The following is a 144,179-nucleotide window of genomic DNA, read 5'->3' as shown; positions in this document are numbered from 1 at the left end:
CTCCAAAATGAGCTGAAATGAACCTTGCCAAGTCCCTGCAGTTTGGGAAAATCAGAAGCAACTGAAAACAGGAAGTTTTTCTGGAAAATATCAGGTAACTAACTATTGGTGGTACTGCTATGTCCATCTATATCACTTGGTAATGTTCCTTTTGAGTGACAGTCTAAATACAAAGCCCGAAGATGTAGAGCTTTATTCTGTGAGTCAACCAACGTAATCGGATAAGATACACTGTTTTGTCTTAAAGAGAACAATATAAAAAAAATTAAAGCAGCCCCAAGACATGTTTTAGATCTGCCCATCCAGCCTTTAGTTTCTAAGCACTTTTTATGCAACATTGGTAAAGTTTGCTCTTCAAAAACAGCTTCCATTTAATTTTTAGTACCTAATAAATAGCCTGACACACAGCTCATCTCTTTAATGAAGTAGCTGGATGCTATTCAGCATATCAACGTTTGAAATTTGTGGTTGTGATACTAGTAGTAAAGTGTCTCTCCGGTTCCAGCTCTGTTTCTTTAGGAGAAGAAATGGGTGTGTGGCTGACCTGTGTGTGCCATGGAGATGAGTGATTTGTGGGATGGGATATCTTTAGAGGGAGGGATGTACAACAAGGAAAGCAGTGCAAGGGGAGAGGAGAGCTCATGAATGACCTGTGGAAGAGGGGGCTTGTAAGTGGAAGTTTTGTAGTGAAGCAAATGTCAGGATTGAGTGGGTCTTGATATGTGGGGTGCTGGTCCATGTGAGAGTAATCTTTGCGGGGAGGATATTCATGGAGAGGAGGAGGAATCTGATACACGTGAATGGTCCTAAGGAGGGACAGTAGAGATCCCTGGCTATGTTGGGTAGCAAGCCTAGCAAAGGCCAGAGGGGATTTCTTGAGGTATATGATGTAATTGCCCTAGTAGAGGAGTGAAGGGGTTTGACTAAGTGGTGAGGGGTGTTCACCTAGGAGAGGGAAGACCCTTAGTTTGTGGGGTGGTAGCCCAGGATTAGGGTAGCAAAACTCCTGATATATACGTGTGTGTATTTGTGTGTGGCAGGGAGTCGAGGGGGAAGGAGGGCGGTGGTTCCTGCTCTTTCTCTCTCCTCTCTCTCTCTCTCTCTCTGTATGTGGTGGGAGGGTGAACCTGGAAGGGGGGTAAGGGTAAATCTTGGCCTTTGTGGGTGACCTTTGTGGTCTGGGTTTTTATAAAGGTCTATGACAAGAAGCATGGCAAAATATCACTCCCTTTCATTTTAAATCTCAGTGTTGAAGATTTGGTGATTTTTGCTCCATAAATTCCAGGATGGCCTCTAACTCTTCAAAGACAGCCAGGGAGCTATCTGCTGAATCAAGGTTTCTGCACTGAAACTTCCAGGGAACTGAAAGCAGCATGACATCCCTCATTAAAATGCCCTGTCAATTCTGAGAAGCCAACTGAAAAAAAAGGCATCAAGACAGAGTTATGCTTAGTCTATAGCTAGATTGGAGAGTCTCAGGAAGTCACTTCCCCCTGAAGACCATGATCCTGGGACTCTCAGTGTTGCTGGCTTAGCTCCAGGATATCCCATTAATGCTACTATATACAGTACAAAGACTAAAAAGGCTCCTATAATATACTATTCAAAGTACCCCAAAGTATAGTATAATTGGCATTAGTCCAATTACTTACTATGCTAATTTTCTCATAGGCACTTGAACTCAGCAGCTTTCAATAGGGATGTCTACCATCTTCACATCATGTCTTCTGGACATGTTGGTAACATGGCACTGAATAAATCTGGAAGCAGTAGCTCATTCTGTTTTCTAAAAAATCCCATTTATTAAAGTGGGATTAGATAGACCAAGGTATTCACCTAGCTGGGGAGCAAAGCACAGGAGGGATGAGAAAGCAGGGGAGCTTCTGTGATATTTCGGGGTACATTGGACAGGGAAACAGGACAGTGGGTTGAGAAAAAAGGCATGTTCTTGAGTTGTGGCAGGACAGGACTGTGATGTAGAGTAAAGGGGGCCATTCTGAATTAGGGGGCAGAGCACAGGGGGCACGAGGAAACAAAGATGGTGCTGTGAAACTGCAGGGTAGGGCTGAGCCAAAATTGAGACTTTGCAGTACTAAGGGACTGGTCTGTCCTAAAAGAAATTACTCAGGGCATGATAAGAAATCAGGGGACAGCATGTCATGATATGAGGAAGGTCTTAGCCGAGGAACAGAAAAACCATTCTAATTGTTAATTTAACCAGTAGACTGTTCTATTTTGTTTCCTACTGTCTTTCATATTGACTTGGTTTTCTTCTTGAAGTCTTTCTCTCATTGTTCCCCTCCCCACCTCCCGTTCTCAGGTGAAGCAATAAGAAACATCTTTATTTTAAAATTCAGCAGAAGTGTCATGGCTCAGTTCCTGCTGGAATAAAAAGTGCTAGGCACCAGCAGGACAAACATCTTAAATAAATCAAATTGTTTCTGGAGCTCTACCAATGCTGTGGATGACTATATAGAGAGCCAAGAGTGCATTCTCTGTACAGGATGGATTGGAGGCAATTATAATGACAGAGTATATATTAGGGTTGTGTGAAACAGCACCATTTCATTTCAATTTCCATTTTGCCATTTCGACAGAACAGTTTCATTTCTAGTTTTGTTTCATTTGGAAGCACCGTTTCGTTTTGTTTTGTCAAAACTGTTTTGCTGTTTTGACACTGTTTCAACATTTTGCCCATAGGCTTTAATAGGAAAGCATGAAACTGCCCATAACTTTGTCATTTTTGGCAGATTTGGCTGAAAACAGCAGGGATGGTAGCCCCTTCTAAGGACATGAAACCTGCCAAGATTTAAGGAGATAAGTGCAGGGCTTTCTGGGACACTGCACCTTAAGGTCCTGAAAGCAAAACTCATATCACTTGTAAGTGTGAAGGCATGGGGAGGTGTAAGCAGCAGGTATGGTAGCCCCTGCTGAGACCACAAAGCCTGCCAAGTTTCAAGGAGATAGGTGCAGGGGTTTCTGGGAAACTGCACCTCAAGCTGCTGACAAGCAAAACTCATGTCACACATGTGTGTTAAGGCACATCAGGGTGAAAGCTGCAGGCATGGTATCCCCTGCTGAGGCCATTAAGCCTGACAGGTTTCAAGGAGATTGGCAAAGAGGTTTCTGGGAAACTGCACCTCAAGCTGCTGACAAGCAAAATTCATGACGTGTGACTTCGTGTGTGTGTTAAGGTGCGCCCTCACTGGCACTGGGGCCTCTACATGGTATGGTAGTGTGCCCCCAATGAAGTCTCCTCCTCCCCTACAGCCTCATCCCAGTCTACCACTTTAAATGACAACAGGTAATAACTTAGTAAGCAGCACAGTAGCATCAGCAGCATCTCAGGCAGCCAAACTGTCACAGACTAGAGCCTTTCTTTCCTTTCCTGCAGGAGCTTCTTCAGCAGCTGCCAGAGAACTCTCCCTGCCAGCCATAGCCCTGGGGCTTAGATGTGCCCTTCAGGTCAGCTGACCGGGGACAGGTGCTAGGGGTATAGATTGTAGCTGTGTTGATCTAAGGACATGGCACAGGCAGACAAGGTTCTTTGGGTCAATCTGATATCTTTTAGTAGACCAACTGAATAGTTGGAGAAATATATCTTAGCAAGCTTTTGGGTTGAAAAAGCCTTTGTCAGGCTGAGGAAGCACCTTCAGTTGGTGTATGTGCAGTTCCTGGATAGAAGAAATAGTAAAGAAGCCAGAGGCTGGCATGCAATGCAGGCAAGAAAGGCAATCAATGAAATGGAGGCATCGGGGTGAAGGACGTGCTGGGATGGGTGGGGGGAAGGGGGATGTAGCAGTGCAGGGGTACCTGGGGAGTCAGATGTCCAACAGGTTGTAGTGTGTCAGAATTCAATTGTCTATATTGAGTCCATGAGTTTCTGTACCTAGGTTGATGAAGTGCAGTTCATAGGCTCATCTGTGAAAAGTGGTTTCTAAATTCAAACAGGCACTCAGCCTTGCTAACCTCATCACCAGAAGCCAACTTCCTACAGCCCAAAACATACTGGATGGATCCAGGCCATACAATGACAAGACATGCAAAAGCTGCCAACAATATCTCCCCTGAAGCCCCGATGGAAAATATATGGAGCCACCAAGCAACAACTATGCACCAGAATGAGCGCACACCAAAAATCTATCAAAGACAAGAACAGAACACCATCTGTCTCCAGTCTTTCAGACCTGATCCTCAAAGGGAATTTACAAACTACTTTTACAGATGAGCCTATGAACTGCACTTCATCCGCCTCTTAGGTAGTCATTTTCACTGACTGGCTTTATTGCCTGTATTATATGTCAGTGTCCCAGGGAGTGGGGCGACCCCGGCGACTTACTTGCGATGCGAAACGACGCTCCTGGGCCACCCGCACGGCTTGTGAGCTGGCTTTATGTGCAGCTGCGGCCGGCCGGTTACATCAGCACCAGAAGCTGGCCGGCGAAGATAAAAATGGCGGCGGCTGCAGCGGAGGGGGTGGATGGCCCTGGAGAGGGGAGGCAGCAGGCATTGTGGGAGGAAGCTGGCTCTCGGACACGTCTAGAAGCGATTAGAGGGACACAGCAAGGAGCTCCTTGGTGAGGAACCCTGTGGGATTCCCCAGCAGTCGGCGAAGAAAGAGTGGGGGCTGACTGGGATGTCAGAGAGTGGGAGCAGCTGCAGGGAACGCACAAGACTCAGGTGAAGGACCGACCCGGAGGGGAGCGAAGGACCTGGACGAGGGGTCGTGATTGAGGCAAACTCCGGAAGCAGGGTTAGACGAGGCTTAGGGGACCAGGGAAAGGGGCTGGGAGCCAACACTGTATCCTGGGAAGCTCGACTCTAGGCATTTAAGGGACGGGGCCCTGGAGGAAGTAGGCTGGGCTTGACGGGCCACAGGACTCCACTGAGTCGGCTCAAGAAAGGTGGCGTGAGGCTGGGGTATGGGGTGGTGGAGTTCCGTGTACATCCACCGAGTCGGACCCGGGCAGCGAGGGACCCGCTAGGCAACCCACCCATTGGCGGGACATCAAGACGTGGCAGGCGAGAATGGAATTGGCGATGCGGGGAACGAATAACCTCAATGCCTTTAAGAGCCCTTAGGCCCGGCTGAAACATCAGAGCCGTATTCTTGGGGTAACTAAAGCCCAGCGGGCACAGTCAGCCTCTGGCTTCTTTACTATTCCTTCCATCCAGGAACAGCATACAGACGCACCAACTGCAGGTACTTCTTCAGCCTGACAAAGGGTTTTTCAACCTGAAAGCTGGCATCCCAGGCAGCTAAGCTGAGCTCATCTGGAGCCTCACAACTCCACTGCAACCAGCAAGCCTCATGCCTGTCAAAGATGTGACAGGTCTGGGTTTTCCCCAGCCAGGACTGTGTGTGTGCGTGTGGTAGCTGCAGGTTATGGTGGCTCCTACCCACCTTTCACCTGGGGAATCCTTGGTCCTGGCATTTACTGGGGCTGCCATGACACTGACAGTCCCATCAGGCCTCCTGACCCTGGCAGAGTGTGGTTTTAGTGGTAATGCCAAGGACCTGGGGTCTCCTCCTTCCCTATAACCCTAGCCCATACCTCCAAATTCATCCTGGCACAGGAGCTCAGCAGGAGCATGTTCTTTCCCGGCTGGCTGGTGATGCAGTGAGTGCCCCCTCCAGCTCTGAGAGCAGGGCATTAAATGATTTTAAAAAAATGAAAAAAGGAAATAGGTGTGGATGGTGTGAGGAGGGTGCCACTCACTCTGTCTGCACCTGGAGATTGGGGAACCCCAGCAGCAGGAGGTTCATCTTCAGGCACACCAGCTGCTCCACCAAACCAGGATGCAAGAGGGTGCAGTGGGTGTCACTACATCCCCAGGAATGCTGAACATCCTCTCACTTGGATGTGGACAGGAAGGTTTTCATGGGCAACTGTGGCCAGATCCAGCCACATCTGGCTGCGGTTTTCCCAGTAGGCCAAGGGGTCACACAGCAGTGGCTCCATGTTCTTGGTGAGATAGGCTGCCACCAAGACCTGGGTGCTACCTGCCTGGTGATGGGATCTGATGCTTTTGGACACCATCATGGAAACCATGCCCTTGGCCCACATTGGCAGAACCTGTGGTGGAGGAGGAGGCTGGCTGGTGGATGGCGTGCAGGCATGGGACAGTGGATCCCCCTTTTCCATGTCCCCCCACCTCCACCATTCTGCCTCCCTGACTCTTTTCACCAGCACCTCTGTCCACTGATACAAGGTTTGGCTCCTGCATATGCTGCCCTTCACTCTTTGGTCACACACAGCAGCCAGCATGTGGACCGTACTGGACCACAAGGGATCAAGCTGTTTCCCAATGCTCTCCTTCAGCCACCTCACCAGTGCCTGCACATCTGATGACAGCGGCTTGTTCCAGCCAGGAACACTGATCCCCTGGAGGAACTCCATTTGGCTCTGAAGTTTCCTCATTATGGGGATCACCTGGCCTAGGAGAGCATTACCAGTGCTGAGGGTCTTGGTGGCCTCAAGGAAGGGCTTGAGGACCACCAAGATCTGGGAGATGGTATCCCACTCAGCTCTGTTAAGTGGGCCTTTGAGCCCAATCTCCTGAGCAAGGCCATCTCATGGATGGTTTTCTGTTGTTCCACCAGCCTCTTGAGCCTCAGGTATGTGAAGTTCCACTGAATCTCCACATCCTGCATGATTTTGTGCTACGGGATGTTCAGCTCTGCCTGTTTGTCCCACAGCATCTTGCCCCCCTTGATGTGGAAGTAGCCTGCCACCTTCCTGCATTTGGAAAGGAGCTTGCTGGTGGTGCTGGCACTGCCACTGGAAGCCCTGTCCCCCTTCAAGGCGTCCATTGAAGCACTTCAAGGCAGTGCTTCCTACCATCACTGACTGACTTTTATTGCTGCTTTACTTTTGGCACTCGGCATTTAATTAGGAGATGTTTTTTTCCTCACTCCGTAGGGCTAGGTTAACTGGGGATAGGTCTCACTGAAGTAAAAGATACTAATGTGTTGTACTGATGTGAGAAACACTGTAGGGTGTGTATAGCAATGGTACAGTTCCAAAGGCAAGAGTCTATATGCTCAGAATAAAACAATGGGACACCAGAGGCCCTGTGGACAAAAATAACGGTCCATGGCTTCCACTGATATGTATCTGTGGCACTCTAATGACCTGGTTTGCACCAACTGAAGAGCTGTTTCAAATTTTTGATGCTGCTGGATCATTAGGAATCAGAGGTACCAGCTCGTCCTACTGCTGTAGCAACAAGCCTACCAGCACTTAGCTGCAAAGAAAGGCATGCTATTACTTGTCTGTGAGAGGCCCGAGTCATCCTTCACTTATGCTTAAACAGTTCCATAAAATCAGGAGCAGCTGTTGTGAAGCCACTGCAGTCAGGCCAGCATAATGCTAGTGTAAGAGGACAATCAGACCTGTCATGTTAAACTTAAAGACTGATCCTGAAACTCTTCCTTATGGGAATGACTCCAAAAGCCTAATTACACCAAGCAGCTGATTGTCTCTTCCTGCCCTGCACCTTGTGCAGTCATTTAGATCACTGCAAAGTCGATGTAAACAGTAGTGTAATTTGGGGCAGATAGGGGGTGGGGGACATCTGGGGGTCCCGAATGGCAGCCCCCAAGTTGCTGTGGCCCCACAGCCTGTGTTGAGGGAACTTGTGCCAAAGCAGCAGCAGACTGTGCTGCTACTGCCACAGTCCCTTAGCCAAGTGTTAAGCATTCACTTATCCCTATTTGCACTATCCCAGGTGCCAAAATGTAAAGTTGCACCTTGGGATATGCTTTCTCCAGTATATCTGGGAGGAGAAACACATAGCATGTTGCACAGGTTCAAATGAGAGCACAAGATGCAAATCAGGAGGTAATGAGATGCAGGTTTTATATTTGTCTGCCAAGAGTAGCTATAATACTGTGGACATCGTGATAATGCTGGTAATTGCAGAGTTAACTTGACTTCGATTTTTTCCCTTGCAAGTTTAAGGCTGTGGACATTCGTTTTGAAACTTTTGGAGTTAATGCTCTAAGGACTAAGCTTTTCCATCACATTTTTGAATGAACGTTGTGCCACTTAGGTTATGCCTGTAATAACCTCTCTGGATCTTGGGACAATTCTTTGGAGCAGTGGTAGGCAACCTTTTCCATCTGTGGACTGGAATGATCTAGCTCAGGTGGGCAGGTGCTAGGACCTGCCTACACTTGCCACTTCTACCAGTGGCACGACAGGGAGAATGGCCACCGCCAAAGCCTTCTGCCTCTAAATGGCACTGAAACCTCACCTTCTCAGGCCAGATCCAATAGCTTCATATGCTGGATGCATCCCAGGGGCCACAGGCTGCTGACCCCAGCTTTGAAGTATTTTCTATATTTTTACTCCGCATGAGTAAACTGTAGGGAATTACTCCAGATAGCCAGTTTTACCACTGTGTAACAGATTAGGCGCCTGTGTTTTTATCCTATTGTATTTCCAAAGATATTAAGAGTTACCCCTGCCTACAACTGGTGCAAACAGATATAGGATGCAAGAGGCCCCAGCTTCTGGTTCATTGGGACTATGATATTACTCCAAAATACACTGGTTTAACTGAAAGCAGAACATATTCAGTAGTGTTACTCCAGATTTACCTTGGTGTAACTGGAATCCAAATCTAGCCCATTGGTTTCAGGCTATGAAGGCTGATTTATACTGGCGTAAATAAAACCAGAATCTGGACCTTGCATCATTCAGTTTTCCCTTTTTTCCAGGTGCTCTGCAATATTATCCTGAAGGAGAGACCATAATATGACCCTTTTTATGTCCCCCTTGCTTGGAAAGATCTGCTTTTATTGTCAAACCTCATCCTTTAGAAAAGTAAGGCCAGTTAAAAATACTTACAGTGTTATCTCATGAGGAAAAACATTATGAAATCAAGACAAGCGCACTCAGCATATGTGCTAGTCAATACCCGGCCTGGGAAGAGTGTGGCTTTTTCATTCCCCCGCTGTCTGTAAGGAAAGCTTCTGCCAAATGGTCTGGGACTAAATATTCACACAATGAATGATCCCAGTCTCACAGGTTTTAGTCCATTACTTTAATGGTAGTTATTCATCAGTAATGAACCATGCAGTTAACTTGCTAGAGACAGCATGGCTAATTGAAGATGAGGAGAGAGGTTCTTTTAATATTATTATTTTTCCTCCATTTGCTTTCAATACCTCTTTGCTCCTCTGTGAGATCTGATATAAGTTTTAATTACCTCAGAGAACAATAACTTTCGGAAGGCCTGAGCTGTTTGTCTGGAGCAGTTTGCTAGGGATGAGATATACTGTAAGTTTGGGGTCTCTAAAGAAAGCTAAGTGGGAGCAAGGCTGGCAAGTACAGTGAAATTTCATTACCCACTGATATCTTGGGGTAGTACATTTTTAAATTTTATTTCCATGTACCCATTCTGGACAATCTGTCTCATTTTTTTCTATTGCAAGAACTTCTAAAGTGCCTCTCTCTCTGTTTCCTAATTGCCACCCACAGAACCATCTTGGTAGCAGTATTCCAGTGCAAAAGGCATAATCATGGCTGCTCAATTTAGTGCGTTTTAGGAAGGGTTTCCTTCCAATTGGTAATGTGCCCTAAGGCAGAAGAGACTAGGGTAAAGCTTTAGGAAAAAAAAAGGTGGTCATTGTATTTTGATCTGAACACCAAGAGATTTGTGCTCAGTCTGATAGATTCACATTTTGATATTGGTAATAGAACCCAGATACAGTGGTGATAGGTTCTGTTATCGATATCAAAATGTGAATTCATTGGACTGAGTGCAAATCTTCACAGATAGCAGAGGACCCTTCATGCACCTAGTTAACTCCAGCACCCAGTCAAAAAAATGAAAGCAATGCTTTTCAAAATCTTTCAAAGTTCATTCCATTTGGTGGGGTTCAAAAGGGGCTGGCTTCTTACATTTTTAATGCAATATCTCATGAAAAGGGGAAAGCATTTAAATAGCCAGTAGCTTTTGCTAAAAAATGTTTTTGTAAAAAAAAGAAAAAAAGAGAAAAAAATGGAAGAGCTTTTTTTAGGTAAGATACCTTTGTGAGGAAGGGGGAAGGGGACATGTCAACCAGATCACCATACTATCTTTCTGAAAATTAGAGAAATTTATACATTTATGACCCTCAGAAGATCGTTGGGTCAAGGCCCCTGCACCTTGCAGGAAAAATGACAGGTGGGGTCTGGTGATTGTTTGGATAATAAAGTAACTTGAGCCCTAACCCTAAACCCGCCTCTTAGTAAGTTCAAAAAAGTTTCCAAACATCTTCCCTGCTCACCATTTCCCATTTTTCATGGTGCTTTTGCACAGTAAGTCTGAATTCTTGTACAATCATTTTCTTGCAGGATTTTGTACTAAACCCAGTGTACCAAGAATCTTAGGAAGACTATTTTAAACAGATTTCCAACCCAGCTTTTGTAGTTCCAAAGGCTAATATTTTCACATCTGCCTAAAGAATATGGGTATTCAGATCCCTTTAATTATGAATGGGGAATAATTTTACACTGCACACTATTGCTCTATATAAGCTGGTGCTGGCACCAAAAGCCAAATCTTCCTGCAGTGTGTAGCGCAAACATATCCTTAGATGCCTTTGAGACTCTCAGGCAAGAGAAAAGCCTTCTGAGTTCTGGCTGCATATTTGAAGTCCTGACCTTTTTGCTTCAGGGCTGCTACTAGTATCAGGGCTAAGACTGAGCCTTTCAAGCGCTGCCCTGTTATTCTGAGACGGACCAAGGTTGCCAGGTGCAGCAGGTGAAACAGTGGAAATTCAAGTGTGACAGTGCCCACTGCTGTGAAAATCTCCCCTCCCTCCCTCTCTTACATAAAATTGTGCCAACACCTTTCAACTCATTCTTTTTCTTCTTCCATATACAAAATGCTAATGAACAGCAGGAGAAAAAATAAAGCACTTCATAGGTTTCTCACTAAGAGCAGGGCAGTTGCTATGGAGACCGTAGATGAGCCAGTGGAGTGGTATAGCCAGCACAAAGGGAAGGGCCGGGCTCGCTAGCAGCGCCGAACTCTACCTGTTGTCACTATTTAAAGGTGGCAGTACCATATCATGAACTGTCTGCCAAGTCCCACATTTCCTGGGTAACCTCGGGTCTCCTTTAATTTTGGAGGCAGGTGCAATGCCCTTGGAAGCCAGGGCAAGGAGCTCTGAATCTGGAAGGCCACAGACCTTGTCCTGATAATAGACCATCAGAAGCCGGGTGGCCAACAGTGCTGGAAAAACCACCACAATGCATTTTGAATGAAACAGATGAAGGGAAATACTGTGATTCAGGAAGAAGATCTGATCCTACACAAACACTTCACTACAGCTGGTCAACAATTTCCTGGTGGCATAGTTTTTTATTAAAAACTGCTGATTCCACAGAAGTGGGATTTTCTGCAGAACAATGTTGCTACTGTTGGACTTTGGACAAAAGCCGGGCAGCAGCTGTGCAAGCCAGGTATCCGGTCCACCTGATTTTCTGCCCACTTGCCTCTCTCCCTTTTCAGGGTCCTGATTATCCTGGACTCTACAGTTCCCAACTACAAGGCAGGCTGACTGCTTGGCTGTTGGGGCAATGGGGCCCTGGGAGCCCACCGAGAAAGCTTGGATGAGAAGATTTTTTTTGGGAAAAATCTACTTAGAATCTTCATCAAAAGGCTTTATTGAAATTGTCCATTGCATGGAAAATGTTAACTATCTGACCTTTCATTCCAATTCAGGAAGGGAAAACCTTGGAAATGTAAAGTTTTCAGTGGGAGAAAAATTCTGCTTCCTAGACAACTACATTTCCCTTGCTGCAGCATCATGGCTACTGCTAGGAATGGAAGGGGGCAATGGCTGAACAATGCAGTGTGATACCTTGTAGCCTTTTAGGGCAGAACACTCTAAGCAACAGAAAATGCAAGGCTGAGTTAAAATCAGGTGCTGTTTCTTTGACCACTTGAGCTGGCATTTATCAGTACATCCTAGCTTTATTAAACAGTCCTTCTCTTACAAAGTCCCATCTCTTTAGGGAGCATAGTTTCATAGTTCCATGGTTTCTAGGGTCGGAAGGGACCTGAGTAGATCATTTAGTCCGACCCCCTGCCATGGCAGGAAAGAGTACTGGGGTCAAACGACCCCAGCAAGCTGTACATCTAGCTTCCTCTTAAAGACCCCCAGGGTAGGGGCCAGCACCACTTCTCTTGGAAGCTGGTTCCAGATCCTAGCCACCATGACTGTGAAGTAGCGCCTCCTGATATCTAACCTAAACCTACCCTCTGCCAGTTTGTGACCGTTATTCCTGGTCACTCCTGGCAGTGCTCGGGGGAACAGTGACTCCCCCACTGTCTGCTGATCCCCCCTGACTAGTTTATAACAGGCCACAAGATCCCCCCTCAGCCTTCTCTTGTGGAGGCTGAACAGGTTCAGGTCCCATAGCCTCTTCTCATAGGGCCTGCCCTGTTGTCCCCTGATCATGCGAGTGGCCCTCCTCTGGACCCTCTCCATGCTGTCGACATCCCTCCTGAAGTGTGGTGCCCAGAACTGGACGCAGTACTCCAGCTGCGGCCTGACCAGTGCCGCATAGAGGGGGAGGATCACTTCCTTGGACCTGCTCGAGATGCATCTGTGGATGCATGACAAGATACGGTTGGCCTTCCTGACTGCATCCCCACACTGCCGGCCCATGTTCATCTTGGAGTCAGTGATGACGCCAAGATCCTTTTCCGCCTCTGTACTGTCAAGAAGGGAGTTCCCCAGCCTGTAGGTATGGTGCTGGTTGTTCCTCCCCAGGTGCATCACTTTGCACTTGTCAGTGTTGAATCCCATCCTATTCTCATCCGCCCACCCCTGTAACCTGTCTAGGTCCAATTGTAGCCTATTGCTCCCTTCTAGCATGCCCACTTCCCCCCACATGTTAGTGTCATCAGCAAATTTGAACAGGGTGCTTTTTACCCCCTCGTCCAAGTCACTGATGAAGATGTTGAACAGTGTGGGCCCGAGGACCAAGCCCTGGGGGACCCCACTGCCCACATCCCTCTAGGTTGAAAATGACCCGTCCACCACCACTCTCTGGGTGCGGCCCTCCAGCCAGTTGGCGACCCATTTGACTGTGTGGGTGTCGACACCACAGTCCCCCAGTTTCTTAATGAGAATGGGGTGAGAGACAGTGTCAAAAGCCTTCCGAAAGTCCAGGAAGACTATGTCCACTGCTACCCCTGCATCTAAGGATTTGGTGATCTGATCATAGAAGGCCACCAGGTTGGTCTGACAGGACCTGCCACTGATGAACCCGTGTTGGTTGCCCCTCAGCATGAAATCCCCTGCTGGCCCCTCCTGGATGTGTGCCAGCATAATTTTCTCGAACAGCTTGCCTAGGTTCAAAGTAAGACTAACTGGCCTATAGTTTCCCGGGTCCTCCTTCTTACCCTTTTTGAAGATGGGAACCATGTTGTCCCCCTTCCAGTCCTCTGGCACCACACCAGAGCACCACAAGTGCTCGTAAAGTTGTGCCAGGGGTCCCACAATGACCTCGGCCAATTCCTTTAGTACTCTAGGGTGGAGATTGTCTGGACTGGCTGACTCGAATACGTCCAGTCCCTCCAGAAGCTCCCTAACTAGTTTCTCACTAACCCTTGGCCTAGGTGTGCCTCCCCTGGGGCCTGAGGGGGGGCCCAGCAGGGGGGGTGGCTGTTCCGGTCCCGGCTTAGGAAGACGGAGGCAAAGAAATCATTAAATATGTTGGCTTTGTCATCTGGTGTGACGACCAAATATCCTAACCTTCTTTTTACCCCCTATGTATTTAAAGAAGGACTTCTTATTGTCCTTAATCCGGGAAGCTAGTCCCAGTTCCATCTCTGCCTTGGCTTTCCTGACTTCCCCCCTACATCCCTGAGCAACTGCAGTATAGTCATCCCTGGTGATGTCCCCTCCTTTCCATTGGGTGTACGCCTCCCTTTTAGCTAGGAGACATTCCCGGATGCTTTTGGTGAGCCACGGGGGCTTGTGTGCCCTCCTGCTTCCTTCAGAGCCTCAGTTTGATACCTCTGCCAAATGACGGTATTGCCATTAGCAAAATGCCCCATGACATGTTGCTGGGCCAAGCCATCGGCACAGTAATGACTTAGAGAGAAAGGTGCTATGCTAGCTTCCCCTGTTTCCCCGCCGTCAGCCAAGAAGAGTGACAGCAGTGGGTGTGGGGTGAGGAATGGAACGGGAGGAGAGGTGCCATTGAGCATGGAGGAGAATGGGGGGAGGAATTTTTACCTGCTTTGGGGCCTTAAAAAAGTCCCTGGCTGCTGCTCCTACACTATGGTCCTAAAGGAGGATGTAACTGTATCTCCTCTGGATCGGCCCCTGGTGCTATCCAGTGAATCTACACTGTCATTATGACATAGATATACTCCTTTCCACTTCCCATCTCATTCCTTGATAGATTTGAGTTTATTGAGTTGTTAATCTGGGACTTTTCATCACTACTTGATTCATGCAGAATTACTTAGTAAAAGAGTCAAAAGAACCAGGTGTCTGCCACCTGCCCCCTGGGAACTCCAGAGAGTATAACAGGAGACATCTAAGTTGGCTTTGTCATTGTCCCTGAGCCATTTGGCTGACTGTGGAAGAAGAGTTTCTTTTTGAAAGTGCCCTGCAACTGTGGAAGAAAAAATAGCCATTTCATTAATTCATTGTGGCATGTGTCTGCTCCCTTCCCAATTATCATGTCATACTGTCTCACGCTTAAAAGCCCAAAGGAGCCTGTCACTATGGAGAAACCTGTGGGGTCAGCTGGGCTGGTTGTCTTCAATTTTAATTCATTATCATCTCTGGCTTTGGAATGGACTTTGGCCCTCTGCATTGACACTGCACTGACTGCCTCCTTTTATTCCATGTTTATTCTATGTGGGGAAGTTGTATTTTTGTTACTTTAAAGAAGGGGAAGCACAATGGCTAGTGAGGTGAGGAGTCTTCATTTGCTTCTAGGCAGGTCATGAATGGGGCAAGTTGAGATGCTGGAGGGTCAGAAAAGAGTCTAAGGCAGGACAGTTTAAGGGGCAGTGACAGACCAGGCAAATAGGAAGGCAGGGCAAGAAGGAGGTAACAGCAGATTAAGTAAGGCAGTGAGGCAGAAAAGGAGGGAAGTAACACCAGGCAGAGCAGGAAGGCAGTCAGGGTGGGAGGAGGATAAAGGAGTCAAGTGGTAGAACAGTATAATAGCTGCCTAGAGGATGTCTTAGAGCAAAGGGATGAGGGCAAAAGAAAGGGAGTGCCAGTTAGGAGCAGGGCTTTGGCAATTTTGTTATTAGTAGGTAACAGTTGGGGACACAGTACTAAAATGGTGGCAGGGAGGTATCCAAAAGCTACACTCCATAAAGCAGGAAGGCAGCACTGCTTGATAGGCCTGTGCAAATAAGGAAGTATTTGATTTGGATTCAGATTTGGCTGATTCAGAGGACAGTGATTCGATTCAGTGATTCAAATCACTGTCCCCATTTGATTCAGGTGAATCAGAATCGGAGATTTGGCGCTGATTTGGAGATTTGGATGAGACAGGAGGAGGCAGGCACAGCCAGGTGCAGGTTCTCCCATGGCTCCTCTGGCTGTCTCCATGGGCAAGGGGAGCTGCAGAAGAAGCCCCCATGGCTGCCCTGCCTGGCCCCATCCCCTGCCTGGCCACAACTTCCCAGTTCTTTAAAAAAACCCAAAAACCCTACACTCACTGGCTGTAGCAGCCATGATCAAGGCCTCTGGAGGCTCATGCCAGAGCTCCCCCATGCAGCGCAAGGCAGTGGGGGGCAGTGGGGATTGTCCCCCCATCTGGCACCCGCACAGCAGCTGCCCCATGGCGCGGGTGAAGTGTGGCACAGCAGGGCACCGCACACTGCCTGGGAGCTGGAGCCGCTGGGGCTGAGCGCTGCCAGGCTCTGGCTGACAGGTGGACTTACCCCAGCTCCCAGACAGTGTGCTGTATCCTGCCAAGCCGTGCTGCACCTGTGCAATGCAACAGCTGCCATGTGGGTGCCAACCAAGGGGATGATCCCTGCTGCCTCCCACTGCTCCATGCTGCACAGGGGGGCTCTGCCATGAGCCCCAAAAGGACCCGGCTGCTGCAGCTAATGAGTGTGGGGCATTTTCTTTTTTTAAACTGCTGGGAGGCTGGAGCCAGCTAGGGCAGCCATGGAGATGTCTCCTGTGGCTCCCCCTGTCTGGGGAGAGGCAGGCACAGGTGGAGGAGCTGTGGGAGAACCTGCAGATGCCCAGCTGTGCCTGCCACTCCCCAGCTGATCTGAATCTCTGAACCTTTTCCAAATTGATTTGGAGGCTTTGGATTCAATTCAGACCTTTTAACGGGCCTCCTGATTCGGATTCAGAGATTTGGTTGCTGAATTGGGCCAAACTGGGATAACGGAGACCTGGTTGGACTCCACCCATGACTGGACCACGGGTATAGAGGGCTATACCCTGTACAGGAGGGATCGTGTTGACAAAAGGGGTGGGGGTGTAGCTCTCTATGTGAAGGAAAGCTACATGTCCCTGAAAGCTGATGTTGGCGACCAGCATGGACAGCTAGAGACCCTCTGGGTAAAAATTTGTGGGGAATACGGCACAGGGGACACAATGGTGGGAGTCTACTACAGACCTCCCACTCAAAGTCCTGAGCTTGACCAGGAGTTCGCCCGGGAATTGACTGAGGCCACTTGCTCCAGGGCCTTGGTTGTCATGGGTGACTTCAATTACCTGGACATCTTGTGGGAAGGTCACTCAGCAAAATCCGAGCGGTCGCAAAGCTCTCTCTCGTGCGTGGATGACCTCTACCTGACTCAAGAAGTCTATGGGCCAACGAGAGGCAAAGCGCTGCTCGACCTGGTACTGGCTACAGGGGACAACCTAATCGGTGACCTAGTGATCGATGGGAAGCTGGGTGACAGTGACCACGAGCTGATCACCTTCACCATCCGCCGTAAAGCTGGCAAGTCAGTCAGCAACACAGAAGTCCTTGACTTCAGAAAAGCCCACTTTGACAAGCTCAAGAGGCTTGTCGGTCAGGCCCTTAGGGACCATGACCCCAGGGAGATGGGAGTTCAAGAAGAGTGGTTGCTTCTCAAGGAAGCGATCCTCAATGCACAAGCTAAATCTATTCCAACATGGAGGAAAGGCAGCAAGAAGGCACAGCAGGCCTCCTGGCTCTCCAGGGACCTAGCAGACCTCCCGCGGCTAAAAAGGAAAGCCTACAAAGGATGGAGGACAGGATTCACCTCCAAGGAGGATTATTCTTCACTGGTCCGGTCCTGTAGGGAGCAAACCAGGAAAGCCAAGGCTGCAACTGAACTCCAACTAGCTTCAAGCATCAAGGACAACAAAAAGTCCTTTTTCAGATATGTGGGGAGCCGGAGGAAAAGCAAGGGCAACGTTGGACCCCTGCTAAACCAGATGGGGCAACTGACAACTGACGCCCAGGAAAAAGCCAACCTATTAAATAGGTACTTTGTGTCAGTCTTTCATCGGTCCCATGGGATGCCCATGCCTGCTATGGGACAGGGAGATCCGGGTGATGGGGATCCCCTACCCTCCATCAATGCTGACCTCGTGAACGAACATCTTGAGAAGCTGGATACCTTTAAGTCAGCCGGCCCTGACAATCTGCAACCCAGGGTACTCAAGGAGCTGGCGAGCGTCATAGCCCAGCCCCTGGCATGGATCTTTGAAAACTCCTGGTTCTCTGGTGTAGTGCCCGAAGACTGGAAGAAGGCCAATGTGGTGCTGATCTTCAAGAAAGGGAGGAGAGTGGATCCGGCTAACTACAGGCCCATTAGCCTGATTTCTATCCTGGGGAAGATCTTAGAAAAGTTTATTAAGGAGGCCATCCTTGATGGACTGGCCCAGGCTAACATCCTAAGGGATAGCCAGCACGGGTTTGTTGCGGGTAGGTCTTGTTTGACCAATCTCATTTCCTTCTATGACCAGGAGACCTATCACCTGGATGAGGGAGAAGAGGTTGATGTCATATATCTTGACTTCAAAAAAGCTTTTGTTCTGGTATCCCATGATCTCCTCTTGGCCAAACTGGCCAGTTGTGGCCTTGGCTCCACCACGATCCACTGGCTGGGAAACTGGCTCCGTGGTCGGACCCAGAGGGTTGTAATTGATGGCAGTCACTCATCGTGGTGCCCTGTGACCAGTGGGGTCCCTCAAGGCTCTGTCCTTGGACCCGTACTGTTCAACATCTTCATTAATGATGTGGACATTGGAGTCAGGAGTGGACTGGCCAAGTTCGCCGATGACACCAAACTTTGGGGCAAAGCATCCACGCCAGAAGATAGGCGGGTGATCCAGGCTGACCTGGACAAGCTCAGCAAATGGGCGGATGAGAACCTGATGGTGTTTAACATCAAAAAATGCAAGGTTCTCCACCTTGGGAGGAAAAACCTGCAGCACACTTATAGGCTCGGCAGTGCTACGTTGGATAGCACTACAGAAGAAAGAGACTTGGGGGTCATCATTGACCACAAGATGAACATGAGCCTGCAATGCGATGCTGCGGCTAATAAAGCGACCAAAACGCTGGCTTACATCCATAGATGCTTCTCGAGCAAATCCCGGGACGTCATTCTCCCCTTGTACTCGGCTTTGGTGAGGCTGCAGCTGGAGTACTGCATCCAGTTTTGGGCTCCACAATTCAAAAAGGATGTGGAGAAGCTTGAGAGAGTCCAGAGGAGAGCCACGCGCATGATCAGAGGTCAGGAAAACAGATCTTACGATGATAGGCTGAGAGCCATGGGACTCTTTAGCCTGGAAAAGCTCAGGCTCAGGGGTGATCTGATGGCCACCTATAAGTTTATCAGGGGTGACCACCAGGATCTGGGGGAATGTTTGTTCACCAGAGCGCCCCAAGGGATGACGAGGTCGAACGGTCACAAACTCCTGCAAGACCGTTTCAGGCTGGACATAAGGAAGAATTTCTTTACTGTCCGAGCCCCCAAGGTCTGGAACAGTCTGCCAGCGGAGGTGGTTCAAGCACCTACATTGAACACCTTCAAGAGTAAATTGGATGCTTATCTTGCTGGGATCCTATGACCCCAGCTGACTTCCTGCCCTTTGGGCAGGGGGCTGGACTCGATGATCTCCTGAGGTCCCTTCAAGCCCTGATGTCTATGAAATCTATGAAATCTATGAAATCTCCTAATTGAATTGGTGACTGAAGCTTCACACAGCGCTACTGCTTGACACTTATTTCTACACATTGTAATTCTGTAGGCATTGGTAGTAAGCTGCTTCTCTCTTCCAGCACATAACTTGTTAGGATGGTGGGAAAGGTCTTTCTAAAACTGGCCCCTTGGTGCCTCCCATTTCTGGCAGTAGCTGGACCTATGGGCCACATGTCCTGTCTCCAGGGCTGGACAGAGTTGGGGTCATTGCAGCCTACCTACCTCCTCCTGGACTCTTGTGAGGATTGAATTTTGTTCTGTGCTTCCAAGATGTGAAGTGGGATAGCCTGAGATAGCATCATGCACTCCCCAGCCTGACTGAGACTCAGAAGAACCACAGGAGGGCAGAGCACAGATCATACAGCAAGGAGGCTCCTAGTGTCATGTGTCCTTCCCAGTTCTGTGGTGTTTCGATGTTTTATACGTTTACAGCTCTGCATTTGCACCTTCCCATTACAATAGAGGGATGCTACCCTCCTCACATTTGGTGCTTATGCTATGAATATTTTAAAGACAAACAATTATATTTATCTATTCTGCTTTCAGAAATACAGAAAGCGACTTTCAGATGAGGTAAGGTCAGCAGGACTCTCATCAAGGAGGGAGGAGGTAACCTTCCCCCTTGCTTCATAAGTCTGCTGTCAGATGACCACACAGTAACATAGAGGACACACATAGAGCTGATATGGTCATTTGTGGGGCAAACCTTACTACCTGATAATTATACAATATCTGATAGTAACATAGCCACTCTTTCCTCATAAACCATGAAAGGAGGTGGTAGAACAACTGGCTAGAAGCTGATATAAACTGATAGAAGACCATTGGTTTTAATGAGACTAGGTTGATTTGTACAATTTAAGTATCCACAGCCCAGTAAGCATAAATACAGCATCGCAAATTCTTGCAAATGCCATGATTTCTCATGTTTCCAAGCTCCAGCTCCTGAAGTCATGTTATTCCTTGACAATCTCCATTTTCATGTAAAGCCTTCCTTGATATAGAGCAAAGCTTGAAAAGGTCTGAAAGTCTCCAACTCCAGAAGATAACTAGTATGAACTGAAGATGCAGTCTTATAAAACTCTCATGATTTAAGCCAGTCTCATGCTGGTTTGTGGCCGACTCATAATTGTCAGATGGTTAGCAAGATTGTAAATCACTTCACTCATCCCTGAAATGCAACTACTTCCAGGTCAGAACTCCTGTTAATATTGCACAGAAGCATTGCACAACTGTGTAGGGAATTAAGAGTAGGAGAATACAGAACTCATTTGAGTCTTCAGACAGAACATAATGATACATCCTGGAACCAGGGCCCATGGTGTGATTTCTATCTATTTATGTTTGTGTGTTTGTATGGCCACCCATCACCATATTGAAGTTCCTTCCATATAAAATCAACAGTGACATTGATGTTCCTGGTGAACAACTTTCTGTTTCTGGCATGTCTTCCTCTTTGGCCTCAATATTTTCCTAGGGGTAGGATTTTTGGTATTGAGTTTTTTGGAGGGGAGGATGGTGGCAGAGACTTAGGTGTAGAAATAAGTTTGTTTATTTTGTATTGCTCAATGATTAGATCATAATTCCAGCATATGCCCCAGTACAGATCAAAGGAATCAGTAATGAATAATACTAATGATCAAGGCCCTGAGTTGACATTGACATCATGAGAGGCTGTGTCCAGCAGCTCAGTACCTCGTATCCTCATGTCAGAGTAGAAACAAAGAATGCTACCTCTTGAGGCATCATCATTACTTCCTGGAGCACGTGAAGTGGTTTTGCTGTGACAGACTTAGCATGTGAAATCTGATGATGTATTCTAGTTGGCCTGAGACTAAGGTGAAGATAGCAGGCTATCAGGGCAGAACTCTATTACTCTTTGTGCACTTAAATGATCCTTATCTGGATGCATAGGGTCATATGCAGAGTTTCTGATTCCATTACTCACACAGTTCAGGCACAGAAGCATAAGCAAGTACACTATTCATGCTCTACTTAGTGTATGTGCTTATGCTCATGTGCCTGGACTACATGAGTAACAGAATCAGAAACTTTGCATAAGACCTTTTGTATCTAGGTAAGCATCATTTAAGTGTCCAGAGAGTAATGGAGTTCTGCCCTGATAGCCTGGCTATCACTGGCTAGGCAGGTATGCACACATGCACTTGAGCATCAAATTAAGTGAATCCTGAGGTCAGTGTGACTGTTGGGACAACTTATATGCTGTAACAGCCCTCCCAGGTTAGTTGAGTTGCTTTGTAACACTGATGATTCTTCAGGCAGATTCACCTGGCAAAACCCATCATCTCTCCAGGCATGGATGGCTGTTGGCTCACTGGGAGCTCATCTGCCTTTTGACAGATCTTATTTTTAGTCCTGCTGAGTGTCCACACACTCTCCTCACCCAGGCTAGCTCAGGTGGGAGCACTAATTTAGTCACCAACAAGCGAGCCATGGAACAGGCTGTACTGGTTTACATGGTATCAGATAGCAAACCAAGAGAGGCCTGCCTTGATGAATGCATCTGAACATTCACCTGAGAAAACAAACAGGAGTAGGAGGGCCCTTCCATGTTATAGCCCCAGTAGCCTAGGGCTAGGGCTTTTGCATGGGAAATCCTCCTTTTGAAGCTGAACCACTGTAATTTGCATTTAAAACTCATTGGATAAATTAATGGCGGGGGGGGGTGTGTGCAAGGGGAGGAGGAGTTTGTGCCAACAGGGTGGAAGGGTCCAGGTCAGAACAGAGTCTGCCCCCATCTCACTGAGATGCATACCTTATAGATTATCCTCTTCTTCCTTAATCTCTCCCTCTCTCAGATGCTCAGGGAGCAGCCTTACAAGGAGTGTTAAAAAGCTAGGGCTAGGTAAAGTGGTGTGGTGGTTAAAGGACTGTGCTAGCAGATCAGAAAAGCAGACGTTTAACCCTTACCTGCCAGGGGGTGGGGTTAAGACCCAGTTTTCCACCTTCCTGAATAAGCATCATAGCCACTCAGCTATTATGGTTATAACAGGGGAGAGTCCTTCATGTAACACTTGCTAGTCATATGTTTTTGTCAACCCACAGTTTTGTGACTTGTGTATACCCTGGGCCTATGCACATAGCTGCCCAACCAGTGCTCTGCCTACTGCAAACGTTCAGTATATGCCTGTGGACTTACACATCCACACTGCACAGATAGAAGGTAGCAGAATGGCCAACTGTGCATAAATGTCAAAAATATCAGTTACGTGGCTGGAAAAACGCCACTTGGGTGCACAAAAGCAACAGAATTCTGCCCAAATAGTTCTCTGCTATCTGGTTTCTAGTTTGTAGAAAAAATATTTTCCAAGCAAGTAGTTAAATTATGCTTTGTGCTGCTATATGTGACTTTCAAACTTTTGGTAATTTCTTGATGGCTCCTTTTAGCCATCAAAAATCCACCCAGCCGTAAATCAATATGTGCTTTTAGATCTTCTAGAGCAAGAAAAGATATTCCAAAAACAACACACAAACCATGCCTCCTTATTGATCTATCCAGCTGTGTCTTTTGAACTGCAAAAATTTCAAAGGCATTCTTTTATTTTAAAGGTCCTTGTCTCTATATTCAATAAGGATAGAATGTTTTCCCAGTGGGATTTCACATTAAAACATATATTTTTTTGGTATCAGTGGCCTGCAGTTTTCTTATCAAACCTGATTTCATCCAGACAGAAGACAGAAGAAAACAACCCATTTTAATTGCTAAGAATATATACAAAAAAACAAACCACAACCAACACACATACCCCCCCACACCCACACACACACAGAAAGTGAATATCTTTTACTTAAGTTAGTGGAACAAAATAAGAAATTTGTGTTCACTGAATGAGACAAATCAGAAATGAGAGGTTGGTTAGGACAGCTTCTCCATTTAGTTTCCTGGTCAGAACTGGGCAACTGTGGCAAAATATTTCCAGCAAATGTTCATTGTAGTTTTGTCAACAAATTAACTTAATCTGTATTCCACACTAAGAAGGTTACCTCCATGCAGGGTGCCAGCACAAAGCCCATGGCCTTATCACATACCCATAAATGGCTGAGCACTTAATCTTGAGAATGTAATCATTTCTTAATATTTTTATGGAATTTCCTGGAATATTATTTTTTAACTAGAAAGGGCATCGTATAATCCAAACACATTTGTATAGCCACTTGGTCTCATGTAAAGTGCCCTGTCCATTGGAAAGGGCTCACCACTGGGGAGCATATTCTTAGGAGGAGAACTACGGTGCCTTGTTCTCATGATGTTTGTTTAAATGGAGTATGAAGACTTCTGTTAAAGTCATAGCTCTTTTTTTGGATGTATTGTTCACCCAGTGAGGGAAGAGGTTTGAAGTGTCTTAGGGTTAGAGCACCTACAGGAGAGACCTCAGGGCCTCCACTTCTTGGCTCATTTCCCCCGGGAGGATTTAAGCCCTGACCTCCTGCATCACACACAACAACCTAACCACCAGGCCACAGATCACATGACTGGAAGCTGGCCCATTGGGTAGTGAAGCTGGAAAGCATCCTGGGGCCAGAAGAGAACAAGCAAGAGGGAGTCTGACTGGATGAGTCAGGGAGTTGGATACTACCCTGGCAGGGGAGAGGGAGTAAGCTCTTGTTCCTTAAGTTGTTTGTGCATTTAGCATTGCAGAGTCATTGGAAAACTGCAGAAACAGATTTTGGGGCATAGAACAGGTTTCCTTACATCATATTCCACTGCTTGAAGCTCCATCCCCCTATTCCAGAGGCTGGAAGAGATGTCCAGACAGAACTATTGGAAACTGTAAGCAGCATTCCTTATTACAGTACTCCTTCATGCAGGAGACGTCATGACCCAGAATGCTACCAGGAAGGAATGTGCACCTGTGTTTGGAGAAGAGAAAAGCTCATCTGTTGGAAAGGTCATAGAAAAACTCAAACTCTCTCAGGTTCTTTCCAGAAAATAGGAAGGCCCATGCATATACAATAGTCAGACTTCTTTAGCCCTCTGTTACTGACCCACATTGCCTTATGAGATGCTGACTGACTCTCCTCTGTCAAAACTCTCTTGAAGTCACCTTTCTTCTGTGATACCTCTCACAATATATCTAGCTTACTTCAGAGGCTGAGTGGGCATTACAAAAAATTATCCTTTAAAAAAAAATCAGGCCAGAGTCCCCTACAACTTATACTGATGCAACTCCACTGGGCCAGATTATGGGCCTTGTTACAAAAGTGTTACCAGAAGTAGTGCTAGGACTTACAATGGCATGACCTGAGATAAGCATGAGTGTCCGTGACACTTTTGGCATTAAAGAGTCATTAGGAAAATTGTATAGTTTTGTGAGCGGGGGCCAGAGTCATTAGGTCCCTCTCTTCCAGAACAGAGGGCTTCCCATTTGGCCAAAGAATGAGGATCATTCTTGTTTGCTCTCCAGTGGACCAACTTCAAGGGAAGGGGGTGGAAGACATTCACATCCATGTCTACTGCATAACTTTGGGGTAAGGCACTGTACAAGGACCTGGAAGGTAAGGATTCAAGCTTGTTGTAAAAAGCCAGGACCTAGGTCTTCCATGTCCTGAGTAAGAGTTGTAAGCAGCAGACTATTAATGGCAGAGATGGATCCTTATTTTGCCAGCATAAATGTCCTAATTCCAGGACCAAAAAGGCCTTGTGCAAATACATATGCCTTCTGCAGTTAGAGAAAAAGAAAAGATGTATTCTATGAAACCGGACATATCTTAGCACAAGTTAAAATCTCCACTGGAGTGAGCTGAGAGCCATACTCCTCCTGTGGAACTGATGATCCAACTCGAGGTATTTTAAGTGATGGCCATGGAAATGAATGGGAGAACAGTATACTTGTGTAGGGTGGCATAAGATATGCCAAATGGATCATACCAGTTGTCTACATAAACCCACTGAAAATATAGGAAAGCTATATACCACACAGGTATAAAAAGATGCCTACCTATTTCTGGTTGTCTACATCAGGACCTTACTAGCAGCTATACTTTAGACATGTAGTGGGGGAAATACTATAGCCCATAGTATATAGTGCAGATTGCAGGTTTGAATTCAAGTAGAGATGCTATTGTGCTAGGGGCAATGAAACATACAACAAGATCTAGTCTCACTCCTGAAGAACTTAAAGACCAAAGGCAGAAGAGAAGGAGCTAAGGATAACACTAAAGCAGAATCAGCATCTTTAAGCATCGGGGTGCCTGTAGACATGCTGCGGAGCTGCTCTGATGCACTGTAATTACAGTGTGTTGGAGCAGACTTGATTCGTCTAGTCTGCTGGACCATCGTAATTACTGCGCTCTAGCCAGTCTCCACATCTCATGCATTAGCATCCCCACACTTCAAAATGGTGGCAGGGGCACTTGAACTAAAGCTCATTGAACAAACTTTAGTTCAAGTGCCACTGCCACCATTTTGAAGTGTGGAAGATGCTAATACATGAAATGCTGTGGTGCTTTAATTAGACCAGCTCTCAGAGCTGCTCTAAGTAAAGACCCCGCAAGAGCACATGTAAAAGTGCCCCAAGGCCCTAGTCAAACTCGGTGTAGAATAGTTAGTGACCCACAATTACAACCTGGGATCATGGCTTTCTCTGTTAAAAAAATCCAACATTCTTTGACAAAAACCACCATAATCTTCAATTTTCTGTGATTAAAATGAAATGCCACTACATTTTCACACACACACAGGTATTAATTGAACACAATGATTTATTAATATATTTACAATTTTAAAGCAATTTCAAAGCTTAACAGTGCTATAATCATTACAATAAAATACATTGTAAATACCTATCTATTTTGGTGTTTGATTTTGTTTTTTATCATAGAAAAATCAGAGCTTTCCCTGCCCCCTTTGCTCACCAGGACATGGGTCCAGCTGCAGCTGTCCCCCTCATTGCTTTGTGTCACTAAGCAGCCCTGATATGTTGGTCCCTTGCCCATGCTGTTGCCCCTCACTCTCAACACACAGCCCCAACTGTCCTAGCCCTGCTGGTGCCCCTCACTCCTGACCTCCTATCCATCCCACTCCCAAAGCCCAGTCCCACAGTGTGTGGGAAAGGGTGTGTGTGTGTGGGGGGGGGTATGAGGGGGTCTGTGGGCATAGGCAACACCATTGGTGACACATCAGGAGGCATGTACCACCCTAGATTTCTGTGCTCACAGTGGGGCATGGGGCTGCAGCATGACCTGACCATTACTGGGCAGAAGCCACCTCAGCAGTCCAGTAGGCAGGACCTGGTACAGGAGGGTAGGGTGGGGCAGGGAAGCTTGGTGCTGCTGCCACTGTCATCACTGCCAGGAGTGCTGAGCTGCCAGGGCTGCCAAGGTGAGGTGTCCTCTGCCCACTACTGCAGGGGGGGCAGGCATAACTCCATGCTGCTACTGTAGTGCCTTACCTTGGGGGTCACGGTGGTGCAGCACTCCCAGTGGTGGCAGTGGTGGTGGCAGCAAAAAACCTCCCCACCCTGCTCTGCCTTCCCATGCTGGGTCCTGCTTGCTGGGCCACAGTTGGCTCCTGCTGGGTTCTGGTCCATCCAGGCTGCAGCCCCATGCCCTGCTGTGGGTGCATAAATTTGGGTAGCATATGCCCCCCATATGTCCCCCTCCCCGATGCATTGCCTATGGGCCTGACCCTACCCCATGAGGGTGTGCAGCAATGGGAAGCCACCCCCCTGCCACCTGGAATGAGCTGCCTGTGGCTCCATCCTCCCTAGACAGGCCCTGTGGTCTTACATTCCTGCCTGCTCTGGTCCTGGCCCTGTGCTCTGGGCACCACTCCCAGCTCCAGCCCTCAACTGCCAACCCTGTTCCACTCCCTCCCTCACTGTGTGGGCTCAGCATGAGCCACCCCCACTGCCTCAATCTCCCCACAAGTTGTGCTCCCCCACTGTGCCCTCTTGCATTGCCTATGCCCCCTCACACATCACCTATGCCCCCCAATAGACTTACCTACAGGGAGCTTTGGGAGCTTCTCTCCACCACACTGCCTGGCCTCATTGCTGGCTACGTGCATATGTGTGCATACAGATGCACGTGGCACCCTCATCCCATTCTACTCAGCCCCAAGCAGCCCCTTGAAGGCTGGAAGTCTGCAAGCCTGCAAGGGGAAACTCACAGTTTCCCAGGTTTTTTCCCCTTAAAAAAGGAGAAAATCTCCTTTAAAGGAGAAAATCCACATTTTTTTTGCATTTTTTTCTACAGGAAATGGAAAACCTGGGTCCCTGGTTATCACCAACTAACAAGTACATCAGCTAATGTTGGCTTAACTGAAATAAGTTGGATGATCTCAGTCCAGCTCCCAATGTCTACGGCACTTTTGAATTAAGCTTTGATTGCTGCCATTGTTCATCCTTGCAGTAAGGAGACCTGGGATTGAGTGAGACCTGGAAAAGATCAACTCATTTTACTTTCTTATCTTGGTGAATGATCCCACACTAGCTGGCTGGGGTGGCCAAATCTTGTATTTCTGTGGTTTGACAGTCCCTACGGCCATCTGTCACCTTACAGTGTCATTAAACTAATTTCCATCATTCAGAGCTGCATTGTGGGTCCATCCTATACACAGGGTGGGACTGAGGATTCCCCTGCTCCTTTGTACAAGTTACCCAAGAGTTACCCAGAACTGTAGTCCCTGCTTTTGAAAAAGCAGAGGGGCCATTGCCAAGATGTTCTACTTAGGAACATCTTTTTGAAGAGGGACACGGTGTGCTTCTTAGAGCAAGCAGACAATTCCCAGACACCCATTGCTTCTCTCATTCTCTCCCCTGCCTTCCCTGACTGTGGTGATGTGCATCCATGTGGCCCTTTCCAGTGGCATATCTAATGGGCACAATATTAACCCAAGGAGAACATTTCACACATTATGTTATTCTCTCTCTCAGAGTTTGTCTATTTTAATGTGTGAATTTAAAAAGGAAACCAAACCTAACAGAAGCCATGTAGTTACAGTCCAGGATCCTAAGCATCAGAAGATCATGTTTCTTATAGCATGCTCAGGGCTGTTTAATGGCATGCCACCAGCAGGGAAGGTAATGTCCTGCAGCACAGGTAAGGTTTTAAGAAGCCAGGGGAATCTTGGATCTGTTAAAGTCAAAAGAAGTTTTGCTATCTGTATATCAGCTTTTCTATTTCTTCCTGTAAAGGTAGAAATTTCATGTATGCTCAAAGGGGCCACTGTGCCCAATACCCTGAGACTATAAGAGCTCTCCCCTATGGACCTGGCTTGTTAACTTAAGCTACATTATTTTAAGGTATATATATATATATATATATAAAAAAATCTCTGGAGGTCACTGGTTCAATTCTTGGTGTCAGCTATGTTGACAGCTGTTACATGAGGACTGTGTGAAATTTAGAATATGAACAGGAAATTCAAACAAACCAAACTTTCTAAAGCCCTCAAAAGTTTAGCTCAGGTTCACCTCTAGAGATGGAAGAAAGCTTAGTGGCTTCTGATTTTATTATAACCTATCCTGTGCATCCATCTCTGATCCTCACAGCTGTCAGGAGAGAACTAAATATAGTGTCTCCAAAATGAAGAGCATATTTGTAGTTGGTGAAGTCCAGAATTGCTCACTTCAACTTTAACCAGTAGCCTGGGGCAAAACATGTTCCAGGATGCATTTGAAAACACCACCTCATTCTTCTGAAGGCCTCACTGTCTCCTGGCCTTGTTGTTCAATGAGAATCCTCTTTCCCCCCAAAACCAACAAATTAGAAATCCCCTAGAATGCAGAATGCCCCATTGCTCTTGGGCCTTAGCCTCCCATTTCTCATTCCCTCTGTTTCCCTCCCCCCCCACCAGTTTTTAACTTGCCTGGCTCATTACTTTTCTATCTCACCCACCACCTGTTTAATATTTAACATGGGGGGCATAGGTCCACATTTAGTCTTGTCTCTGTGCCATTTAGTCTAAAGAGGAGACCCTGTAGAGCCACAATGGGGACAGTGGCTGCCCTCCCTTTGAGAGTCTGTGGGGGCCTTTGATTCTATTGGCTTAATAACCTTTGACAGGTAGCTACTCCTGGTGAAACAATGCATCCCCATTGCCTGAATTAAAAGCAAATGCAAGCACAGAGACTTGCCATGTATTTTTATGGCTCTGCTCCAAAAGGCATAGTGATTTCTGAACAGGCACCTGCAGAGGTGGAGTGGTAAAGCCCTGAAAAATGGAAGCGGAAGAACAGAGAGGAAACAGTGAATCCCTTTTCTAAAGAGAAACTACTGCCTGCCTATTTCTGCTGCCAGCAACACAGCCCTAGGGCCACGACAACTCAAGTAGCTCTAAATAAAGCACCCGTCTGCATGCTGTCCTGTATCCTGCAATCAGGTAGACTTTTGGACCTCATCTGTTGATTGTTTCCTCTACAGTTCCCCTCTCCTGTATCCCATAATGTGTTACAAGGAAAGACATCATTGCATTTCTTTCAGTGGATGGTTGCTGATGAGTTAGGCACATGCATAAAATAGTAAGTGACTAGAAGGGGTATGCCTAGAAATCCTCCCATTTGAATTTGCCATCTGAGGCATCACCAGCAGAAAGATGGTCCTTAGTAGGTTGACACCGCTCCTGTACCTTTCTTCCACTTTGTGCCTTTTATGTTCCATTACCTGGAAGAATAAGGATGCTGCGCTGCATTTACAGAAGATGCGTGAAGTTGATTTAATGCTCATTTCCACACTCAGGCCTTGGGAGGCACTGAGCTACCTTCTGAAAATCAGGATAAATTCATATTTGTTCAACTTTATGACAGGCTTGCCATTGGCTCAGTGGGCTGCTCCAGGAGTTGGGAATAAATGATCATTGGCCTGGTCCTATTGCCCAGTTGCACACTTTCACTGAGGCTGGCAGTATGTTATATAGGTAGGGGTCTACCTAACTCAAGGAAGTGGCTGGCCGATTTTGTGGGGAGATTGTGGGGCGTGCTGTCATATTCATGGGCTGATCATGGTGGCCCCCTCCCCCTATGCCTCTGATTGGCTGCAAGGGCTTTCTATTATATGGCTACACCCCTCATCACTGATTGGTTGCCTATTTATAGTGGCAATGTCTCTGCCCTGCTCCTGGGTGCTGAGCCCGCTCTGAGTCTTCTCACCCGCCCTCCTTTGGGCTCTGTTGTTCCTTCTCAGGATCCAGACCCACATACCCCAGGCTCTGCCCCTCTCTGGGTTTTGTCCTTGCTTCCAGGCCTTTAGCTGCACCTTGATCCTGATCCCTGGCAGGGCTTAAGGTAGTCGCATACCCCTTAGGTACGATTGGGACCTCCAAAACACCCCTGAGTTCTTTTCATCAACCACAATTTGAATTCAAAGGGAAAAAGCAGACTGGCTGTAACATAAATTCAAACTACTGTAGGCATAGCAAATGACCACGATACCCCACTGTCTTGCAGCAAGGAGTCCCCTTATCTGGGGTTGTGTTCCTTTATAAGTGATCAGTATTCTGCTGGCAGTCCTTAGAGCAGCTCTGGAATCAGCCTAGCATCCCTGTGCAGTCTTCCTGGCCAGGAGCTCCTCAACCCTTAGCTTGCAGGGCTAGACTCCCTAGCTTGGCTGAGACACAGGCTTATACTGCTCAAGCCCTGCCCACCTTTGGTCAAGTGCCTTATAAGCTGACCTGCCCACAGGGCTGTTCATTAACCCCAGCTTTGCTGGCTGCCTTTGTCTGGTTCACAAAAAACCTTCCCTTAAAGGGCCCATTCTGCTTTTCCATAATGGGGTAAGGCTTCCCTGTTACACAAAGTTAAAAAAGAAAGGCTACCTAGTTAGGGCTCTATGGACTTGCCACACAGGATGACCTGTCACAGCAGAGGGGCACTAAAGCACTGGGTGAGTTTTACTCTGTGAATATTAAGTAACAACTCCCAGATTTCAAAATTTCAAGACACATTGTTCATCACAAAACTAGGTCCTAGGCCTTTGCCAGAGGAGGTTAGCAAGCATATTCTTGGTCCTTCCCCTTTGCGAGAAATTCAATTCATAGTCTGCATCTGAGTAAGTGGCTCTTCTGGCAGTTAATTAAAAAGACAAACTGTAGTAGATAGTGAGTACAGATCATTAGTTTGCACATAGGCTAGGAATGAAGGATCATCTTGGCCCTGCAAAATTAGCACCAGATGCCTGAGTAGATCTCCAAAGTAGCTAGAGCTGTGAGCCCTAGCAACAGGTCTTCTCTGCTGCAGAACCCATGGTGGTGTTGTAAATTAGATAGTAGTGCCAACTTGCTGCATTATGTCCCTAGGCAATGTCAAAAAAGTAAAAAGCCTGCTCAAGCCTAGCAGCCCACAGGTCACAGCATGGGTAAATTTTGCCAGCTTCTCTAGCCAAAAATACACAAGGAATTATATGGTTTGCATCACATCTGGCTGTCTTTGGCTCCCTAGCCTGTAAGACATGGTACCCACTTATAGTTGGATCAACTGAAAATGGCCTTTGGAGTGAACTTGGAGTAAGGCTCCAATTCATGCCTCTGGAACCCTAAAGAGAAACCTTAGCTGTTTGGTTACTTTGCCCTCCACTGTATAATGTAATCAAATCTAAAATAAAATAGAATAGAATAAAGTAGCTTGAAAGATGATACATCAGACATGAGACCACCCAAAAGATTTTCACAGGCTTCCTAGATCAAAGCAAAATGCTGTATTATATAAAAACAGAGTGAACAGTGAAACCCTCCTACTGGTAGAAGATTTTTTCTGCAGAACAGATACAACCATCACCAGTGACAGTGTAAGCTTCCACATCTGGTGGGGCACACTTACACTGTCAAAGTTCTGGCCTAGGGGAAGTCACAGGAAAGCATAGTAGGCCTTGCTCCATAGGCCAGTGATCATGCTGGAGACAGATGGCATACACCTAGTACCATGCTAAGGTGGCTTCAATACCATCTCGGTATAATGCACTGTGGAATTCCCTGGCACTGTGTTTTGATAATGTAAATGTTTCCCCCACAATCCACTTGCCTTCACATGTCCCCTTAAAATTCTGTAAGGCATTAATGCCCAGTAGTATAACAAAGGCGGGGTGACCAACCTCAGGTGCTGGCCCTTTTGAGGGTGCAAAAATAGCTGTGCTGCCAGCCTGGCCAAAACCGTGCTTCCAGCTGTGTAGTCACTGACCCTGCTGTGTGCATGGTTGCTGCCTAGGGTGCGTAAGCACCCAGTTTTGCCTTAGGTAATGCCTATAATATTGCTTCCTTTTTCCTCCTGCATCCTTCTCTGTCTACCTGATCCACCTATTATCTCTTATCTTGTAGCTTGTTTGTAAGCCCTCTGGGGCAGGGATTGTATTTTGTTCTCTTAATGCTAGATCAGTGGGATGGATGGAGCATGCCTGGACCTATGTAGGGTGACCACACATACCTAATTGGGCAGGACAGTCTCACAATGGGAACCTGAAGTCCAGGTCCCAGGCTGCATGACTTTCAGACAGCATTTGTCCTGGATTCACAGCATTTGCAGGGATTGAGAAATGGTGGGAATCCTTTTGCATGCTGACAGTGCTCCAGCCTGTAAGGGGCTGCTGGGAGCAGAACACAGGGGGTGCCATGTGCACGTGTGCACTCACATATGTGCACATGGCCAGGAACACAGCCAGGCAATGTGGAGAGCAGCTCCCTGCAGGTAAGGCTATGAGGGATTGAGGCCCCCAAAATAAGGGAGGGAGTGGGGTAGGGACCGGGGGTGCTGCTCAGGGCAGTGCATGAGGCAGGGACAAGGAGTGAGATGGAGTCATGGACAGCTCATCCAGGGGGCACAGGATGGACATGGGTGGTATGTACCCCCCCTGATTTGTGCATGGGGCAGGGACAGATACAGGCTGCCCACTGCAGGCTCAGGGCTCCCTGCCCTGCTTCCCTGCCCCCAGAAGTCCCACACTGGCATGGTGAGCTGCCCCCTGCCCACCTGGCAGCAGCAGAACTTCTTAGGGTAAGGCAGCAGGGTGAGGAGCCCTGAGTCCACAGTGGGCAGCCTGCATCTGCCCCCACCCCACTCAGCTCTTGTCAAAAGGTGGCAAGAAGGGAGTGGGGAAAGGTGGGTATGTGTGTTGCCTTTCCGTTTTGAAAAGGTGGTCATCCTAGGTCTATAGCACAACAAACAATAGATAATAATATTATTATAATTCCTAGTCCACTGATGTGCTTCAGTGCTGCCCTTGGAAAGACTACCTCTGGATATAAGACTGAAGTTCAGCTCCCAAGATCATTCAAGCCTTGATGGTATAAATAATTCTGTGTGTTTCTTACCAAAAACTATTCAGAATGCAATAGTGTGGGCCACAGGAGATGCCATACTACTCATAGCCCTATGTGTGCTTATAAAAATGCATGGACCATTATAACAGGGATCCAGAAGCTCCTGTTACTTTGAAGGGAAAGCATGATAGGCTAATCTCACTGTGGGGAGCTAGCTATACTGCAATAAGCAGCCAATGGGCAACTACTAGGCTGGGTGGAAATAAAGACTACAAGCAGCTGGGCTAAGCTGTATCAGAGGAGGGCAAGCAGCCAGCAAGGCAAAACAGAAACCCTGGTGTATGCCTGGACAGCCACCTAACAGGAAGGGATGGTGCTTTGGGGCACATAAGACCAGTGCGTGAGATCAGAAGGAATTCTGGGTCTGTGGGCTTCAGGAGGAGGTACTTTTAGGGAGAGATGGCTGCAAGAGACAAACCAGCAGGCACCTAAGTCACCCAATACAGCTTGAAGTAGAAAGTGAAGGGAGGAAGCATGGCTTGTGGTATGGCATTGACCCAAAGTAAGGAGGACCTTTAATTTGGAAATGATTTGCTTGTATTTGTGTTTCACGTAAGCTTGGTACCAGAGGACTGGGTTGTGGATAGGGAGATCATGGGGCATCTGAGGGCCACCCAGCATGGAGTCAGGGACCCAGGGGCTGGAACTGAGGGCAGCATTGCCTGGGTCAGGGACCTGAGGTGGCTGGAACGAAGAGTAAGATAGGGCCAGGAGCCAGAGAACCTGACTATAATATGGGGCTGGGGCCCAGAAGCTGAGGCCCAAGGCAGTGGGATTGGGCTGAGGAGGCACAGCCAGAGAAAAGGGGTGGAAGCTGGGAAGGATAAAGGCCCAACAAAGGTTTGAGACCTTACAGGGTCAAGTGTGGCACTGGGGGCAGGGTGCCCTTCTGAAATTATACCAAGTACCACTTCTGAGGCAGGGGCATGGTTGTAGGGGAGTATGGAGGCCACAAATACTGCCCATAAAGCAACTGGGACTCTGAGGCACTAATAGGGCCATGAGGGTCACAGTTTAGTGGTTAAGGGCAAGATGAACTTAAGGATCACACTAGAACCCCTTGGGCAGCCTCCTAACCTCTATAAAAAATCTATCAAGGCATGGTAGGTTTGTGGGGTTTGGGGCAGGAGGGAGGATACCCCAAGGAGCCGAAGTGGGACAGAAATCAAAAGGCCATCAGGTGGTGTCATGGTTTCCCCTGGGGCCAGGTCTGCTACAGCCATATAGAACAAAGCTGCTTGCAGTAAGTAGGTTAATGGAAAGTTTATACCATTTCTTTGGTTCGTTTGGGACTGTTGGCTTAAGAATGGCATTTAAAGGTTTGTTTTTTTTGGAACTGACTTACAGGTGTGTGTGTGTGTGTGTGTGTGTGTGTGTATTTATATACACATACATATGCATTAGAATGGTTCAGGATGGGCGTCAAGGGTTAACTGATTTCTGAAAACCTGGGTCACACACACAGTTTCACACAGCCTTCAAACAGACAGGCTGTCTAACACAACTAGGTCAATGGATACAAACACAGCCGATGAAAAAGGGGGCATGTACCACACTGTTCCATAACATGAAATAAGGGTAGCACCAGCTAACAAGGTCCATTTTGGGGGGAACAGACCAAATTAGAAGGCCCAGAAAGACCAAATTAGTATGGGTGCATATGATGAGCTACGTGAACAGTGTGACAAACACACAGAGAGACCAACCAGAGATAGCCACAGATGACGAGTCATCGGGAGTCATCAGAAGGGAAGGAGAATATAAAAGCAGAGACTTGAGAGTAGCAAAGGGTCTCTCCCCATCCTGCCTGGGTCCTCCTCCTCCCTGAGAGTGGTCCCTATCCCCAGGAGAGGTTCCCAAGGTTACCATGGACAGAAGGCACACCACCAGCCTTTCTCATCCACCCCACTGTGTGGGTTGTGGGCCTCAGCATCTCACCTCCAGGCTGCTGAAATCTGACACCTAAGAAAGAACCTCAGAGTGAAGACTGTGTCCTGGCCAGATGGACTTTGACTCTGATGACTGCCCTAGGATTTGGTGGATATATAGAATTGCTTGACTGTTTGTATTGCTTCTTTCCTGTAATCACTGTATATCAATACATTTCCCTATTATTGAATGGACAGGTTGTGGTTGGTCTAAGGTTGGGTTCCCACCTCTCTCCCACGGAACAAGGCATCTGGATCCTAAATCCAGAGCCAACAGCCTGTACCTGCTCCTGGTCCACATGGGTCAAACCTCAAAAATGAGGTGGTGCTGCTTCTCTAGGGAAGGGGCAGGGGGGAGAGAAAAGGCAAGAAGTACCCTCTACCATCAACTCAAATTCTCTGTCTGCAGCTTTCAAGGTGCTTTCATTTCCAGAGTTGGCACATGTGGAGAGCTTGGGTAGGATATGGTTCAGGATGGCATCCCATCCAGAGAAGCAATGCTGCCATACCTTAAGTGCCCACTGGTCTAAATTGGGGGATTGTACAACAAAGTGGCAGCAAGGGTGCAAGTGAAAGAAAGGAAGGGTGTGCTCTGACAAAGCAAAATTATAACCTGTTGAAAGATAAAGATACCATGTTTTTTTAAGTGCTGTTCTAGTATTTGTAAATGCAGCCAGCTGACAAAAAAAAGCTTTGAACAGGCTGGGTGAGTTAAGGAGTCAGTAACTGACTGATTTCTGTTTCCTGAGAATGAAATACCCCAAGGAAACAGCCTAGCTGAGTGTCTTGTAAGCATCTGAGAAGGGATAAAAAAAAGCAGAGAAATATTTTATGTTATTTTTTCAAAAGTGAAAATGACAGTATATGGAAAAAGAGATGATACAGAAAAATTAACTTGGGGTGGGTGAGAGGACAGAATACTAGAACACTTTTATAAACCATATAGAAAATTGTATGAAAAGAAATAGGTCCAAGTTACACCAGCACTGGAGAAATATAGTGGTGAATCAGGCCCATGTTCTCTTGTTTGCATATGGAGAGAAAGAAATAGGGCAAATCCATTGACAGCATGTAGGGGGTGCATGTGGGTGCACGTGCACCCCCTAAGTGTGGCAGTGTACCCCCTATGAAAAGGCACAGCCCACATTGCTGGCAGCACCTGTGGGTGGTTACCGTTTGCCATTTGACACCTCTGGTGGCATCTATGGGCAGTCTGTGATCACTGCTGGCCACCGTCCATGCTGCCAATGGCATCTGCAGGTGGTCGCTGACCCGGTGTTTATGGGCAAATCTATAGCTGAGAGGAGACCTAAAGAGAGTTAGATATGGCTCCCAAGTGGCATGGTTATGATCTAGGCCAGACTTGGCTCTGGAATAGTAGTCTAAATTATGCTCTCAGTTACACTGCCTAGTTATGGCTCCCCCAAGGTAACTTCTGCTATTCAGACATTACCAGAGTACATTGCACTCTGCTCACCCCACTTTTTGCCTCCACACAATATTTGCATTATGGCTGTATTTTACACAAGGGAGTATACAGCAGAGAACATAGTCCAATGTATTACTAGCACACTGGTAACCCCACATATTTCATCATCAAAAAGTTACAAAGATTAGTGTAATTTGAATAAACTGCACTTCATTTCAAATTCCACTGATTATGTCTTCTGTGCCCCAGCCTGAATTGATAGGAATAGGTGTAGCCCCATGATGTCAATGGCACTTTGAGGATATGCACCGGCTGAGGAGTGGATTTCAAACATTTAAATGTCATCAGAAAAAACAAACATACAAGAAACAGTGATGCTATATTTTGCGAAGCTTAGAAAGATGGCAGCATTGCCAAGTTTGACAATTTTTTGAGGCATCATTAAGGGACAGATTTGTGTGTGGGTTACATTCATATGCAACACAAAGGAAGCTACTAGTGAAAGCAGACATTACATCGAGGGAAGCTGTGAACAGAACTGTCAAGCCTAAGATTGCTGAGAAATAAGCAACGAGTTAAGGATACATTGCCCCAGTTCAAAAGATAAACTCAAAACTACTTTGTTTCCATTGCAGTAAACAAAACTGCTCAATTGATATATTCCTGTTATAAAAATAATCAGGGCTGTTAAATGATTAAAAAAATTGTTCATGATTAGTTGCATGATTTAAAAAAGTAGTTGCAGTTAATTGCTATTTTAATTGCACAGGTAAAAACTCAAAAAATAAGCAAAATTATGCAGGTACTTTGTAGGGTTGGGGGTGGGGGTGGGGTGTGTGTAAGCAGGGAATATGTGAAGGTGTTGGGCGGTGTGGGTGTTTGTGTGGGATTTGGAGCCTGGGGAGGGTAGGATGCAGGGTGCTGTGAGTCAGCAGTGAGGGGCAGCAGCAGGGCTGGGGGGGACGTGGGCGGCTTTGGCTTGGAAGTGAGGTGCAGACACATATACACACAGACACGCATAGACAAACACAGACAGTGCCATGCCAGTAAGTCTGTGGAGGGAGAGGGGAGGGGAGGGGGGAGAGGGAAGTGGGAACAGATCAAGGCCCCTGTGGTGAGGGAAGGAGTGGGGCAGGGGCAGGGGCAGGGGCTGGGGTGAATGGGGCCTTGTGGCCTGGGTGGGTTGTGGGATGGAGCTGGGTGGGTTGTGGGGCAGATGATTTTTCCAGAGGCATGGGGGTGGGGGGGTGACTCCCCACCACTACACACACCCCTAGGGGTAGCATGGGGAGCACATGCCCTCTGGATTTGTGTGGAGGGCAGAGAAGGGCTGCTTGCTGTGGGATGGGGCTCTGTGCCCTGCTGCCTGTGCCCTGGGAGCCATGTGCTGGCTGTGGTCCCCTGCTCACCTGGCAATGGGAGGCACATGGGGTCATACAGCTTTTGGGGCAAAGGCAGTGGGGCACAGAGGCAGTTCAACTGTGCTCTATGCACAAATTCAGGGGCCACATGACCCTCATGCCTCCCCCAGCAGTGTGTGTAGTGGTGGGGAGCCACGACCCCCCGGATGAGCTGCCCACAGCTCCTTCCCATGACCCACACTGGCTCCTGGGCCCCATTCATCCCAGTGCCTGCCCCCTCCCCTGTCCCACTCTCTCCCTCACTGTGGGGGCCTCAATTTGCCCCCCTTGCCCCTTCCCTTTCCCCCCACTCCTCCCCCTCCACAGACTTACTGGCAGGGTGCTGCCGTATATGCAGTGTGCAGGCTGTGGTTGCTTGTGTGTGTGTGTGTGTGTGTGTGTGCGCGCACACGTGCACGCATGCGCACATGCCCTCACATCCTCCTGCAGCCCAGAGTCTGTGCCTGGACTACCCTGTGGTCCTCTGCGCTGCCACTGCTGCCCCACTGGGTGGCCCAGAGGCAGCAGAGTGGACCCCAGCATGGGCTCCAAAACCATGTGCGCGACTAATGTATTAAAAAAACAAAAGGTGAGAGCAAATGGCAGTGGGGAAACCAAGAGAGGGGATTTAGAACAGAGCAATGTGTTATCAGTGGATACCATAAAGGATGAAGAAATCAAATGAACATCCAGAAATTATGATCAGATTTGCAGTAGAATTAACAAGTTCAAGGTCCTTAACTGATGTAAAATAGTCTGACTTTTCTGTTGTCAACCAAGCTCCCTTGGCTTAGACTAGGTGAATCTCTGGCCCATTGCTTGGAACAGTATCCACTTCAAGTTTTAAAAGTTGTTCATTAGGATCAGCCAGGTCTGATTCATATTTGAGCCACAGTGGGCATGTCTACATGTGGGTATTTAATGCACATTAGTCCAATTTAAGGCTCATTAAGGGCATATGTCTACACGTGTGCACCCTTAATGTACCTTAAAATGGTAATTTTAGGCTAGTTGCTCCTGAATTTGATACCAGCATAAAGCAAGTATCAAATTTAGGCATGATTAGTTAAAGTGCATTAATGCACGTATAGATGTGTTAATGTACATTAACACAGGAACTTTAAAGCTGGGTCTGCTCAGCCAGTAGGAGGATGGCCAGAGCCCAGCCCCAGGGCTTGTGGCTGGCCATCTCTCCTCCAGGGATGCGCTGCTCTTTGGTAGCCCCTAGCTGCAGGCTATAGAAGCCTCCAAACTTTTTGTGCCTTGGGGAACTAGTGCTGTCTGCAGGAGCCCACCAGGCCCCATGTGTCCCCCTGGACAGGACCCAGGCAACCTCTGTCCATCCTGAGCCCTAGCTAGAGCTGCTCCTTGGCCCCAGGTAAGCATTGCAAAGGGCCACAGACTGCTGCATCCCTTGCGCAGCCCTGAAATTCCCTCCAAGGCTGCTGGCTCTGCTGTCTATGGCAGCAGGGCCAGCACCTACTCCCTGCTTCTGCTCACCCTTAGCTCTATTTCTTTGCAGGCACTGTAGTGAAGTGCCTCTGCCACATGGCTCCCTGTCCCTGGCTGTGCCCCTGTCCTGGGTGCTGCTGGCAGCCCTTCAGGGCCAGTATTGCAGGGATAGCTATGTGGGGGCCCAGAGAGCTGGCACAGGGAGCATGTTCAGCACATCATCCCCATTGAGCCCTAGCTCTGCCCAAATATCCACACCCATTTCAAGCTCCTGGGCCCCCAGCTGAATCCAGGAGGAGGTGTCTGACCTCGTGGCACTCTGGGGTGGAGCCGATGTCCAGAGGCAGTTTGCGTGGGATGGGTGCTTGAATGCCCACATTTACGAGGACATTTCAGTTGGGATGCATATGTGAGGACACTCCCAGACAGTGTGGTAGAAGGCCAAGTTCTTGTGGGCATAGTGGATGCACATCAGTTGTTGGTCCAGTCACGTGCAGAAAACCATGCCCTTCATGTGGGAGCTGACCCGCATTTTGGTGCCCCAGGGGACAGGCCGCACCCCTGTGAGTGCCACCAGCAGGGGTGGCCTGCCCTTGCCTGCATCCTGCCCTGATGCCTCTGGTGATGCCTTATTGGAGGAGAGGACCTTGGGCCTTCAGTGCCCTGCTCACCTCCCCTGTTGCTGCATCCACTGGCAGCTCAGGGAGCCCTGCCCAGCAGCTGCCTCGCCCTTGGCCCAGCCCCACACCCTACCATGAGGAGCAACTGGCCATGCCACTGCTGGCCACCAGAAGCACCAGCTCCTCACCAGGCATGAGCCCCTGATTGGGCACCAACCTGCCACTAACCACAGGCTTTGAACACTGGATGCAGCCAGATACCATCACTGATGGGGAGTCCTGCACGAAGCCACCAGCCTCTCCAGCGCTGGACACATGGTAAGTCCTGTACTGGGGGAGGGCCTTCCCAGTCCCCAGCCCTGCCCCTGCCCCCACTCCCTGCCTGGCCCTCCCTGCCCGACCCACACTCCCATGACCACAGAGATGGGACAGCACACAGAGAGATGGGACACAGTTCAAAACTTTATTGAGCAGCCTGTGTACCCATAGATGGCTGGGCACAGGCCTCTCATATGGCGAGGAAGATGTTGATACCAGTGGTGATGTTGTCCTTAGCAGTGGGGTCAGGGACATGTAATGCTGCAACAAGTAGCCCTCCAGGTGGCAGTGGAGGTTGTGGGGCATCCTGGGCTCTCCCTTGATGTCTTTGTAGCTCAGGGTCTTGAACCAGGAGTGAAGATGTGCCTGGGGCTCCAGCAGTATCGTCAGCAGCAGGGCGTAGTGGCTTGGGCAGGCCTCTGCCTCCACAAACAGTTCATCTTGCACTGTCTGGGGCACATGCAGCAGGGGCAAGCTTGGGATGCAGCAGCACTTTCGGGGGAAGAGACTGGCCCCAGGATGCCTCCTGGAGAGGCCCCCTGAAGGGAGGGCAGGGGCACAGCCAGCCCCTCACTCCACTTGTCTGGGAGCCCCTCACACCCTACTGCTGGGTGCCATCGATTGGGCAGCAGCACAGCAGAAGGTGGGGAACAGGGTCTGGAGTGCAGCACCAGGTGCTGCCAGCAACCTGGCCTGGCCTGGCCCACCCTGAGAAGGGGACGGGGGAGCTGGACTGCCTGCGGCCAGCACCCAGTGGGCCATTGGCCTCAGGGAGCAAGTGGGGCTGCAGGGTTCAGCTGGTGGATGCCTAGGCCCAGCCCTGCCTGGACAGCTTATCATGGTCCCTGGGCACTCATGCACAGCTGATCTCCAATCTGAGCCTGGACAGTGCAGAACTCCTGGTGTGGAGTATCTTATCTCTGAAATATTGCACACCTTCATAAAAGGTTTCTGTCTCTTTCTTCTCCAAGGCCAAAATCTGGATGCAGCAGAAAGGCTGCAGGGCCCTGTGGGTGTGCAGCAGCATGGTCACCACCACCTGTCAATGGAGCTGCCCAGATGCACTGGGTGTGCCAGCTCTGCAGTGAAGACTGGACCCTCCTGCTCCAGCAACTGGTGGCAGCAGTTGAGAACTGGGTGTCTTGGGAACATGCACAGCAGCAGGCATGGGAGGTGCAGGAGCTGGCCTGGGGGGATGAGGACATGGCCTGGGACACCACACAGGAAGAGGCATAGGACTGGACACAGCAGGCGAACTGGGCCCAGCTGGAGGCCCTGGAGCAGCACCACATGGAGCTGCTCCAGCAGCAACTGGCCAGCTAGGGCTGGCCACTGGAGCCCACGTGCAGGCTCCTCCATGATGGGCCTCTGGCTCCAGCCCTGCAGGGCCTCTATGTCCCACCCATCACCAGACAGTAGGTCCTCATCTGGGCCTTGGAGGAGGGCCTCCACCACCTCACTCCCACAGGAGTCCTTGCCATTCCCTGCAGCCCCCAGAACCATAGGGTTACTGTCTATGGCCAGTGTGCTCTCTGCCTGACACCAGGATCTGTACCTTGGGCACCCCCACCACATAGCTCTCTACTCTGGGACTCAGAGAAGGACTGAGACTGATGTATATAGTTTTCAGTTTGGGAGAAGGGTTATTTATTGTTGGTGGGTAGGGAGGGTAGTGGAGGGGCTCTGTTTTGGGGAAGGAAGGGGCTTTGCTGGTTGAGAGAAGCTGTGGGGGGGTGCTGGAAAATAGGCAGGAAGTAGGGGTATGTGGGCAGTGGGGTAGGCAGGTGTTGGTGGGAATGGCAGGATTCATCTCCCTGTCCTGGCACTCCAGGTAAGGCTGGAGCTGGCACAGCAGGTCTTCAGGGGTGGCCTGGGTCATGTGTTGACCCACTGGTCATTGTCCCATTCCTGCAGTATGATGTGCTGCCACCAGTCCTGGCGGGTGCATTGGGCCCAGAGGCAGTAGGATTGGTGGGATAAGAGGGTAACAGCATTCCCAGTGGTAGCATCCTGGAGCCTGTGGTTGCCAGGGCTGGTGGGAGCAGTTGTGTGGCGGCGGGGGCCCTGGAAGGCACTGTACCAGTCATCCAGCATGTGGCTTAATGTGCATTAAATACAAGCCTGCTTAAATTCACGTGTAGACACTCCCTGTAAGACACTGAAAAATGAGATGCTAGCAAAGGCAAAAATGTATTCAGAGTGACTTAGACAAATTGGAGGATTGGGCTAAAAGAAATCTTATGAGGTTTAATAAGGACAAGTGAAAAGTCCTGTACTTAGGAAGAAACAATCCCATGCACCAGTACAGGTTGGGGGCTGACTGGCTGGGCAGCAGCTCTGCAGAAAAGGACCTGGGGGTTACAGTGGACAGACAATAAGATGGATATGAGTCAACAATGTGCCCTTGTTGCCAGGAAGGCATACTAAGCTACATTGGTAGGAGTGTTGCCAACAAATCAAGGGAAGTGTTTATACTCTTCTATTCAGCACTGGTGAGGCCACATCTAGAGTAGTGTGTCCAGTTTTGTGCTCCTCACTACAGAAAGGATGTGGACAAACTGGAGGAGGTCCAGCGGAGGGCAGCGAAAATGGTTAGAGGGCTGGGGCACATGACTTATAAGGAGAGGTTGATGGAACTGGAGGAGAAAAGACTGAGAAGAAATTTAATAGGAGCCTTCAACTACCTAAAGGGTGGTTCCAAAGGATGGAGCTAGACTGTTCTCAGTGATGGCAGATGACAGAACAAGAAGCAATGGTCTCAAGTTGCAGCAAGGGAAGCTTAGGTTAGATATTAAGAAGAACTTTCTCACTAGGAGGGTAGTAAAATAATGGGACAGGTTACCAAGAAAGCTGGCAGAATCTCCATCCTTAGAGGTGTTAAAGACCTGGCTAGAGAAAGCTTTGTCTGGGATAATTGGGATGTTTGGGGATGGTCCTGCTTTGAGTAGGGGGTTGGACTAGATGACCTCCTGAGGTCCCATCCAACCCTAATTTTCTATGATTCTATATCATAGGATGACAGGAAAACAAGGCTGGAAGGGACCTCATGATTCCAGCCCCCTGTTCAAGGCAGAATCATCCCTGACTAAACCATCCCAGTTAAGTATCTGTCTAATCTGTTCTTGAAAATTTCTGGAGATGCAGATTCCACAACTTTTCTAGGTATGCTAGTGCAATTCTTAACCACCCTCACAATCAGAAACTCCTTTCTAATCTCCAAACTAAATTTCCTCTATAGTAGTTTGAGGCCATTGCTCTTAGTCTTGTCCCCTACAGCCACAAAGAACCATATATCTCCATCCTCTTTATAATCTCCCTTCAGGTGTTTGAAAACTGTTATCAAATCTGCCCTAAATCTTTTGTTCTCCAGACTAAATAACCCAAATTCATTCAGCCTTTCCTCATAAGTCTTGCTTCCCAGGACTCTAATCATTTTTGTTGCTCTCTGCTGGACTCTTTCCAATCTGTTCACATCTCTCTTAAAATATGAGGCCCAAAACTGGACACAGCACTCCAGGGGCTATGTTGCACAAATTCCTTAGAATGCATTTAATGCATGTGAAATGCTACAGTGTCTGCATATCCAAGCAGGTTAACATGTGCCAAGTACTCTTGCATCCTATTATATCATAGCAAAGTAATGTCTTTTCAACTGAGGAGTATCCCCACATCACATTAAGTAACACATGTTGAGCTTGTTTGGGATTGCTCCATTGAGCTAATATGATCAATCGTGGTCTTGGGACTGGGACTCACAATCCCCTGATTATGGGTCCCAGCTCCAGGATTGCATGGAAGTTTCAAACTGGCTCCCCGGGCTGAGACAAAAAATCAGCTAATTGTCAGTCCTAGCCCTGGTACTACACCAGAGTCTTGAATCACCTTTAGGGTGGTCTGACAATCAGCTGATTTTTTCTTCTCCTTCCCAGCCCTACTGGCTCCAGTGCTTTGCTGAAGCCGGAACCAAAAATCAGCTGACTGTCAGTCTCAGTCCCAGCTCTGCATCACATTAAAGGTTCAAGACCGTAGTGTGGTGTTTGGAGATGAGACTGACAATCCTTTGTTGTAGTAAGCGTTACAGTCTGACCACTCAAAATGTACTGTAACTTTGAATACAGCATAGTATTGCTTACTAAAATCTCAGATAAAAACTGTGCTAAGTGTCCTGTGTCACCTGGGACAAGGCTGTAGGTGAAGCCTCACCAGTGCTGAATAGAGCAGAAGAATCACTTTCCTTGATTTGCAAATGACACTCCTTGTCCCATGGGCTGTGGTAGCGTGGGATGCTTACCTGCAGCCTGGGACAAAAGCCATGCAGAGCAGGAAGAGGAACCCTGTGGCTTGTTAGCTGCCTCTTTGTACAGCTGCAGCTGGCTGGTGACATCAGCGTGAGATGCCGGCCGGCAGAGTTAAAAATGGCGGTCGCCGCTCTGGAGGGGGTGGATAGCCCGGAGACCAGGCTGCAGCCGGTGCCAGCAGTAGAGTGGGCTCCATGGGCAAGCCTCCGAAGATCCAGTGAGTCGGAGGGGCTGGTAGCTGAGGAGGGAGGCAGTGTGACCAGGATATCGGCTGATCTCCAGAGAAGCGACAGGCCGACCAAGCGAGGGAAGGCAGGAGCAATCTCAGGAGTGCCGTGGAATCCTGAAGTGAGTGTTGGGACGGCGTGCATGGAGGATGCCGAAGAAGGGGCGAAGAGCCAAGGACAACCCTGCAGGAGGGTAATCGGGGCGGGATCGCCGCCAGGACCTTCAGACATTGACGGAGGGGTCCAAGGTGGGCACTAAGTAGCCGTTAGAGGGGAGTGCCCTCCCAACCCATAAGGGTACAGGGATGGGGAGCTGGTGGTGGGTTGGTTAGGAGCAGTAGGGACTCCAGCAACCCTGAGTTAGGGGAATGGAGCCCAGAGGTGTGCACTGTGGTGGGGCTTGTGGTGAGACTTCAACAGAGGTGATGGCAAAGGTCCCTCACAGGATAGGGTTAGGGCATACGACACTACAGGGTCAGTAGTGTCCCTCATATTTGGCCCCGAGACCTAGAATGGTGGCCAAGGCCTGGGAGGACAACCACGGGCAACGAGATGGCGATACATCGAAGGTGGTGTGAGGCCATGGAGCAGGGGTGGCGGAGCCCTGTGAGCAACCGTTGAGCCTAGCTTGGGCCACTGAGGGGCCCGCAAACTAGCTCCGCCCACTGGGGAACATCAAGTTGTGGCAGGCAAGAATGGGGTTGATGGCATGGGAGGAAGAACTACCCCAGCGACGAACAGGCCCAGAAGGGATGGAGACAACCGCAAGGAGATCAGAGCTGCCCTAGGGCGGCTGGGGAAAGCTCAGTGGTCACACTCCTGTTATTATAAATCAGTATACTCTTGGATTTATTTTGGCAACAAGAGCACACTATTGGCTCATATTTGTGTTACCGTTCACTGTAAACCCCAGAACCTTTTCTGTAACACCACAGCCTAGACACTCAGTCCCAAATCTGTATTTAAGCATGCAGTTTTTCTCTCACATGTGCAGGACTTTGCATTTGTCCTTGCTGATTTTTGATTGAATTTGGACCATTTTTACAGATTATCCAGGTCATTCTGAATCCTGCCCTGCACTGTGCAGGCAGCTCTTTCATGAGCCCTCAGAAGCCCTGATCATTGCTGCTGCAGCCAGTGAGTGTGGGGCTGGGTTTTTTAAAGTGCTGGGAGGCTGGGGCTGGGTGGGGGCTGGGGCCAGGCAGGGCAGTCATGGGGGCTTCTCCAGCAGCTCCCCCTGCCTAGGGAGAGGCAGGAACACCCGGAGGTGCCGTGGGAGAACCTGCAACTGCCCAGCTGTACTTGCCTCTCCCCAGCCAATCCCAATTTCCGAATCAGCACCGAAACAGTGTTGAGACTCCGAAACAGATTCAGCCAAATTGAAATGGAACAGTGATCTGAAACACTGAAATGAATCACTGTCCCTCTAAAATGTCCGAATCCAAAACTGAAACAAAACAGCCAATTTGCGTAGCCCTGCTAGCTAGACATTGAGCCATTGTTGACTACCTACTAAACACATGGTCCAACCAGTTATTTGTCCATCTTACTATACTTTCATCTAGCCTGTATTTCCTTAACTTACTAATGGGAATGTTGTGAGAAACAGCTTTTCTAAATTCAAGGTATCTCGCATCCAGTGCTGTCCCATTATCATAGAAGGAAATCAAAATGTACTGAGAAACCTGTTCCTGTCTAAATCCTGTGATGGGCTAGCTGGCAGTGACTTAGCCCAGGGGTTTTGAAAGGACAAAAGATGGTTGGAGGACTTGGGATTCCCTTTCCTCACCAATCTGGTAATGATTTGGCCCAGGGGTTTTGAAGAGGTAGAAGATGATTGGGGGACCTGGGATTCCCTTGCCTCACCAATCAGGCCCCAGAGACTCACCCTCCATGTCCCCTGATTGGCTCCTTGAGTCACCAGGAGGTGGATAAAAGGGGCAGTGCAGCTGACTCCCGAGAGACCAGTGAGGGACCATGAGGAAGGAGCTTCAAAGAGCTGGGCCAGTGGGGTGGGAGCAGCTGCCCCAGAAGAGCCTGAAGGAGTGGGATCTATAGGCAGCAGTTGGACCCTCAGCATGCCGCGTGCGGCTGCAGGAGAGGCTCCCGCTGGGCTCTAGGATCCCCTGTGAGATGGTGAGGCCAGCAGGAGGGGCTCCCCAGCTCCAGCAAGGATCTGAGCAGCAACCTGAGAGGTTCCTAGCTCTGCTTCCAGCTCCTCTAATCAGAGGCCAGGCAACTTGATGTGAGGCCAGAGCTCTAGGAAGGTCAAGACCTTTTGCAGCTTGGTATAGCACAAGCACTGGTGGCTGTGTGGTAGAGCTTCTGCCTACCACATGGGCTAGCTGAGTTCAAGTCCCAGCTGGGGTGTGTAAGTTAGCAGGGAGAAAGTCTTGCAGTGGAACAGGCCCTTTATATTTCTCCCTTTCCAGGTACCTAGTGCCTTTTATATTTCACCAACCATTATTGTTTGTTCTGCTGTGTTTTCTATTTTGTTAACCCTGTCTCCTGTCAATGATTGTAAGTGTCTAACCTTTGTTGAATCCTGTCCCCTCTTGTAGTGTCATCTACACCCCCTGGTTTATGCCTGTTATGTTCCCAGTATTGTTGTCTCATTAAAAGGTATATGGTTGAGTCCCCACTGGTGGTCTAGCTCTGCTCTATAGGGGAAGGAGACGCCCTACACCTGCCACAGTGCTTGTGCACCTGCTTTGATCCCTTCATTTGGAGAAGGGGTACCTCCTGGAGTACCTCCTAGGTTACAATCCTCTTAGTCTGTTCAGGGAAGGGCTTGTTGTGGATCCTTGGTTATGGCTATTGTACCCACTGGACAGGTTGAGGTTGCTGGTTTTTCTGTTAAGTGAAGATTTGGTAGAAGCCTCATAAAAATGGCTAGAATTGATCTCTGTGGGATTGGTTAATGTAGGCAGTGACATTAAGCCTTTATTCTTCATTTCTGGGTTACCTGAGGAATTAATATCTGATAATGTACCTGGATTTACATGTCTGTAATTCAATAACATTTTGTAGGTAAATAAATTTTAATGTGGTTTATCTCCTTCCTGCCATCTGAGTTCTAATAGAGAAGCCAAATGTTTTGTAAGAACTTTTAAAACTGCCATGAAAACTGTCAAGGGAGATAAACTATCTCTACATCAGAAAGTAACTTCTTTCTTGCTATCTTATCAAACAAGACCACATAGTGTAGTTCTACAAAATATATGTGGCCTGAACAACTAAAATGGTGATGCATATGTGCAAGAAAAGAAGTTGTGAGACTTGATTTGGGTAAAAGTATACTGTATAAAAGATATCTACATCTCCATGAAACAAAAACAGAGAGTCAGAAGCAGGAGATCTGGTAGCAGCTTGTGGCCACAGAAGTAGAAAAGAAATGCAGATATTATCCTAAAAACATTAGGAACCATGTTATAACAGATACATGTGGAAACTTATGCCTAGAAACAGGCCAGCTTGAAACTTGCTTCTTTTATTAATTGCGGAGAACAGTTAACATGGAAAAACCACCATTTCCTCACTGTTTTTTTTCTTTAAAAGAAAAGAAAATGTGGTGACACCTAATGCGAATACAGCCAAAGGAAATATAAGATAGAGGACTAATGTCTACTTTATTTTTCCCAATCATAATCCATATTTAAACCAATGCAAGTGAAAGTAGAATCTGACCTATTTGTGTAAAGGGTACTGCAAGATATCACCCAATAAAGTACTTTTAGTTTTCCATATTCAGGAAGTATGCAAAATTGCTTTCAAGATGTAAAAATGGATTAAGTATTTAATGGTCAAAGTCAGAGAGTGGGAAGACTAGATCTCAGATAATGTAAGATTTTTAGGCAGTATAGGATTTCAAGTAGTGGGCTATGAATCTAGGCTACACTCCACTATTTTTCCTTACTATGTTGTTACAGAGAAATTCCTGAAGACCTCTGCTTAGTTGGAGAATTTTTATATGGTTTTGAGCTAGTGCATTTGTTCTAATCCCTGTGGATGGTTCAGAGGTTTTAAGTAGGTGAAAGAGGTATTCCTTTACACTAGTGATTGATGACTGATACAACAGCACCTTGGAGACATTGGCACCTTGGAGCCACCTTGCAGCCCATTCAAATTAAGAAGCCACCAGCCCATCTTAACCTGTAGCTCCAAGCTAAGTTGGAGCTATAGGTGAATACAGAGTGGAACTAGAACTGGGAGAGTATGAAGGCACTTTGGCACCTCTATTTTTGTCAAGTCTTTCCTATACCAGGAACAGATGAAACAATTACACTGCTTTAAAAAGGAGTGGGGAGATGTGGGGAACTTACAGCTCATAAGCATATGTTGGCTTATCTTTTGATAATGTTTTTTTTTCCTATTTGCTTCTATCCTATAGTACGGGGGAAGACATACATTACACCTAGACCATACTAAAATCTTTGGAATGTAAAGTGGTGTTAAAATTAGAATGTAAAGTGAGCAATCACATGTTAATGTTGAATATACTTTCCTGCCTACACAGTTCTTTTGATTTGCCACTAGAGGGCTTGCAAGCAGGGCCATGGCTAGGACCTAGGACATCTGGGCTCTATGCTTGCTCTGGGCGAGTTAGGGGCCTGGGAGCAGTGCATCCTGGGATGCTGAAGGACTGCAAATCGCTTGTTTTATTTCCATGGAACAGAATGAAATTACCCTAATATGACCTAGATAGCATGGCCCTCTGAGATGCTCAGAGGACGCTTAGCAGCAGTTAATGAGTTTAAATGTGCAGATGCTTACATTTTAAGTGTCCTTAGTATGATCTAAGTGTAATGTAAAATTTCACCCTTAATGAAGTCAAACCTCAATAATTTCTCCCTTATTGCAACAGGTAGTAAATATTTGCAATTACTGTCTTGCCATAGGAGAGAAGAGGCAAACTGAACAGTTAGAGGCTATAAATAGAGAAAGCCTCTTGTCTCAGGATCCTCCAAAGAAAATTCCATTTTCCCAATTTAAATATCTGTGCAGTATGTGAAATAAATGTGCTAGAACTCCTCCCCCTGCCTTGACCATAAAACATCTATAATTTAATTGCCCCAAGGAATTTTTCAGGTGATATATTTTATTGGAACAACTGCATGGTTTGGTAGGGTTAGACAAGCTTCATTCTGAGCCTCAGACCTGATGCAGAATACCTTGCTTTTGAAATCTTGCCCAACTCTATCCCAAACATGGAGTTGGTTCAATAAAAGATATCACCCACAACAGTCCTTGCCTTTCATGTAATTCCTAGATTACTATGGCTACAACATCACTCTAACACTACTGAATTGCAGGTCATTCAAAATAATTGAAAGTCATTTCAGGGACAAGCCTGTTAGGTGGCGTGCTCTTGCTGACCACCTATTGGTAGAGAAACAGCAATGCATCTTGGAAGGGTTAAGTGTGTAAATGGCTGTGCTGCTCCTGTTTTGATCTAGGTCAAAATCCAAGACAGTCAGGACTGCTTCAAGTCATTTCTTTATAGATAGAGGATTCAGCAGTAAGTCCCCACCCTTGACTAAAACAGTATAATTGTTAAGCTGTTCTTTCCTTTTACTGTACAATATTGAGTATTTAGGTATTGGTTTTGTGTTAAAGTCTACTGTACCCAAAGTATGACCTTTATACAGTAAAAGCTTTGTTATCTAGCATGAGTGTGGTAAGGGCGGTACTGGTTATCTAAAAATTTCAGTTATCTGAGAGTTACACCAGCCCCAGCCCCAGCCCCAGCCCACAGTGACAGCCTGCCCTGCCCCACACAGATCCTTTCCCTTCAGATAGACTCGGCAAAGATTCTGGTTGCTAAAGTGAGGATTTGTATTGGTGGATATAGGAAATTCCAGTTAATAGAGGATTCTGGTTAGTAAAATGCCAGTTAACACAGCTTTTACTGTGTAAGGTGCTGAAATATGGACTTTTATATTGAATTTTTATATTTGAAAGACTGTGCTGATATTTACTTTGAAGGAATAAGGGGCATTTTATGAATAACAGGAGCTGGCTGATCTCCAAAGCCATGCTGGTTTGCTAGCATTGCCTTATTGCAGACGTGTCTAGTCTGTGGTGTAATAATGCTATATAAGTATGCAACTATTGAATGGGCTCCATTCTCTGTTCCTGCATTGTTTGGCTTAACTGTTGACAGGAAAGAGAAGTCAATTAATACTATTTCACAGAGGAATTTCTCCGTTATTTCCACACAACACTAAAAGTTTGGGTTACATTCAGAAGCTGAAGTAACAAATTATCACAAGGGAGGCTCTTTTAATGGTACTTCTGATTGCCATTGAGCCAGGAAATTGTGGACCTGGTACTTAACCATTACTCAAACTATGTGAGAATGTCCATGAAAATGCTTTTCTGCCACTGTGTGTAACTTTTTTCAACTTACCTGACATTTGCTTGTCATTGAGATGACCATGTGGTCCTATATGCTGCAACAGGGAAGCATTGAATCACAGTGCTGACAGGCAGTTTCTTCCAGTGACTACTTGGTGCAAGATGCACTAACAGCATTGGAAGCAAGGAATCCACCTTCACAGTGCAACACCCAGCACCCATTTCCCTGATTCAAAGAGTTTAGTTCTTCTTGGATAGTTTCTTTCATGCAGTCAGGAGCTGCGTGAATCTTTCCTCCTTGACAGCTTCAAAGGGGGGCGGGGAAGGGGTCGGGGGAGAGAATGCTCTTATCCAGGAAGAGTTCATAAGCTGGTAATTAGGGCCTTTTCCCAGGATATAGAATATGTCTGTTCACATCTCAGTCTGAAGCTTGTGGGAAGCGAACCTAGGTCTTTCATATCCCAGGCCAGGCTATTTATAGAAGAGGAGGATTTACTTTTCACTCATGCCAATGCTGCCTGTTAGGCATAAGCAGTCATCAAGGTAGATGGCTCTCTGCTCAGGTCCTGCATCTGTTTTATGGGTTATATCTTATCCCACCAGGTTTAAGTAGAATTGTGACCAAACAGACATGTCTTAGCATCAATTAAAAATTCCCATTGAGAGAATGGATTTTTCTGTGCTTCCTGGGTGAAATAGGATCCATCTCTGGAGCTGTTTTTCTGCTATGAAAACCTAATTCAGGTGCCTGTGATGTGGCAGAAAGAAGTAGAATATGTAGCCAGAGATGACCTTACTCCCCATTGAAAGAAGAGGACAACTATGCATCTCCACAGGTGAAGTACATAAAGTAGGTTCCCTCCCTGTGCTAGATCACACTTGCTTGGAAAAAAATGGAGGCTAAGTCAGAGATGTCTTGGGAGCAAAGTAGAATTTAAGCAATCATTTAAGCCAATGAGCAACCAACACTAGGGTCTCTCAGTGCTAGTTGAATTCTAATAATAAAGTAACAACAAAAACAACAACATTAATGTTTTTGCAATGGGAGTGGAAGCTGTGTGGTTTTCTAAGTCACAGTTTCTCAACTTGTGGTATGAGTATCCCCAGGGGTACGTGAGACACAGGCAGGGGGTACGTGGGTATCCCAGCACTCTCTCTCTCTTGCCTTGTTTTCCTCTCTCTCTTGCCCTCTTTTCCTCTCAAAATTATGGCAAAAAATTAAATTCTCCAGTAATAATTTGGCATGCCATGCTTTGGGTGGCACTGGGTTCAACCCTCCTAGCTTTGGGCAACACCACCTCTAGCCCAGGTACATACTTGAGTTGTGCACCCCGGTGTAAAAGGTGGCAACCCTACCTACACCAGACATCTGTCATATCACGGCCTTATATACGTAGCCCTTCTTCCAGCGTATAGCACACATTAGTCTGTAAATATAAAATCCCCTGGAAAATTGAATGTTGGGGTACCTATTAAAATTTTCAGAAGTTAGGGGGTACTTGCTACTTAAAATGCTGAGAAACACTGTTCTAAGTCACTGCTAGAAAAAGGAATATAACTCACGTGAGCCTGAAAATTGCTTCCTGTCTTATGTAGAATGAACCAATTGTTTTCTCTCCACCTCTAGTAAACAGGTAGTCACATGCCAGATATATAAAACAACATCTGACATACCCTGGAAGCAGCCTGAGCAGAGAGGTCAAGGATGGGGTGTTCATTGACAGTGACCCCCTTTCCCAGTACCCTCAGGCCAGAAGGCAGAGTGCCAGGTTAGGGTTTGAGGGAAGCATCGCCCTGTCCTAAAGATAACTTGAAAAGGTCTTCATTCAGGGGTGTCAGTTGAGCCATTTCTTGCCAGCATGAAAATTAGTCAAAAGATGCTTTTAGAAGAAATTTTAATCAGGGGATGCACTTACAAAAATGAAACGCTTGGATGCTTTTTTATTAGTTCTCAGGCGCTTTGTGTCCTCCTGTGATGAGAGCTATTGTAATTCAGTGCAGCTCATCAACTGCTTGTGTTGGGAACAGATATTGGTTTGGCACCTTCTGCCTCTCCTGGTGACAGTCAGATATACACTCTGTTCATTTCCTTCCTGATAAGCTTGCCATCCTGTTTCAGAGGCTTCTCTTATTTCATTTGGCCTGTCAGATAGAAGCCTCTGGTACAGTCCGTTCACAGAGATTTTTGTTTTTTGGCATTACATCAGCAAAGAAATTTCTGAGCTGCCTTCCCCTTCTCCATTCTCCATGTCCATGTCAAAATATTTACATTTCTGTAGCCCCTTTCATCCAAATCTCTCCAAGCTGTCTTCTTCGGAGGTGTGATTGAGTTTTGTGACACCATTGCACAGGCAGTGCGTATAAGCCTCACTTTACAGGTAGGGATTTTCTGATATGGAGAAGTTACAGCTGTGATTTTCAGAGCTAATGAGGTTCATCTATCCCCATCACCTCTGAAACACTGAGTGAGGAGAGAGAGGGATAGAAGACAGGAGTCCAAAGGTAGGTGTCTTTTGCCTTATCCAGTAAAGGTAACTTTCTTTCTTGAGAAGTGGTTCAGCTCCCAGTTATTTTCCTCCCGAGACAGTAATATCTTCTTTTTACAGATGCAGAGTTCAGTTCTCCTAGTGGCTTGCTATGAATGGGAAGTGTTGAACTCGTCATATCATTATGATGTCAGATCCTAATGCAAGAGGTGAAAGCCTTGCTATGTAGCAGAAGAGGACTAATTAGAGACCAGAGAATTGGTCTCTGAGTGCATCTTTTAGCCAAAGCGAGTAAGAGGAAAAGGAACACGGCCAGGTCTGCTGGATCCCTTGATAGAGATATTTACTGGAAAAGTTCCTCCACCAATTGCTACAGAGACATACACACAGAAAAACAAAACCATACAAGGAAATTGGTAAGTGAAGAAGGAGAAGAAGCTTGTCATTGTTTTGTTGGATTCAGTTGACTCTTGGCTGCTTCTTGCCTTTGACTATTTTGCTTCACAGATCTGAACTAACATGCAGATATCTCAGAGAAAGACACCTTTAACAGAATTGGTTGAAATAATTCATTGCAACTCACTTAGCTGTTGAATTTAACCCTGGCAGATTTTCCACAAATAGGTTATGAGCATCACAGATGTCTTCATTATTCATGATTATTTGGCTAATGGACACGTTTTACTCTTTGGGTGGCTGATCATGAACTGGTCACTGAGAGTATTCTCTCTTCAGGCTTTCTGGATGGTTGCTGGTTTAATCACTTAGCTTCTGTACAATACTGCTTCTGCACCTAGCTGTTCTGGATAATGGGAGAAAGGATTATCCAGTGGCTGCCACAAACTTCCTGTGTGAAATCACTTAATATACTCCTGCTTCAGTTCCCCATCCATAAACTGTAATACTTCAATACCTCACAACGGTGTATGGGGAGGGAAAAATACATTAGTAACTACAAAGTTTTCTTGGCCATATCAGTTCATAGGGGACATCTTAAACTACATAAATAGAAGTCTTTTTTCTGTTTGTAAAGTGTGTGTAATGATTAAGAATTGTTCAGTCTGTTGTATAAAGAATAAAGAGAGGTCTTTACAGTGGCTGTGAAGACACTCCTAGTCTGTATCTTGCTATAAGGATGTACTTAATGCTGCTTTCTCAAACAAGGGCACCAAATATAAGGAACCTAATTCTGTATTTAAGCACCTGAATTCAAGTGGTTTGGTGGGTGCTTGTATACATGATGCCATTACCATGTATACATGATGAAAATGTCACTTTGTGTGGCTTAATGGTATAATGCTGTACATGGGTAAGAGTTTTGGGGGTTTAAAATGAGTTTGTATCATTGCAAACTAAACTACATCCTAATGTGGTTTAGTCTGCAATGATGCATTGCAGCTATTAGTCAGCTTGTCCTCCAGCCATTGGAGAGCCGGGCAGGCTCTGCAGAAAAAAGGATTAAGCCCCCACACTGTTTCTGCCTTCAGCAGGTGCCTGCTGAAGGTAGAAGTGGCGAGGGGCTTGATCCTTTTTTTTTTCCAGTGGAGCATTTCCGGGGCTGGGGGGTGAGCTGTGGGAGGACCTGGTCCTTCCTTCCATGGTGACAGCGTCTCCTGGGGCTGCTGGTAAGTCAGGTGCTGCCCCAGCGTGAGGTCAGGGAAGAGTTGGATCAGGCCGGGTGCTGCCTCTGAGCTGGAGGTGGCTCTGGGGGGTGCCACCACTGCAGAGGGAAGGACCAGGGCCCCCCATAGTTCAGGGGCTGCTCAGCCTGCTGGCAGCTTGGCCTCCAGCCACAGGCAGCCTCTGTTGGGGGGAAAAAAAAAAAAGGAACAAGTCCCTCACAACAGTGAAGGAAACCCCTAAATTGAAATGGTGGGTTTCAATTAAAAACCCACCATTTCAATTTAGGGGGAACAGAAGGCAACCCTAAGGACTAAACCTCATCATGTGTACTAGTGCCCATACAGATGTTGAGCACTTGCTAAATCTGCTTAAATGAGGGGAATTATACCTCAGGTGAATCTGGCCCAATTATATTTGGCTCTGAGAACTTCATATAATTGATCCATTTGAACAGACTTGCATTTAACAACTAATATTAAACACCATATCCCATACAACATTTTGGCTTCCTTTGAATGTGAAAAGTGCTATGTATGGGTTTATAAACATGAATAAATATGTAAATTTCTATCTGTCTTATTTGACTTTCTTGGATGTGAACAAACTAAAGCACATTTCTTTCTTCCCTGCTAATATATAAATCTAGATGAATTGATGGGAAACATCAAGAAATGTCAGGCCTAGAAAAGAAGAAGAAAGTAACCAAATCAGATCATATTACCTTGTCAGCAACATAATTGGTTCTCTTTGTCTGTGAGGCTGGGGCTTTTTGATAGTGCCTTCCAGTAATACCGAAACCATTAAAAGTGACAGTCTCTTATCTCACTATAGCATATTTCAGTCCAATCTGTTTTAGAAAAAGAACTACCAAATGCCCAATTGTACCCAGGCATCACATCATCCACCCCTGAAACTGTACACAGGTACCTAAATTCATCTGTGTTCTGGGTTACCCTTCTGCTGGGTCTTAAACCTGGAGTTTCCTGGCTAGAGGGTCTTGCCCCCAAGGTCAAGGTCAGTTTGATTGACATATTAGGGGTCAGGAAGGAATTTTACCCCATGTCAGGTTGGTATGGACTATGGAAGCTTTTGCCTTCTTCTGTAGTAGTGGGCATGGCCCCTTACTTAGCTTCTCTTGAGCATATTTTTAACAACCTTTGCAGCAGCAGGACATTGGCCACCATGGGTTCCCTGCTTTACCTGTGGGAGATCAGGGTGGTATGTTTTACTTTGTGTCAGGATTGCCTGTGTAGTTTTGGCTAAAGGTTTAGACAATGGATTTGTATGAGATGGTTTGAAAAGGGATGATTCTGTCTCAGACTGGGGGTTGGACTAGATGACCTCTGGAGGCCCCTTTCAGCCCTATTTCTCTATGATTCTATGAAGCTATGATTTTTTCCTGGATGAGAGGTGCTGTGTGCATGTCATGTAGTAGCAAACCAAGAGAAGGAATCCAGCAGGAAATGCTGGACAGTGAATTGATCCAGTCCTTCTGTCCTCTTTGCTGAAATAAACACTGAAAAAAAACAGCCTTAGTTTTCCAGCATTTTGAAAGCAATGCTTAAAAGTGACATGATTAGGTATGTATCACTGTGTTACATAGCTTATAGCTGCCTCAAGAAGTCATTGCATTTTTCATTCATGTGTGTTTTATATTACAGAGCGATTGCACACATTATGCTCTTTGTGGGTTACTCTGGGTTTGTTCTCTTTTATTTTGTACTTTTCCCTTTAAATGAGGATTAAAAAGACATTCATAGGGCTAAAAAGGTGGGGTCAAATTCTCACAAGTGCTAAGGCCCTGTTTGTGTGTCATGTCAGTGGGGGCTCAGTGCCTCTCAGAAGCTCTCATTACTTGTGGGGGCACATTTCTCACAAGAAAACCACTCTTTCTCCAATCTCTCAGTTCTAATCTTCAAAGGGAACCTACAAAACACTTTTCAAAGATGAGCCTATGCACTTCACTTCATCAACCTCCTGGATACAAAAATCATGGACTCAATATAGACATTGGATTTATGACATATTATAACCTGCCTGACATCTGACTCCCCAGGCACCTCTCCACTATCCAACTTCTGCATTCATCCCCCTTTTCTCTTCCCCCCACGCTTCCAGCCTGTCTTTCACCCACTGACTCCTCAGTTTACATCTTCACTGACTGCCTATCTTGGATGCATACCAGCCCAGCCTCTGGCTTCTTAACTATTCATTCCATCCAGGAACAGCACACACCAACTGCAGAGACTTCCTCAGCCTGCTGAAGGATTTTAATCCCGAAAGCTTGCTAAAACCTTTTTTCCAACTATTTAAGTTGGTCCAAAATAAAAGATATCAGATTCACCCAAAAAACCTAGTTTCAGAAGCTGAGCCTTCAAGTTTGGAAGCAGGTGTTAGGGAGACAGGAAGAGCTAATATCACTCTTAATCTGTTCAATGGCATGCCAAGCTGCTGAACACTTGTCTAAATGGCTTTCTTCTTGACCCCAGATCTGCTGCTGCCAGAATAAGTTTTGCCAACTTGCTCCTTTTGAGTACACTAGAGACCAACAATTACAGTGGCCTGAAGTACATTATCCAGGGCTGTGTTCAGGCTCTCTGTCTCAGGGGAGCCCAAGAGCAGCTTGTTGGGGTGTGAGAGAATACAATCATCAGTTTTTCTTGGATCCTAGGCTATCTACTGAAAGGTTTTCCAGACCTAAGCTATCTACTGTAATTGCTGGTCTTTGGTGTGGCCTCATGGGACTAAATAGGAGCTGGGGTCAGGAGGAAAGCCATGTAGCCATGCTGCATATGTGAGTAGCAACAGCTGCAAATCCCTCTGCAGAGCCACATGCCTGTACTGATCCTCATCTGCCCTTTATTCTTTAGGGTGTGCACCAGAGGCCAGAAATGTGGGATAGAGGCAGAGCTCCTGACTCTGACTACCAGCAGGTTCTAGACAGAACAGAAACTGTTCTCTGGGCATACAGCCAGCCTGGTGCTAAGATTTCCTAGTTGATGCATCTCTAACTGGCTTCACTATGTCAGGGATGAGTGATTTTTGAGCCTGGATTTCTGCCAAACCACCCTAGGCAGCTCACAACACGAATGCAAAGCTGTAATTCAGAAGAAGGTAGGGACAATGGGGGAATGCTTTATTCCCAACACACAGATCAAGGTTTTGTTAATTTAGGATTATAGGAATAATGAACAAAACTAGAAGACTATCTCCATTTATTTAGTTTTGGGATTGTAGCTAGTCATCTGTTATTGCCTGTTCCAGATATTCCCATTCTGGCATCTTATCTGTGGAGCTTACCTATGCAGCACACATGAGGATGCCCATCAGTACTGATGTATAGATTCTTAGCACATCTATTGTGTTTTACATGCTCTGCAATTAGCTTTATCTGTTGTGTGCCTACCTGAGGACTTGTTTGGAGGACTGGAGAGCAATTTTCTCACTGATTAAAGTGAGACAGGTGACTGATCCTGCAGAGATGGATGTCACAGGGACCTGAGGTAACTTAGCCCTTCCCAAGGCTGGGTCCAGGGTAACTAAACCATGGGAGTTCAGCCAGGCTTGGAAAGAAATAACAAAAATACAGGTTCCAGTGATGTAGCTGAGGAGTAGGGGCCCAGAAAGATGCCTGGTGTGATGGGAAGATTGATGGTTGGGGAGCTGAAGGTGTCACTGTGTGCCAAGGAGTAGGGTGTGATTGTTAGACTCACTGGGTACATCTACATGTACCCATTTACTGCGTAGTAACCAAAATTACTGTGCTGTACAGATGTGTGTCTACATGTGCATGCCCATACTGCACAGTAAATATGGTGACTTACATTGATTTGAGCATAAATTTGATAGCTGTATCATGCAGGTATCAAATTTACACCTGATTAGTTACTGCACAGTAGCACACATATAGACGCTTTACTGCACAGTAACACTGTGTTCACAGACTGACTAGGGACTACCTTTAGTCCCCAGTCAGTCCTGTGGCAGCTGAAAAGTGTGATAAGGGTGCTTGCTGAAGGCTCTATGAAGATTAGACCAAGTGTTTTTCTGTATTTATTTAGATATTAAACCTAATGAAAGTTTAAGAGGTAGTGAGGCCTTGTATAAAGTAAGGCCTAGTAAATTTAGCAAAGCCTAAAAGTAGTAAGGCCATGTGGTGCAGTTAAAATTACCTTATCAAAGGAATGGAAGGCTTGTACTGCTATTGGTCAGTTTAATGACAGTTGAAGTAAAAGGAATCTGAGTGGTTGTACGTTATCAGTGTCCTTCAGAAGCTATAAATTAGCTGGAATATTTGGAAACCATGCAGAAGGAAGATGCAGCTCTTTGAAAAGGATTAGTTAGCTGTTTCCTGGATCAGTGGGCCCATGGACCTCGAGGAGCCCAAGAACTGCATTCCAGGGTCCTTCCCGGTACCTCTTGGACAGCGCTGCTCAGGGACGCCTGACTTCGCTGAACTTTGTGGAAAGAGAAACTTGCTGGATATCAGGCATCAGAGGGGATTGCCAATAAGTTGCCGACATGAATTGCTTTTGTCTGTCATCATTTGTCTTGTTACTACGCATAGTTGTGTTTTTGTTAAGTCAATAAATCTTTCTTACCTTTCTACCCCCAACCACACTCTCAATCCTAAACCCTCTGCAGGTGGCTGGAATGAGTCCGCACACAGTGTTAATGTGCTTTAATGACTGCACGTGTAGACGCCAGCCTATTCCTGTGCAGTACATTTAAACTGGTGTAAATGTACGTGTAGACACACCAACTGCCACCCAAGACGATACAGAGCAAGATGGGCAGTTTCCATCCACCATGACGAACATTTTTCTACTGTGTTGTGCTCTTTCTCTGTTATACTTGTAGACTAGTCCATAATAAGGCAGTGGTAATAGCACTGGTGGAGTGGGAGGCAAGAGCTAGACAGGACAGCACATCAATAATACCCTATGGCTCAGTACCCACTCTTTTGCAGGGCGAATGATGACTTCATCCCCCACTGGATTCTCTCCCCCAACTACATTAGCACCTTTGTTATGCTCCACTGAAGTACTAGCTTCAGCTGTGACCTTTGGTCTTTCCCTTAGCATGTCCTCCAAGTGAACCCTCCACCTATACATTCACTTCTGTATGGTCTTCTTGTCATGCACCTATTGCTTTAACTTATACATGTGTACACAGCAGAGGCAGAAACATTAGCACATACAGTTTGTGCATTCTCCTTCCCTGGCCAGCATATGCTTTCTCCATCAATCATACACTGCTTATGCACATTCCTGTATGCACTTTTCAGCCTATTAGATACTTCCTCCCTAATGTACTCTCTCTTTAGTACTTTCCTGTGGAGAGTCAGATTCTAGCTTCATTTACAATGGCATAAATCTGGAGTGTCTTCTAATAACTTACTCTTACATCCCCAGTGGGTGTAAAGTAGTGCTACACTACTGGTTTCAGTGAACTTAGGCTATCTTACAACAGCAGGGTATCTGGACAATAGAATGGGACACAGTGGGTGCATCTACACATTCATTAATGCACTGTAGTTACTGCACATTAAGTTTAGTACTTGCATAACCAAGCACTAAATCAGTGTGCAGTAACTGACACTACAGCACAATAGCACCAGTGCACCACTTTTTAGTGATGCTAACTGTGCAGTAGCCTAATACTACTGCCCAGTAATGTATTAGCATAGGTTTTGATGTTTTGCTTGTCATGCTACTGTGCAGTTGAATTAGGCTACTGCACAGTTAGCATCTTGTGTAGATGCACCCAGTAGTAAGTACTGAGTTCCATTCTACAGCAGCTAGATTGCTATAGGTACCTAAGCTAGCTCCTCTAAAGCAATCTGTAGTGTACAGTGTAGATGTGCTCTATAACAGAAGAGAGTATGGTTTGAGATGGTAACTGTTCAAACACATTCTTCAAGTTTACAGTGGACTGAAGCTCCTTGTCACTTGGCTATTTCTGATCTTTTCTCTGTTTCTAGGCAGATATCAACAAAAGAAAAAGCTAGAAGAATGAAAGAGAGAAAAACATCTTTTAACAAAGCAACTCAGAACTGTGGGGATGCAGAAGAACAGCCATTCCTACTGCCTCTGTTGTGTAATCATTCACATCAATGCAAAGCAAGAGCAAAGCAGTAGTGGATCAGAGTGCATTGCCATTCACTCTGCAGAGGTGCAAGACAGCAGACAATCAGGTGCACAGGTTATACACATTAATTCTTTCACTCTAGGTTTGAATAATGATACTCATTCATTATTGTTATGCATTTATGTGCCTTCTTTTTTCCTGAATATACCATTTGTCAATGCCAATATTGTTCTTATCCATGGTCTCTATTTTGTTTTCAGGTGTTTCAGTTTTATATGTGGGCTGTTCCATCAGCCTCAGGAGTTGCTCCTGATTTACACTGGTATGGTAAGAGAACAGGCCCAGTGGCCTGGTTTGTTCATTCTTTTAAAGTTTCTTGATTGCAGTGTAAGCAGAGCAAAGTAACCATAACCTAATTGAAGAACTTGTATAGCTTGCCATCAACACATTGCTGGCAAAAGTTTTTTCTGCTTTTTGAGCCAGCTACCACAGGCACGGAGAGAGTTCATATTGGGGTGGTTATGGGCTAGAAGAGTAGTGTGGGGTACCACTGCATGGCATCCACTCCTTTACTGGACTAAATGAAGATATCTCCTTTGTAATACTAATTTGTGTAAGGGCAAGACATCTCCAAATGAGGGAGATGTAACTAGCTTTATAGAGTCCTTTCTCTCATACTTACTTAATGTGTATAGATGTATTTTATTTTTTATTTTTCTATATAATGGAAAATTCTGAATACCTAGAATAATAGAAAAACAGGACTAGAAGGAACCTCAGGAAGTCATCAAGTCCAGCCTCCAGATTATGGTAGGATAATCATTATTTAAACCATTCCAGATGAGTGCTTGTCTAACCTGCTCTTCAAAAATTTCTGGGGATGGAGATCCACAACCTCTATAGGTAATCTGTTCCACTTCTTAACCATCCTCAGAGTGAGAAAATTCTTCCTAATAACAATCCTACTTTTCCTTTGTTTCACTTTAAGACCGGTATTTCTTTTTCTGTCTCTTGTGACGAAAAAGAATGATTGATCACCATGTTTTTATAAATACCCACCTGGGATTTGAAGACTCTTTGCCAAAACTTCCCCTCAGTCTTCTCTTTTGAAGAATAAATAATCTCAGTTCTTCCAACTTTTCCCTATAAATCATGTTTTTTAGACCTCTAATAATTTTTGCTGCTTTCCTGTGGATTCTTTCTAATTTGTCCACATCTTTCTTGAATTATGTATGTAGGTGTTAGCTTCTGTTCTCCTCGGGAGACTAATTATTAGCACATATATAAGGGAAATAGTATTTATCCTACAGAACTTTGAAGGAGGAGCACTGCTTGCAAGTGGGAAGATTTTGGAGGAAGCATCAGGATATCAGTTTCTGGGCACATGGCTAGACTGCTGCTGCAGCCGCAACATTTTTGCATATTTTTTCTTAATAAAATACAGTCTTACAAGCATCCCATCGTTTTATGTTATTATCTAGTATGCAATACATGAAACATTGAGCAAATTACCTAACAGGAAATAAATATGCAAAAGTGCATAATAAATTCCAGTATAACATTTTCAACAGCCCTTCTTTTCAAATGATCTAAGTGCCAAGGTCTATAAGATTATATTCAAGCAGTGCTAAAAATGAATTAATAAATACAATATTGATCTCAAATTCTACTACTAACAGATCCACTTCCATTTCAGCAAAGAATGAATCACTTAGGTTTTATCACATTTCTCATCCTTATTGTCTGAAAACTGCATGAGTTGCACTGGATGATAAAACAAATAAGTATTTAAAAAAACAAACAAACCACATGTTACGGGGGGGTGGGGTGGGAATTGAGATCTGCATGAGTAAGCTTCATATCAGGGATGGCAGATTAGATTTCCCCCTCCTCTGGTATAAGTTGGACAGAAACACATCCATAAAGATTAAAGGTAAGATTTTTAAAGTTCCTGAAGAACATCTTCACCTAGTTCCCATATAAAGTTAATGAGCACTGGGGATGTAAATTCTCTACCAGGTTCTGACAAATCTCCGCCTATAATTCTGGCCCCTGGATATTGTTGAGCCAAGTTAAAAAACAATGAGGGGAGGCAGGATTTTTCTGTGGGTGGAATAAAAGTGCAGGGGCTGGAAGATCTAGGTTCAAGTCCCTGTTCCTTCATGGTCTTCTTGTGTAACCTTAGTCAATTTGGTTAGGGCAGAATTTTGTTTCACCTGATAGCTGACCACAGCACAGTTTGCAATCAACTCTGAGTTACATGACCAAAGTGTAAGTAAAATAAAAAAGTGCCACCATTATAGATATAGGATGAACCTCTTGACTCCCTATTCCTATAAGTTGAAGAGCATTTTTGTGCCCTGTGGTAGTAATATAAAATCACTTCTGTACTTTAGTCAGTTAACTCAGAGTTGGTTTCAAGCTGCAGTTTGGTTGTTCACAGTAGAGGAGCTATGGGGGAAATGACTCAGACACTAGCCCTGGGCACCAAGTTGTGGGGCAGGAGAAATCGTGGCTGCTGCACTGCCAGTCAAGATGCTGCTGCAGTCAGTTGCAGCATACTGATTGCCTCTGTCCCATGAGCTGCTGCCACCTGGGGCACAGAAATGCCCAAGTATGCCTCTGGATGTCCATGTGATGAAACAGAATTCTATGCCCCAGCTTCCTCAAGATAAGGGTAATAATTCTTCATTGCCTTATAAGGGTATTGTGAGGATAAAGCACTGAGGGCTGTGAGATGCACTGATCCTATGGTAATGAGAAAATTAGATGGAGTTTTAGAGTGAAGTGAAAAAAAACCAGATTCATTTACAATGGCAATTTGTTCAATAAGCTTGATTTCGTTTTTATATCACCAGCAAAGATTTGCACTGCCAAAACCTCATTTAAATATGATTGTAAGACGTCAAGGCCCCAGGAAAGAGGCATCTCAAGCAGAGCTAATTAAAGACAAATTAACAAAACCCAAGTTATTATATTCAGTGGTCATTTTTAAATTTTCAACTTGATGGCTGGCAACCACATTAATTCTAGCTGATGGTTTCTTTACTTTCCTTGAAATGTTGGTACTGTCGAAAGGAATATTTAATTCATAAAGCCCAGTTTACTTCGAGAATCTATTTTGACAAATCCTTTTAAGAAAAGGAATGTGTTTCATTATTTAACTTAAAGGAAAGAAAATGGTCTCCTTGTGCCCTGGAACATGAAAGGAATTTGAATCAGTATCCAGATCTAAACTAGGCACTGTTAGTCTATGAGAAAACTTGCTCATATTTTGTTACCTGGTCTCCTTTTCCCTAAACCACCATCCCCATCTACCTGTTCTAACTTGTCATTGACCCATATCATTAGCTTATTTCTAGCTACTGACTTTTTTCAGACAGTCCCTTGCTCCCCAGTGCTCCAGGGGTCCTCTGACATCAATGAAACTCCATGCAGGAATAAGCATCTACTTATGGGGGCCTAATTATAGGATTGGGGCTTTAGTGTGTAAATTCTTTTTACTACCTGAATATTAGGCCTGTGCACAGCGGCTAGTATTCGCTTCGATTCAGTGATTTGAATCACTGTCCCAAATCAGTTCGGTTGAATCAGATTTGGAGATTTGGCTGCTGCTAAATCAGTCGAATCTCTGAATCACACAGGCCCCATCCCCCGCCTGCTCTTCCAGCTCCAGCAATGGTTGCTCTGCCCACCCCAGCTTCTGGCTTTTTGAAAATAAAAGCCCCCACTTACCGGGTGCTGCTGGGCAGGGGGAGTGGGGCAATCCCCGCTGCCCCCTACTGTCCCACACTGCATGGGGGACTCTGCCATGATTTTCCTGACCCGCCCACCCTGCTGTCCCAGCCCCTGTCCCCCCCCATTGCTGCCCTGCCTGCCCCAGCTCCAGTCCTTTAAGAAAAAAAACAAAACAAAAAAAGCTCGACTCATTGGCTCCTGCCCAGCTCCCTAGGTGATGATGAGTGTGGGTTTTTTGGGGGCTTTTTTTCTTAAAGGGCTGGAGCTGGGGTGGGTGGGGCAGCCAGCACTGGAGGGGCTGGGAGAGTGGGGGTGGGGGGTTGGAGGATGAATAGAAGAGCCCCCCATGCAGCATAGGGCGGGGGGGGGTGGGAATCACCCCCCTGCTGGGCAGCACCCAGTGAGTGGGGGTTTTTTTTAAGGGCCAGGAGCTGGGGTGGGTGGGGCAGCCATGGGGGGGTTAGGGGAGCGAGCGGGAGTTGGGGGGGCTGGGGGAGCAGGCAGGGGATGGGGCCTGGCAGGGGTCCCCCCTTGGTCCTCTCCTCCAGCCTTCTGTCCCCTGCCCCTTGATTACCAGCTCTGAGTCCAGGTCCAGCTCCCTGCTGCAGCCAGCAGGCACTGCCCGAATCACTGAAGCTCTCCAAATCTTTTCCAAATCGATTCGGAGAGATTTGAAATAATTCAGACCTTTTAATTGGTCCCCTTTTTGATTTGGATTTGGGGATTCGGCCACTGAATTGAGCCGAATTTCCTCCAAATTGAATCAGCACCCAAAGCTTCACATGGCCCTACTGCATATGCCAAACCTAGCACAGTGCAGCCTGTCTTTGACAGATGCAGTTAGAGCTACTATTGCAGTAAAAATAACAGGAACAGACTACTTCACCAATGCTCAGAACATGATTCTTATAGACATCTGCACCTCTTTATATTATTCTAACAGTTTACAAGGAGCTTTGAGTGAGTGGAGATTCCAATTTCACACATTTTCAGATTCTTTTATCTTGCCAGAACATTGTTTGGATGTGAATATGAATAAGGCTGGGATGAGCTAGTTGGGGATGGTCCTGGTTTGAGCAGGGGGTGGGACTAGATGACCTCCTGAGGTCCCTTCACACCCTAATTTTCTATGATCCTATGATCATAATGCCCTTTGTTTTTGTGTGGGAAATTATATATTTGTTCCCCCTTGAGTAGGGGGTTGGATTACATGACCTCATGAAGTGGCTTTCAGCCCTTCTCTCCTATGATCCTACTTTCATACGATCCTATAATTTAAGACAAGAAACAGAAAACACTTAAAAGAGTTAAGAACCTATGAGAGGAAGCTGAGGCAATGGTTTGGGAGGAAAGGGAAAAAGAAAGAGACTTTGAAGGAATATAATACAATTAGAGATTGTTAAAGCAGTTAGGGTCTTGTGGAAAAAAAGATGAGTCTACAGAATCTACTCTGAATAGGAATGTTTTCACAGTTTATGGAAAGTGTCAGTGATAACTAGACATGGGCTGAGGTATCATTGGTTTGATCTGATCTCAGCTGTTTTTCTTTTTCTAATGGCAAAATCAGAACTACTTTACTTTCGAAGTTGGATTCATTGCCAATGGGAATATGGCAACTTTCATACTTTCCAGGTTTTCGAAATGACTTTACCCAGCTGATGTAATTTCATTTTTGCCTTTTCAAACATTTCTTGCCCTGACTTCAGGATTAAGAAGGGAACAAAATTCATGTACCAACTCCAAAGCTCAATGAAAGAAAGCTAGATAGAGGATCATGCAGGTAGCCAGTTTCTAGCATTGCCTAAGTTACGGTAAATAATTTTCTACCACTGCCAAAATAAATTCAGGTCTGTGTCTTCAGGAATCTTTCAAAGAGGCTTTGTGGTATCTATAGTTAAACTATGAAGAGGAATAAATGGAAATCTGGTGAAAAGTCTGTTCTTGTGAGGATCTCAGCTTCAGTTTCCTGACTTAACAAGTATGGATGAACTTACAGGCTCTTATTTGAACCCACCCTCTAGAATCCTTGAGTCACACCAAGGCTGGAGAGGTTATGTAGTCTAAGGTAGCTGTTGGTTCGAATACAGGCTCTTTTTATGGCCTTCATCCATGTTTTTTAGTTTCTCCATCTGTAAAAGGAGGGCAGTAGTAGTTACTAAGGCTTATTGAATTAGTCGTTACATACAAATTAGGTATTTAATTTAGTCTTTTTTCCTGTTCATGAATTGTTCATGAAATGATCCTGATTGTATTAGTTATTCATAAAGTATTCATTGAATAATTTGTGTAAACAAGCTTTAGCCAGTCAACCATTCGTTTCTGTATTTTAGGTCCTTCTAGGGTTCCCAGTTCTGTAGTAGCTGAACACTTCACCATCTTGAATGTATATTTATCCTTAGAACAACCCTGTGAGGAAAGGCAGCTCCTCAGCTTACCAATGGTAGCCAGAGGCACTGAGAGATTAAGTAACTTTACCAATGTTACACTGGAAGTCTGTGGTGAAAGAAGCTTTGAACAGGGTCGTCCCTCTAACATGTGAATCACTTAACCATTGGATTCTTCTCTTTGATAAAATACTCTTCACTAGTCATAGGCCACATCCAGATGAGCAGGGGCATGACCTTTTAGTGGCACAAATAGTAGTAGCACAAATTTTGCCACTACTTTGTGCTGCAGTGCACGCTCCTTTGCTGTGGGACACATTATCCCACTGTGTGCAAACTGTCCAGGCCCAGCTCCTCCTAGCTACTGGTATGCTGCTTTGACTAGGCTCCATTTGCTAGGGTGGGGCAGGCACTGGCTGGGGCACAGGGTGCCTCAGTGCACGGCTATCCAGCCTGCAGACCCCGCGCTGAGGCACCCTGTGCCCCAGCCAGTTGGGGAGCGGCACATGGAGACAGGGAAGCAGCCAGCCTAGGGCTGCCTGCTCCCTCTTCTTAAGGCACACTATGCTCCAGCTAGGTGCATGGCTGGCTGGGCACAGCGTACCTCAGCACAGCGGCTCTGCAGCATGCAGAGATGGGGGAGTAGGCAGCCCTGGGCTGCCTGCTTCTTTGTCTCTGCATTTCTTTTGGCACATGCTATTTTGGCATATTTTGTGCTGCCTTTTTTCTGGATTTTTTTTTTGCTACTGAGAAATTGTGATAGCAAATTTTGCCCCCATGCTGCAAATTAGTGCTGTGCATGGTTTAATGTGTAATGCATGTTTTTTGTGGTGCCACAAACATCTCTCTACTGACTCTACTTCTTGGCAGCCTGCAGTGTAGACAAACCCATGCATCTGGAGAATGAAGTAGTAAATCAGGCCCATTAAGTTCAGTGGTTTGATGCTAGCATATATACTATTGAAACACTGGTGAGTCAGGCAGGTCAAGCACTAAGTGAAAGCTGAATAGTAGTACCATGATTTATGTCCTATTTGTTAAAGTCCTTAGGTGACTGGGACTGAAACTAGGGCCTACAGTGCTAAAAGCACTACAGACACTGCAATAGTTTGAGCTAGAGAGTCACCATCCTATGTGTGGCCGTGTGATAGGATTATAGTTTGTGCTGTGCAGATTTGGGGCATCATTAATACACTTTCCAGAAGACAAGAGCTACAGGTTCCTACTTCAAGACCAGCAGAACAATAAACTCTGAGCAAGGCAATTCATTTGGATGAGACCAAAGTGAATATGAAGGCCAATGGCAGCCGATACCCTTTGTCTTAACTGTGAAATCTACCCTAGTTAAACAGCAGCAGAATCAAAGGTAATTTCCATCAGTGTTCTTGAAGTGGATCATAAACTGTGTTTGCAGGTAAATTTTACCTAGGTCACTTATGGCTTTTCCTTGGTTTATAAGCTTTGTTTCTTTTCATAGTGTTCCCTGTGCCCTTGACTGTAAATATGTTTAGCATTTTTACAGGATGCAAAATCAACATTTCTGCAAAAAGTCTCTTTATCATAACACCTATGCATATGTCTTAACACATGTCCTGGTATAGCCTATCCTCATCTAACCCATTCTCTCCTTAGATTGCCAAAGAAGGTGCCACTTAGTTTTCATGTGATGGCAGTTTTAGTTGTATAGAATATGTATTCACTAGTACTTGAATAGATACCCTCCACCACTACCCACCACAAGTTTCCTGAATTCCTAGTTTTGGACTCATCCAGGGATGCTGGCTGGAACTGAAGAACTTTGTTCTTCATTATCCCTTCCTATGATGACCAGTTCCCAGAGTCAGGAAAGGAATCTTTTGTCTCTTCTTGCGACATTCACAACATAGCCCTGAGTTTTGGGCATAGACAATATTTTGCCATATTTTGGAGCTGTTCTTTATGTGCTGAGTTCTTGTAAAGACATCTGAAAGATGGGATTTTTCTCATGCTAATTTTTCCCATCTTCCTTGCTTCTTCAAGTAACCAGCCAGCTCCTTCTTGTCACTCTTCAATTGTTTTGTGGTCTTAGGTCATACAATAGAAGGAAAAGTGTCCTCTGATTACACAATCACATTTTAAAAAATTGTTCCAGTTTTTGAGGCTGTCACTTTATAATTATGCCAATGTAATGGAGCCTCATTGCTGAAGAATAACTGGTTCTGATTATATCAACCAGACTCCTTTACCTGACCGCTATATAAGGAATCTGACACAAGAGGGGTCTGGAAAAGTGTACATGTGTTGGATATAACTGTGGTGAGGAAGGTCGATGAAGACTAGTACAGAAAAGGAGGGCACGTTCACAGAGAGCCTATGAGTTCTGGAGACAGTTGACAGGCTTTAGCATTTGCTGCTCCCATACAAGTCAGTGACACATGCCCGTAATACTTCAGAGAGAAACACAAGGCAGATGATCAGGGGCAAAATATACATTCAAGAGATGTTTGAGAGATGCTTTTCTTATCAGTCTGAGGCCTTGCCTGTACTTGGAAACAGTTCTGGTTCAGAAGTTCTTGTAATTGCACTAGGCCTGACCCTTAACTGCCAGCTCAGGCAAGCTGGACTGAGGTGACAGAGGCTGCACCCTTTGGGCTCTTTGAGCGGTGGTCTTGCCTGTCCTTTTTCACTGTGGGAGTTCATATAATTGACTCAGGGCTAATCAAGGCTTTCATAAAAAACTGTCCTGTTGAGGCTTACAGTAAATCACTCTACAGCATTTTTTGGTCCAGTAGCCATTGGTTACAATGGAGCCATCCAGCCTTCTTATCTCCATCTGTCTTTCTTCAATGCCTTCAAAACTTCTTGTCTCTCCTTCCTCTGAAAAATTAGTAGGATTTTTTTTTTGCTGACAGACCTTTCCCTTTTCAGCAGTAAAATCCCAGGCTACTAAGCTGTGACAATTTAAATAAATGAGATTTTTAAAAACCAATGAGTGAAATTTTAAATGTTTAATTGAAACATATTGCCAAATCGCCCTTAAAGCTGCCTGCAGGACAATGCTGCTTTGTCTCTGTGGCTGTTCTGGCATTTACTTCATTGCAAGGAATCAGATTAACATAATAAAGCTCATACTATCAGTGGGCTATATTTTTGTTTCCTTTTGTTTCTATAAGTGCCACATTTATTGATCTTTGCATGGTGCATGTTACCTATGGTACTTAGATATTTGCCCTGTTGAATGACTCAGGTCCCAAATCTGTGTCCAAGTTCCAAGCAGGTTGTGCATTGGGAGCAGTCAAGTGTAGGCAAGTATTTTTATTAAAATGGTGTCTAGAGGTTCCAGCTGAATCAGGGCTCTTCTTGCTCTGTGTCTCTTGCTGAGTTTGGCTTTGGGGTGTTGATTTGGGACCATCATGAATTTTCAGAGAAGGGAAAATTTAATGACCACTTTTGTCAAGAGCTTGGGCAGAGTTTGATGCTGAAAACTAAACTTGATTTCTTGCATTTTCACAAACAAGATACCAGAGCTGAGAAAAAACTCCAGTCTGTATAGAAGAAGTGTAGGAAGGAGTGACAGCCTGTTGGATTTGAAGGCATTTCTCTTTCTATTCAGGACCTGGCTATTTTTTTACTAGCTCTTTATCTGGGCCATGCAAAAATAGGGAATATTGTCAGTCTTATTCTGGGCCATTTCTTACTCTCGTCCCGCCTTCTCTTTTGCTGGAAGCTGGTGAAACAATTGAAAGCTAAAAATATCTGTAAAGATCAGTCAGTCAGATTTTCTTACCAGAATGACCAAAATATCTTGATCTCAGAAAACACATGCTGCTTTGTGACTGGGGCCTGCTACGTTATCTTGAATGAGCTCCTTCTTTTCTCCATTTCCTCCTTGTTCTTGTCTGATTAGCTTTGCCTTATTTGTTTGTGCAGAGGCTAACACAGTGGGGAATCTTGATCTCAGAAGCTGGAGTAGTTATTATAATGTAACTATTTATAACGATGACTTCCTAGTTTCTCCTGCTCTTAGAATTTCATAACTCTCAGTTCTGGGGCCAGTGTTCTGCCTTTCTCTCTTGTACTCCTGTTCCTGGAACAGCTGCTGTTTTGAAACCTCCCTGGAAAACCTGTTTGCATCTAAGGTGTTATCAAATCGTCATATGCCATGGGTGATAAAATTTTATTCCCACAGAATCCTAGAAAGTGGGGCAGGAAAGAATCTCGAGAGGTTTCACAGTTGTTAGGGGCTGGAAGGGACCTTACAGATCATCAAGTCCAGCCCCGCTACACTTGGATGGGTGGGTGGGTTGGGGGGAGAAGGGGGGAGTCATCTGATCCATTTTCTAATGGATCAGATGACCCCAGCAAGATCCTCAAAAAAGGACGAAATAGTTATCTAGTCCATCCTCCTGTGCCTCTTTTGTGATTTTTAAAGCAAATGCTGCTTTGCAAATAAATATTTTATGTTTTACTAATGTTCATGTTTTGAAAATAGAATTGAAAATGTCAAGACTCTTGGATTGCCCACAAATATCCTATTTTTCAGTGAAAAAACTGCAACATTTCACAGGTTTTCCATCACATTATTGATGTGAGTAAAACCAAAATGAAATACAGAATGTCTAACATTTCTCATTTGAGGTAGGTTCATTTTTCATAGTTGTACAGTTCAATACATTATTTGATGAAACCCCTTCAGTAAGCTTCAGTAAGCTCAGTCTAATATTCAGGGATTAAGTTACATGAGTAAAACTTCATTGCCAACACCAGAGGGAACTCTAGTAACAGCATACTATGGATGTGTCAGTACCTTGCTTCCATGTTTGTACTATAGCTGGGCAGGAAATGGCTTTCCCTTCCTGGAAACCTTTTTGAGATATTCAAAGTTATTTTCTTTTCGGATTCAAAATGATGACAATTCAAACTGTTGAAAATTGTTGCCAACAAAATATTTTGGCATGGGCCAATTGAAATGTTTAAGTACTTTAAAACTGTTTCAGTCTGATATTGAGCTTTCTACATTTCCAAATATTTTTACTATAATTAGCTATAATTTCCAAGTGGAAAGGAGCTTCATATTGATGTGACAGGCTAGCTGGCAGTGACTTAGCCCAGGGGTTTTGAACAGGTAAAAGATGATTGGAGGACTTGGGATTCCCTTTCCTCACCTGTCCCAGCCACCTGCGGAGGGTTCAGGATTGAGAGTATGGTTAGGGATAGAAAGGTAAGAAAGGTTTACTGACTTAACAAAAACATGACTACGTATAGTAACAAGACAAACAATGACAGACAAAAACAATTCGCATCGACAACTTATCGGCAGTCCCCTCTGATACCTGATACACAGCCAGTTTCTCTTTCCACAAAGTTCAGCGAAGTCAGGCGTCCCCAATCAGCGCTGGCTGAGAGGTACTGGGAAGGACCCTGGAATGTAGTTCTTGGGCTCCTTGACATCCACGGACCCACTCATCCAGGCAACAGCTAACTAATCCTTTTCACAGAGCTGTATCTTCCTTCTGAATGGTTTCCAGATATTCTAACTAATTTATAGCTTCTGAATTGTACTGATAATGTACAACCACTCAGATTCCTTTTACTTCAACTGGCCTTAGACTGACCAATAGCAGTACAAGCCTTGCATTTCTTTGATAAGGTAATTTTAACTACACCACAGGGCCTTACTACTTCAACGCTTTGCTAAATTTACTAGGCCTTACTTTATACAAGGCCTTACTACATTTTAAACTTTAATTAGGCTTTTAGCAACAACATACTGCTTAATATTTAAACAAATACAGAAAAACACTTGGTCTAATTTTCGTAGAGTCTTCAGCAGCACCTTTATCACAAAGGCATACTTTTCAGCTGTCACACTCACCAATCGAGTAATGATTTCGCCCAGGGGTTTTGAAGGGGTAAAACATGATTGGAGGACTTGGGATTCCCTTCCCGCACCAATCAAGCCCCAGAGACTCACCTTCCATGTGCCCTGATTGGCCCCTTGTGTCACCAGGAGGGGGATAAAAGGGGCAACGTGGCTGACTCAGAAGAGATCAGGGAGGGACCACAAGGAAGGAGCTTCAAAGAGCTGGCAAGAGCTGGGCCAGTGGGGTGGAAGCAGTTGCCCCAGAAGCACCTGCAGGAGCGGGACCTACTGGCAGCAGTTGGACCCTCAGCTGTGTGGCATGTGGCCAGCAGGAGAGGCTCCCTGCTGGGCTCTAGGATCCCCCATGAGAGGCTGTGGCCAGCAGGAGAAGCCCCCCAGCTCCAGCAAGGATCTGAGCAGTGACCTGAGAGGTTCCTAGCTCTGCTGGATGTGAGGCAGGGGCTTCAGGAAGGTAAAGACCCCTAGCAGTTTGATATAGCACCAGCCCTGGTGGCTGTGTGGTAGCATTTCTGCCTGCCACATGGAAGATCTAAGTTCATGTTCTAGCTGGGGTTAGTTAACAGGGAGAAATTCTTGTTGCAGTGGAAAGGGGTCACTGTGTTTTTCTCCTCCTCCCGGTACCTAGGCCTTATATTCCTTGTTATTTGACATTTTGTATTTTGTGCCTTTTATATTTTACCAACCAGTATTTTTTGTTCTGCTGTTTGTATTTTATATTTTGTTAACCTTCTCTTTTGTCAACTGGATGAATATGTCTATGATGGTAAGTGTCAAACCTGTGTTGAATCCTGCCTCCTCGGGGCATTGTAGTGTCCCCTATAGCCCCTGGTTTATACTGGTTATGTTCCCAGTACTGTTCTCTCATTAAAAGGTATATGGTTAGGTCCACATTGGTGGTCTGGCTCTGCTGTATAGAGGGAGGATGCTCCCTACACCTCCCACAGCACTTGTGCACCTGCTTTGATCCCTTCAAGTAGGGAGGGGCTATCTCCTGGAGTACCACCCAGGTTACATTGAAAAAAGTGTGGTTTTAAGGTAAGGAGGTATTCAAGTGGGATGTTTTGAAAATTTCAAAGAATTCTTTCCAAACCTTTTTATACAACAAATTTGTCAGGACTGATCCCCCAGGGATCAGTCCTTGGGCCCACACTGTTTAACATCTTCATCAGTGACTTGGACAAGGGGGTTGAAAGCACGCTGTCCAAGTTTGCTGATGACACTAAGATGTGGGGTGAGGTGGACACACTTGAAGGGGGAGAGAGGCTGCAAATATATTTAGACAGACTACAAAAGTGGGCAGAGGAGAATAGGATAGGGTTCAACATAGACAAATGCAGGGTGCTGCACCTTGGGAGAAGGAATCCACAGCATACATACAAGCTGGGGAGTTTCGCTCTTGAAAGCACAGAGGTGGAACGGGGTCTTAGAGTCATTATTGACTCCAAGATGAACATGAGCTGCCAATGCCAGACCGCAGCCAGCAAAACCAGCCATACCTTGTCATGCATGCAAAGATGCATGCAAAGATGCATCTTTGCATCTTTGGTCCAGGGAGGTGATAGGTCCCCTCTTTGCAACTTTGGTCAGGCTGCAGTTGGAATACTGCATCCAGTACTGGGTGCTGCACTTCAAAAGGGATGTGGCCAACCTGGAGAGGGTTCACAGGAGGACCACGAGCTTTGTGAGAGGACAGCAGGCCAGGCCCTATGAGGAGAGACTGAGGGACCTGAACCTGTTCAGCCTCAGCAAGACGAGGCTGAGGGGGGACCTGGTGGCTGCCTATACACTCATCAGGGGAAATCAACAGCAAATAGGTAGAGCCCTTTTCTCCCCAACACCACCTGGGGTGATGAGGAACAATGGTAATAAGCTGATGGAGAATAGGTTTAGGTGAGAGATCAGGAGGGAATATTTTATAGTTAAGGTGGCCAAAATCTGGAACCAACTTCTCAGGGAAGTGGCCCTCGCCCCTACCTTGGGCAAATTTAAGAGGAGGTTGGATGATCACCTGTCTGGGGTCTTGTGATCCCAGCACTCATTCCTGCCCGTAGCAGGGGGTCAGGCTAGATGATCTGTTCAGGTCCCTCCTGACCCTAGCTATTATGAAACTCTGAAACTCTGATCCTTTCCTATAAAGTTTTGATTAATGAACCAGCATTTTCTATTGAATAAATGCTTCTGCAAATCTCTCTCTCAAGTACACAACAAATATGTGCATTCCACTTTTGAAACAAACAAAATCCAAGCTCTGTGCTCATTGAAATATGGAGATATCCCAGCATCATCAACAGAATCTCAAACATTTGAGATCCAAAGCTAACTTAAAATCCACTTAAAACTTTGAAGGTTTACAAATAATTAGGTCATGTCATTATCTGAGGGGTTGGTTTATTCTAGGGCTTGTGCCAATGCCCATCAACCTGGTATCTGGGTGGTGGTTTTGCTTTCCAAACCCCAACGGGGGAATAGACTTTCCTTCTCTTGCCACTCCTACTTTGGGTGTGATCTTTGTGGTTGAAAGTTTGAGGCTCAAAAATACAGTCTGTGTTTAGTAAAGGTTGTGCTTCCTCATCCTATCCCCTGGTCTGTGGAGCTCTCATGCAAGTCCTCTCCATTTCCTGTCTTTATTCTGCTTCCTTCTACTCCTTTCCTCCTAGAATCTCTTCCTTTTACCTCTAAACAGGAGCTTCCTTCTATGTCAGCCTCCAGTTTCTCATTTTTTCTCCTTCCCTTTCTTGCTTCTAACTTCCTCCTCTGGCCACTGGAATTAGAAAATACAGTTTCTGTAATATCATCAATGGTAGGAAATGACATTGAACTCCCATGGAGCATTATGGGGGTTCTGTGACCCAAGCTCATCATGGAACATGTAGTTCAGCTGTGAAGCCCAGTCCTGAGAGGAGAATGGGGTATCAGGAGATATCTTAATACAGCTCCCAAGAGGCACTGCAAGGATTCAGATGAGAACATCTTCATGCCAAACTGGCTTGAAGTGGAACATTTCAATCTTCATAAGTATTTTTTTTTCATGACCTTACATTGTCCCTAAAGGTCTGAGCATTTTAACTATTGTCCCAGTTTGAAGTGAAATGTTGAAATACCAGGTTGTCTCATGGAACAAAAATGCTGATTTTCAATGAATTCCAGTTAATGGAAGTGGCATGGTTAGGACACCCTTTCAGTGCTCTCTGGGATAAGTTTTTTACAGTAAGAGAGGAAACTCTACCTTTGATATCTAAGAAGTGTCAGCTGGGAGAAAAAGGGCCGGACTTCCCATCTGGACTATATCTTCCTTGATGAGTTGAGGTCATAGAGCCCCCACAGCACTTCATGGCAGCTCAGTGTTATTCCCTGCAAAGAATGTTAGACCTCGGTATCCAGATTTTTAATTCTTCCTACCAGATTATTTAAACTGTAACACTATCTAGCCTAGCACTTTGTGTTCATGCGCGCATGCAGCAAGGTGCCTGACACTGTGGCTGCAGTGACGGTCTTTTCATTTAATACATAATAATAATAATAGTAATCTGTACCATAAGGATACTTTGATCAGGCTCATGTGGCCTAAGTTGTCTCCATGCCTACCAGTGTTCCCTTCTTCTTCTCCCTGTGTAGTCCTGTGTGGAGACACAACCACTGCTGTGAGCTGCGCAGGAGATCAACAACAGGTTCTCTCATATTTTCCTCCTTTTCTTGTGATAAAAAATCTAGATAAGTGTTAATGTGTGTGCTTCCCTCAGAGGAGAACTGAAGGAAGGAACAAAATATTTATGGAATATAAATAGAAGCAATGCAGTCCTGAGTAAGAAGCAGGGGTATTCAGATAAAGATAATGCCATTTCAGTATTTTAAAATTAGGATTGAAAATAAAAACCATGTAGAAATTCCCTGATAAAGAGGAAGTTCTGAGGTCCTTCGCTCAGAGGAAGTCCATTTGACAGGCTACCTAGAATCCTGGAAAGCTATCGAAGCTTTGGCTGCCATGAGCCACTGGCTTTAGTTACTACTCTCAGGGCTTCTTGGCTCCTTTTTCTATGTCAGCCCACCTGATATGCTGTGGCAGAGCTGAGGTGCAGGGGAGTTTAGGAGCTAGGACTCTCATCTGCCTGCTATGTAGCCTGACAAAAAAAAATCAGGAGCCTGGACTCCCCAGAAGTCTCAGTCAGTAGGCTGCAGAGCTGGACAAGTCAGCTGGTAGCAGGCCAGACAGATTCCCAGTGTAAATCTGCTTGCTGTCTGTTGGACCTGCATCAAAATTACTTTCTGCAGAAGTTTTGATTTTGATGAATCAACACATTTCTGTGAAAAAAATGATAAAAGAGAATGGCTGACTAGCAATAGTAATGAGTAATGTGCTGGTAATTTGGGGAGTTCTCCTGAGCACTGACTAGTGAGTCAGTGTGACCTGGGGCAAGTCACTTTACTTTTCTGCTTGAGGGCATGTGCACACAAATGTGCTTTTATTGAGGGCTCAATGGCTGCGGTTTAGCTTTCATCTACTGTAAGAGTTTGTACAGGAGCTTTTCCCTTTGAGTAGCTGAAATGTGGGAAGTCCTCATCCCCCTTTTACGGTGCATTAACAAATTCATTTGTCCAATCCCTTAGTTTCCCCATGAAAATTATTCAGAGATAATACTATTTAGTATGTTACTGTATTGGGTTGTAGAGGGCTTTAAACAGCTGATAGACATAATTATGATGGCACTTTTTACTTAGGAACTTTTTTTCAATTACACAGTTGGTCTAATAAAAGATATCACATTTACTGAAATAACCTTGCCTGCCTAAGTCCTTAGACCAACACAGCAACAACAAAAACCTTAGGCACTTTTAAGAATTCTACCCCATGTCCATCTGAAAATGGTATATAGATTTAATTACAGGTGGACTTTTTAAACCTCTACAGACTCCAGTATAGGCAGACTGATTTTAACTCAGATGACATTTAGGAATTGGGTTGAGATTAACCAAAACTTGTCACTGACAAATTAAACTGAGTTTCCATAGAAGCATCCATAGAATTTGACTAAACTGGTTAGAGAAATTTCTCATTTAGACAAAGCTAACATCTGCACAGTGCTTGCTGTTTCCAACAAGCTATATAGGTATTAATTGGTGCTATTAGTTAAATCACAGTGAATAATTCATTAGGTGAATTTCACCTCTTAGGTTTTTTCTGTTCCCAAGCTACCCACAAATGACTTATTGTTTTCCTAAATTTATTAGCAATTCAAAATTATTTGCTGAATAATTTATGCAAATAAATCTTGGTCTTTATCTCCTCCATGAACAGTGTGCTAGGAAAACATGAACTCTGAGGTAAGTTGCTTAGGTTTAATTGGGCTGGTTGATGCCATAATGCTATTCTTTCTTCTAATACTCATGCAGACTTCACTGTTTATTCAGGCACTCCGCCTTGTGAACTCATTTACAAGAAGTGAATGACAACAAATGTGAAAGCAAGTGTATTTATCTTACCACTTAAAGGTTTCAAACAATTGGAAGTTCTTTGATCTAAGCAATATACCCAGAGTACACATAGATAGTATGCATTCTAAGGACAATCTTCACCAAAAGCAGCTTGCAGTATAAGCTCCTAAATAATAGAATCATAGGGCACATCTACACGTGGCCGTATGGTGCTGTTGTTACTGAGCTATCATTTAGTACTTTCTTTTGGAAGTACTAAAAGATGGCACAGTAATAGCCCATACTGTGCTGTGCTGGCAGTGCATGGTTATTTTTGGCTGCTACATCACTGAAACAATGTGCTATAGTGAGGGAGTGCATTGCTATGGTGATGTAGTGTTGGCATTATGGTTTCTGTCAACGGACGCTATGGCATCATATTGTGTCACTATGATGCCATAGCATCTTGTGTAGATGATCCCATAGAGAAGTATGGCTGGAAGGCACATCCAGAGGTCATCTAGTCCAATCCTCTGCCTGAGGCAGGATCATCCTGATCCAAACCATCCCATACCAACTGGATATCTGTACACATGCATTTGATCTGGGACCAGTTTATTTGTGAGTCCACTACCCATGAGTAAATGCTCCCAGGCAGGCATCTACACATACAGGGACACAGGAGCAGATTTGCTGCTAATGGCAGTTTGCAATTTGACAATTTGATTAGGATGGGCCCAGCAGAGGAGACACACCTTTACCCTATCTCTGTAGGTAACCTGAGCTGGCTACATTCCTGAGGGAGGGGGGAAACCTGCTCCCTCTGCCTACGTGACTGGTATCAGCTACCTGGGTGAGGCGCATGTACCTGGTGGGCTAGAGTCTGCCCGGCAACTAGTGATGTATTTCAAATTGGTTGGCCGACAGCCAACAGGTGCTGGCCTCCATTAGACCAGGTGAACGAGGTCATGGGGGCTATATAAGTTAAGACTGCCCAGAAGGAGGGAGCAGCAACCATGCGGGGGACTCAGACTTAGAGAGGAGCTTGACCATCTGAAACTGGCTCTCTCCCCCATAACTCATGAGCTGGGAACGGCCTGCCTCCAGAGGGAATCTCCAACAGCCTCTGGATGACGCTTGTGAGTAAGCTACTCGAGATCTGGTTAGATATCTAGCTGGCAGTAACTCAGATGCGTGATCAAAAGGCTACCTCAGCCAGACTGTTTTGCTCTATGGGATTTCTATGATATTGCTCAATCTTGTACCCTATTTTCACCCTACCCCTGTAATCAATAAAGTTCTCCTTTGTGACCGGTGTAGGAGACTTATTGAGGGGTGGGTGTAAATTATGCCTAAGAGGCCCCTTAGGTCTGTGGACTAAGAGGGACTTTCCTTTTTGCCCCCTGACTTGGGGAAGTGCCCCAAGTGCTTGTACTGGGTTGAGTACCCATTGGACTATTAGGCCTGTGCTTTCCTAAGGGCACAGAGCTTAAAAGGGTCCCCCCTCGGGGTGGTGGCAGCTTACGTTACCCCCGGACTCTGCGGTGGGGCTTGAAAGGGGGTCTGCCAGGGTTTAGGTGCCCTGGAGAGAGTCCGGAAGGTGGATGGGCCTAGCGAGGTGGGAGACTCAAGGCAGGAGCTCCCCCTACTGGCCTGCCACAGACTACAGAACAGGATCCAAAGGAGCCACCTAAAGTTATCCAGTGGGGATACTCTGAAGGCAAAGGTGTGTCCTAAATCACTTCCTTCTCTATGGTTTAGGTGCCTTCTTCCACTCAAGGTGCACAACTTGGGGCCTCTCTTGAAGCCAAGCACCTATAGCCTTTCTTTTAAATTTGAGCATTGTGGAATTTGAGGAAGTGACCCACACAGCATCCCTAAACCAGGAACTGTGTGTGTGGAGATAAGAAATATGTTGGGGCTGAGCCGGCCCAAGAGCTCAAATGACACTGAGCAGGCAAGACCAGACAGAGAAGTGGCATCTAGTTGGACAGCTAGTTAGGAGTTTTCCTTTGGAATATTTTTTCCAGCTGAAAGTGGGATTTTCAAAATAAATTAGGAACTTCCATGGGGAAATTTGATTTTACCAAAGGCCCGCTGCTCTTTCAGAATACTTTTATAAGCTCTAGATATAAAAACTTCTCCAGAAAGAGAGAGATTATCCATATGCCAAGAGGGGTAACTATTGGACACAGGAACATTTCCCCAACATCTCCTTCAGTGCACTGACAGGCTTTTCACAAGTGACTCCTCTGGCTCCTGAGAACCTCCTCTGGCACATTGCTGGTTATTAACTGGGAAGGTTTCACTTCCTTCTACTTCTGATTGACTAATTATATCCACAGAGTTCAAATGAAGATGTTCTGAGTCTTCCTTGCATGCACTGAATAGGAATGTGTTGCTCTGCTTTTTGATCTGCTCTTTAAATTAAAGTTATCACTGAATTTTGCGCTCATGAAAGGAGGCACTGAGCAAAGCTGGAATCAGTACAGGCAAGTGCTGGGTGAGCATTGTTTGCTAACCCACGTCTGCATTGGCCCCTCATTCCTGCTCTGTTCCCCACACATGCTCATACCACCTCCATGCAGCCCTGCTGATGTAACTGAGTGCTATATTGCAGCCAGCAGCAGTCTTTTACAGCAATGCCTAGTCCAGAGCAGGTCACATCTTTGTTGATTGTGACACATGGCAGCAAAGGCTGTGCTAGTCAGAACAATCACAGGGCCTGTGGGGGTGTGTGTGTAAGCAGCCATGGTAAAGAGTCCCTGTGATATTTCTCTGAGCTGACTCCGTCATCTCTTCTACCCTGCAGCATCTGTTGCTATTCAGGGCTCAGGCCTCTCTTGAAGAACACATGCCCAACACTGTTGTAACTTTGCATGTGCATAAGTGAAGCTGAGGCTGATGCCTCTCCAGTTCATTGCCACACATGAAATATGGTGGGTTCAGGCCTTCAAACCTGACTTTTCCCAAAGGGAAGCTCTCTGACACCAATTTGACAGCCTTGTAAAGGCTCTTAATACTCTCTTCTTGAGAAGACCTCACAGTTAACTCCTCTCCTCCCTCCCTCTCTCTGAGCTCCTTGCAGTGGCAGCTTCATTATTCTCATAAGAGCACTGGCAAATATTATTTGTGGAATAAGTCACTTTGGTTCATATGCTGATCGCTATCTTATCACAGGCTCCAGTCAGAGCCATTTTAATGATACTCAAACAGCTGAGTTATTAAAACAAACCCGGAGGCAGCTGAGCAGAACACAGCTTGAGTCAGCTGAAGAGACGGCACTTTACCACCACCCTCCCCACAACACAGCCTGCAATACATACTGCTGCAGTGGACTTAGCTTGTTTGAGCTTGGGAAAGTGAAGTTAACTCTAGCTCGTTCTGTGAAGGGCAAAGGGCCCGCTGAAGATCAGAGGGCACTTTTCATATCTTGACATTAATTTACACTTAGGAATTTACAGGGGCCTTGCTTCCTGACAGGAGGCCTCCAGCTGAGACAGCAAAACAAATAATAAATATATAATAATAAACCTTCCTGCAAGATATCTAGGCACAGCACTCCCATTTAAGTCAGTAGGATATCCATACCCTGAAGGTTTGCAGAAAGGAGGCATTATTGTCCATAACTGCTGTGGGTGAAAATGACTCTGAATAAGAACCGGACCATGAAAATAGAAAATAAACCTCATGCCAGCTTACTGCATTGGAGTGAATTTTACTCTTGAAGCACTACTTTTAGCTATACAAGCAGGAAAACTGGGGTGTTGTGGTTCTTTCCAGAATTTAACTCACACATACACACATATGCCCCACACTCCCTGCAGCTCATGTGCATACACACAACATCTTAGGATAGGAACTGACAATATTTCCAGCCAGTGATTCACAACAGGAAATAATTACATCATCAAAACCATTGTCGTTGGCTGGATGTAGGAGAGAATTCCACAGAGGAGCTTACTCCTCACTGGGACCTATTGAAACTGAGGAGACAGGCAGTTGATTTTGAGGTCCAATCACAGGGGCGGCCACCATTTTTGCAGGTCACTGCACTGGGGCCCCCTCACACTTGTGACTGGCTGAGGGGCCCTAGTGGCCTCACTTCTTGCCACTGATTGTCTGAGTGGGCTGTCATGCAGCCCCACCCTCACTGCTGATTGGCTGGGGGCGTGTCCATTATGTAGCCCCACTTCTTGCTGCAGATTAGTGGAGAAGAGTGGGGCCATGTGACAGGCAGCCCTCTCAGTCAATCAGTGGCAAGGGGTGGGCTGGCTACCATCTTGGCTGCTCCGCTTTGTGCTAGTGGTTCCTCCCCACCCCCAGGGGGCTACAAGGAAAGCCAGCATGTTTTTTTTAGCACAGGATTTTTAAAATTATTATTTTGTGGAATTTGTGGACAATGCCCACTTTTGCAGACAATGCCCAATTTCACAATTTCCGTGAAATCCCCCATATCACAAATTGATTAGGTTCCCACTCATTACCCATATTGTGGGTGTTGTACATAGTGCACCCCACCAAACAGGACAGCTTCACAAGTTGAAGGGATGTAGATTTTGCTAAGCTTTGTTTCTAACAATACTTGAAGCTCCTTGTGCTCTAAGGTAAGATTTGCTTAGGACAGTAATATTCCTAGAAGGTCATGCTCTGTAAGGGTGGTGAATTTTAGCCCCTCCTCCTCCCAAGTTCATTTTGTCACTTCTCGAAGCAAACTGAAGACCACATTTATCCCTGCCTCAGGTGCACAGGATTTATGCTGCAGGATTCACATGAAAGACAAGTGAGGGTAAAGAAAGGGTGGCAATGCCTACCCTATGAGAATCTTTGAAAATGTAGGGGGGCTGAATTGAAATGAAGACTTTGGATCTATGCTGGGAAATTCTCTTTCTTTTCACTTTTAAAACACCACAGTACTGAGCATGGAAATTTTCTAACTTGTAGTTCAGGTTTAAGTCCTCTTGTGTGCTACAGAGAAAATTCTCTCCCTTTCTAATCTCTTTGCTGCCCTATAGGTAATTGAACAGCAGATCCACACAGTAAACCCTTCAAAAGGAATTACAAGGAATTACAAATCTCATATTCACCTCACTTCACCCTTTGCAGTTGTAGAATGTGTGGCATATGTATCTTCCTAATCCACACAGCCTTGAAATTTGGGGTTTTCTGATTAGACACCTTTAGACTCCCTTTCCTTTTCTTTCAGTCAGGCAGATGCCTTGCTTCTTTCTGTCTTAAGAAAAGCTTTCAACTGAGCATGAAAAGTAGAGTTTGAAAAAAAAGAATGGAATATTTTGAGGATAGTTCTGGGGGCATATTCATGATGCTGTTCAAGAAAATGGAATAAAATGGGTGAAAAGGAGGAAGGAGATGAATCTTGGTGGGATTAACTTTGAAAGGAGGATGAAGAGCCTGATTCAAAACCTGTGGAAGTCCATAGAATGATTCACAATAACTTGATTGGCATTTGGATGAGGTTTTAAACTGCTTAATATACATTGTTTGGTTAACAGCAGCAACACTGGAGGACATGATGACTTTCTACATATAGCAGATGGGTGTAAATACCAGGGAGAATGACAAATTAATTATGGGGGGGTGGATCAAAAAGTTTGAATGAGAGATAAATAGATGATGCTGATAAATGAAAGAACAATGAGGTCCCAAGACTAGATACTATATATCACAGAGAAACTAAACAATGCAGTGGTTGAGCAGAGAACAAAATATATAATCTCCTTTAAAATGAACTAGCATGCTGTAGGATGGAAAATTAGAAAATCTTTACCTCTTTTAAGATGTGCTTATTTTGCAAATAGTTGTATACATCCACTGAGCTTCTTGTGGTGCTTTCTGCCTTCCTGCAGTTAAATACATGGAGCAGTGAGACACACTTACATTGGCCAGAAAAACCTCTGTTGTACCCGGATGGCTGGGCAGCACTGCAGGTGTATTCTCCCCCAGGGTGATCAGCAGCTTGTGTGCATCTTCATGGCTCAGTGGAAGTCAGTAGAATTAGGACGAGTTATACCAGCTAAGCACCGGGCCCTTGGAGTGCTCCGATTCATAGCATCTGATGAAGCAGGCTGTTGCCTGTAAAAGCTCATGCATCTTTGAACAAGCCTGTCTCTAAGGTGTCATCCTGCCCTACCTTCTGCCAAACAGGAAAATAAACAAATAAAAGCCGAGTGCACATTGCTTAACCACATGTGCAAATTGGACTGGGCAAAGTTTTCAGAAGTGCCCAAATGACTTATAAGCCTGAGATCCATTTTCAGAAGTGACTTAGGATATGTCTACGTTGCTATGCTGGCAGCTCATGTAGATGTAACTTTCCTCTTAACAACCCAAGACTAGTATTGCTAGCAGTATAGCAGTCCCATGGAGCTCAGCATGGGCTAACTGCTCTAGTATTTACCCAGCTTTACAGTTAGAGTTTGCAGTTAAGCTCTGTGCTGCCATGGCTACTCTGTTAGAAATAATCATATTGGGTATGTCTACATGAGCTGCATCACAACAGCATAAACAAATCCTAGGCCACATAGGAGCCTACTTCTCACTTACAGTCAGTGGGTACATCTACACGTGCACTTTATTGCCAGGTATCTAAGTAGCTTTGCAATAAAGTGTCACTGTCTACATATGCGCTGGTATTTGGGTGTGGTAAACTAATTAACTCCACCACTTACAGCAGAGTAAGTAACTCCAGCCAAATGTATATGTAGATGGTGACTGCAGGCACAAATTGCACCATCAGTTCAGGAAACCAGAGAACAGACTCCTGCCTCCTGCTAGCCCCTCAGCCACCAGATGGAGCCTGGGACTGACATCCTACCCCCCTCCGTGGCGTCTGCCATTCTGGGGCTGCTCTGCCACTGCTCAAATTGCTGCTGTTCCAGGCGCACACATAGACACTGCACCTGAGAGCAGTTTACTCCAGCCCAAACAGGCCTAGAGTTTATTGCATCAGATTAATTGCACGTGTAGATGCACCCAATGAAACTTAAGTTTCTAAACTATTTTTGAAATGGTGAGTTAAGCCAGACATGCTCAACCGCTGACCCATTGGTGAGATCTGGCCAACAGAGCTGTCATTCAGCCCCCTGAACTCCCCATGGGTCTGAAAATTTGGTGACAGGGGAGCAGTGACAGCATTATTTGCCACTCCCCTGCTGATAAATATCTAGACTGATGGAAAATCCAGTGGTCCAGATAGCATGACTCGGCATACTAGATCAGGTAGGTGGGGCCACATTCTGGGGTACAGAGTTGTGCTTTAGGGCTGTGTGAAGCTTTCAGTGCTGATTCGATTTGGAGGAGATTTGGCCTGATTCGGTGGCTGAATCTCTGAATCTGAATTGAATTAGGGGACCAGTTAAAAGGTCAGAATGAATTCAAAGCTCTTTGAATTGATTCGGAAAAGATTCAGAGAGCTTCGGTAATTTGTGCAGTCCCCACCCACTGCAGCAGGGAGCTGGTAACGGATTCCGAGCTGGTAAGCAGGGAGTGGGGGAGGGAGGTGGATGGAGGAGGTGGAAGAGGACTATGGGGGCATCCCTGCCAGGCCCCACCCCCTGCCTCCTCCTGCAGACACCCTGGTCCTACTTACTCTCCCAGCCCCCCCATGGCTATCCTGCCTGCCTCAGCTCCCGGTGCTTTAAAAACAAAGCCACTACTCACTGGCTGCTGCCTGGGAGGGGCAATCCTTTCTGCCCCACCACTGTCCCATGCCATGTGGGGGACTTTGCCATAAGACCCCCGACCTCCCCTAGCCCCCCCCATGCCTGCTCCGCCTGCTCCAGCTCCTGCAGCAGCCTCAGAGACTCTGGGGGTTCATGCAGAGCCTTCCACACAGTGTGGAGCAGTGGGGGGAGTGGAGATTGCCCCCCACACTGGGCAGCAGCTGGTTGAAGTTGGTTTTTTTTGGGGGGGGTTGTATTAAAGGGCTGGAGCTGGGGCAGGAGAGGCAGCAATGGGGGTGGGGCTGGGGAAGTAGGCGGGGGTTGGGGGTTCATGGCAGAGCCCCCCATGCAGCGTGGGACAGTGGGGTGGCAGTGGGGATCACACTCTGCTGGGCTTCAGCCAGTTAGTGGAGGCTTTTTTTTCTCGGAGAGCTGGGAGTTCAGGTGGGCAGAGCAGCCATTGCCAGGCTGGGAGAGCGGGCAGAGGGTGGGCCTGTCTAATTCAGAGATTCAGCTGATTCAGCAGCAGTTGAATCTCCAAATCAGATTTGGCCGAATAGATTCGGGACAGTGATTTGAATCACCTAATTGAATCAGTGTCCCCCAAATCGGCTGACTCTGAATCCAAAGCGAATGGTAGCCATTTTGCATAGGCCTATTGTGCTTATACAACACAGGGCCTGATCTAGGCACATGGAACCAGGCTAAAGTTGCATGGGATCCGATCAAGGCAAGTGAGGCCAGGCCAAGGCAGAGCAGGGCATGATCTGGGTGAATGGGGCCAAGGCAGCGCAGGGCCGATTTCAGCATGTGGGGCCCAACCTTGTGTGCAGACTATGAACTGGTCCCACATTGCTAATCCATTCAGTGAGGCAAAAAGTTTGATCACCATTGAGTTAGGCTACTAAATTGCTTAGATGGTTTTGAAATTATCCCCACTGAAAATTCATGCCCTGGGAAGCTGTAGGAATTTTCCATGAATATTTATTTTTTCAAATATTTGTGTCAACAAATATTTCCTTCTACCTCTGTCTTGCTCTGCTGCCAATGCCTCTCTTGTTTTCTCCACCATCACAAGCTATCTCCTTATGCTATCCAGGGAAATTAAGTTTCACTTTGGTGCTTGTGTTTGCAGTGAACTAGTTACCCTTTACTTCTATCTTGACAAATGCAGATCACAGACACTTCATCCTCAATTCATTCTGATGCTATCGATTACTTATTTATATGACTGCTGTCTTGCTACACTAAATACTTAATACTTGTGCCGGGAACTGGGAAAGGAGAGAAAACTATGCACTGGTCTGGTGAGGCCTCAGTTATCATTTCCTAAGAAATGCCCAAGGATAGGTTAAAAAGGGTCAATATGCTCTATGTTCAGAGAGTTACTGCATAAGCAGTTCTTCAGAATGAGTCAGACTGGTAACATAAATCTGCTCTGTGTGTGGAAAGGTAAAGGGGTGGGGGGCATTTCATGGGATTAGAGAAAAAATAGAACTGGAAGAGACTTTGGAAGGTCATATGGTCCAATATTCTGATGAAAGAAGAGATTAAATTGATTAAGTGATAGGTCTATGTTGCTGTAATTGCATTGTATGTAGACATAACGGAACTGAAATCTGTCTCTAGCTAAATCAATCCAGACAAATATTTTTCTACCTCGCTCTTAAAAATTTCCAAAGTTGGAGATTCTACAACTTCTCTTGGAAATCTGTTCCAATGCCTAACTACCCTCATAGTTAGAATGATTTTCCTAATACCCTAATACATTTTCCTTGTTGCAATTTAAGACCATTATTTCTCATCCTGTTCCCTGTGACCACAGAAAGTGACCATCCTCATCATAATTAGGTAATTGGAGACTGTTATCAAATCTCCCCTCAGCCTAAATAATTAGCCTTCTCCAGACTAATAATCTGAGTTTTTCCTAGCCTTTCCCCCTAAGTCATGTTTCCTAGACTTCTGATCATAGGCACCAGCTTTTATTTTTGCTGGGGAGAGGGGGGGGGGGGGGGGCTAAGATGATGGACATGTGGAAAGTTTTATGCATTTCAGGTGACAGCTATCTTCCTGATGGGGGGGAGGGCGGTGCAGGGCCCTTGGGCCCCCATGTAATCGGCACCTCTCCTTCTGATCATTTGTGTGGCTCTTCACTGGATTTTTTTAAAAATTGTCCACCTCTTATTTGAAGGGTGGTGCCCAAAACTGGACTCAGTAGTCCAGGTAAGGCCTCACCAGTGCTGAACAGAATTGAAGAATCACTTGTGTTGATTTACAGGTGACAATCCCACTCAGTACGCACAAGCAGAAGTATAGACTGGAGAACAACTGGTTAGCTGCTATACTGCAGAAAAATGAACTGGATGTTAGAATGAACTACAAGCTGAATATGAATCAACAGTGTGCTCTTTCTGGAAAAAACCCCTGCAAAAACCAAAAAAACCCCTAGCTGATTCCTCATAGTGCATAGACCCAGTGATGCTGACTTGATACAACCCAGGGAAAACTCCTCATATGCCCCTTAAGAGGAGTTTTGTTGATGAGGCTTTCTCTGTAGTACTGCAGCTTAGCCAGTCATTCCCTAATTGTATTGCGCATATGATTTTTCCACTCTAAGTGCAGAGCTTTGCATTTGTCTTGATTGAATTTCATTGAATTAATTTCAGACCATTTTTAAAAAAAATGATCAGTGTTATTCAGAGTTGTAATCTCATCTTCCAAAGTTTGCAACTCTGCCCGGATTGGTACTATTTGCAAATCTTCTAAATGTGCTCCCAATCCCATCCTTCAAATCTGTAATAATAATAGGCTTAGTCTGTCTGTCCAGAGCACTCTGATTGGTTGTCTCGGCAGCCAGTCACAATGCTTACTGAAACAACCAATCGGAGTGCTCTGGACAGACAGAACATGCCTGTTATTATTATAGATCCTGAGGTATTTCAAAGATATGCAGGCAAGTCAGAGATAGAATGAAGCACTGGGGCCCCTGCTGTGGAGCAGGCAGGCTCCACCAAAGGAAAAAAAACAAACCAAAAAACAGTGAGGGGCCTAATCCTTTTCTTTTTTTCCTGGAGCCTGCCTGCTTCTCCCGCAGCTGGGGAGCAAGCTCCCAGCAGGTCCTGAGCTGCAGGGGCCCCTGGTGCTTCCCTCCGCGGTGGCAGCACCTCCTGGGACTGACTGGGTGTGGTGCCAGCAGGTGGGTGCTGCTTGGGGAGCACCACCACTGCAGAGGAAAGCACCGGGGGCCCCTGCAGCTCAGGGGCTGTGCGACCCGCTGGCAGCTCACTCCCCAGCTGCGGGAGGCACAAGTAGGCTCCGGGATAAAAAAGAGATCAGGCCTTTCGCTACTTTACTCTTTTCCCCAGCGGAGCCTCCCCACCTGAGCTGCCACCAGGTTGCACAGCCCATGAGCTGTGGGGGGGGGACCAGTTGCTTCCCTCCACAGTGGCAGTGCCCCCCGGGGCCTCCCAGGTGGGGTGCTAGCTGCAGAGGTGCAGTCCCAACTCACAGGCAGCACCTGCCAGATACAACAGGGCATGGGGGCCTGGGAGTCCAGGCATACTTGGGGAGACTTGGGCTTGGAGAGCTTCCAGCACCCCATGCATTGTCCCCTCTGCCTTTCTGCCATCTGGGACTGCCTGGGAATGGGCTGGCTGCCCTGGGAAAGTGGCAGGAGGGCAGTTGGGTATGTTAGCAGCTGGAGAAGGCAGTGGGGATGGTGCACGGGGCGCCAGAAGCCTGCCAAGCCTGAGCTTCCCTGAGTATGCCCAGGCTTCCAGCACCCATGCTCTGTCCCCGCCACCTTCTCTGGCTAGGGCCCTTGTACATTTGAGGAATATTGCTGTAATTTGTTATGTAGCAAACTAAAATACATGGAATGTGTTTTAGTTTGCTACGTAAAAAAGTCATTTAAATCTAAATATGCCGCTGAACTTGTACACTGTTACATAATTAAATAATTAAAAAGGGCAATTAAACCACTAAAAGGGGAAATTTCCTCACATGTACAAGGGTCCTTGGTTGCATGTACAAGGGTTCTCTTATTCTATGACTATGAACAAGTCACACAGTCAGACTTTTGACAAAATATGTATTTATATTTCTATGCCTGTGTTTACACATGGACAGCTTTATGTAGCCTTTTCAAGGGTGAGAAGTTTTGATTCCATTAAAGTATTCAGTCAAAGGATAGCTAAAAATCCTGTATTTAAAGAAATACTTTAGCAATAAAAAATTAATCACAAATATGTTGCAGGTTTCAGCTAGTATTAAATAATACCAGACCCAGTGGCTGGGGAACCCCACTTCATAGCTCCATCCAATTCAACATTGATGTTGATGACCCCGATGCCTTGAGGATCTGAACATTTTAATGTTCATCTGGAAGGCACAGGATAATCAAGGACTGGATGGAATACCTTTCAGAATTTGTCATATCCCTGAGGATTGCCAAATTCTGATTTTTCTCATTTTAAGGAGATACAGCTAAGCTTTTTTTGGACAGCTTTAAGAGCCTCATGTAGATAAGAGAGTTCAAAGTGTGAGTCAATTGGGACCTCTCCTTATTAATGATTAGATAAATAGTTTTGGAAGAAGCAGTGTTCTTGAGAGATCAACAGCTCTCTTCCCTCTGACTTTGTTCTAAACCAGGGTCCCAGCATGGCAGTGAGGGATACTGTGCTGCCTGAATTTCTTGCTTTAGATGAGACATAAAGCCAAAGCCTTGATCCTTTGCATACATCAAAGATCTGCTGGAATTCTTTCTTCTTTCTTTCATTCTTTCTGACAAGTTTAAGAGGAATGTGGGCAAACAGAATATAAGCTTCCCGGAACAGAATTTGGCTGGGGCACTAAGCCTTGGCTATCTGTTTGCCTGCTTATAGTTCTGTCAGCTATACCACATTTATATTCTTGCTCTTACACTTGTAAGACATGATATGGGATTGTTTAGAACAAGGAGTAGTCTAGATCTCTGCACTTCATTGATTTATCTATTTGGATCCTTATTTGTTCCATGCGGAGTAGCTCAGTGAGGGAAGGGAATGTTGGCTTCAAGGCATCGTCCCACTTCCCACCAATCTTAAAGACAACTAGGGCCAAACTGGCCACCAGTGCTAAGGATTACTCTACTTCTTATTGGGCGTAATGGAGCAGTCATTTAATAATACTTTGCAGTAGTGCATCACAGCACAAACAATGCTAATATGCTACTGCACGGTATTATTAGGCTCCTGGGCCATAGTGTCACTAAAAATGTGTGTGCTGGTGCTACTGTGCCACAATGCTGGTTACTGTGAATTAATTTAGTGTTTGATTATACAAATACTAAATTTAATGTACAGTAACTACAGCCCACTAATGAATGTGCAGATACACCCACTGACTTGTAATGCCCCCCCAGGGCACACCTCTACCATGTGTCTGCTGCCCATATTCTCAGCCACTTCTCAGCTAGCCTAGATAGGCATCCTAAGCCAGTGTGGGCTTGGGTGAGAAACTGGGATAGATCCAGCTCTGTGGTTTTAGGAAAACCAGGGAAAGGCCCCCATGTGCTCCTTTAGGGGAGATTGCTTGATATTCTGCAAAATCCGGAACAGCTAGAAGTAGTGCCAAAAGGCTGAGTCACTATAGCAGATGTGTTCTACTCTGTCAAGTGCTTTGGAGTGAAGGGCTCTAGAGTTTCATTACCTTTTTGTAAGTGGGTAGCTTGACCTGCTGGCTTCTGTACGTGGGTTTAGCTCCCTGAGGAGCTTCTCCACAAGTCCTCTCAGTTGTTAGGTACCAAACAAACATACACACATACAAAATCAAACCCTTATGCCCTGTTATGGGCACTAGGAGGGGAGCAATTTGGCTCTGGCCCCAGGACAGTAGCCTGGCCCCTCTGTGCAGGAAGGTGGTCAGCTCATACCATTTTTCCTTTCTCCTTGCACCCTGCCATCTCAATCTGACTCCTCTCAACCCTCTGGGTTTTAAAACTCCCAAGGGGACACTCCCTCCTAGCAGAAGTCACCATAGCCGAATGGCCTTAATCGGGTAGTCTGCCCCTTCTTATGGGGACAGACTGCCCTGTTCCACCATAGTTTCATAGTTTCTAGGGTCGGAAGGGACCTGAGCAGATCATCTAGTCCGACCCCCTGCCATGGCAGGAAAGAGTACTGGGGTCAAACGACCCCAGCAAGGTGTTTGTCTAGCCTCCTCTTAAAGACCCCCAGGGTAGGAGCGAGCACCACTTCTCTTGGAAGTTGTTTCCAGATCCTAGCCACCCTGACAGTGAAGTAGCGCCTCCTGATGTCTAGTCTGAATTTACCCTCTGCCAGCTTGTGCCCGTTATTTCTAGTCACTCCTGGTAGAGTGGGGAACAGGGACTCCCCCAGTGCCTGCTGGTCCCCTCTGACTAGTTTGTAACAGGCCACTAGATCCCCCCTCGGCCTTCTCTTGTGGAGGCTGAACAGGTTCAGGTCCCGTAGCCTCTCCTCATAGGGCCTGCCCTGCTGCCCCCTGATCATGCGGGTGGCCCTCCTCTGGACCCTCTCCACGTTGTCCACATCCCTCTTGAAGTGTGGTGACCAGTCTTACTAGGGTGTGTTTTGTGAGCACTTTGGGCAAAATCATTTTCTTTTATGTGCCCATACAGCAGTTTTCCAACTGCATAACTGCCAGTTTGGGTACTTACACACAGAAAATGTTCCTTTTCCCCATGCTGTGCCGCTGTATAAGCATCCCTACAGCTACTGAACATGAGCAGTAGGCTGAACTCTGTACATGCTTGACCCAGATGATTGTAAGTCATGGAATTTTTCCTGGCAAAAACCTGTGATGGGTATGTGCTGGATAGAGGGGGAGATCCTCCTATGTTTTAGTCTAATGGCTAGGGCACTTGCCTAGGAAGTCTGAGACCAGGTACTAGGTCCCACTTGTTTATCAGTGATTTGAACTTGTATATCTTCAGCTTCCCGTCCCAGGGCTATAACGACCATGGCAAAAGCTAGGCATGATCCAAAGCCCCTTCCAGCCAGCCTTTTGAATCTGACCCCCTGGACAGCCAAGTAAGGGAGATATGAGAGACCAAAAGAAAAAGGTCAAGCTAGATAGTGTGTGGTTCAGTGAAATGGATGATGCTTTGGAAGGGGAGAGCCCTAGATGCTTGCTCCAAGTAGAGTAAAATGTTCCCTACTATTCTACAACCATTTTATCCAAGTAAATGCAAGTTTCAGTGGCTCAGCTTTAAAAAGAGGGCCTATGGGATCACTATTAGTTGTGTAACCTGTTGCCTGGAAGATGGAGCACTTTGCTAGGAGTTCAAATACCCTCTAAGTAAGCATGGCTTAGAACCTGGATTTCTGTGTTCTGGATGAATGCTCCAAATGTTAGGCTTAAAACATAAAAGGATCCTCCTTCTCTTTTTTTTTGACAGCCCAGCATTTCAGGACTTATGCTCAGGTATGCATGTACAAAGCTACGTATTTGCTCAGCCATAGCACTGTGGCAGAAAGCCACCATGATTTCTCCCCAAAATCTCTGCCCTGTGACAATGTGAATAAATCTCTGTGCTGTGACCATTTGATTAGGATGAGACCAGCAGAGGAAACACACCTCAGCCTATCTCTTTAGGTAACCTGAGCTGGCTACATTCCTGATGGAGGGGGGAAACCTGCTCCCTCTGCCTATGTGACTGGTATCGGCTACCTGGGTGAGGGGCATCTACCTGGTGGGCTGGAGTCTGCCCGGCAACTAGTGATGTATTTCGAATTGGTTGGTCGACCACCAACCGGAGCTGGCCTCCACTGGACCAGGTGATTGAGGTCACAGGGGCTATATAAGTTAAGACTGCTCAGGAGGAGGGGGCAGCAGCCATGCGGGGGACACCAAGAAGCTTTACCATCTGAAACTGGATCTCTTCCCCAAAACTCACGAGCTAAAAACGGCCTGCCTCCAAAGGAAAACTTCACTGGCCTTTGGAAGATGCTTGTGAGTAAGCTACTCGAGATCTAATTAGATATCTAGCTGGCAGTAATTCAGATGCGTGATCAAAAGGCTACCTCAGCCAGACTGTTTGCTCTTTAGGATTTCTAGGATATTGCTCAATCTTGTACCCTATTTTCACCCTACCCCTGTAACAATAGAGTCTTCCTTTGTGACTGGTGTGGGAGACTTATTGAGGGGTGGGTCTAAATTATGCCTAAGAGACCCCTTAGGTCTGCAGACTAAGGGAGACTTTACTTTTGCCCCCAGATTGGGAAAGTGCCCCAAGTGTCTGTACTGGGTTGAGTACCCATAGGACTATTAGGCCTGTGTTTCCCCGAGGACAGAGGAAACACAGGGCCGAGAGTGAGTCCCTTCTTGGGGTGGTGGCACCTACGTTACCCCCAGGCTAGTGAGTGTGCTCCAGGAAGGGGGTTGGCCAGACGTAAGGCACCCCTAGGGAGGCATTTGGAGCCTGGAAGGTGGTTGGGCGCAGGGAGGTGGGCGGCTCAATCTAGGAGCGCCCCCTATGGGCCCACCACAAGCACAACCTACTCAATATATATGGTAGCCCTGTGGATTCTTGTGCATTCACACTAGGTCTGCCATAGGTTCGTAAACTGTGTTCAAGTGCCAGAAAAAGTAGTAAAGTGGCTGGGTTACTGCCTTTCAGTATATTAAGTGAAACAGGGTTCTGCACTTTAAATGCTTGATGGTCCTCTGCAAAATTCTCCTTTTCAGCCAGCTACCAATGCCTCTTGAATTGGGTAATGCTGAGACCGTGTGAGGAGCCTGGGCCAAACAAAGAGAGAGAGAAATGAAAGGAGACAGCCACACCAACACCTCCTTGACAGTCTCAGTGCTTCTGGCTGAATGTAACTGTCACTTGGCTGCGATTAAGGGGCATCTTGACAGCCTGCTGTCTGCCTGGGTTTTGGAGAGGTTGCATTCATTGCATCTTTTGCTTGGTCCTTTACCCTTTTAAAGTCCATCTTGTTTAGTGCAACTGCCTTCTAGCCATTCAGTAGCACCTTTATTCCTTTTCTGTCCTAATTAAGATCACACACAGAAGCTGCACCTACAGCGACTTTGGTAATTGTACACATGGTATTAAGCCTCTCAGAATGGTATGTCTTCTTCTTCCCCACTACAGAAGTAAAGAATATAGCATGGCTGTATGCCCTGCACATCCATTCTTGCATCTGCATTTTCAAAGGGGGCTCGAGGCAAGTAAGAGGAATGACCTTATAATTATAAAACAAATGCCCACGTGCTTGCACACACTCACATACACGCACATGTATTACATGCAAAAATCCACACTAAAAGAACAATATTGAGCCTCTAAAGTCAAGCACTCAAAAGGTCCAGAATTAAGGTTGTCTTTGCAATCTTAATTCAGTCCCCTTGTGCATGTGCATTTTGATATGCTCTTTAATTACATGATCGCTTATTATCTTTTCTGAATGAGGAAATCTGCCTCATTTAGAGCACAGGATGGACAGGGCTTGTTTAATGAACACCTCTTTAAAATTCTGTTTTTACCTCATTATTCAACAGTGGGAAAGGGGCAGGCTTTATTTACTTCCCAGTATTCAAGCCCTGCACTGAAGACAGAATTAATAATATCCTCTTGGATTTCCTAAGATGCATTATAACGTCTGAATGTTTCAGAAGCAATTTGTTTAAGTTTTCTGGAAACCTATGTGGAGAAGAGGTATTATCCTCATTTTTCAAATATGAAACTGAAATATTGAGAAATTAAACTCAAATAGCATCTGAAAGCTTTGGCTATACAACATGAGACACCCAGCACCTGATTTTTTCAGAGTAGTTGGCATGGACAGAGTGGGCAGGTGGGTGGAAGGCAGGGTCTCTGTGGAGAATGGCCTGAAACCCCTATTAGTGGGGTACACTTGACCTAGTAGATGGGATGGGGCGGGATGGGTCTGTGGGTGGTGGGGAGCAGCATCCAGGAGTGGGATGGGCAGGCAGGAGCTGGGACTGGGATTGCAGGGTGGTGACAATGTGGGTTGGGGCCCAGGGCTGAGCCTCAATCCACTCTCTGCATATCCCTGCCTGAGGAACCAGCACATGTTGCAGCAACATGTGGGGAGCTGATCACGGTTCTGCCCTGGGGCTTGTTCCTGCACTGTCACTGCCCCATGATCCTGGCCTGCCTGCCTGTCCCACGCCTGGACGTCACTCAATACCTGCTTGTGGTTCCACCCTATCTGCCCTGACGAATGCACCCTGCCTGCATTGGTCCGAGGCTGATCTCCATGGAGACCCTGCCCATCTTTTTCTTTCCAGTGTCCCTGGCGGTGTGTATGGGGCAGAGAGGCCTGGGAACAGATAGGATCAATTCCCCCTGGTGCACTAGGCTGATTCAGCCCCCTTCCCCCAATCCCCCTCTCACCTCCTGACCCACAACAGCTCACCAAAACTCCTTAAGTGAGCCTCTAGCCCAAATAATTGTCCACCCACATATGAGTGCACACGTGCATATATCATGTGGAATGCATTAACTGAAGGAATGACTTGGCCTGGGTCTTGAGGTGAAAGTCTTTTAAGAGCTCCCAACTTCCTAGGATTGACTCCAGATACCGGGATTTTTTTTGTATCTAAGGCCAGCCTTAAATCTCCAATGATGTGTTCATGACAGCCTAGTAAGACAGAGCCAAAGACTTACTAGATGCACCGTGCACTATACAAATGTGTGCTGTGGTAAGATTTTCCATCTATATGTCACAGGGCCACTCACAATAAGAATTCATGTCTGTAACAACAGTTGTTGTTTGCACATGCATTAATTAATTGAACCTCACAACAGCTCAGAGAAAGGTAGATGGTAGCTATACTACAAGCTTTTACTTATCTCTGCGTTACAGAGGGGGATATGAGGTACAGAAGGGATAACTGACCTAGCAAAGGCCACGCAGAGGGCACATATATACTGGACCATGCTAAGGATGACCTCATTGATGCCAGGCATGCCCACTTGGTATGCACTAAACCCAGAAACAAATTTAATGTAGCTGTCTTAGAGTGGAACTAGATGTACATGCTACTTCTCAGCGGTGTTTGTTGGCATGGTCCCAGCCCCATTCCAAGGTGGCCCATTTGCATTTGTCTCCTGGTTTGGCACAAGTGGAATGAGGATGTTCTGCTTCTCTACAGCATGCCTTGTGTGGTTTGGAAGTAGTACAGACCCACCTCGAGCCAGTGGCTGACCCTGGTTCAGAGCTCTGCAGGCATATTAGGTAGTATGATAAGCGGGCTCAAGAATTCCAGGCTTGCAGATCTGTACTCTGTCCCTCAGACCAGGAGACAGCAATGTTCTGGAGAATGGGACCATGTTAGTGGAACTTAGCTCCAAGCATAGGCCACTTCTAACCAGGCCAGTGTTGCCACCACTGCAACTGCAGTTACTACTCCCCACCTCAATACCATCACTGCAGCTTCTCTTTGCCACCTGGGCAAAGCCTCTTGTGGCAGAAGCTCCATGCCACTGAAATGCCACAGAAGCCTCCTGGCTTTGTTTGTTGAATAAAACATCTCCATGGGCCTGATCTGGCTCATGGGCCAAAAATTGCCAACCTTTGCATGAGACAATGCAAAGGATTCCAAAACACTGGGAGGTAGTAGTGTAAATGAGGGGATGCCTGGTGGGACAGCAGCCCCGGGCACTGCCATTATCAGGCATGTGTACAAAAATAGATGTGACCACAGTCGCAGTTGATAGCACTGCTGCAATCAGCAGCACAGCAGCAGCATTTCCCCAGTCACTGCATGGCGCCTCAGGTGTGGAACTACCCAGCTACACCTCTGCAGGAAAAGCAGTAGCCAAATAACATGAAGCTGGATGCATAAAAGTGGGGCAGGGAAAGTTGTGGTCCAAAATACTGGAGCTAGCCCTTCTTATACACTCCCCTGGAAAATGACTCAGCAGACAAAATATTATGGGTCTTTCCGTCTATTATCTCCCAGCAACTTTCATATCAAATGTACTCGTTTATGCATAACGCAAGAGCATACCAAATGCCAGCACAGAAAACTCACTCTGTCAAGCTGCATTTTTTCTTGCCCAGACATCATCACCAGTTATAGAGACAGTGGCAATTGAGTCTCTGTGTTAAAATTTTTGCTGATCTGTGCATCAGAATGAAAACCAGCTCCTTTTGTTGGAGTTACATGGGCTATACAGAGCTAAAATAGACATAAGGCATAGATTGTGCTATTTCATGATTCAAAATGCACAATGGAAATAGAATAGTTTGTTAGAAGGTGTTAATTTTACATAAGTATTTTCTGGTTACATTCACAGTTCATGTCTATAGAGGGCTGATGGACTGTGAAGAGCCTGAGACTGCCATGTGAGACAATTTCCATGTATTCCCAAAAGAAGCAGGACTAGGTCTCATGTCTCATCTAAGAGGCTTTCACAGTTCTCCAACTTCTTTGACATGGAAACGTTAAGTTGGTGTTGCTGGGATGGGAAACTTTGTAGAAATAATTAACTCCTCTATAGTACTGGTCATCAAACACTTCATAATAGTAAGTCAAACATTGCTAACTGCGAATTATAGAAGGGGAAACACAGAGCTGACATGCTTGGGTGAAGGTTGCAAGGTAGAGCCAGGTAGACAGCCCAATTTCAGGCTAGATATCAGGAAGAGCTACTTCACAGTCAGGGCGGCTAGGATCTGGAACTAACTTCCAAGGGAAGTGGTGCTTGCTCCTACCCTGGGGGTCTTTAAAAGGAGGCTAGATAGACACCTTGCCAGGGTCGTTTGACCCCAGTATTCATTCCTGTCCAGGGCAGGGGTCCCTTCCGACCCTACCAACTATGAAACTATTTCCTAGTCTGGTTTTTGCTCTGGGGGTCATATAAATTTTTGCAGTTTTAAAAAGCTTGATGTGCTAACATTTCTACATATCCTTGGATTATTATCCTGTCTTCAAGATAAAAGAAGGAATACCCATCCAACTAAGACCCCTCAGATACACACATATACCATGAGCATTGCTATACTTCTGTGTATAATCTAAAAAGGCAATTTTCAAAGCAAAGCTAGCATCAGGATAATGAAAATGTTCACCTAGAGGGCAGATCTGCCTTGCTTTGGAGAGCTTCTGTTCCATCTGCCAAAAATATAGAGATGGGTCTGAATCCAGATAGAAAAAGATTTCCCGACTCATGGGGTAGGAATTGGGCAAAAATAATGGGGAATAGAACAAGATGGAATTGAGGACAACCACAGAAAAAAAGCATGAAAGAAAAAGCTTTTAGGAAGATGTGACTGATACCTTGACATATTATTACAATGCTCATAAAAAAGAGCTCTTGGAACAGAGCTTATTCATAACTCCAGAGCTGTAGAATTTTAATATGTGAAAATGGAGCTTCCATGAAGGGAAATCGCTCAGTATTCCAATAGCTAAAACCAAATTATATATCATGCGTCTATTTAACGGGGAGCATTACTATTGTCCAAATTGGGTGGCTGTAATTCTCAGAGCTTAATGAACGCTGGCAGGATTCTAAGGAATCAGTGGTGATGTTAAAAGGGACATTGTCAAGTGCTTTTTATAGATTTTAATTTCTTTTTCTTACCTTCCATTACTTGTAATAGCCCTTTAGAAGTACAGGAATAAAATACACTTCCCTGCTGACATTGTTCTCTCATGTAATGCAGGTAGAGGGTCCCTTCCCCCTCATTCCAGTCATGCCAAGTTCATATCAGATGCTGGAATGACCAGGGCTTTTGCTTCCTTTGTTCCTAATACAGAAACATCATTGTTAGCAGTGCTCTGGACAGTTACGAGACTCTGTTGCAGGAAAAAACATAAGGGTAATTGCCAAATGTCTGGTTTTAAAATACCAGCAGTTATTGGGGGCTCTAATTTAGGCAATGGGGCCAGTGCAGGTGTTGGGCCTTTAAGACTCTGCATCTGGAGGGGAATATACTGTCCTGTAGTATATTTATTTTACAGGAGTACCTAGCAGTCTCAAATGAGATTGGGACTGAAAGTCCCAAGGAGCATACAATCCATATAGACAAGATGAATAAAGGGTAGGAAAGTCTTCTGGTTAAAGTAATGGGCCTTGGGAAACTTGGATTGCACTGAATGTAGCTGTGTTTCCCATCTGTAAAATGGGTATAGTAATAACAATGTTTAGGGATGTTGTGAGGATGAATTAATTAATGTTTGTGAGATGTTCTGCTGTCATGGTAAAAAAGGTGCTACAAGGGAGCCTACAAAGGTAGATCACACCTTTTTTTCCTCCTCATTATCACCTTGGAGTTATTCTTCTCCCAGTAAAGAAAGGCACGGGTAATGAAGATTAGAATTGACTGACTACTGCCAACAGTGCTCGGCAAATGCTTGTTTGACTTTCTAAATGAATTGACTTAGGCTGTGTTCATGCCATTTTCAAGTTCATAGTCTGCAAACATACATGTGATTTGAGTTTTAATTGTAATAAATGCCCACAGAAAGTGAACATGGAGCTTATGTGTTCAAGCTTTTGTGGAAAATGAATTTTAAATTATTTTTCCACAAGTATTTGCACTGCAGTAGTGATCCTAAGAGATGTGCTCCGCCACTAGGGAGAAGAAACTATACACCAATCACAACAAACAACATATATCTCATCTCAGACTGTGAACAGCAAGTTGCAGATTAAAGGAGACTTATGAATATGTCATTAAATAATTTTGAATAACCAATACATGCGAGAAAATCACAAACTGTCAGTAGAAGTTTTTATGAAATAGAGAAGTAAAAGCAGTCAGCCACCTTATTTATTACTAATAAATAGGTTACCAAAAAATAGTCAGGTTTAATGAGAGAATCTTCTGAGTCACTGAAGCTCAGCACCACAAGATTTTAACCATTCAGTTTTTCCTTCCTTACTAATGCAGGCCTCTTGACAGGGTCTAGTTTCTAATGAACAACACGTGCCCTCCCTATTTTAAAGTTATTAATAGCATATGTATTACAGTGATGCTTAGGTTTTGTAACCAACATCAGAGCCCTACTGTGCTAGGTGCTGTGTTATTCTCAAAAGACCTAGGAGCTACACTTCTAAAACGATAAAGCTTGTTTATTCAAAGAGCAGTACCTTGCCTACAGCTCTGCTGTTTCCTCCTGCAATCCTGGAGCAAATGTAACAACTTACACACAACACTCTTAAAGGTAATCACACGGGTGCTGTATATGCACATTATGACCAAGTCCAGATGTGCGTGGACGTTCGGCTCCCCAGTGATAAGTAGTGGTGGTGCACCTTGTGCTGCAGCTACTTGTCTCTAGGGAGCACCTGTGCCACATGTGCTTTGGCATGTGGCCAGCTACCCTGGGAGCAATAGGGGAGGCTGGGTCAGTACTGTGCTGGCCCCAGCATCCTTACCTAGGGTCCTGAGGGCCTCCTGGGGCAGCAGCCATGGCTATCCTGCCAGGCGGAGCCAGTGCAACTCTGGGTGGCCGGGCTCTGCTTTTCAGTAGTGCGTGCTGCCCAAGCATATGCTGCTTTGGTGCGGTTTTTTCCACAGTTTTTTTTGACCCCTGGATATCCAGGGGTCAAAAAAACCTGCGGGGGGAAAAAACAGAGCAGTGCATGCTCAGGCAGCATGCCCTTGTAGTGTGGAGAACATCGGACTGTACAGGATGTGGCACTGCAAACATGTTTGCGGCACCACATACTGCATAATTGCACTTGTTTGGTTGTACCTGATGAAAGTCCCTGACTTGGAGACCATACAATCAAACTAGAGAAGAAGGGCAGCAGGTCAGAGAAAGGAAGTGTTATTACTTCTGTTATTGTCACAGAGATTAGAAAACTTCCCTAAGGTCACACAACAGGGTTAAGGGAGAGAGAGAGATTTGAACCCAGAGCATCTGAAGCCTGGGACAGTACCTTAGCTACAAGAGTCACTTCCCCCCAACACCACCTTCACTCCTCCGCATGTGTGCCCATCTGCACCAGTGATCACTCCTCTCCCTCAGACACCATCTCCCTTACTGAAACAAAACAGTCACACAGATTGGTTTTATATGGCATCTTCCTGTACAAACTGCCATCCCAAGAAATAAAATGCAGAATTAGGGAAGGAATAAAAAGCTGAGGGGAGTGAGAAATGAAGGGGCTGTAGTAAAAAAAAGACAAGAAATGTGAGGTTTTCAGCAGAGGCTGAAAGAGGTGAAGAAATGCAGAGAGGCTGTTCTTACACAGCCTTTCAAAGAGGCACAAATGCACAGTTCTGGGGCACTGGAAGTCAAGATAAAAGAGCAAGAAACTCTGAAAACAAGACCCAAGGCACTAGGAAGAAGCAGGAGTTGTGTTATCTGCACCTTGTTCCATCTTCCCTTTGACAAGCGCAAATGCTTTAAATAAGTAGGGGCATTGCATTCCCAGCAAACAGCAGCTGTCGCTCAAAAGCTTCTCAATATGCTGCTTTGTTTCATTCCTCCTTTCTAGAGCCACATGTCTACAGTGGCTTGAGAAAGCATGACTATACCAGGTAGAGGATGACTGGAGCAGAGCAAAGGTTGACCTGGATGCCCCCTAGCACTAATTAGAATGAGCCTTGCGCTCTTTAGAAAACGCCAGTTCCTTGGCTGTACATCATCCCCGTTGTTATTAGCATCTCATTTTGCAACCACAGCAGTGCTGCACAGGGGCTCTGCTTGAGTGGCACAGGCCGTAAACACTGCACAGTCACACAAGAGAGGACAGCGGCAATGACCTACCTCTGGTGGTCAGTCATTCTGGTTACCCAACTGCCTTTTAGCCTCTGTGCTTGAGCCCATAATCTCTCACTTAAGCATTATCGGTAATACACTGCAAGCTAACAGGGTATTGTGCTGCAGATACTTAGGAGCTACTGCTGATTTACTGCATGGTTGCTGATTGGTATTCCTGAGGGAAATAAATCTCCAGTTAACTACCAGATCACAACTTGCTATTACAGGTAATCTGTGAGAGACGGAGCAGTGTGAATAGGGCAAGCAATGCTTTGAAGCTGAGCATTTACAAGAATTCATTGACTACCAACATGGCTGAGGATACGGCCATGTCTGTGAAACCACTAGCTAATTATGACAAATAGTCAGTAGATATAAACGTTTCCAGTCAGGTTGTGAAGTGGGACTGCAGTCTGGATTGTCTTTGCAAAATGGGTGCCTTTTTCAATTGATTGATTGACTCTTTTGAGGAGTTGAGTCCCACCAGTAAATATTCGTATCACATCAGAATTATAGCTGGTAGCCTGAAATGTCCAGCAAAGCTATAGGAGAGTCAGTGACATGCTATTTTTCTAATTCAGTGCCCCCAAGCTCTGTGCTGTGTACTGTCTACAGGGTTCTTGTTGCTAGTGAGTCTGTTCAGGGCTTGGCAGCCAGGTTTTAGGTGAAGTTTTCAAGACCAGGAGTTAAAGGAAGGTAGGGAAACACCCACAAGTCTCTGTAAACTAAACAAATTGCATCTGGAAGCAATGAGGAGAGATTCAAGGCATTCCTCTGTGTTCTTTTAACAGTCCCTTTTATTGTGATATGCCATGTTCATATGCACATGGATGCCACAAGTAGTCAGTGGAAACCAAACACTAGATTATTAGTACCAAAAGCATTAGCCTTTTCTTTTCACCTAAGAGAAATCCAATTTAGATGTGAGCAACCAGCCCTTAGAGGGAGCCAGTCACCAGAATAAAACATTAGCTACTCACATGTTGGATAAAGCGGTCTATCTCTGTTCATCTCCATTAATTCTCTGTGCTGTCTCAATTGCTATAGCTACACAATAAGTACTTTTGTCGCACCTTTCATCTGAGATGCTCAGAAACAATAATTAATTAAACCTCACACAGCTCTTCCCAACCTGTCTAGCTTTCCTGTGCTATAAGCCCCTCTGTCTGAGCAAAGCTGTTCAGAGGGTACAGTGGCATAGATGTGATATGCATCTGTTATAGCACCTGTTATATTGTCTGCAAATGTATGCCACCTTTGTGTCTACACAGTCACTGAAATGCCCATTTTGTGGGTATTTCCTTGTCTCACTCATGGTGTAGTTGCAAAATAAATCTGTCCATGCCTTTACTGACAGTAATGGTACTCCATAGTCTGTCAGGATAAAAACGGAGGGAACAGCTTTAGTCCCATTTTATTGAGCTTGATAATAGCAGTGGCTCAGATAGGCATTGGTAGGTTGTTAGATCACTTCTCATTTGGGAAACCCGTGGCATCACAGTTTGTTGCTGACATTTCTGTGGGGCGAGAGGCCAGTGTGCAAAGCAGGAGAAAAGCAAAGCAAAAGAAACCTCCCCCTTCACACTGTCTGTGGAAGGGACATGCAGAACTGCAGTTCTTGTGCTTTCGCCTATGTGAAAGTGCAGTCCCCAGTCAGCACTGCTAGCCTCCTCTAGATGGGAGGGAAGGTCAGAAAGTGTCTACTGCTCCTGTTAGCTGGGCTGTCTCCATCACAAGGTCTCCTGGTGCTCCCCCTGGCAAAAGTTCACCCCCACAGAGAGGCCTGTATGCCTTGAAAGCACAACAGAGCGCTCACATGAGGGAATCCATGGCAAAGGATTATTATTACCATTTTCTTGTTTTCCTGTCTGAGACTCTGAGCTTCACTGCCCTGAGAAACTGCTGCTAGAAATGGATACAAGTCTGTCTATACATGGGAACAGTTGGTAAAGGGCTGAAGTTGGGGCAAGAACTGCTCAGCTTAGGGAATATACTCCAAGACCTACTGAGCTATGGAGAATACAGCCACTATAGGCACAGGATAGGTGAGAATCTGATAGAGACAGCAGGGTGAGACAGAGAGAGCAGCAGAGAGATGCTCATGTAGGAGAAGGTGTGGAAGAGGGATTGTATTAAGGGGGAAGGGGAATGTGTGAAGAGAAGGGGTGACTGTGAGAGTGACAGGGGACTTACTTGTAGGGGAGAGAGGGCAAAGTAAGGAAGCAAGGAGTATGGAGAGGGATAGAACATATGCAAGCTGTGCAGGGGCAGTGCTACAGGGAGGCTTGGGGGACCTGTAGCCACCCCAAAATTCACCTTAGCCCCCCCTTGTAGCCACCCCTCCCAACGCTGCCCCTGTCCAAGCTCTCTGCCTCCCCCCGGGGGCCACCATGGCCCATCCTGTGCTGCTGAACCCACCCCGCTCCTGCCTGCAGCCCTCAGAGGCATGGTGCTCCCAGCCCAGCCCAGAGGGCCCATGTCTAGATGGCACAGCCCCCGCCCCCCCAATTTTCTGTCCATCTCAGTCCCTGCCCCCGGAAGAGGCTGGTGCCACCCTGAAAGTGTGATGGTAAGAGTAAGATGCACAGTTACAGTGGGTGTCTGTGAGAGGGAGCGATATGTACAGGGCAGGGACGGGGGTGTGAAGGAAGGTGCAAGTGCATGTGTGTGTAGGGACATCAAAAAGGTGAAGCAAGCTGAACGTATTTATGTAGGGGGCCGTGTGCATGTGGGCTACTTGTGATAACAGAATATGCTTTGAAGTCCTATGCTCAAGAGAAATGAAAGGTTAAGAGAAACTACAAGGATACAAATAATAATAATAAAATAGTGGAAAAAGAACGTCAAGGAAAATACATCACACTTGCACGTTTAACAAAGCTTGAAAAGAAACACAGGCTTGATAATGGTATTAATCAGCGAGTTCTGAGGCCCCCTTGCAGATGGCGCTCCATGGTGAGCGGGAATGGTTAACACTCAGCCATGAGCCGCTGTGCCCAACAGAGGAGAAGAGTGTAATCTGATTCTGTTAGCCCAGCTTCCAAAACAGACAAGTTGTTTAAGAACTGAAGACTGGCATGGTTTCAGTCCTGCATTGGCAGAAAGAGGGACTGGATGATCTAAGAGGTGTTTTCTATGTCTCACTTCAATGATCCTCTGAATCAGTGATATCATTCCCCCAGCACAAAGGAAGTGGTATGCTGGCTGATCTCTTCTGAAAGCCAAGAGAGCTTAATATCTATCCTCCAGAGGGAAAGATGCTTTTTTCTAGCAACATTTTAGTCTCTAGCTTATTCAGAGAGGTTAAGAAAAGGTGAGGAGAGGAATTGTATAATCCCATGAGAAGCCTAGAGTGCCAACATTTGGTTCCTACATCTTAGTTATGCTCCCCAGTGGGAGAATTAAGCTGGGATTTGGGGATTTAGGGCTAGATCCTGTCCCACAGGACTCCTTCACATCACTCCACATTTACACATGCATGCAAAAGAAAATAGTCTGATTCATTTTTAGGTTGGGTGGGAACAGTTCATTCAGGGTTTTTTTACACTGGTGATGGCAGACATTTAAGTTGGAGGGAAGCTAGGTAGATTTTCCAGCCTCTAATGATTATTCTCAAACACTTTCCATGACTTTTCCAGACAGCTAGAAGGGGTCACTCAACAGCATCTTTTGTCTGGAACCCCCAGCAGTTGGTTTCCTATTCCAGCAGGTTCTGGTGAGGCATAGGGTTTAGCACCAGCACAGACAAACAGAAGGCCCTTTAATAAACCATAACTGATTCTTAACAGGTCTAAAGTAACCACTTTAACTAATTTCCTCTTTATTTCTAGCACCATTTGCCTTCTTTTCCTCTTCTTGCTTCTTCCCTTGGTAAGGAAAGGGAAGAAATAGGTAGAATTATAGAAAATTAGAGTTGGAAGGAACCTCAGGAGGTCATCTAGTCCGACCTCCTGCACAAAGTAGGACCATCCCCAACTATCTCATCCCAGCCAAGGCTTTTTCTACCCAGGTTTTAAAAAACTCCTGTATGGAGAATCCACAACCTCTCTGGGTAGTCTGTTCCTTGTGAGAAAGTTTTTTCTGATATCTGAACTAAACTTCTCTTGCTGCAACTTGAAACCATTGCTCCTTGTTCTATCATTTGCCACCACAATGGTCTAGCTCCATCCTCTTTGTAACTACCTTTCCGGTAGTTGAACACTGTTCTTAAATCCCTCACTCAGTCTTTCATAGATTCATAGACAGTTAGGGGCTGGAAGGGACCTTGTAGATCATTGGGTCCAGTCCCCCTGCACTAGTCTTCTCTAGTTCATGGTGAAATTTGCTTACTCTGCAGCTCCCACCTGCCAAAAAGCAGTGCTGTGGTAAATTCTGGCCTCTTGCATCTGTGTGCACTCCCCCCATTTCACTTTCAGTTCCAGGTGACCTTTTCCCCCCTCATACTCTTAATACCAGTCCTTGGGTGTAGACAGAAGTGACAATATTCACCTGATCTGGTCACAAAAAGCAGTTTATAGCTGTGACCAAACACAAGTACATGGCTGCAGACAGCTTAAAAAATGGCCAATCAGGTGAAAATCTGACCCCTCATTGCATGAGGTATCAGATAAAGACATTTAAAAATGTAGCGTCTTTTGTAATGTGTGTCCACAGAGCTCCCAGTCTGTTGCTGTTTTCAGAATTGCGGGGGTGGGGAGGGGGGGAAGAGGAAGGGAGAGGGAAAGGAGTGGGGGGAGTTCAGTCTGGGGGGTTTTCAGCAGTAAGGTGAGTGTATTAGAGCCCCAACCCCCAAGGTGCACCCTTCAGCACCAGCTGGGGAACTGCTAGAATGAGCTCCCTCCGTTGCCTTCCCCCCTCCCATTATGGAAACATGGAGCACTGGCAGAGAGCCATGGCCATTTCTATGGGAACCTGGCTGGAGGCTCCCAGCCCGTAGTTAGATTCTCCACCCCCCTGCAACCAACAGTGAACTTCTGTTTGGTCTGGGGTAATGTTGCAACTCAGAATGCATTGCAAAAATCATTCTGAGTTACAGCTGGGAGCTGCACTTCTGTCTGCACCCCTTCTTCCTTCTGCAGAATCTTTTTCCTAAGAATCAGAAAGCACATTGCAACAACTAAATGAACTGGACTTTAGTTAGGTACGGGGTCATTGTCCCCATTGCTCCCTGCCCCTGGGAGCTGCCTCCTGCTGGGGTGGGCTCCAATGGTGGAGCTCGGGCTGGGACAATGTCCCCCTGCCCTGGCAACAGGGAGTTCCCAACCCCCACTCTGCGATTGGAGCAGGGGCTGGGAGATTGCTACCTGCTCCTGGGAGCTGCCTGCTGCCAGAGCAGGCTCCAATGGTGGAGCCCAAGCTGGAATGATGTTCCCCTGCACTGGCAGCAGGCAGTTCCCAGGGGCAGGGAGCAATCTCCCAGCCCCTACTCTGATTGCAAAGCTGGGGCCAGGAGCTCCCTGCTGTCGTGGAAGAGGGACATTGTCTCAGCCCGGGATCCACCACTGGAGCCTGCCCTGGCAGCAAGCAGTTCCTGGGGGTAGGGAGCAACCTCCCAGCCCCCACTCCAGTCATGAAGCTGGGGCCAGAAGCTCCCTGCACAGGGAGAATTCCCCACCCAGCCTGGATCTGGCTGGGACCAGCCCCAGTCTGCATGTGCAGCCCAGAGCTGGCTGGGAACTATCCCATTTTGGGCAGGTCCCAGCCAGCTCTGGGCTGCATGTGTAGACTTTCCCACGCTGCCTGGGGCTGTCAGGAAACTGTCCCAGTCTGGGGCAGGTCCCAGCCCTGCATCTTCTTTCCAGCCCCCAGCCTCATGTAGGGAAAGACCCCTGCCCCAATCTGCTGGTGGGGCAGCTAGTAGTGAGCCTCTAGCTATGTGGGGAATCCCCGCCCAGCCAGGGGCTCACTGCTAGCTGCCCCACCAACAGATCAGGGAGGGGGCTGGGACCTGCCCCTCCCCTGTAGCTCTTTTCCAGGCTTCTGCCCCCAATCATAGAGCTAGGGCTGAGAGCTCCTTGCTGCCTAGGCAGGGGTATATTGCCCCAGCCCAGGCTCCACCATGAGAGCCTGCCCCAGCAGCAGGCAGCTCCCAGGGGCAGGGAGCAATCTCCCAGCCTCTGCCAGGAGACAGCTGGCCCCATGCTCCCTGCCAGCCCCTGGGCTAGAATCCAAGGAAAGCCTGGAGCTCACCTTGGCTGCTACAGTGGAGCAGAGCAAAGTGGTAGCAAATCTTCTCCCAAATACTTGCCCAGGGTGGGTTTACTCTGCAATAAATTACTGCAGAGTAAACCTATCTAGCAGCACTTGCATGTGTAGATGCTCCCAGAGAGAGTTTGATTGACTCAAGCTGGAAAGGGAGCTGGAACTACAATGTGGGAGCCCTACATAACTGTCCTAGCTAAGGCTGTATTCCTGCTTTTATATCATGTCAGATTCTGTCTGAGGGGCAGGTTAGAATGCATGGAAGGATAGGGAAGTCTTGTAGTGACTTGTTGAGAAATGGTTTATGGAGAAGTGATTTTGCCTAAAACAGTGAATAGAATTAGATACTCTCTTGATGTTCCTTTTTGGACCTATTTTTCTGAGACACTGGGCATATCTACATGTTCATTAATGTACCTTTGCTACTGCACATTAAGTTTAGTACCCGTAATATAAGGTACCACATAAAAGTGTATTAGCTCATCCATGCTAATGCACAGTTGCAAAGGTGTATGGCTTTTTTGTGATGCTAATGCGCAGTAGATTTGGTCTACTGTGCATTAGGGTATTAGCATGGTTTTTGCCATGACGCGCTAATACGCAGTAAAATAAACTACTGCACATTATAGCATTGCATGTAGATGCTCTCATTATGACTGAAACAGTGCTGTAACTTAGTTGGTCTCATACAAAGCTGTCAGGGAATTAAAGGCACTTATGCACGAGCATGGAGTCTGCTCTGACATGCTAGATTTCCAGAGCATCGGAGCAGACTCAATTAATCTGCAGACTTGATTAATCAAGTCTGCTGGAGCATGGCAATCCTGGGCTCCAGCAACCTCCAGCATCTTGTGTATCAGTGTCCCTGTGCTTAAAAATGGCAGCAGGAGCACTTTATCTAAAGCTTGTCAAAGATGCTTTAGTTCAAGTGCCCTCACTGCCGTTTTTAAGTGCAAGGACACTGATACACAAGACGTGGCTGTGCTTTAATTAGAGCGGCTCTTGGAGCCGCTCTAATTAAAGCGCCACCCCAGCTACCCTCAGAACACATGTAAAAGTGTACTAAATGGTTGCTTCCTTTTAGGTTAGGGCTGCTGAAAATGAAATCCCAGTGGAATTGCTGGTCTTCCACCTTACTTGTGCTTCCAAGATCTACTTTTTTTTTTATTCAGATCTGTCTGGTTTACTCCCATATCTTGAACAGATGAAAGCAGAGTGAGAGCTACATCTTCCTATCTTCCCTTGGTGGAAAGAGGTGGGGTGGATTATTACTATTAATTAACAGATAATATTTTATTTCCATGGTATGTTTAACTAACAAGGAATGGCAAAGGTGGGAACTTCCCTGGAATTCCCTCTCTTTTCCCACTGTACATTTGTCATCCAAGCACTTCAGAAACTAGTGTGCTGTCCTGGCTGCCTACAGGGTTGCTTGTACATTGGAGCAGTGCTCAAGAGGGTAAAGGGGGGTCGAACTCTTCTCTTGTACTTCTGTGTGAAGGGTTATGCATCTGGTTATTCTCAGTTTTCCATAGGTGGGGGTGATGGATAGGCGGTGCTTCTCCAACAAAGGTAAGCCAATTCGCTGACAAGGGAGTACCATAACTAGCAACAAAAGAGCTTCCCCTAGAGCAAGGAGGGAATCATTTCTCTGAGAGCCACAGCTTATTTCCTGCCATAATCCTGCAATAATTCAGCAACACACTGTTTCTTGCCATAGGCTTCATCCTAGAGACCTGGTATGATTCTATGTAAGGTCACATCTCTACACTTGAAAAGGTTTTTGTGCATTTTAAAAAAATAAACCTTTGAGAAACCAAGAGAATCTGTTTAAAGGAATGGTCCTAGCCTCCCAAATGTATCATGCTGTCATGCCTGATCCTCCTCTGAGACTTTAGGTGACTTGAACATGTCATAGGATCCTGCCATTCTTTTCAGAGGTTTGTCACTTCAGTGTGGGATTGCAATAAAAGGAGAAACTAAAAAAAAGACAATATGCTGTTTAAAGACAATAAGCCACCATTCCTCACTGCCTGTCTTGCTAATCCCTTGAACTATACGATACTTCCTCTCCCCATGAAAATTACTCACAGAACCCAAAATCCATTCTTGGTTTCCAGTCCTGCTGATGCTGGTGGCCAGGGATTTATTTCCATATTATGAAAGACTTGTTCTGCCAGGGGAACACTGGAGTGTGACAAGGGCTCTTTATGTATTGTGGTAGCTTTTATTCTGGCAAACATTTGACTCAGGATTCTCAGTTCTTCAACTTGTATTTCATGTGAAGTTCCCCAAGCTGTTTTAAGGTTGGGATCCAAATGATGAATTATTAATCATGTATTTGTCTAGTGTCAGTTTCTGAGACATTTAACAAACAGGTATTAAGTGATACAGACCAGCTTCTGATTTCAGTTAAATGGGCAAAAATCAGGAGTCACTCAGTAGACTCCTCTGACCTTTTCCCATGGCTCACTCAATGTCCTGCCCATCATCTCTTCTTCTTCTCTCTCTCTTTTCCCTCACTGTCCCTAGACTGTATGACTCTGCCACAGAGTATTTCAACTCTCTCTTAAAAGTAATGCATTCCCATTACAATTTTCCTAGAGAGGAAAGATGAAAATATATGGTGTGTCAAATCACATATTTTATCTGTCATCTAAACTGTACAATTTTGTAATATCCTTTTATATTTTATAATATTATCGTGCATTTTAGATATCGTGCCATATATTTCAGACACCTGCTGTCTGTGATGTATTATGCCATACAGACTCTTCCTGGAACAACTTCTGGGTTATTTTTATTCTTTTTCAGAGAGAAGCTGGTGCTTGAATTACCTTGAATGACCAGGCTGAACCCATGGGAAGATTGAAATGGTCTTATCCATTGCCACATGCCAGGAATAAGAAGTCCATATATAGAGGTAGGCTGTCTGGACGAATTGGGGGTGACTATTTTATGAAAAATGCCCCATAGAATCGTAGAAAATTAGGGTTGGAACGGACCTTAGGAGGTCATCTAGTCCAACCCCTTGCTCAAAGGAGGACCATCCCCAACAAGATCATCCCATGCAAAGCTTTCTCCAGCCGAATCTTGAAAACCTCCAAGGATGGTTCCACCACCTCTCTGGGAAACTTGTTCCAGTGTTTCACTACCCTCCAAATGAGAAAATTCTCCCTAGTATCTAATCTAAACTTCACTTGCTACAACTTGAGCTTGTTGCTCCTTGTTCTGTCATCTGCCACCACTGAGAACAGTTTATCTTCATCCTTTGGAACCACCCTTTAGGTAGTTGAAGGCTGCTATTAAATCCTTTCTCAGTCTTCTTTCTAAGCCCAGTTCTCTCAGTCCATCCTCAGAAGTCATGTGCCCCAGCCCCCTAACCATTTTCATTGCCCTCTGCTGGACCCTCTCCAATTTGTCCACATCTTTTTTGGGGGGGCAACACTGAACACAGTACTCCAGGTGTGTCCTCACCAGTGCTGAATACAGGGGAATAATCAAGTCCTTTGCCTTGCTGGCAACTCACCTACCAATGCAGCCCAGTATGCCACTAGGTTTCTTTGCAACAAGGGCACACTGTTGGCTCATATTCAGCTTATTTTCCACTCCTAATCCCCAGGTCATTTTCTGCAGAGCTGCTGCTCAGCCAGTTAGCCTCCAGCCTGTACTGGTGCATGGGATTGTTGTGTTTTAAGTGCAGGACTTTGCACTTGTCTTTCTTGAACATCATGAGATTTCTTTTGGCCTAATCCTCCAATTTTTCTAGGTTACTCTGAATCCTAGCCCTACCCTTCAGCATATCTACTACTCCCCACAGCTTGGTGTCATCTGCAAACTGGCTGAGGGTGCACTCTATGCCATCTTCCAGGTCTTTGATGAAGACATTGAATAAAACCGTCCCCAGGACTGACCCCTGGGGCACTCCACTTGATACCAGTTGCCAAGTAGACATTGAGCCATTGATTAATACCCTCTGAGCCCAATGCTCCACCCAGTTTCCTATCCTCTTTACAGTCCGTTCATCCAAGCCATACTTCCTCAGCTTACCTGCAAGAATGTTATATCCTCAGGTATGAAATACCCTGTTTCATCTTCTTCCCAGTTCAAGATACCAGGTATTCTGTGCCTTAAAGCAGTTAAACCCTGATTCTTCAGTCTACTGGGCCAGTTCAGTGCAAATCATATGAAACTTATTTAAACCTCTGTAATCTCCCTTTTTTGCCTAAGAGAGTTTATCTTTTTTTCCTGGGGTGAGTTCTCGATATGAAGCAACTTTGGACTTGGGTCAAATGCCAACACTTTGAAATCTGAGTGCCTCCATATGTACTTAGATAAAAATGATCTAATTTTCAGAGGCTGTGAGTACCTGCAGCTCAGAAAGACCAGCAAAATCAATCCCATGACCCTCATGCTGTAACTGCAAGCAACACTGGGGCTTGTGCCCAATCACAACAATAGTGTTAGATACCCACTTGCACAGGTGCAAATCACCACACAAGATGCAAAGCCAAAGAGAATCAGTCTTGTTGCCTCCTGCTGTGAAAGTGCATCTTCAGCCATCTCAAGGGACGCACAGAAGTGAGGACAGCTTCTATAAATCAGCTTCTGTGGGCCATGCAGAACTTAGCCTTGCTGTTGGGTGTTAGCAGGTGAATCATACTAACTTTTGTAGTATTAAAAATATATATATCTTAGGATAATGGCTGAAAACCACCAGCTCACTTAAAAAATGCAGCCTGTAGATGGAAGCTTCAGTGACTGTTAGCTAAGCCTGGATTCAGATCAGTGATCCAGAAGCCAAAGTTTCTGTCTTATATTCCCATGTCTCTGGGTCACTAAGTGCTCCCAAACTGCTTTGGGCTATGTTTCAAGGCCATAGTAGCACTTCTTTCTTTTCCTTCCACATGACATTTTGTAGGCAGCTATACTGCTTCTGTGAGGCTTCCATGTTCATATTTACCCTATTATTCACCCAGCTGATAAATGAGAATTCAGATTGGAACTGTTTGGTAGATTTTTAACTGTGTGCCCTGGAGGAGGTTCTTCATTTAGTGAAACTTGGCTTGAAGGAAAATAACAACTCTGGGACTGCAATCTAGTCCCGGCAGACAGGTGGGCTTTAGACAGCACACAGATTAAACTAGAAAACCTAATGTACCGGTGCTTTTTATCATATCCGAAGCAATCTTTTTTGAACCAGCTCCAGAATATTACTTTCAGAGTAAATACAGCTTAGTTTAAAATTAAAATAAGTTAAGGTAAGTAGTTCTGGGGAATAGGTACCAAATAATATCTATACCTGTAATATAGATTATTTCATATATCTTAGATAGGGAACATGTAAATATGTTTATCGATGCATATTTTAGATCTATGCACACATATATATAGAAGAAGAAAGACATATCTGAGCAGACACATTTCTGTAATAAAAGTCAAGTTTATAGCTTAGGAGTAAGTCATCTAGAGGCACCAGACACAGGGCTAGGTTTGCAAAGCTCCTTTTTTTAAAGGTACTGTTCTTGCAACATTATAGTTCCAAGGTTCATTGGATGCCTGGAAAGAAAAGGGAGCAATCCTTCTAGTTTTCTGATCAGGGACAACTAGTTTCACTCACAGAGGACTTTAAAAAAAAACAAGATTTCTAAATAAAAATAATGTTTTACAACGCAGTGGCTCATGTGTTAAATGTTGTAGTAATCAGTGATCACCCAGGGTGGAATTCTATTACCCTTTGTGTGCCTAAATTGCATTTTTTCTAGCTGTGTAGGCATTTCTACACAGTTTGTGCTTCTGTTATCTCTGCAGCATTGTCATGTAAGTGTGCAGGCATATATTGAGCATGTGCAGTAGGCGATGCACTGTCCAGTCAAGTGTACAAGAGTCACAAAAATGTAGCTGGACAAAAGTCTATGACTAAGGGCTGTTAGACAGACAAGGAAGACTCTTCCATGTTTTAGCCTCAATACCCTACCTCTCACCCAGGAATCTGAACCTGTATTACTCTGACTCCAATCAGTTTTCAAATGACCACACCAAGGTTTAGGCACTATGTAGTACTACCTTCAGGCCTCCTTGTAAAGCTGGTCTCCTGAGCAGCCAAGAGAGAAAAGTATGTGAGATCAGGAGGTGTGTGAGCCCATGAGATGGCTGCTGCCTAGAAGGAAGCAGGCCTTAGGTTCTAGTCTGGATCCTTCCTCTCAATGGGACAGATATTTCTTCACTGAAAGCCATCTAATGACTATTAAATGCACAGTGTGAAAGTTTGCCTTGAAGAAGAGGGCTGGTATAGAAGGCACTGCACAGTGCTGGAAAGTCAAAGTGATGAAGTTACAAATCTTCTCTGCCTGAGGAGGGCCAGAGAATATGGATTTCCTGGTTTCTGGGCTAGTGGCTTAACTACTCAGCTCTTAAACCTAAAAGATAGGAAGATCCTCCAGCTGTTTTATGGAGGCACTTATGCTCAGCTTCATGTGTACATAGCCCTGTGCTTATCTGGCTAGTGTATAGCCTACGGCATGTACTCAGTGTCAAAGATGCCACTTACATAACTAGAACATTACCATTTAGTTGCACAAGTAGAAATAGATGTCTGACCCCAAAGTTTCAATGCTCCCTTCAAGCTCTGCTTAAGATGCTCACCCTTAAAAGCACAGTATCCAGCATCACAAACAATATCTCTGTACTGAAGGGCCAGGGCTAGATCTGTAGATATTTTTCTGTTTTGTCTGCCATACTTCGAAGGTTTACTGAGAGGGATGTACTGCTGCACCATAACTAGGTCTCGTGTCAGGGGCATACTTTCACCCAAAGATTGTTTGAACCCTATACTGAGAATACAATAGAAAAGTCAGGAACAGGATTTGAGCCTCCAGGTATCAAAGCAAATGCAAAGGCTTGCACAGTCCCAGGAGAACCCTAACTGCTGAGTACTGCAGAGGTCTGGTTTTCTTTCCTGCACATGTTAAAACACTTCTAATTGCAAACTCCTCTGAACATTGTTGCCTACCTTGTTATACAATGGAGCTGCATCTCTGGGTATCTGCAATGTTCATCATGATATGCTAGCTTTGTAATAACTACAATGAACTGTCATGTATAATCAAAATAAACATCCCTATTTATATAAACACACTGAGGCCTTTGTTGCTTATTTACCTCAGGTCATAAGATAACTCTTTCTTGAAGAAGGGCTCCCACTCTGCACAGCAACTTATGCTGAAAGAGGAAAGAAAGAGGAGTGGACAGGAATGTGTCTGTTGTATAGCACCATGAATCAATTGTGTGTAAGACATTGGTATTGATCTTTTTAGTCTTATGAGCTGCTGTTTAGATGAATGGCAACAGGGAGCCAGAACCAAAGAGGACCTAATGGAAAATGCACACCAAGAATGCCAATGCTGAGAGAAGAAAGCGTTTGGAGGATGTCAGACAGCATCTTAGTTTTGTATTTTCATGCCATGGTGATTCCAGCCTCAGAGCATGGGAACCTATATATGAGAAGTGGGTGTGAACATACGCAAGCTTTGTGTTTGTCTTAATGAGCCAAATGGGGTTATTTGGATCAAGCAAAACTCCATTAAAATCAATGCAGTTTATGCTGGTGTGAGGAGAGTCAGGCCCAAAGTATGTAACAAAAAGCTACACCCTGATGTTCTTCTGCATCAGTGGGGGTTCTACATCCTTATAGGAAGGTAGACCTAGGCCAGAAATAGCTTTCTGTCAAATGTGTATCAGCTGCAGAACTAAGTTTGGGAAACTATTAAAATGGAGCCATCTAGATATACCGTCTACATCAGAAGCATGGCATTGTCTCTAAGCCATGCAGGAGGAATCTCCATCTGCTTGCTGGTATCAGAGCTTGTCCAGCTGAAGTACCACAACACTCTGGTCTTTAATTTTCAGAGTGGCCATTGCCATAAGAAAGAATCACCTGTGTGAATAAAGTGAGTCAGTCCCTAATTCTCCAGTAATTGTCTTTCTGAGGATCCAAAAGCAAAAAACCCCCCAGAAAACCAAGACCTTGAGATAAATCTTTTCAGCACTTTCCCTAGCATCATATCTTTTACAGGATCATTCCCTCAAGATTACTATAACCAGGTTTCATGATTTGTCAAGTCAAATGCCCAGCAGCAACATTCAAAATAAATTTGCAGCCATCTTTCTTATATGGCCATTTGTCACCCTAGAAGTTGGCTTCCAGGGCCTAGATCCCTGAGGTAGTTTGTCCTGATCTGTGCTTGTTATAGTAAACATTAAGCGCTGTCAGATTAGTAGATGCCCCACTTTGCACCACTTCTGAGAAGATAAACAAGGACTCATCTATAAACCTCTCTGCTGCAATTGATGTGGTAAGTGCATGGTGTATTTTTTTAAAAAAGCTCCAAAAGACAGTGCAGGGGAAACCTGAATACACTAGTTTCTAAACAGCAATTAAGAAGAAAAAAATAAAGCTAGTGGTTTCCCAGCTGCCAAATGCTAAATACTATCCGGGGTTATTGACTATCTGATTAGAATGAAATGGAGCTGAAATACAATTGATTCAGGAATAAACAATGCATCTATTTAGTGGCTATGGCCACAGAAAGTCTAAGTGGTGAACCAGTCCTTGATCAGTCTGTCAGAGGTTTTCACAGTACTTGCTCATGTATGTGCATGTTTATATACATGTATGTATATGTATGAATAAATATACATATATGCAATATCTTCCTTCTACATGTTCATATACTTCTTTCCTCTCTATATACAAACACACCATTTTACTTAGTCCTTTCATAATAAAATAACTTGCCTACAAAACAGAAAGTCACTTTCTTCTAAGAGTGATAAGGACTCTTCTTAGCCTAAGGAATACAACGCTATTCTTAAACATAATGTGTCTTATTGCTTCTGATACTCTGTACAGCTAATAGGTGTAATAGTACTGTTTTCTTGCCATGAATGTAAAGATCACATGCACATCTTATATAAGCAATCTCAAACAAGGAGGAGGGGTTAATAATAAATTATAGTCAGATAATTTGGCTTTCTTAGCAGTCATCCAGATCTGATCATCTTTCAGCTTTGAGGGAGTTTGTTTGATTAATTTTATTTAGACTATGAAACCTAGGAAGTTTCATAGAGTCCTTTTCAATAGGTTAATGTCCCTAAAACGATATTTAAGACTATAAAACTGCAGTGTAAACACCATTGCTATCTTGGTCATATGGCAACAGATTTTGGAGCCAACTGAATGTATCTCCTGTTTTTTTAACAATCAGATTCCATGATCAGACTCAATCATGCCAAACCTCAGGGTGCAGCTATATTAGAGGTATTAACTGATGCTGCCTAATAGTTTTCTTTATCCAGTTTTGTCAGAAATGCATCTCTCCAGTTTTAAGCTTTGTCAGTTGTCGGTTGCAGTCTGAATCTTGATAAGAAATACTATTCCATGTAAGGTTTAGTACTTCTTAGCCTCACATCCAATTAGGTAGGCCAGGGTTTTTTGACCTTCTTTGGTTGGTGTACCCCTAGTGGCTGGTTGAGAAGCAGGGAGCCCCCTGGTCGGTGGAGGAGCGGGGGTCCTCTGGCAGCTGATTGAGGAGCTGGGTGGAATCCCACAGTGGCTGATCAATGAGCAGGTGGGGGGGAGAACCGCAGCACCTGATTGGCGAGTGGAGGGTGGTGGAGGAAGGCTGGTTCCCTGCACTCAGTGGCGAAAACAGAAGTGCCAGCGGCAAAACCAGAAGTGCCAGCAGCAAAACCGGAAGTGCCCCTGCTTCTCTGCCCTGCTGCCATGTACCCCTTGGGGCCTTTCTAAGTACTCCCCAGGGGTATGCACACCCCTGGCTGACAACCCCTGAGGTAGGCCACTTCAGTATACATATTTATTTCCGAGTTTGGTAGCATTTGCCTATAAGCATACAGTTGGCTGATAAGCTTCTTTGATCTGCTTATTGATGCGGTGGAGCTTCTGTTATGACTCAGAATAGCTAATATAATGTCCTTTTGTTTAAGTCTTTTTTTTGCCCCACAACTTTCTTTTGTGGGTGGTGAGGCTAGAAATAACCTGCTTTGACTTGCACTGACTCCGCAAACTTGAAATTCAGCATTGGCAAGCTCTTCCCTATTATCAATAATGATCTTTTCCAAAATACCAATATGAGAGGTGTCTTGTAGCTTTCAGTGTTGACCTATCAACTTGAGTTTTGCATTTCTTTTTGTCTGAGACCAACATGGCTACCAAATACATTCCTGAAACATGGAAGATGCTGAATTTTAGCTGATTTTGAACAACAAGAAACATTTCTACACCTCCCTGCCTTTCTGTCATCTGACACCACCAGGGAAGGTATCTTGCCTTATCTGCACATCAAAAAGAAACTCACAAAGACACTCTCATGGACCCAGAGGAACAGACTTCCACCTTCAGCTTCCGCTGTACCAAAATTAAGTTTATTTTCTACCTCTGGGGACATTTTACCTTCTTTAATTTTCCCTGAGCCTGAGGAAGAGCATGCATTCCTGAAAGTTTGCAGAAAATGATATATTTTTTGCAATTTCTTAGTTGGTCTAATGAAAGGTATCATCTCTGAACCAAGAATTCTTGAGTTTTGCATTTCTTTGCATCTCAGACAAACAAGGCTACCATCCATGATCTATCAGCTTGTGCATTTAATGGGCATGTCTACACAAGATGCTTTACTGCGCAGTAGTATAGTTTACTGTGCAGTAAGCACACACATCTACACATGCGTACACTTACTGCACACTAAATTACACTAATTTACTGTGAACAGCTGTTCACCAGGGCACCCCTGGGGAAGACCAGGAGCAATGCATACAAACTCTTGGAAGGCCACTTCAGGCTCAATTCCAGGAAAAACTCCTTCACAGTCAGGGTGTCCAGACTGTGGAATAAACTCCCTCCAGTTGTGGTGCAGTCACCTACACTGGAAATCTTCAAAAGGAGACTGGATAGTCACCTTGCTGGGGTCACTTGACCCCAGTTGTCTTTTTCTGCCTAGTGCAGGGGGACTGGACCCAATTATCTACAAGTTCCCTTCCAGTCCCTAACAATCTATGAATCTATGAATAATTGTGAGTAAATTTGCTCCCTGCAAATGCAAGGAGCAAATTTACTTGCAATCAGTTACTGTGCAGAAATGCATGTGTACAGACCATCTGGGAGCAAATTTGCTCTCAGGCAGTCTTGCAGCTAGGGCGCAGGCCTGAGGCTAGCCCAGCTTTTCAGGCTGGGTGCCTTTTTGTCCCAGGGCTGGGCTGGCTCTATGGCAGCCACAGCCTCAGGCCTTTAAAAGCCTGCAGGCAGTTTGAGCCCTGGGGCACACATGCAGGTAGCCTGAGGCCATTCCAGGCCCCTGTGTCCCCTTGGCAGGTGCAGATCAGCTGTGCCAGCCTGCCTGCAACCAGGCACCACTACCTGGCACCAGAGTACCATGCACCATCCAGACCTGTGCTGTTCAGGCTTGCAGAGTGCTACAGGTGCTGCAGAGTGCTGAAGGCTCCTGTCAGGCCTGCCAGCATCCAGGCTCAGCTGCAGGCAGCTTCTTGTCACCATGGCCAGTTCTAGCTACCAACAGCCCACCCCCAGCAGCTGAGCTGGAGTCTGCAAGTGCCGTGGAGAATTATTTTGCTGTGCAACCATCAGTCCCATTTTGTGCCCCTACTCTGCATGCTGCAGGCAGCTGCCTAGGCCTGGGAGCACAGGGACAGCTACGCAGAAGCCTAGAGAGCCAGCATAAAGCTCAGGCTTTGCAGGCACAGTGGGTCACTGTGACCAACCACAATCATTGATCAAAGAGTGCCTACAAGTCCATGCCCTTTATATGGCAACTGACAATCATCCTTGCACTCGGGATGCAGGCCACAGCCATGTTGTGTACAGCAGCATGGGTGATCTGCCCAAGCCCCCACCCTGGCCTGGCACCCACAGTGACATATCACCTGGGGAGGGTCCCTCAGGCCTGCAACAGCCCATCCCACTGAGTCCCCCAGCTGCAGCCCCCACCAGCAGCTTGGGAAATCCAAACCAGTGCACACCTCAGCAGCTCTGCAGCCTCAGACAAAGTCACGAGGCACAGCCAGCCATGTTACTGTCAGCAGTGCCAGGTCCTCCTCAGGGGGCCCCCAGCCAAATGTCCATACATCACACACTGCTGTCCAAGGACACTGCCCACAGCCACACACCATCCTCACCACCCAGGTCTGAGTGGACCTGCCAGCCATGCCAGCCCTGGCCATGTGGTAAGGCCCACACTGGCCGTGTGGTAAGGCCCACACTGGCTGCAGGGGGCAGAGACATGTAGCACAGCCACAGGTAGACTTCCAGGTGATGGCAGAGGCTGCAGGGAAGCCTAGGTTTGCCCCCACACAATACCAGGTGCACAGATGAACCCAGGGCACCATGGCAAACAGTAGCAACAGGACATAGTGGGTTGGGCACCCCTTGGTTCATGCAAACAGCTCCTTGCGCAGTGCCCACAACATGAGCAGGAGGGGCACACTTGAGTCACAGCATTGGTGCGGGAGGAGAGAGTGGCTCTGCCACCAAACCTCCTCACCTGGCCCCAGGCCTGGTACTCAACCCAGCTCCACGTGGGCACGGCACCAAAGCTGCGTCCAGTAGGGTCAGGACCGCACAACAGCCCTGCTGGCCCTGACCACCACTGGTTGTTGAAGAAGAAGCCACCTGTGCCAAGGGAAGGGAGGGGGGCTCTGTCCAGCACCCCAGCCTGAAGTGCCCACTGTGGACCAGGCCTGGCAGGGTGGAGTTTTGGAACACCTGGGCATCAAAGGCATTGCCTGTTGAGCCGACACTTCTATTTGTGAAGGCACTGTGGTGGTCTATGACAGTCTGAAGCCCCACAAAGTGAAAGCCCTACTGACTGTAGTAGGGCTGGTAACCATTGGGCAGGCAGGTGATGGGATGGGGGTCCCCTCCATGGCCTCAATGCTCTAGGGGAATCCCAGGGCACAGAACCCCGTTACCACCTCCAGGGTGTCATGCATCCTGGAGAGTGCCACACACTTCCAGGATGGCCTCCCCAGCTGTGTCCTTGCTGTGTGGCCTTGCCCAGCCCAAAGAGATAACCCACATATCCGAGGCTGGCAGGTGTGGCCAGCTTGAGGAAGGCATGGGCTGGCCAGGTGTCTGTGGGGAGGGGTGGCCACATGACAGTGCCCTGCCACTCCAGGTGTCCCAGAGGGTGGTCTGGCTGATACAGAAGGTGTCCAGCCAGTGCTTGTCATCTCAGGTCTGCTGGACAATATGCAGCCACCAGTCCTGGCTGGTGGGCCCAGAGACACGGGGGGATGAGGCACCAGGAAGGCAAAGGTCACCCTGGTGGTGGCATCTAGCAGCATGTCATTGGCATCCATGCCAGGATCCTGTTAGCTGGATGGGGTCTAGGCAGCGGCTGCATGGTGTCAGTGGCCCTGGGATGGTATGGTAGGCTGGGCAGGCAGTTGCTGCACATGAGCCAGCTGGCAGTCGGTGTGGTGAGTCAGTAGGCCTAGCATGATGGCCAGCAGGATCCGAGGGTGTTTGTTATTGCTTCCAGGGGCAAGGGATGCTTCTGCCATGGCATGGGAAGGCAGAGGAAGTGAGGAGAGAGGTGCCACATGCTGCCCCTATGCTGTGCATGCTGCTTCTGGCCAGGGAAGTGGCTGGCCAGGGAGCAGAATGGAGCTGGTTTTTTCAAGAGGGCTTCCAGCTCCTGGCAGCTGAAGCTGGAACCTGGAACTCCCCTCAGCATGAATGTTGCGTGGCCCTGGTGGCTGGGGGGGGGCCTCAGCTGCACTGGTGGTGGCAGGAGCACAACGGCAGGAATGTGGCAGCGGTGAGCTGGGAGCTCCTGCAGATGCCGCTGGCACTGTCGCCAATGGGGGCTGGGGCACTGGCTAGCACCAACCAAGGGTCTATGACCACCTGCAGGCACTGCTGGCAGCATTGGTGGTAGCCAGCTGCAATCCTGGACTGCCCGCACATGCTGCCAGCAGTGTCAGCAGCAGGGTAGTGAGTGGTGACTGCCTGCAGGCACTGCTGACATTGTCATGCAATACCACACTCAGGGGGTGCATGTACCCGCTAGGCGTTACCCCTGCCCCCCGGTGGTGGGAGGGGCCCATTGCAGGACTGCGGGAAGTGGCACCAGTTTCCTGCTAAGAGCAGCAAATCTGCTGCCAAATCTCTTCATGAGTAGATGCCTGCCTGGGAGTGTTTACTTGTGGGTAGTTTACTTTCAAGTAAAGTGATCTTGGATCAAATGCATGTGTAGATACACCCAAATGAGAGGTATCATACCTCCAAATCAAAACTATGTTACTGTTCCATAAAAACAACTACACATTTTGCAAATTAGTGTCTTAGAAAGGGACTTAGGGGTCATGGTAAATAAATAGCTGAGCATGAGATCTCAGTGTGTAATGATGGCTAACAATGCCAATGCAAAAAAGGACTATTGGGTAGGAGTAGGGAGGTGGTATTAGCACAGTGGATAGCATTAGGGAAATCATTACATAAACACTGGTGTTCTCATATTAAAAATGATATTGATATTAGGAAAGACACATTAAATATCTCCATAAATAAACTGAAGCTTGGAAAGACCTGCCCTATAATTACTTAGCATATGTGGTTTAGGCATATTGTTTCAGCCATCTTAAGATGATGTCATCACCAGTATGAAAAGCTTGACCTTGACCTATAATAAGAGACTTTCAAACTTCAATCAATCTATCCTATCCAAGAGAAGGTTAAAACATGGATTGAGACTGATCTACCAGTACTTTCATGGAGAGAGATGTCTGATAGCAGAAGATGATTTGAATCTAGCAGACATAGGTTTATCAAGATTTCATAGATTTCATAGACATCAGGGCTGGAAGGGACCTCGGGAGATCATCGAGTCCAGCCCCCTGCCCAAAGGGCAGGAAGTCAGCTGGGGTTATAGGATCCCAGCAAGATAAGCATCCAATTTACTCTTGAAGGTGTTCAATGTAGGCACTTGAACCACCTCCGCTGGCAGACTGTTCCAGACCTTGGGGGCTTGGACAGTAAAGAAATTCTTCCTTATGTCCAGCTTGACAGGAGTTTATGCAGGAGTTTATGACCATTCGACCTAGTCATCCCTTGGGGCGCTCTGGTGAACAAACGTTCCCCCAGATACAGCTGTTTAAAGCTGAAGGTGGTGCAGAATCCCTCTCCCTGGGATTCTTTGCCATGCACGGATCTTGCCCATCCACAGGAGGTGGGCAGGGCAGTGCAACACCAAACAGTGTATTTGGGAGAGCAGAATGGTGTTCCTCCTCCCCTCCCTGGTGGGAGCCTTTGAGCTGCTGCCAGAGCAGGCATAGCCCTGCACCCAATATGCATGGGGTGGGGGGGGAGGGTGAGGAAGAGAGAGCAAATGGGGCATCAGACTCAGTTTCCAGGGAGGCTGGCCACAGGGCTGCTGCTGCCTGAGCAGAGCTGATACTGCTATAGCAGCAACAGCAGCAGCAGTAGCCCAGGACGGTAAGTACCTTCCCTTCATCCACATACCCCGCTACCATCCCCTTCCTGGTCTACAGTGGTCAGAAAACCACTGCAAGATCCTTCACCCCCACCCCTACCCTGGGAACTCAATGAGTTCACTACACCTTTGAAATCTACTGATACAAAATGGAGTCAAAGGCATTACATTAAGTAATTTGTTTAGCTTTAGTCTCCCTCCAGAGACTCTAGTTAGATCACAAGCTGCCATAACTATGGGCTACGAATTCATTGAAACAGAAAGAATTGCCTGTGTCTGGGCCCAGGGAAACTGCTTTTGATCAGTCAGATTGAAGGGAGTGTGATGGGTAAGCACAACCCTTCTCTGTTAGAGAGGAAAAACACAGCAATGTTGTTAAAATCTTTAGTATCTGAGTCTCTACTAAAAAAAAGAGAAGAGACTATCTTTTCCTTGTGGATTCTGGAGGAATTTTCTCACCCTTTCAAACAGAAGTGTAACAGGGAAGCTTGATGCCCTGGGGAGTAGGCAGCAGCAGCTCCTTGATGTCATTGCTGGTGCTTTGGCCAGCCAGCAGTGATGGTGGCTGTATTTTTTTTGTGTGCACCTGCCACCCAAATCAGCACTGAGGCCTACTGCCCCAAACTCACCCTTGCCCCCTGGTAATGCAGTCAAGCCATGAATGTACTGCCAAAAATGGCTGGCTAATCACCTTTGGATCATCAGAGTGATAAGGCATCTCTGGAGTGTAAAATGTATATTTATTGTTCCTTGTTGTAATGGGGGGGGGGCCTTCTTGGGGCTGATTTGCCTTTGGCCCGCCCACCTGTTTCTGAGCCAACTGCCTGCTTCTGTCCTGCCATGCCTTGTTGTTATCTAATTAGTGATCTTAATTAGGTGGGAGGCTGCCCACTGCTTGCCCCAATGCCAGGGGGCACTATCTGTGGCTCCGTACCCTCCCTACACCACAGCCCATGCCTCACAGATGGCATCCACAGATGTTACTCTTACCGGCCTCACACTGTGCCCCAGAATCCTCCAATCAGGACCCATCCATTCAGGCGGCCTACCCCACTCTCATTTAGGGCTGCCTCACTCCCTGAAACTATTTCCCCTCTTGGGTGTTGTCTCCACTGGGACCCTTGGCCACACAGGCCTTGGCCTCATCTCCAAGGAAAGTTGGAACCCCAGACCCTTGGCTCTGGGTGTTGGGCCCCTGGCCCTTTTGACCATTCTGGTCCTGGCCCCAGCATTGACCAGCCAAGGTTACTCTCGGCCAGGCCTCTGAGCCTCTAGCCCCACTCTCGCTCCTGGGTCCACCTTCTGGCCCTACTAGCTGGTGACCCACCTGGTTGTGGGAGCTGGGGTTATGGTGCCCCGACCCACCTTTCACCAGGGTGGTAACTGGCCTGGCATTTCCTGGGGGGTATCACTCCTGGCAGGGTGCAGTTTTAGGTCATGCCCAGGACTAGGAGCCTCCTAGCCATCCCCTACAGCTCCTGCCCTTACCTCCAGGATGATATGTAAATCCTTGTAGCCAGGCAATGTTACTGCCTCCTCTGTCAGCAGTGAACTGATCTGCTTATATAGGCAGCCAGGGATCTAAAATGGCTGCTTCAATCAAGCACCTGCTGGCTCTTTGGCTCAGGTCTTAAAATGGCAGGTGCAAACAGTGCCCTGCCACACTTGTGTTCTACCTCATGTGTGCTCTGCGTTCTCTCTTCTTTTGCCTGTGTTTTGCCTTTGAGCTAATTTGTTCTCAAAAGTTGCCAAATTTGGCACACTGAGCAGAGAAGTTAAGAAGGCATAAGCAGTTTTGCCTCAGTGTGAAGGAAGACCTGTGGGAGGGTGGCTAGCAGATGCTGTCCCAGACAGGAGAAACAAGCAGGGGGATGGAGGTTAAAGCATCCCTGTCTAGGGCTGACATAGTTTCATAGTTGTTAGGGGCTGGAAGGGACCTTACAGATCACTGGGTCCAGCCCCCTGTACTTGGGAAGGAAAGACTGCTAGGATCAGATGACCCCAGCAAAGTGGTCAAAATGCTTTTTGAAGATCATGAGGGTGGGTGACAGTACCACCTCTGGGGGGAGCCTGTTCCAAACCCTCGGCACTCAACTTGTAAAGAAGTTTTTCTTTATGTCTAGCCTGAAGTGATTTTCAATCAGTTTGTGCCCATTATTTCTTGTCCTCCCCTGGAGGGCCTTGGTGAATAGATGCTCCCCCAAACCCTGATGTACACTCCTCATATATTTATAGGGTGCCACATGTCTTCGTACCTCATCCCAATGCTGCCTGGATCACATAATGATCCCTTCAGTGAGAGAGTCAAAATCATCCATTTTCTTGTATCCTCATGTACATTTTGGCATGTTTGTCTCATGGACAGGAATAACCTTAGCAAAAATCACTCCTGAGCCAAAATTCAACAGCAAATTAAATCTTTGGACCTGACTCTTATTTACATTAAAGGGCCCTTTATGCAGCTTAAGCAGTCTAATGGGGCATTAAAGTGGGCCTAATGTACTTTGTGCTTTATAAGGGCCCTTTACACTCATACAGAAACATAAAAGGCCACAGTGTAAATGAGAGTGAGCTCTTTTATTTTTACCAAGAAAAAATGTTGGTACCATGCAGAGATTTTTAAGTAACATAATTCTATCCAAAGGACTTACTGGATGTAAATGAATGGGAGCTTTGCTATACCACTGCTCCCCACCCCCCCAAAAAATCCCCCAAAATGACATTTAACTTTTGAACTCCACGTATTTTAATGTTTCTATTTTGTTGGCTTTTTAAATATGCTTAATCATGCCAGAAAGATTCCTATGAAGTGGTTGCTATGGTAAAAACATGTTTGAGTCCTCTTACATGAGTCTTGAACCAAAATTAACTGTCTGATGTTGTCAAAGAAAAAAGGAAGTTTGACACTGGCTTAACTCCTTCAAACCCTATTTTCCTTCACCATGATACTACTGGAAACTGGTGTCCTTTATGATTTAACAAAGCCAGTATTATCCTTCTTTAAGGCATTGTCTAGTAAGGATGTATGTATAAGAGGTGCTTCATTAACGGATTGGACTAGATGACCTCCTGAGGTCCTTTCTAGGGCTGTGCGAAATTTCTCTGGCTGTTTCATTTTGACACTGTTTTGAATAATTTTGAGCTCGAAACAGCAAATTGAAACAAAACAAAGGGCTTCAAAACAGCCTTGAAAGAAAAAGAGGCTAGTCAAAATGTTTTTAAAGTTTCAAAATGTTTTGAGTTTTGAAGCAGCCAGCAATCAGGTGGTGGGAGACAGGGGAGAACCAGGACTACACTTCCAGTGTCTCCAGGATCAGCCAGGTGAGGAATGCAGCCTGGCTCTCCCCGCCTCCCACGGCTGGGCTGTGGGAAGCTGATCACAGTGCAGGGGAATTGGGCTGGAGAAGGGAACTGAGCCCAATTGCTCAGTTTCCCTTCCCAGCTGTACAGTCGCACTGGGGGGGGGGGGAACTGAGCCCAGCTGGGCTGAGTTCCTTTCCCCAGCCTGATAATAGCACTCAGCTCATCCCCAGTTCCCTTCCCCAATTGATCTGAGCACTGGGGAGGGGAACTGAGCAATGGGGCTCAATTCCCCTCCCCAACTCCCCAGTCCCAGGTGGCATCCCTCTCTCATCTGGCAGGCAGATGGGGCCCCATGGCCCCGGGAGGACCGGCATGGGCTCCGCAGCTCTCCCGGGGGTTGGGCCCCAATCTGCCTGCCAGATGAGAGAGGCTGTTTTGAGCTTCCCCATTATAGCCTATGGGCAAAACTTTGAAGCAGCCTCAGAACAGCATCACTGTTTTGATGAAACAAAATGGAACAGCAGTTTCAAATCTAAACAAAATTTGAAATGAAACGCTGCTCCGTCAAAAACTCAAAACGCAAGTTGAAATGGAATGGTGCCGTTTCACACAGCTTTAGTCCTTTCCAGTAGGGCTGTGTGAGGCCTCAGAGAGTGCTGCAGATTCAGAGCAGCTGTCCGGATCCATGTCCGGATTGAAGCACTGGCTTCGTTAGGCTTTCTGAAGCAGTTCAGAGCTTCAGAGATCCAGCCGTAGGATATAATGGGGAATCAATGAAATATCTATAACTTTGTTGTTTTTTGTCTAATTTTGATAAAATTTGCAGGGATGGTAGCCTCCAATGAGAGCATAAAGTCTGCCTAGTTTCAAGAAGATCAGTGCAGGGTTCGGGGGGAACTGCACCCCAAACTATTGAAAGCAAAACTCATGTCATGTCTATGTGTTACAACACAAGAGGGTGAAAACTGCCGTGGTAGAGACCCCTGCTGAGGCCAAAAAGCTTGCCAAGTTTCAAGAATATCAGTGCAGGGGCTTGAAGAGAACTGCACCTCAAGCTGCTGACAGGCAAAACTTGTGACATAGTTTCATAGTAGCTAGGTTAGGAGGGACCTGAACAGATCATTAGGCCTGACCCCCTGCCACAGGCAGGAATGAATGCTGGGTTCACAAGACCCCATATACGTGATCATCCAACCTCCTCTTGAATTTGCCCAAGGTAGGGGTGAGGACTACTTCCCTGGGAAGTTGGTTCCAGATTTTGGCTACCCTAACTGTAAAATATTGCTTTCTGATCTCTAACCTAAACTTATTCTCCATCAGCTTATTACCATTGTTCCTTATCACCCCAGGTGGTGCTGGGGAGAAAAGGGCTCTACCTATTTGCTGTTGATTTCCCCTGATAAGTTTTTAGGCAGCCACCAGGTCCCCCGTCAGCCTTCTCTTGCTGAGGCTGAAGAGGTTCAGGTCCCTCAGTCTCTCCTTGTAGGGCCTGTCCTGCTGCCCTCTCACCAAGTGGGTGGCCCTCCTCTGAACCCTCTCCAGGCTGGCCACATCCCTTTTGAAGTGCCCAGTACTGGATGCAGTACTCCAACTGTGGCCTGACCAGTGCCACATAGAGGTGGAGGATCACCTCTCTGGACTGGCTTAAGATGCATCTTTGGATGCATGACAAGGTATGGCTGGCCTTGCTGGCTGTGGTCTGGCATTGGTGGCTCATGTTCATCTTGGAGTCAAAAACGGCTCCAAGATCCCTTTCCACCTCTGTGCTTTCAAGAGGGGAACTCCCCAGCCTGTATGTATGCTGTGGATTCCTTCTCCCAAGGTGCAGCACCCTGCATTTGTCAATGATGAACCTCATCCTATTCTTGTCTGCCCACTTTTGTAGTCTGTCTAAATATATTTGCAGCCTCTCTCTCCCTTTAAGTGTGTCCACCTCACCCCACATCTTAGTGTCATCAGCAAACTTGGACAGCGTGCTTTCCACCCCCTCATCCAAGTTGCTGATGAAGATGTTAAACAGTGCAGGCCCGAGGACTGAGCCCTGGGGCACCCCACTGCTCACATCTCACCAGGGTTAGTACAACCCATCCACCACTACTGTCTGGGTGCACCCCATCAGCCAATTTTTTACCCATCCAACTGTGCAGGCATCAATGCCACAGTCACTTAATTTATTGATGAGGATGGGGTGAGAGACAGTGTCAAAGGCCTTCTTAAAGTCTAGAAGACTATGTCCACGGCAACACCATCATCCAAGGATTTAGTTACTTGGTTATAAAAGGCAATCAGGTTGGTCAGGCAGGACCTGCCTTTGATGAACCCCTGCTGGTTGCTGCTGAGCATGATCTCCCCTGCAGGCCCCCCACAGATGTGCTCCTTGATGATTCTCTCCAAGTTCTTCCCGAGGTGAGGCTTACAGGCCTATAGTTACTTGGGTCCTTCTTCCTCCCTTTCTTGAAAATTGGGACCACATTAGCCAGTTTCCAATCCCCCAGCACCTGGCCAGACGACCAAGAATGCTCATATAGCCAGGCCAGGGGCTCCTTGAGGACCCCTGCCAGCTCCCTCAACACTCTTGGGTGGAGGGCATCTGGACCTGCAGATATAAAAATGACCCACACACAGAGATGACCCTGTGTGTGTTAAGGCGTAGTGGGCTGAAAACTGCAGGGGTGGTAGCCGCTGCTGAGGTCACAAAGCCTGACAAGTTTCAAGAACATCGGTGCAGGGGTTTGTGGGAAACTGCACCTCAAGCTGCAGACAAACAAAACTCATGCCATGGGTGACACTATGTGTTAAGGCGCAGCGGGGTGAAAGTTGCAGGGATGGTAGCCCCTGCTGCAGCCACAAAGCCTGCCAGCTGTCAAGGAGATAGGTGCAGGGGGGTTCTGGGGCCCTGCACCCCTAGCTGCTGACAGGCAAAACTTGTGACATGGGTGCTTGTGCAACTGTGTCTATCTTGGGGTGGTGGTGGTGGTGGTGGGGAACTACTGCAGGCCTGGCTGCTAAGCTACTGTGTTACCAGTTACCAATTAATCACGATTCACTCAGGGACCAGCTCAATACACAGTAGCTAGCTAATGTAGCCAGTTAATTAGCAACAATTAACACCTACAAAACTACAGACTAAGGAGAGAAAATAATCAATACGGACAATCAACTGCCCCAAGACACAGACAGTCAGTTGCACAAGCACCCATGTCATGAGTTTTGCCTGTCAGCAGCTAGTGGTGCAGGACCCCAGAACCCCTGCACTGATCTCCTTGACAGCCGACAGGCTTCCTGGGTGCAGCAGGGGCCACTAGCCCTGCAGCTTTCACCTTGCTGCGCCTTAACACATAGTGTCACCCATGTCATGAGTTTTGCTTGTCCGCAGCTTGTGGTGCAGTTCTCCAACCCATGCACATATCTCCTTGAAACTTGTCAGGCTTTGTGGCCTCAGAAGGGGCCACAACCCCTGCATTTTTCACCCCACTATGGTGTAACACATAGACGTGATGTGAGTTTTGCTTTCAAGAATTTGGGGTACAGTTCCCCCCAAATTCCTGCACCGATCTTCTTGAAATTTGGCAGGCTTCATGCTGTCTGCAGATCCTACCATACCTGTATGTTTCATCCAAATCAAACAAAAAACAACAAAGTTATAGTTATTTCATTGATTCCCCATTATACCCTATGGCCAGATCTCCGAAGCGGCTCCGAAGCTTTGGAGCTGCTTTGGCCCAATCGAAGCAGAAACCCAGTTTAGAGCTCTGGATCAGATTCCTGGCATCTGAAGCTGGCTGGGTCGAATAGCTGCCTACTCGCACAGGCCTACTTTCCAGTTCTACTTTTCTATGGTTACATGTTCTATCCAAACTTCCAGAAATACTTCATTTAAACTTAGTATGAATTCATTGTCAAGACTGGCCAGGTGTCCCTCATCCCCTTGCACCTTGCCTGAAGGTAGTTTTTTAATGACAAGCAAAAAATCTTTTTATTTTATATCCAAATTTTGTATGGCTTAGTTCAGGAAGTTTCCATCTCACTGGCTTTATGCCAGTCTTCATCTCTAAGTAGAGTACTGATTCTCTCAGATCGTGTAAATACTGTGGAATTCACCATCAATATTTTACTTAGTGTTGCAGCTCTTTAAATTAAATTAATTGTTTAGTGATGTAGTTCTTTAATTTGGTGCCTTTAACTCCTGCTGTGATTATAGATTTTGTCTCATTACATATCAGCCTTCCAGCTTTATTGCCTTGTTCATACAGCTTTACTCTGCTTCTGTTCATGGGACTTTTTTTCAAGTGTGTTGAATGAATTAAAGTCTAGTTGTTTATTTCAACATCTGATTATACACTAGCAATGGAAAATTTGCCTGGCCAGACTTCAAACTGTTTGAACATCCTGTATTAAGTACCAGTGAGAATGGGAATATTATCAAGTTTGGTCTGGGCTTAGAAGAAATGGAAGAAAATGAATGGGAAGAGGACACAACAAATTTATAGAACTACTAAATGCAGATAGACTGTGACAGGAGGAGGATAAAGGAAAACAATTCACACTAAACAAATACATTCTAAAAACTGTAGCGCCAATTGTTAGAGGAGATGGGAGGCAGAAGAAAATAAGGGCCTTATTGCATGTTATACTTATGACATATTTCTTTTAGATCTTTCATTTAGACCACAGTGAGCATGACTATGAGTTAACAAGTTTTCTGAGCAGTCATATGGTAATGCTTACTAGAATCTACATAAAACACATCCTAAGCACCAGAAGTGTGAAGACTCTGACAGTGAGGTGTGCTGTCTGGGCTGGGACAAATAAATAGATGTTTGTCAGACTCAGCCTCCCCACCACCCTAGAGTCTTCTGATCATATTACCTCTGTGCAGCAGTTTGACATTTGCTCAGCATGTTAGGTAATATAGACAACTGTTGATCCTCTGGATCATAGTGGATGTGTAAGCGGTCTAGTCAGGTGCCTGATGAACTTGCTTGTGGCTGACAAGCCCAATTTGAGAGCAAAACAGGTTGTTACAAGTTTCACATATCCACGTATCTGGGTTGGAGTCCAAGTTTCCAGTAGAATGCTTTCTTCTTTCATGTGTTGCTTCCATCCTCTGGATCAAAGCCTGCAGATCATGGTGAGCTGAACCGAGTGCCAGATGTTCCCTCAAGATTGGATGGAATTCTGTTTGCTCCTGCCAGCTTTCTACATCAATGCTGAATGACTTCGTATAATTTTTGCATGTCATGGTACCACCATAGAAGGTGTGTCTTGAATTTTGTTGAACAAAATATTCTTGGGGATATAGTCTCCTCTCATTCTCCTCACATGGTGGAGCCATCACTTCCTCCACTTGTTGATAGTGGTTTCTAAGTGTGTCAATCCTGTGCACTCCAGCACCTGTGTTTGGTATTTTGTCTTCCCACTTTATTTTCAGGATCTTACACAGGCATCTCATATGGAAGCTGTTCAGTCTCTTGATGTGCCTACCATATGTGGTCCACATTTCTGAACCATAAAGCAGGAATGACAGCATGCCAGTCTCAGAGATTCACATCTTCACCTTAGCTGATAGTTCGCTGTCATTCCATGTATGTTTCTGTAATAGCCCAAAATTCTTATCTGCTTTTCTGTTTCTATTAGTCAGTTCAGTCTCAAGGTCAAGATTCTTGCTGATTGTAGAACCCAAGTAACTAACAATAGGTAATAGCAGATAATACAACCTGTAGATACTCCTCACTGGAAAAATCCTAGCTTTTCTATGCTACAGTGGCATTTACCTCATGTTTTACTGTTTGAACATTCAGACACTAGCATTTTAAATGCAGTTAACACATCCTAAGTGTAACATGGAACAAGGCCCTAACAGTGGAGCCATCTCATCCCTGTCTTCCTTAATCTTTGCCTGCTGACTGCCACCAAAAAGGACCAATTGCCAGACAGACTCAGCTAAATCCTATTTCTTTTCATATGCCCAAATGGCATGTATGTAGCCATAGAATGGCAGATTCTTGCATGTATACAGTTTGTGATTCAGCATTGCCTCATGCTAGCCTTATAAGCATGCTCAGTATGGCTTGCTTGGGCTTGCAAGCTGCTCAGGGAAATAGAATCACCCAGCTCTGTATATGGGATAGGCAAGTCCCAAAATTGTAGTCAAGCAGATGTGAAAACTAGAGGTTGACAAACACCAGATTAGGTGGCCTTCCTGTATCTTTTAGGCCAATAGCCTAGTCAGTAGAAAACCTATCTAGGAAGAAGAAGAGTTTAGTGTTCCAGGACCTCTTCACAAAAAAGTGTTTTGAATTTGTACTTTCTGGCTTGAAGAAATTTGCTCCAAACATTAGGCCACAAACCAAGCATTGCATAAGGCCCTTTCCAGTCCTCATCTTTGAAACTGGACCATTGCACCTAGCATTTACTCTTATTGGATACAGTGCATTGGGAGAGTCCCTATTCCATTGGAAGCAGCGGCTCAATTCTACAGCCTAGGGTCCCCTCCTTTCCAGGGCAGCATCTGTTGCACTGAGATGTACATCATCTGGGTTCTACACTCACTTTCTTGACCCCACATATTTCCCTTACTTGGTTGCCCAGTAGGTCAGCTTCAAGAGAAGTGCTGAAGACAAATTTAGTCTAACCTGTTGGTGAGAGCCCTTTGCTAGGAAATAGGAAGTTCAAGCTCTCTGTGGCTAGGCGGCCCTAGCACTTGCATCTCCAGCTTCTGAAGGAAGTGAACTGAACACTGAATTATTGAGTTAAAAGATGGAAATGCCTGTTTTTTTTTCAATCCTGGTGGGAAAACATGCAGAGCAATTGTATTTAACCATTGGGGAAAATAGACTCTCAAAATGTGCGTATGTGCTGTAAGCTACAGTTATCCAGCTACATACACATTACTTAGGTGCATAAAGTAGAAGAGGATTCACATATTCCTTTTGGCCTCCCAATCATCTTCCCCTTTAGGTGATCTTTTAGCTGTAGTTGATGGAAGTGGTTCATTGACTCAATGGAAGCTGGGGATTTCCTTATGTTTCAGGAACTTCCAGTGGGAGAAGGCTGGATCATTTATGAGATGCTTCAACTACAGGGAAGAACTAGTCCAAACTGTGTAAACAAAAGTTAGTTTTCTTTTTTTTTTCTTATTCCTGATATATTATATATTATATGAACTATGTGTTAGTTCAGTGAACTGGGGTCTTTGCTTTCTTTTCTTTCTTTTTTTAAAATTAATTGGTGTGTGCCTTTGGTTTAAATTTTTGGTTGAAAGATCATAGAATCATAGAAAATTAGGGTTGGAAGAGACCTCAGGAGGTCATCTAGTCGAACTCCCTGCTCAAAACAGGGCCATCCCTGAACATCTCATTCCAGCCAAGAGTTTGTCTGACTGGGTCATAAAACCCTTCAAGGATGGAGATTCTACCACCCACCTCCTTGTAACCTATTCCAGTGCTTTACAACCCTCCTTGTGAGAAAGTTTTCCTTAATATCTAACCTAAACTTCCCTTGCTTCAACTTGAGACCATTGCTCCTTGTTCTCTTATTCAGTCTAGCTCCATCCTTTTTGGAATCAGCCATCAGGAAACTGAAGGCTGTTACAAAATAGGGCTGTGCAAAGCTTCAGTCCCTGATTCAATTAAGTGGAGATTTGGCCTGATTCGGTGGCTGAATCTCCAAATCCAAACTGAATCAGAGGACCCTTTAATCTCTCCAAATTAAATCAGAACCCTCTGAATCAATTTGGAGAGATTCAGAAAGATTCAGAGATTCAGACACAGACACAGCTTTAAATGTTTTTTCTACATACCTTTAGGTAGCAGGGGCTCATGAGTGCTGCAATGCTGGGGTGCATGGAGTGTACCACAGAAGTGTAGGGGAACCCCCAGTGCACTCAGCAGCAGACCTGAAAGTGGACTTCTGGGTCTGCCAGGGAGTGCACTGGTCCCCACCCCTCACTCCCCTCGGCTCAGTGACTGGTGTCTCCTGGGTCTGTGTTTGGGGGCGGTACCTGGAGTCCCCCTGTGGCTGATCACTGAGCGGGGGGGGGGGGGGGCGGGGCGGGGAGCCCTTCGCACTCCCCGGAAGATCCAGAAGTGGACTGGAAGTATTTCTGGTCCACTTCTGGGTTCACCACTGAACATGTGGAGGGTACCCCTGCACTCCCAGCCGTGATACTCCATGCACCCCAGCATCACAGTGATCACAAGCCATGCCTACTACCTCAAGGTATTGTGGTGGCGAGAAAACCCCACAGGCTCCGAGGGGGATTGGGGAAACCCTGAGAGCCCCTGCGTGAGACAAATAGGCCCCCCACACCCTAGAAAACTTACCTTTAGGAGCGTGGCTGGAGCTGGAACCAGAGTTGCGGCCGCACGAGCCGGCATTATGCTGGCTGTTCAAACAGCTGCTCCCAGGGTGGGGGAGCACCAGGCCAATGGCAGGCTGCTGTGGGAAGATTTAAAAACCCTTCTGGAAGCTGGCAGGGGAGAGGAGGGAGAGAGAGCCAGTGGGAGAGCACACCAGGCGTGGTGTGACTCCTGCAGCTAGCAGGAGCATTGCTGCAGGTACAGACCCTGCATCTAGAGCAGGGGGATTAGCGTCCCTGCATTAGGCTGTGGAGGATCCATTCCCCCCCCCCCACCACACCCAGCTACCTGCATTTTGAAGTTGATAAAAAAGCCTCTCTCTCTGGGGAGAGAGAGGGACGCTAGACATCATCAGAAGCCCAGCACTCTAGCACCAGGGTCTGGGGCTCCTGCTGCCTTAACATCCAGGCAAACCTACCAGAGCCAAAGTTGATGCCTGACCCCTTAGCAAAGGGGCTCACAGGGCATGGTGGAACTACACAGGGAACACCCAAATGGTTGGCGAGTGGATGGGGTGGGGTGTAGGGGAGGTAGAGTCCCGAGGAACACTGCAGTACGAATGTAAGTATGTCTGTCACTGGGTCCCCCGAGAAGAGGAACACCCTCCTTTCACCCAGTAACAACAAGTTGTGGCAGACAAGTTGAGCAGGGGGGGTGCCCTGGTAAAAGAAGACAGTACAGTACTCGCCATGCCCACTAAAGACTTCATAGTATGTAGAAAAAACTTTTAAAGCTGTGTCTGTGTCTGAATTGCTAATTCTCTTGAAATCAGGGACAGTGATCTGAATCAACAAATCAAATCACTGTCCCTGGTTTGGGATGAATCCAAATTGAATAAGGCCTGCTTCACACACCCCTACTATTAAGCCCCCACTCAGTCTTCTCCTCTCCAGCCTAAATAAGCCCAATTCTCTCACCCTCTCCTCATAAGTTATGTGCCTCAGCTGCCTCATCATTTTTGTTACCCTACATAGGACTTTCTCCCATATGTCTACATCCTTTCTGTAGTGGTTGGGAGGCCCAAAACTGGACATAGTACTCCAGATGTGGCATCACCAATGCTGAATAGAGGGGAGGAGTCACTTCCCTCACTCTGCTGGCAATGCTCCTAATGAAGCCCAGTATGTATTTAGCCTTCTTGGCAACAAGGGCACACTGTTGACTCATATTTAGCTTATGGTCCTCTGTAAACCCCTGGTCTTTTTTGGTGAGCTGCTGTTTAGCCAGTTGGTCTCCAGTCTGTACCACTGCATGGGATTGTTCCATCTTAAGTGCAGGACTTTGCACTCCTTCTTATTGAACCTCATGAAATTTCTTTGGGTCCAATCCTCCAATTTTTCTAGGTCTCTCTGAATCCTAGCCTTACCCTCTAGCATATCTATTACTCCCCTCAGCTTGGTATCATCAGAAAATTTGCTTAGGATGCACTCCATCCCATCTTCTATGTCATTGATGAAGATATTGAAGATAACCAGCCCCAGGACTGACCCCTGGGGCACTCCACTTGATGCTGGCTGCCAACTAGATATTGAGCCATTGATCACTACCCTTTGAGTCCAATGATCCAGCCAGTTTTCTATCCACTTTACAATCCATTCATCAAACCCAGATTTCCTTAGCTTGCTTCCAAGAATGTTGTGGGAGATGGTACCAAAAGCCATGCTAAAGTCAAGGTTCTGGAATTTGAATTCACTTAGCAAACACTAACTAGCTGAGCATCCTTTTCACTGGCTTTATTTTTCTCTAAATTTAACGTGCAGGGGGCTAAAATTTCTCTCTGTGTAGCTCTCTCCTGCTTAGGTACAAGGAAGGCCACAATCTAACTTATGTCAGGGACCCCCATAGCCATTAAAACACCTCACTGCTGAAAAGATGGTTGAGATCCAGATTTTCACATACACACAGAGCTCAGCTCATCTGCAGCTCAGATTCTGGGCCAGAGAGCATGGCAGGAGCTCTGTGAAAATAAAAGAGCAATACTACAATGCTACTACAAATAAATCTGTTATGAAGATGGCAACAGAGCAAGACTGTCCTGCCAACTTTGAAAGCAAAGTGCAGGTAGGACAATCACAGTAAAACAACTGATAAATCTATTATAGTAACCCTCTCAACCAAGATTGAAAACAGAGGGCTTGATTTACCCAGGCAGAAATCAGGGTACCTAAGATGATTTTGCAAGTATGGATGTGAGAAGAGATCAGACCCTGGGACCGGTCTAATTCTAGGAATTCTATAAACAACCTGATATGGAGCCAGTAACAGATGTGCCACTGCGCTTTGGACAGCTGACCACTCACTGAGGTAAGGGGCCCTCTACTAAAAGTGATGAATGAACAGAAGGAAGAAGGAGCTTCTCATTAAACTCCAAGCAGAGAAAGAAGTAAAGAACACAAACAAATCACTGAAGAAAAAAAAGAAAAGAAAACTAACAAAGCCCCATGAACAGATGGTTGGGGGGGGCACTTCATAAATAAAGTAAAAATCCGTAATACCTTCACACTATTGCAGTAGGTGATGACCAACCAAATGATAGCTGAGAGAGAGTTTATCACAAGATGGCAAACAAGTCATAGTTTCCATAATATTTCATCTGGCTAAAGTTCCTTTACCATGCAGCTCCTCATCCTCCCTGCCCAATCTAGATTACAAAACCTTCCCGGAGGCATCTCTTGAGAAAGAAAGATACCCTCATAAAGCAAAAAGCAAAGCCAAACTGAATGCGATTCAGCATTAGATGTCCCATTTGACGTGGTGCAGGCCACTCAGTAGGTGGCACTCTTCCCTGTGTGTCAGTATTGAGTCAGGGCCTGTTCCTACAGGAGGCTGATGTCAGCGGGATTCCTTCCATTGTATTCAGCATTGCATTGGATCAGGTCAGCGACAGCAGAAGAACTGTTAAGTTATCATTGTGGTGCTGGAGGCATTGTCTTTTAAATGAGGTCAAGACCCCAGTGTTCTCCATCGGACTTTTGCCTTCCTATGTGGTCTTCCCCAAGATGCTGTGATTTATTTAGCACCATTTTTGAGGTTACAGTTTTTATAATTACTGGATGGTATTTCAGTGTTCTGGCAATGTGTGCACATTCTCCTTAGTAGAGGAAATCAAAACTTCAGCTCGTGTCATCATCCCTCTATTACTAATATGAAGCTAGATAAGGGGAAATCTCTTCCAGTTGAAGTGTTATGGGTGCTTAAGTTACTGGACAAAGTAAGTTATGGATTCCAGCCACAGGCACTGGTTCATGTCCATGATGTGCACCATTGTGAAATCTCATGGCAGGTAGTGATAGATTTGTCATGGTATTTAGAAAAGATTATAAAATGCATGCAAAAGAAACTAAAGTGTCTTGAAATTGTCTACATTGGCAGGTAGCCCTGGGGGCTGAACATCTGTTAGAAAATATGATAAAATAAATATACCACAATCAAAAAGCCTGAGTGAGGAGAGTGGGAAAGGTTTGGGGGGGAGGGAGCGATGATATTTAGATAGAGCATAAAATAGTTTCCGCTTAGGTTCAATAACCAGGAAAAAAGAAAATCAAAGCCCCAGTGGAGAACATTGCTGCTCACTTTCATCTCCTGTGAACTGCCTTCTGCCCTAAATGAACCCACAACCTGCCAAACCCTTTTGACTAGTCACTAAATCAACTTAATGACCATCTCTGAATTGCACACCACTGAATTAGAATGGAGATCTGTCACCTCTACCTTTGGGACTTCTTTTATTTTGTATTGCTCAGCAGCCAATATATTAAATTAACTGCTCAGCCAAGGAAACACCGCCTTGTGTGCTGACCAATCAGCCACTCTCAGGACTAAGCAGTTTTTTATTTTGTTTACCTCCGGCTTTGAGTTTTGTGGCTCAGGGACCATAGGCAGCCAGCTATCATCTCAGTGGCATGGGCCATATTTCCAAACAGGTATTGGGTGGAACCCAGGCTTCCAAACAGAAGGGCAAAGGGGAGAGAGAAAGGAGATTGGGGGTGTGCAAAACAGGGCATTATGTGAATCAGCTTACTGATGCTTCAGTTCTTCTGACTTGCCAATGGATCTAAGCACAAATCCCTTGTGTGCCTACTCAGGGCAAGGAGGTCATCTGCTGCTGGATAGAGAGACACAGCTTGCAAAGCAAGGAAACAAAAGATTTCTGTTAGAATTATTAGCAGAGATTAAATAAAAGATGATGAGGCCTATTGCTCTCTGGCCTCCCTCCCAAATTGCAGACCAATTTTGGTTGTTGCTGCTGTTGTCAACCTCTCTGAAAAAAGATCGATTCACAAACAAGGGCTAATTTTCTACGCTGCAGTCGGGGATGTTAAACCAATGTGGCTGATAATAATGTTCTAGTGCAACAAAAAAGGCAAGGTGTCGATAGCATTACAATAACACAGAGGCACTGCAGCAAACAAGGCTTCTTGTCTGACAAAGTGCAGTTTCCTGAGAAAAGTTGGGGGTTCTGAAATGAGCATAGCATGGGATTGCTGTTGCTGACTATCAGTTTATTAACTCCAAGCAGCTTGCTGGAGACCATAAGCATTTCTAGGAATGCAGAACTTACATTTAAGTGCATATTGCTAAAATATATAACTTACATTTATATAGCATCTTTCATCTTGAAGGGACCCTAAGCTCTCTGCAGCCTGTGTGTAATGGAATCACTCAGCCACCAGTGACATATAGTCGCCTCTGGGGCATAATGTGGCAACAACACTTTTATAGGAAGAAAAGAATAACTTCTTCTATTGAAAGTACATAGGAACTCAGGGAGGTAGAATGTAATTACCCAAGATGAAAGCTGCAAGGGACTGGAGCTGGTTTGACTATTCTTTATGAAGAAGGGTGCAGAGTCCCTGACCCGCTTTGCCCTCTTTGTGCTGTCCCTGTGATACAAAGGGATCCATAAAGAGGCCAGTCTCCTCTAGTAAAAATATACCTCAGAGGGAGCATCATGGATTCAGAATGGGGAAAGCAAGAGTGTCCAGAAAGCTTTATACTCAGATGTTGCTCAGTCCTTTAAGGACCATTGCCTGCTAAACTAAACCCCAGAAGGCTGTTATTTGTCCTGCAATGAAGAGTAGGGAATCAGAGCAGGGAAGTGAATCAGATATGTTTGCTCATTTCCAGCCCTTCTCCTTTGTTGTGCAGAGCAGAGGTTGAGTGTGAAGTGTAGGATATGGCCCATCATTTCTGAGAAATGTCCCCCCATTTTCCTGTGCATGAATTGCTGAAATCCCTGATCCTTGCAAATGGATTTTGCTTCAGGGGCTTAGTTTTCAGGCTGAGTAAGCAAAATCATGTGACACCATTTCTGCATGCTGTTTGGATGGCTGAAACTTTTAAAATGTAGAACAACAACCAACCCCCCCCAATAAAACAAAACAAAACAAAACAATGCAAACAAAAACAAAACACCAGAAGCACCAGAGAAATCCTCTTGTGGCAGGAATTTTAAGAGGAATAATCCTTTGTGCTGAAATGTACAATGCTTTTGGAGTTCACTGACATTTTAATGAATATTCAACTGTCACTGAAAAGGGCTTCAACACATGGTGAGTAATGGATTCCTCACGTTTACAGCCAGATGGTCTTTGTGAAATGGACTGTGGGTTTAGTCAAGATCTTAGTGGCTGCATACTCACATCATCAAAATTACCACCAAAAATGATACCTCTATTGTCACTCTTAATAAAATAGCCAAGAGGGGTGGTGTCTCAGCTACTTTTTCAAGTGATTGTCCCAATTTGAAACTGAGGAAGGTTTGAATGTGGGACGACTTCTCTTCTGACATGCATTTTGGCCATATTTTTTAGTTATTCTTAGTCTCAGATACAGGTCCCTCTGCCATCTTTCACCAGCATTAAATTCACACCCAAAATGAGTTTAGCAATTTAAATTGTGTCCCTACATAGATGAAGGGTAGCTGGGTCATATCTCCCTCTGTAAGTTTATGAACCTTGAAAAGGAGAGCCAAATTAGATATCTATACCTTTGACACAAGTATATGTTGTGCAATAATAATAATAATTAGACTGCACTGGGTGAAATTATTGCATCTATATAGCTTCCTGTCACTACTGTTTAAACTTTACAAGCTTTCAGTTTGCTGCTTTGCTAGTAAGGGGAGTGCTAATTTCAGGAACAGGCCATGCCTCCTTACATTTGAAGTGATTTGTTCTGGTTTTCAAACAGACCCTTTTGGCAGCAGAATCTACAGCTTGGGAGTATGCAGGGACTTGCTGGGTGAATAAAAGTTCTGTGATTTTAAAATCATGACAACTTCTGAAGAATCAGATATATTGCCAAGTGCAATGTTTCTTTCTGAACTATTTTTGGGTGAAAAGGATTGGTCATACACGTTGCAAATGCATGCTGATGTGGTGGAATGGTAGAATGTTTTATGGGAAAAATAGGAAAATCATCTGCCAACAGCAACAACAACATGCTGCTAAACATAAACAGACTTTTTAACCTCCATTTTTTCCAATTAAACTTTTCTTTGTGTAGCCAAAATAACCTTTCATTTTGCACTCTCCTTCAATTATATATATATATAAATATAAATATAAATATATATATATATAAATATATATATATATATAAGTGAAACCTACCCTGAAAGCTGGAACAGAACATTGTGTTTGGTCTAAAATGTTTTTGCCTTGTGTTTGCTGAACATTTCAAAAATCCTTTATTTTGGATTGACCCAAAACAATTTTTTTCCTGACCTTTAAAAACTGCCAGAGAAATCAGTTGCTCATACAACTTGAAGCAAAATCAGCTTCTCAAATAGATAGTTTCTGCTGCTTTATATCTATTTCCTGACATAAAACTTTACATCAAAGATTCTTTTCATAGTTTTGAATCAGCAAAATGAGTAGAGGAACTTTCCTTGAATAAGGCTATGAAGCCTTAGTGGTGCCTGCTATATGAAAGATACTGTATAAAAATCAGTTGCAATTGAACAAATTCTAACCTGTGCTATAACATGGTTCTCCATGGTCCTGACCCAGTTCCTATGCAAATCATTCAGCACCTTCAAGCTGTATCTCATTATAATATGCTGTATGTTACTCATGTTAGATTCATGCTGTATTATGTCCCATGGAAAAATGTGAATTCCCTATTTGTTTCTTTTCAAAAGGCAACAATCTGACAGGAGGCATGAGGAAAACTTGATCCTTTCTGAAAGAAACAAGTCACTATATTATCAAGTCAAGCTTCTTCCTTTCTAATTTGTTTTAGTGTGGTTTTAGGCAGTCAGCTGTGGTCGCATGCAGTCCCATTTTGGCAGCTTTTGCTAGCAACACACAATTG

The sequence above is a fragment of the Crocodylus siamensis genome, chromosome 1 (assembly GCF_052110815.1).
Source record: "Crocodylus siamensis isolate JL-2025a chromosome 1, ASM5211081v1, whole genome shotgun sequence".
NCBI classification, from domain to species: Eukaryota; Metazoa; Chordata; order Crocodylia; family Crocodylidae; genus Crocodylus; species Crocodylus siamensis.
Note: the sequence above shows the minus strand (reverse complement) of the source record.